The sequence below is a fragment of the Homarus americanus genome, unplaced genomic scaffold (genome assembly GCF_018991925.1).
Source record: "Homarus americanus isolate GMGI-L3 unplaced genomic scaffold, GMGI_Hamer_2.0 scaffold48016, whole genome shotgun sequence".
In the NCBI taxonomy this organism is placed as follows: Eukaryota; Metazoa; Arthropoda; class Malacostraca; order Decapoda; family Nephropidae; genus Homarus; species Homarus americanus.
This window is the reverse complement of record NW_024755055.1, coordinates 2,083,390-2,227,568: the sequence shown is the minus strand read 5'-3', so window position 1 is coordinate 2,227,568 and position 144,179 is coordinate 2,083,390. Positions and strand designations below refer to the sequence as shown.

Sequence of the window (144,179 nt, the reverse complement as noted above, 5' to 3'; positions counted from 1 at the left end):
TGGAACACTACAGTAGGAAATGGTTTTCATTGTTCCTTTAGGAATACTTTGAGATGCTCCATCATAATCTGGGTTCTAGAAATCGTGTGGGGTACCTGTATGGGATATAATTGTTTTAGGGAATTTCTGTTCACTATCTAGTATGCTTTTCCCCTGTGAAGGTCCGTAATCTGCAACTAACCTAAACTAACCATCTATGAATTGTTTCCATTATTTCGCCTGAATTAAAAAAAAAAACTATCTCGCCTACTAATAAAATACAATTATTATTACAGTATTTTGTTATTCTCCCTTAATTCAACCAATAGCGTTGCAGTAATGTTCGTGATACAGTAGAGAGCCATTTCAAATTATTAAAACTTCCCTCATATTGCAAAGCATGAACTGAAACCAATTCAACGGCATTTCTTTCCTAATTTGATTTTATGGTTTGGTACAAAAAAGGATATAGCCAATTTGTTCCGCTGATGCATTAGTAAAAACAATAACTGGCGCCTTTTTCCGACTTCTACATACTATATCGCTGATCACAGAAGTTGGGTGAAATAAACCTTTCTTTTTTTTTAGTTTTTCAAGTTTTCTATAAATAAGTCCATAAAGATCAATGTTATATTAGTATTATCTCAAAACTTCAATATTATTGTCGCCTGATTCACGAAAACTTAAGTGCAACAAATCAAAGGGACTTATCTCTAAATAGCGTCGAGACATTTGCCTATTACAACAAATTCTTTTAACCTTGTCCAGAACTCAAGCAAGATTTCCAGTCAGGTAACAATATTTCCAAAAACTATTAATAACCTGCTTCGAGACTCCTACTAGGGAGAATATCAACTCACTTTGATTCATTTAGACCTTCCCTGTCACTACAACTTATGGATACACCCAAGCTACCCACATACTGGGTATTTTAAAACAATACACTGAGATGGATACCCTTGAAATACGGGGGAGGGTGTGTTAGGGGGAGACGATGCATTCCCTAGAAAGACGAAGAGTGCGGGGAGATATGATAGAAGTATTTAAGTGGGTGAAAGGAATCAATAAAGGGGATATAGATAAAGTTCTTATAATATCCGAGCAGGATAGGACTCGGAGCAACGGATTTAAGTTGGATAAGCTTAGGTTTAGGAGGGAGATAGGAAGAAACTGGTTCACAAATAGGGTGGTGGACGAGTGGAACAAGCTTAGCAACTTTGTAGTAAGTGCTGGAACGCTGGAGAGTTTTAAAAGGAGGCTAGATAGATTCATGGATGATAGAGAGTGGTAGTAACTCCAGGAGCTGCCATGCACAGGCCAACCGGCCTATTGCAGACTCCTTATGTTCTATGTTCTAGTACAGAGGGAGGGTGGGTGGGTGTAGAGAAGTCAGCTGTTTACAAATTTCATCACGGCAGTGCAACCGACACGGAAAGGCACACATGAAGATTTGGTAACTTCGCTGTGGCATGTACCGTTTGTTTTTTGTTTTTCATTTTTAGTTAGGAAATCCGGAATTACGTCACATTAAACAAACTGACACGTCTTTTGGCAAGGTGTATATATATATATATATATATATATATATATATATATATATATATATATATATATATATATATATATATATATATATGTGTGTGTGTGTGTGTGTGTGTGTGTGTGTGTATGTGTGTGTGTGTAGTCTATGGTGTAAATCTGTCCTATTACAAAAAAAAATTTCGCCTAAAAAAATCATAATTGTTCGAACACTCGGAAGATCCAACATCCGTAAATACTGTACATTATATATACTATTTTCTGGCAGACGAAATTAATACTCATTTCTAGAGAGATAAGTTTTACTTATTTCTAGATAGATAAAAAGTGATAAGAAAAAGTATTGCCTGAAAACAAATAGTTAACTTATTAAACTTGAATTATAATATTACTTCATGGGAAGAAATAATGTACCCTGTAATCGTCGCACAGAATATAATCTATTAATATTTAATAAAAATAAATAAACCGGTATTTATAACTCGGCATAAATACTATAGAATATTCCATAGTAAAGAAAAATTAAATTACATCATTTATACTGACGAATCACCGATTAATTAATACCTTGGAACCTTTTTTTTTTGCATAAGATTCTAATTTATTTATGAAAATTTAAAAGAAATAAGATAAATAAATTTTAACTACCGCTAGAACACCAAATATATCACCAAATATCACAAGGCAATATGAGAAAGGGAATGCCTATAGAATGTTTCCTATAGCAGAAGTCTACAGTAGGAATAATTTTATCGGGTCTCAACACGACTAAAATATTTGTGTCACTCGGCAAAGTCAGCATAACGAAATATATCCCAGATTCAATAGTTCGTACTTCTGAATTACCTTCTATGCGCTAGGATAGGACAATATGGCGTCAAAATCAATCCGTGACGTGACCATAACTTACTGTGTTCTGAAGATAAACTCGGGGAAAACATTTCAACGCGTGAATCATTATGAATCCGGGTTCCGGGGTATAAGTGCTGCTCTGAACGGTGGAGTGGAGAGGGCGGGAAGGTCTTGGGTGATATCAGCGCCCATTTCAGTAGTTGTATAGTTTAAGTCCTTCGCGGTAAACACAAGTTGATGCTAAACTGTACAATAATTTTAACACTAAACTACACAATAATTTTATCGCTAAATTATACAATAATTTTATAGCTAAACTGCACAATAATTTTAGCGCTAAACTACAATAATTTTAACGCTAAACTGTATAATAATCTTAACGCTAAACTGTACAATAATTGTAACGCTAAACTGTACAATAACTTTAAGTGGTCTCGGAAATTCGCTCGTTTTCTCATTTTAAACCTAAATTGGGCGATGGCGGTCTAAAAAAATCTATTTCAGTGTAAGTTACCCTTTAACCGACGTCGATCTTTCCCGTTAATCAAAAGCAATAATAAAAAAACCAATAAAATACAATAAAAATAATAACTCCAATAATATTAAGTTAACCGTAGATAACGTAATGTTGACGCTATTGCTAAACGCTACATCTGTGCCATGGTTTAATATCTACCACTTAGGTACAACCTTACCTTACCAGTGACGAAGTATAATCACCAACACAGTCATATAAACACGATTCAAGAGTGTTTTTTTTCTGTGGTAACTCCTAACTGCCCTCGTACACGGCAACAATTTAAATGTTACCTTTGAAGATTATCGACAACTGCCAAAATATTGAAACCAGGTTAAAATAATGACTTTATCTCCGTTCAAATCTACAAGCTTATACTTCCCTTGCGGTAAGCTAAATAATGATTAAAATGTTTAGGTAATTTGCATTTCAACTAAACACTGCAAATTTTCGGTGCAATTATTCTGTTGTGGACTGAAATCTATGTTCCAATATTCTGAAACTAAAACAGATCTCTGAATCTCTGAGTCTATGGAGAGGCTGTTTCAATGTAAATTTGTAAACGGTGTATCCAGAGGCGGATCCAGGAACATCATAAGGGGACATGGCGTGCACAGCCTGCCCACCTAATTGGGGGGGGGGGGAGCTGTAAGCCCCCCCCCCCACAAAGAAATAAATCTTACCAATATCAAGGGCATTTTGAAGTCATGTGCACTTGGTATTGCGAGATATTCTGAGGGGCGACATGATAGAGGTGTATAAATGGAAGTCAGGGCTAAACAAAGGGGACATTACAAGAGTATCCAACCAGGAGCGAACTCGTAACAATGGTTTTAAATTAAACAAATTTAGATTTAGGCGCGATATAGGTAAACACTGGTTTGGAAACAGAGTAGTGGATGAATGGTAACAAGTTACCAAATATCATCATTAACTCGAATACGCTGAATAGCTTCAAACAGGTTGGATACTTATAAGAACATAAGAACATAAGAAAGTGGGATACTGCAGGAGGCCGACTGGCCCATACAGGGCAGATCCCTTTCACACCCATCCCAGCACTTCCATGTGCCTATCCAACTTCGTCTTGAAGCTCCCTAGCGTCCCCGATCCTACTATAGCACTCGGTAGCCTATTCCACATATCCACAACTCTATTACCAAACCAGTGCTTGCCTATATCCTTTCTGGAATTTATCTAATTTAAAGCCATTTGTTCTAGTTATTTCGTTATTACTGAGCTTCAGAACATCTTCCATTTTACCCTTGTTAATCCCACTTACCCACTTGTACACCTCTATCATATCTCCCCTAACTCTACGCCTCTCTAATGAATGTAAGCCTAAGCTTTTCAGTCTTTCTTCATATGGAAGGTTTCTAATATTATGGATCATTTTTGTCATTCTTCTTTGTACTCTCTCCAAAGAATCTATGTCCATTCTATAATAAGGACACCAGAACTGAACCGCATAATCCATGTGTGGCCTCACTAATGCTAGGTAAAGTTTCAAGATAACGTCAGCAGTTCTGTTACTCACAGACCTAGATATGAACCCAAGAATCCTGTTTGCCTTGTTGCGAACGCTAATACATTGTTTTCTAGGTTTCAAGTCGTTGCTAACAAATACACCTAGATCTTTTTCACAAACTGAGTTGGATGTAAATGGGACTGCCCAGTATGGCCCAATAGGCTCGCTGCAGTTTCCTCCATTCTTATGTTCTTAATTAATTTATACTATACACAAATGCCCGACTACCATACTGCATTAAAGAAAACGCATTGGAATTTTCTGGAGGGGAGGCGGACCCCCGTGGTACCGGCCAGTAGTCCTAAGACAAATATATTGAACTGCTATAACCCCAGTCACTCGATATGGCCCTCACACACACAAAATGGTGAAGCTGCACTACCTCATCTCACCTCATTAATATGCTACATCATGGAGACTTCAAATATTGCCTCAACAAGTGTACAATCCCTTTAGCAGTTCACACCCCACTCCCTAACATTCACACCTAGAAAATTTATGGTAGTTTTATGTAGTGATTTCTTATTTTTTTTCTGCTATAAAATTTACACTTGTTAAGAACTTAAGACTATTACTAATTACTTATTAAATGCTGTAAACAATAGTTAAACTGATCAACTCATCGGAATTTGTATCCAGTATTTAATATGTGAACAGGAACAGCCCTAACAAATGTAAATATATTGTTATAACAAAAACAGATTTCAATAAAACTACAACTATTTTTATTAGGTAGCTTTAGGCTCACCTAATACTACACATAGATATAAAATTATTCCCAGGTGTTAATACAATGAACATTTTAACAGTATTGGGAGCAGAACGCCTGCAGCTGCCTAGCTTATACATACTACAGGCGGGCAAGAGGAGACATAATACAAGTCTATAATCATCTCAGTGACCATCACCCAGTCCAGTGTTCATACCTGGGTGGGCGTGGGAGGGACGTGGCTTAAGGCTAAAAAAGACACCATCTGCCAACTAAGACGGCAACAGTGTGGGTTCCTTTAAGACCAGACTTAAACAACACTGGCGCAGGTACATCTTCGAGCCAGTACTTGGCAACAGTGTGTAACAGGGACGTGACCTACCGCCCTAGCGGCTAACCAACCGATCGGTAGCGACAATAAAGTAATATATTGACTGTTAATACATTTTTCTTCTTACCTTTAGGATACGTTATATATTAATGTTTGTAGTCTCATTAACAGGTAAAGAGAGTGAAAGGTGAGAGGATAGGTGGTGGGGGATGAAGGCTATCGTCTTGACAGGCCATATTAAAATGAATTTGTTCAGATGTAGCAAAAGCACGTGGTCGTTTATCTCGGGTCTACTATAACAGGAAATTAACAAATTCCACTAGATTCCGTAGCAGATGTCGCCACACCTTGCAAGCAACGCCTGGTGTGGCAAGACTGTGACTAGCCTACGGTTACGTAACAAGAGTCCATTTAAATTATTGAGGTGTACACTGAACTGATATATAACATGAAAATTATTGTGGTAAAATACACGTCTTAACGATGGGTAACATAAGCGATTGTTTCCAACAACTGTAGTACGTTATTGACTCTGGCCTTACCATAAATAATATACTGTACACAAACAAAATTATCAGCGTAACAAAAATATTAACACACACACACACACACACACATATATATATATATATATATATATATATATATATATATATATATATATATATATATATATATATATATATATATATATATATATATATAAAATAGTCAATATACTCACTACATATAAGCTTTGCGCCACCATTTTTTTGTTTTCTATTTTTTAAAGTAAACTGTTAATAAATTTTCTTTCCTCTCACTGGTTAAGTTGATAAACAAATCACTGGCAAACAAATGCAAACTGATCAAGTCACCAGGACGCCTACAGCAACACAACCACACTGACTCGTCGCAGTGAAAACACTACTCCAATGTGACTGGGCTGAGCTTACTTGGGAAACGTTTTCTGTGACGTCTAACCACCCCACCCCACCCCCTCTCCCCTCCCCCAACAATTGCGCCATGTTAGGTAACCAACCTACTACACTCATAAGTTAAATTATAATGCGTAAATTTAACTGATTTTAATTGTGTACTAAAGTAATGTATTTAAGAAGCATTCACAAAATTTAAGTAGAACTACAGTAGAGTTCACGCGCCACCCAACAAAATATTGCGAGTATTGCGTCACGTTATGTACTGAAGTGACGTAGATCACTTCTCTGCATTGTCTCATTATATAAACATTACATTAATTGAATAAAGTATTGAAAGTATTGGACAAATACAGAAATTAGTCCAGTATTCTTTAGATGACAATTTTCATTCATTAACTTCGCTAATGAACATCCTAACAAATTATGCCAATGTCACCTTTAATGTTTCTCCATTTCATTTAGCTGTTTCAAGATATTTAATTTGTTCTCCGGGGTTAAATATTTATAACAAATACACTCGTTGTTCCCATCATTCAAGGTGATAATGGTATCAGGCACATTCTAAACGATAAAAATTTCGTACATCTGTCATCACATCTCCCTGCCCCAGCTTCTCCCACGGATACTCTTCCATCAGTACTACGACGGAACTCTAGCGGTCAGGTTATCAACAGAATCAAGCAAGATTTTCCATTACTTTATCCTCTTCGGCACTGATTATTTTTAATTCTCCTTACACACACTCACAATCGGCCTTCTACCACCCACCCACCCCCATACACACATCAAAAGGACAATGCATTAACCGAATTCAAGATAACTTAAAACACAAATGTGGTTATCATTGGCTAACTGTATAACATCTTGTAATATAAATAATATGTACTTTAGAATTAATAAACATTATATGCATCAATAATATGAAGAAGATATACGCCTGAATTTACATAATAATGCATATTGGTGGTGCAGCGGTAATAAGCTTATCTCTCAATAATACGTCCAGGGTTCGAGTAAGGACACACGTGAGAAGGGTGTTATCCAGTGTGAGCCTCACTACGAAACATCAGGCTTCCCAGGTTCCGGTTTCTTCCTCTACTACAGTCGCTGGCTGACGTACAAATAATTTATTAACCTCCTGACTATAAGAATAACGGACAATTCAAAATATTCTATACAAAGCCGGCTTAAGTAGTTATTTAGCTGCATGGACGCGGGAGATGCTTGCAGTACCCTAAAACAGTATTTTTGTTACCTGTATAAAGTGCTATACAGTGTACCACCTACTGCAAGTATATAATATTCTCCATTATTTGTGTTCCATTACCTTCTGACAAACGCTTCATATAGTTTTGTGCGATATCGAAAATTGTTTTAGTCACCCATTCATTTTCACGTTTTTTCTTGTCTGTAACATAGACTATGTTAGGTTAGATTTAGGATAGGATAGAATAGGTTTATGTTAAGTTAAGTTAGCATTAAGGTAGTTAAAATTCAGGTGAAATATGCTGGGGCGATGATTCTTCAGGTGATCCATTTTTTTTTTAGTTTAACAAATTTATTGACAAAGCTTGTAGTACAGTTTGCCTATTCTGAGTAATTCAGTCAGGTCTTGACACTGAGGGTGGTATCACTTCTCACTATGGAATAAAAGAATAATACAGGTATTTAAAACCGTAGCGCTGTTTCTTAATGAGGAAAAAGTGACGATCAATCAAGAGTGGGTCACTTCAATGGTTCCAGAGCGAACCAGCTCAAACTGCCGGTTCCACTCCATCACCACAGAGTTTCCCCGGAGTAAAGCCAGCTTACACTAGTATCCACAGCTTAGCGCTGAGTAATAAAACATGAATGAACTCATTCATTGCGTCATCTACAACACGTTTGATGTAACTACAGATAGGGCAAGGAATTCCATACAAGCTACCAAGTACACAGTAATAAAAGTGTCTTCACGGAGTGCGCCGATGATGGATGTCACAATGAACACTGTGACTCCTGTTGTCTCGGCAGGGTTGTTTGAGGAGGACACCAAAATAGGGCGGCAGATTAATTCAGGGCAGGATGCAAATGCACTACAGGAGGATTTAAATAAACTGCAGGAGTAGTCAGAAATGACAAATTAAATTCAACACCAGCAAGTGCTGCGTACTTAATATTGAACGAACAAATACTGTCAATGTCTTAACAACATCAACCTAGAGAAGTCGACTTGTGAAAGAGACTTAGGGGTACTTGTAAGCCCGGAACTTCGGCCTAGAAAACAGTGCGTTAATGTTCGAAATAAGGCAAACAGAGTATTAGGTTTAATATCTAGCAGTGTAAGTAATAAGAGTGCAGAGGTCATATTGCAACTATATCTTGCGCTAGTCAGGCTGCACCTCGATTATGCGGTTCAGTTCTGGTGCCCCTATTATAGAATGGATATCAATTCACTGAAGTCGGTGCAGCGAAGAATGACGAAAATGACTCCGGGACTTAGAAACCTTCCATATCAAGATAGATTAAAGAAACTAAACTTGCATCCCCTAGAGAGACAAAGAGTACGGGGAGATATGATAGAAGTATTTAAGTGGGTGAAAGGAATCAATAAAGGGGATATAGATAAAGTTCTTATAATATCCGAGCAGGATAGGACTCGGAGCAACGGATTTAAGTTGGATAAGTTTAGGTTTAGGAGGGAGATAGGAAGGAACTGGTTCACAAATAGGGTGGTGGACGAGTGGAACAAGCTTAGCAACTTTGTAGTAAGTGATGGAACGCTGGAGAGTTTTAAAAGAAGGCTAGATAGATTCATGGATGATAGAGAGTGGTAGTAACTCTCGACAGGAGCTGCCATGCACAAGCCAACCGGTCTATTGCAGACCCCTTATGTTCTTGTGTTGTGTTAAATTGCCTCGCACAAAGTTTTAAGGATATTTTTATTACTGTGGTACCAGATTACTTTCCGGTGCATCGAATATAATAAATCGTATATAACGAATTAACTTGTGAAGGTTGACCTAAGTTTCATATTTATTAATATAAATTACGTTTTTACTTATTAGTTTATTTTATATTCAACTTAGTCTCGCCTAATATACCGTAAGACATTAATGAAGCTATCCAAGGTGTCGGCCAGGTGAGTTTGTCGTCACACAGGTTAAGCCAGTTCAGGTATACTCCCCTAATGGCCTGGATACTTAACCGGGTGGATAATTACAACAAGCCAGTGGGGATATGGCTTTACTCTACGAGTACCGGCTTACTCTAGTGGAGACTCGAACCAGGGGGGCAATATAGCAAGCCCAGTACGATAACCACTTCGCCACAATACCCTAAACTTATTCAACGAAAGTAATGAGGAGGAGGAGGAAAACTTAACAGCCTCACCTTTCCCACTTTCAGGTGACCTTTACTGTATATGACATCAACTTTATAAACACTCGCTGAAAGAAATACCTTGAGAAAGACAATATGACACAACGAACGAAGGATTCTGACAACCCTACCGAGACAACAGGAATCACAGTGATCATTGTGGAATTCATCGATCACCTGCGAGTTATATGCTATAGGGACGTTACTCTACTCTCACAATGGTCTAAAATAGTGTCAAGGTTATGAGAAAGTCAACACCAGCTGTTTTCGAGCTTAAGGTAACTGACGTCTCTTGTAGGTCAAACTAATAAAGTCATTTATTTGTTTATACAAGTCAAGACATCCTCGTGAAGTCAGTTATACACGTCAAGACATCCTCGTGAAGTCAGTTATACACGTCAAGACATCCTCGTGAAGTCAGTTATACACGTCAAGACATCCTCGTGAAGTTAGTTATACACGTCAAGACATCCTCGTGAAGTCATTTATACACGTCAAGACATCCTCGTGAAGTCAGTTATACACGTCAAGACATCCTCGTGAAGTCAGTTATACACGTCAAGACATCCTCGTGAAGTCAGTTATACACGTCAAGACATCCTCGTGAAGTTATTTATACACGTCAAGACATCCTCGTGAAGTCAGTTATACACGACAAGACATCCTCGTGAAGTCAGTTATACACGTCAAGACATCCTCGTGAAGTCAGTTATACACGTCAAGACATCCTCGTGAAGTCAGTTATACACGTCAAGACATCCTCGTGAAGTCAGTTATACACGTCAAGACATCCTCGTGAAGTCAGTTATACACGTCAAGACATCCTCGTGAAGTCAGTTATACACGTCAAGACATCCTCGTGAAGTCAACACAGTTAATCACGGCTTCAGTTCGTGTTCTAAACTTGATCAAGATGAACCGAAATAATTTGACCTCCTTTAACATTTAATTACTCATAACCAGTGCATGTTTCTCTATAACTTACCACTAAATGACCTTCCTTGTTAAACCACAGTGTTGCATTAGATCAGAATAAGTAATTAGTAAGGATTATTTTTTTTTACCATAACGCAAAAAAATATTATAAATTGAATTTTATCTTTAAACCAACGTACAGAAAAACACACTACGGTTAATAATATATGGATAACAATAACCTCAAGGAGTGTCAATCACAAACAATGGGAGTAACCATGACAACGCCCATACTGTCGATCTGTTATTGATGTGTTTCAGGAACCAGGTACTGCCCCTGTTCTTATACTGAATCTAATTACTTCAGGAGCTACAAATCTTTCAGCAACAGTCATTAGGTATTGGCTTCTTTATTAGACCTAACCTATCCTACCCTAACTAAACCTACCTTAACCCGAACTAAACCTACCCTAACCTAACCCGAACTAAACCTACCCTAACCTAACCTAACCCAAACTAAACCTACCCTAACCTAACCCAAACTAAACCTACCCTAACCTAACCAAACCCAAACTAAACCTATCCTAACCAAATCTATTGAGCTTTTACATATCATCACGTCACGCTGTGTTTTTAATCTACTGTAGTCTGCATGTCTGTTCTGGCCTACGGTGTGTAACTACTATGCTCACCACACAGCAAATTATACTCACCACACAACACACTACACTCACCACACAACACACTACACTCACCACAACAAATTATACTCATCACACAGGAAATTACTCACTACACAACAAATTATACTCACCACACAACAAATTATACTCACCACACAACAAATTATACTCACCACACAACAAATTATACTCACCACACAACAAATTATACTCACCACACAACACTACTCACCACAACAAATTATACTCATCACACAGCAAATTATACTCACTACACAACAAATTATACTCACCACACAACAAATTATACTCACTAGACAACAATTCTCTCACCCACACAACAAATTATACTCAAATTATACTCTACAACAAATTATACTCACACACAACAAATTATACTCACCAAATTATACTCACTACACAAATTATACTCACACACACAACAATTATACTCACACAACAAATTATACTCACACAACAAATTATACTCACAGCACACAACACACTACTACCACAACAAATTATACTCATCACACAGCAAATTATATATACACAACAAACTCACTACAAATTATACTACACAACAAATTATACTCACCACACAACAAATTTACTCACCCACACACAAATTATACTCACCACACAACAAATTATACTCACTACACAAATTATACTCACCACACAACTTATACACCACACAAATTATACTCACACAACTACACTCACCACAACAAATTATACTCACCACACAACAAATTATACTCACCACAGCACACAACACACTATACTCACCACACAACACTACTCACCACAACAAATTATACTCATCACACAGCAAATTATACTCAATACACAACAAATTATACTCACCACACAACAAATTATACTCACTAGACAACAAATTATACTCACCACAGCACACAACACACTATACTCACCACACAACACTACTCACCACAACAAATTATACTCACTACACAACAAATTATACTCACTACACAACAAATTATACTCACTACACAACAAATTATACTCACCACACAACAAATTATACTCAACACACAACAAATTATACTCACTACACAACAAATTATACTCACCACAACAAATTAGACTCACCACAACAAATTATACTCACCACACAACAAATTATACTCACCACACAACAAATTATACTCACAAACCACAAAATTTACCTAAAATGGCCTTATTCAATCAGGTTAATTATATTGAGTATTTACATAGTGTAAACCGGATATAGTGTACAGTTATGGTGGCTATAAAGGGATATGGTAGGTTACTTCCTCCGGGTCAGGTTATGAGGTTGAAGAAGCGGCATTATTCAGTGTGTGAGGGGTGTGTGTTAGTCTTGTCAAGGGTCATTTTAAACCCAATACTGGACTCATCATACCTGGACAATAAAAAAGTAACATGAACACAAGACTAACCGCCCGAAAGATACAGTCGGACACTAAATATAGTTAGATACAGTGAACAACACAGGCGCAATACCGGTATAATCAGCGTTAGTCAATTCACCTACTAACTAACAAGTGTCATACGGGAATTGACCATGACAACATTTATTATTAATCAGTAACATATCTTATCCCTATTTCAAGTTAATGTACTAAATCCCCTTGAAAGATAAGACACCTTGGCGTATTTTTCATCTAGGATTCACCATTCTAACGCGGCGGAGTTAGATTACTCCAGGGTGGTTAATTTTCATATATAAAATTTAACATCATTAACTAATATACCTGAAACGATTAATAAACTGAAGAATAATTTCAACCATAATATTGCGTCGTTGATCTGCATTTAGGAGCTTCTAATCAACTCAGCCACTCCCATACACTGTTCCCTGGCGTCTCACATAACATTAAACTATCCATCGTAGGAAATAACACTCTACTTAACAGTAAATAATAGAGCCACTATTTTTGTAATCACATACGTCACTTTTATGTATTTGTACTTTTCTCAGTTCTCTTGGTTGTGTTCAGTATAATATTATCTTTTTTGAGCAGTTAAAGAAAAAAAAACGTTTTTGACTAATTTTTTTGGATATTTTACAGTAATATGTGACAAAAGATCGGTCTTCCAATATACCTTTTTGGTGCCATAGTAAGAATTTATCTCCGGGTGGGGTGGTATTCCTAAGTGCTGTAGTTTACGTAAGGGCAGTCCACTAAAACCACGAACAGCACTTACACAAGCCATCACTGTTCGAACCAACACGATACTGACTGAAGGTACGTTACGTCTGCGGATACTCTGAGAGGTGGAATGTTCCCCGCATTTTCGGTCGCGTCTGAAACCTGTCCAGCAAGGGAGGGAGGGAGGGAGGGAGGGACAGCAGCAAGGAGGCAAGGAGATAGGCCAGTGAGGCAGAGAGGGAGGGACGCGTTACACCACGATTCTTGGTCCTTGTTCCTACCGCCGTATAGTTGGCGTGTACCTGGGCTGATCGTGTGTGGATCACCTGTAGAAGATTAACACACCTCTAGATTATTTCACCTAAATATTAACCACCCTAACATAACCCAACCTTAACCCCCCTGTAGCGTTAGGTTAGGTTAACTTAGGTTAGATTAAGGTGGATAATCTTCAGGTGAAATAAACGGCCTGGGGTTGGGATTATTCAGGTGGAGCGAAGTGGAGTGATTCTTCAAGTAACAACTTTTAACACAGTATAATATAATCGATGTGTATATCACCTGAACACACACACACACACCCCTACCTGAATATGGATGAACCTACAATGCTACCATAGCCCTAGACGGTGACACACACAGACACACCTCCACCCTCCCTGAGTGTTTAAGCAGCTCGGGCCAGAGGACAGTGATCCCCCCTGCTACTACGACTTGCTTCATAGTCTTCACCCTCTGCTGCCTCCCGCTCCTCTCTTCTATGGAAAACTTGATGCACATTTCAGCTCTAAAAGTTTTCACTGACACAAAGTTAACATCCAAAGACGCTTAAAAGATTCTATAAGCTAATTTTAACATCTTAACTGCAGTGCAAATTTAACCTAACTAGTTGAGAATAATGTTAAGTTTCTATGTCATTTTAGTGCTATTTTGGCCGCTATTTTTGTGTGCGTGTTTTAGGCGAGCTTTAACTTAAGATAATCAATTAAGGGTATTTGGCATCTTTGCTTATGAGGAATACTGATCTTGTGAACCTTAGTGAACCTGTAACCAAAACCCAGACTTGTATGTCAACTGAACCCCCACGCAAGTCTCTTTAACTAAGAAATTATTTACTCATTTCCTGTCTGGTTCAGTAAGTCAGTTCAATACGTGTAAAGTACCCTGTGTAAATAGCGAGTTGACCTGAAAATCCCAAACGTGGGCGTGAAATAGACTCCAACGAAGGAGACAAATGCACGTGATTAAGCACCAAGTCGGGTGAAGTAGATTTTGAAGTTGGCGGTGATTGACTTTTTGGAGTTGGCGGCGATTAACTTACTAAGGTTTGGTTAGGTTAGGTTAGGTTTAGTTTGGGTTAGGTTAGGGTAGGTTTAGTTCGGGTTAGGGTAGGTTTAGTTTGGTTTAGGGTAGGTTTAGTTTGGGTTTGGTTAGGTTAGGTTTAGTTTTGGTTAGGTTAGGGTAGGTTTAGTTTTGGTTAGGGTAGGTTTAGTTTGGTCAGGTTAGGTTTAGTTTGGTTTAGTTTGGGTTAGGTTAGGTTTAGTTTGGGTCGAGGGCTGGAAAAGTGAGATCACAAGTAAGACACCCCTAACCTAACCTAACGTACACCTGACGAAATACTTATATGTCGACCAAACAACAGTTCTCAACACCACTTTATCAATGGTGCCAGGTCAATCTACACTACATAGCACTATTGTTAGAGAAGCAGTCAGTTGATGAGGCCTAAGTACAGGCCTCGACTCCTAAACAATTTCGAGCTGTTTTTATTAATCATCTTTTTAATGTCTTTTCATTCCACGTTCCTATTTTGATTCGGTTTGTTCTTTGTTAAGTTTTCTGTAGTTGTGTTTAATGTCCAAGGCTTTGTTTGGCTCGAACAGTACTTGCTAGCTCTCGGTGGTAAACTGTCCACCTTTTGATGACGATGATCCAACGGGAACGCCCGAGAATCGTTTATTTTGTCTTTCCATTGTTGTTCACCAGAAGAATAATTAGAGGGAATAGACAAAGTTAGGAATGAGATTATGGGAGGTAGAGGCCTCATACCTCACTTTGTTTTAACTTACAAACCAAATCCAACCATTTAAATAACCCAAACCAGCTAATTCGATTTATATTCCCACACTACAATTAATTATTATACAGACCAATGAAGAAAATACAAAAAAAAATATTACCTTCTATAAACATTGGTGTTACCATCTAAATAATCTCTCGCTTCGATCCTCGCTCGCTATGCTAACAAATTTTGATTCATTCGTAACTTCTTTTGTTTATATCAGGTGAAAATTAAAAACAAACGCTCGCTGACTTGCGCATGCGTAGACCCTTGAGAGTCAGCTGATGTAATGGATTTGGGTCGGGTGTTTCTCTCATTCAACACCAGAGGAAGCATTGGAAGGCGTATTGAGGAATGGTGGTGCAATATCATGTGATCTTCAGTCCTTACGCCATGATCTTCAGTCCTTACACCATGATCTTCAGTCCTTACACCATGATCTTCAGTCCTTACACCATGATCTTCAGTCCTTACACCATGACCTTCAGTCCTTACACCATGATCTTCAGTCCTTACGCCATGACCTTCAGTCCTTACGCCATGATCTTCAGTCCTTACGCCATGATCTTCAGTCCTTACGCCATGATCTTCAGTCCTTACACCATGATCTTCAGTCCTTACACCATGATCTTCAGTCCTTACGCCATGATCTTCAGTCCTTACACCATGATCTTCAGTCCTTTGAGGCCAATGGTGATCTTCAGCCTTATACACCATGATCTTGATCCTTCGGTGCTTACGCCATGACATCTTTGGTCCTTACTACGCCATGATCTTCAGTCCTTACACCATGATCTTCAGTCCTTCCCAGTCTCCACACCATGATCTTCAGTCCTTACGCCATGATCTTCAGTCCTTACACCAAGATCTTCAGTCCTTACACCATGATCTTCAGTCCTTACACCATGATCTTCAGTACTTACACCATGATCTTCAGTCCTTACGCCATGATCTTCAGTACTTACACCATGATCTTCAGTCCTTACATCATGATCTTCAGTCCTTACACCATGATCTTCAGTCCTTACGCCATGATCTTCAGTACTTACACCATGATCTTCAGTCCTTACATCATGATCTTCAGTCCTTACACCATGATCTTCAGTCCTTACGCCATGATCTTCAGTCCTTACGCCATGATCTTCAGTACTTACACCATGATCTTCAGTCCTTACATCATGATCTTCAGTCCTTACACCATGATCTTCAGTCCTTACGCCATGATCTTCAGTCCTTTACAGCCATGATCTTCAGTCCTTACACCATGATCTTCAGTCCTTACACCATGATCTTCAGTCCTTACACCATGATCTTCAGTCCTTACACCATGATCTTCAGTCCTTACGCCATGATCTTCAGTCCTTACACCATGATCTTCAGTCCTTTGATCTTCAGTCCTTACGCCATGATCTTCAGTCCCTTTGATCTTCAGTCCTTACACCATGATCTTCAGTCCTTACACCATGATCTTCAGTCCTTACGCCATGATCTTCAGTCCTTACGCCATGATCTTCAGTCCTTACACCATGATCTTCAGTCCTTACACCATGATCTTCAGTCCTTACACCATCATTATTCATCACCACTCCTTCATTTTACGCAACTTCCACCAATTTACTAGGCTGACAAATTATCATGCTATCACCAATCATCCTATTCATTCCACGTAACATCCAATATTTCATCACTCAAACCAATCATCATCCGAGTAACAATCCACCACATTCCAATTACCCTTTCTAATTACTGCAGTAACAGTGGCGACAAGGTCAAAATAATTACAGTACATCCCATCCAATAAATATATATATATATATATATATATATATATATATATATATATATATATATATATATATATATATATATATATATATATATATATATATATATATATATATATATATATATATATATATTCACACGCATCTAAACTTTTTTAATTGTTAATAAAAATTGTAAACGTGATATTTAATGTGTTTTAGGAAGCCAAGTCCATTTTTTCTCCTCAATTCTGGGGCCCAGTTTCCCAGTTTGAATGTGTTGAAACCTGTCAGCCTAAATCTCAAATATTTAATTTAATTTTCCCTCTTCGCATGGTTTACTAATTTGTCTTATAATTTTTTTTTTTATTAGGAACAATGTTTTTATCACCTTCATGTTTTAATAGAGCCTTGGACTATTTTCCCGCTGAGTACAATGAATAACCTAACTTAACCCCTTGAGTACCACCATATCCCTTTAAACACGACGACCTATTCACCCGAGACGAATGCGACAGAGACCGTATCTAAACATAATGGTTAGAAGTGACTTGGTGTAGTGCTCCTCCATTTCAACCAGGCAGTCAGAATCATGGCGTCGAGTGCACAGTACTTGAAGATGAAAGAAAAACATATAATTTAATACCAGATAAAACACAAAATAACACCCCTAAATAACACCAACTTTACACTAAGACTATGGTACTTTCTTTCACTAGATGGATTTGTTTATTTGGTAACAATGGAGGTCCTCTACGTGCGAAATCAAGTTAAAATTTCAATAGTTTTACAGCATTATGCACATTATACACTATTCGTCAATAATCAGGTGTTAAAGGAATCATTTAAACAAACACACACACACACACCCCTTGTTTCACCACCTGATTTAACACCCTAACACTACCTGATATGGTTAGGTTAAGTTATGATAAATTAGATTAAGTTAAGGTGTTTAATCATGTGGTGAAAATAATGTGAAAATAAACTAGAAGGATCAGGGGACTCATATACAGTAGGTAAATGATGAAGGAGACTGAAATAGAGCACTACAGACCCACGCCAGCCTGTCGAGTCGTGTTCAGCTGTTACACCATTATGAGTAGTACATTACCCTCGAGTACAAATCCAACTTGTTCCCAAGCCCCAAGCTGGAAATGTGTTCATCATGACATGCTATTTCCATCCATGTCCCGGCACAAACCATTGACTATTAACTTACATAATTCAAATTGCCTGTTTTGAATTATATAATGTATTGAATACAGTATACTATAGTTTTACATAATACACCCATTACCCAAAGTATTTTCCATGGTTTAAAACTCTGAATATAAAGTATACACAGTAATACAATGAGTGTTATGCAATATTCAGAGTATAGATTTTAGATGAAGAAACTGATTATGATTTTTAAATGATTCAAGACAACTCTGGACTTGAGTATAGTGATGGCTTATTTGGTCAATGGAGGAAGCGAAGTTTATACCGGTAAGGTGCCGCCAGTTGGAGTTCCTCATTAGTGCGTATCAAGAAGCGTCATCATTTCTAGGCAATTATTTCGTTATAATTATTAAAGACATTCACGCTTCATTTAATTTTATATTTTATTTTTCATTTAAAGTGTGATTTTTTTTTTAATTTACTTCACATTTTTATTGCTTTCTGTTAACTTAGACTTCACAAATTATATCCACAGATGAAATGAAATGGTCACTGTTGTAAATATATATTACAACATGGCGCCAGTTTAACCAATAAGAATAATCTCTCTGACGTCAAACTGAGTCACATATAGAGAAGAACATTATCTCTCTCTGTCCTCATCCTAATTCTGAAAAAAAAACCTTACGTTATTTAACTTATGACTAGCGATAAGACGCATCCTATCCACCACAAGAAGTAAATATTACTCAAACTTGGTCTTAAGAATTATTTTATCTCAGTTTGGTTCCCACATCACTTTAAGAAGATAATTTAACGTAAACAGTCTGTAGAACAAGAATATATACAGACAACAATAACAAAATCAACAGAAAAAACAACAATATTAGCATTTCAAGATGTTTTTGTTATTTTTCGCTTTCATGGGAAACTGTTAGAGATGCTTTCATAAGTTATATTAGTGACCGTACACACACACACACACACACACACACACACACACACACACACACACACACTAACACAATAGAATGCTGACAGCCAAGAAGAGATTGGAAATAACGATAAATTCAAGTTTTTGTTTCGTAATCCCAGAATACTGTGTATATATAGACATCCTGTAGATAAAATATAAAATAAAATATAAAACCACCATGAAAGGTCTAACTATATTAAGGTTGTAATTGGTGCTATGATAAATGACCTCTTAAATAACGTCACAGCAGATGTTAAAATAATGTATGATTAATTTGCATTTGTTAAGTATTAAAAACTATAAGTAATGTCTAGATAGAAATACAGTACTTTCCTCAGATAGATATAGGGTACAGTACTTTCCCTAGATATTCATAGATTACAGTATTTTATCGCCCAGAAATAATAATGGTTACTTTCGAATTTAGATGAAAATGCTCGACTGTGTACAAATAGAGTCACTCCCAGATTAAAACAGGTGTACATAACTAAACAACGCACATAGTATCCTTGGCATACTCTTACTAGTGCTGTCGACTCAGGATATCAAGTTATATTATACTGTACTCAAAACGTTCATTCCGCCCTAAGGTTTACAAGTACCAGCCAATGTGATAACCTAGAGTATTTTTTTCCCTTTACGTCTGTCAAGTTCCATCTTTTATTAGTGAGACAATGACAAACGTTTATATGATAGCTACTAATAAGAATCACATCTGCCGTTTTTTATTGATTATAATATTGTTAGTAGTGTGTTAATGCCTCCCGGGTCGTTTGAAATTAACCAATCAGGGTTCTCCCAACTCTTTCCCTGAACATATTCAATAATTAACACCTTTCACCTACAGTATCTGGGTGAACTGTCTTATAGGAAGTACTATGATCAATTTTGAATTTATTTCATTTATTTTCTTATACATTATTTCAAAAGTAAATTCATACCGATAACTGCTGACGCAACCTTACGAGACGTGGTGCAATATTTTCCCTCCCCGGCATGTCGGTAGCCTAGTGGTGAAGGCGACCAGATGCACGCCACGTAGATACACTTATGTCCTTGAAAATGGCAACAACAATAACAAAAATACTAAATATGCGATGTGTAATGTAACTAATTAAATAAAAATCATAAATAAACTAAAATTTATAACATTTATGCTTTTTTATTTGTTCTTGATAATAATGCGTCTTAGATCATTATTGACACTACTTAACGTATCCATACTACACAACCTTTAAGATAACAACAATCACTAATACCTTTAAAAAACAACAACAATCGCTACCACCTTTAAAAACAACAACAATCGCTACCACCTTTAAAAAACATCAATCGCTACCACCTTTAAAAAACAACAACAATCGCTATCACCTTCAAAAAACAACAACAATCACCAACACCTTTAAAAACAACAACAATCGCTACTACTACTCGACTAGATGTAGAAATATAATCATAACTAAATAAAAACTGTAGATTTGGTGCCTGTTTATAATACAACTCCACACGACACCTACAGTAGAATATTAAAATTATCCCAACTTCCGTTACATCACAATCAAAAAAGTTTATATATAAAATGTTACTATAGGGAGAATATGGTATATTAAGTACGGTATGTGGACAGTCATTTACCCTCAAAGTGGCAGTATTATTGGTAGTCTAACCTGATATAATTAGGAAAGCATGTACAGGGGTCAGTCAGCTCTTATAATAACCGAGCAGGATAGGACTCGGAGCAACGGATTTAAGTTGGATAAGTTTAGGTTTAGGAGGGAGATAGGAAGAAACTGGTTCACAAATAGGGTGGTGGACGAGTGGAACAAGCTTAGCAACTTTGTAGTAAGTCCTGGAACGCTGGAAAGTTTCAAAAGGAGGCTAGATAGATTCATGGATGATAGAGAGTGGTAGTAACTCCAGGAGCTGCTATGCACAGGCCAACCGGCCTATTGCAGACTCCCTATTTTCTTATGTTCTTATGTTATGTTGTATATTCAGATGATGGTACTAGTTTACAACACCTGGTAGACCGTCTGATTAAATATATTCTGGAGTAAATTTAAAGGTATAAAATAGATTGATATACTGTATATACAGTATATAGAATGAAAATTATGTTGAAGTAAAAATTTTGACTTTTAAACTGACGGGCTATTGTCATATACTAAACATAGTTTAAGATAACACCAAGGCCGCTAGGCTCCCTGCCTCGGGACACGTATATGCAACTGCGCAAATCACAAACACGTGGTTGGAATATACTCGTGTGTGTTTGTGCGTCAGTATATATATATATATATATATATATATATATATATATATATATATATATATATATATATATATATATATATATATATATATATATATATGTGTGTGTGTGTGTGTGTGTGTGTGTGTGGTTGTGTTCGTGAGTCAGTAAACGTTTGTGTCGTATGTGTATGTGGTTGTGTTCACCGATGATCATGTTACTATCACACTTTCCTACTCTGTTATTTTCACCAGTAATGCCAATTTACCTAAAAAAATTACAATTAGGAACCGATTCATCCAACAAAAATGGTTGTATGTACATTTGTAAATATTTAGACATGAAAACTAAATATAATTTGTAAGAAACAAAGCCTCTCTTGCATTGACCTATATCCCATTTTTAACCTCAAAATTACGTGAATTTTAATATAGTAAATATCTAGCTGGTGACAGGTACGTAACCTCTCCACAGTACCTACTGATAATCACGTGAGCGTCGCAGTACCCTGAATGTCAGTCACTTATGTTGATTGTTATATAGGACTTCAGGTGCATTTAATAGATGCAGTTTACATATATATATATTTCTTCAGTAAAAATCGTCCTATAAATTTACATTGAATCGGTGTATATAAACAGTACAGGTATACAATGGTAAACAGTAAATTGAATCGAGCAAGGAAAGCCAAACTAAGCCAACATATCTTATTCTATTTCAATTGTTTATTCCTTGATAGAGGAAGTATATAATCTTATTTGTGTTTATATATCATTAAGTGAAGAAACACAGTGCCTCCACCACACACAAGCAGCCAAGCCTCTCAGCTCATATCACCTGAAGAATGTTGCATAACTAACCTTCCTACTAGTTCGTCTTTCTTATATGCATTACGAAACCATCCTCTAAACACAGCTTACAGATTACCCTTCACCGCTCTATGATACTATTGTAGTCATTAAATTCAACGCTAAATAGAGAGAATCAATAAATGAGCAGCGACACCCTTTCCCACCCCTAACGCAGGAGATACTGAGGGCGAGTTAGTGGGGAAACTGTGAGCTCTCTACACTGGGCCTTGCATCACGACTACGCGCTCGGAGTTGGCTGCGAGTGGTGGAACATGCGGCAGGTAACAAACACACACACACACTTACCGCTACATAACTATACAAACATCAAATTATGGGACAAAATTCATATTATATACACCAATCATAAATTTCCTCGGTGGTAGGAGTTAGTTGACCACCACATCAAGATAGAAGTGCACAGCGAGCTAGCACGTGTTGCATGATGATCACCCACCTGGGAAAGCGGCCAATTTCTTACTTAAACAGTATATATATATATATATATATATATATATATATATATATATATATATATATATATATATATATATATAAACTGATTTCACATACTTTGCATATATTTATAGAGGAATAATCATAACTAAATATTGCATCATTATATTTCTGGCTCTCACTCGACTGATAAGGATATTATGGTAAATAAATACTGAAATAGCATACTACTGATAAGGATTACGGTAAGTATATAATAAAATAGCATACTACTAATAAGGATGTTATGGTAAATGAATAAATAACATAATTTGTTGGCATTTTTTGTTCCATGAGAAAATTATTTGTTTGAAAGATCTGGTTTAGTTGCAAGATCCGTTTGTCAGCGTTAAGAGGGCGCGACGCGGTGCAGCTTGTGACTCCGAGCTGCACAACTGACCCGGTAACAGGCGGTTGTCCTGGAGAGGCCTCAGGGCATGTCATAGTAACAGTATGGTGGTATCCAAGATGTCTTAGCAACAGAAAGAGAAGATCTTTCCTAGCAACACAGACGAGACCTGTCCAAGCAACTGACCTGTCCTAGCAACACAGAGGAGACCTGTCCTAGCAACACAGAGGAGACCTGTCCTAGCAACACAGAGGAGACCTGTCCTAGCAACACAGAGGAGACCTGTCCTAGCAACACAGAGGAGACCTGTCCAAGCAACTGACCTGTCCTAGCAACACAGAGGAGACCTGTCCTAGGACTGACCTGTCCTAGCAACACAGAGGAGACCTGTCCTAGCAACACAGAGGAGACCTGTCCTAGCAACACAGAGGAGACCTGTCCTAGCAACACAGAGGAGACCTGTCCTAGCTGAGGAGACCTGTCCTAGCAACACAGAGGAGACCTGTCCTAGCAACACAGAGGAGACCTGTCCACAGAGGAGAGCTAGGCAACACAGAGGAGACCTGTCCTAGCAAGAGAGGAGACCTGTCCTAGCAAGAGAGGAGACCTGTCCTAGCAACAGTGAGGAGACCTGTCCTAGCAAGAGAGGAGACCTGTCCTAGCAACACAGGGAGACCTGTCCTAGCAACACAGAGGAGACCTGTCCTGACCAGAGGAGACCTGTCCTAGCAACACAGAGGAGACCTGTCCCAGCAACACAGACGAGACCTGTCCTAGCAACACAGAGGAGACCTTGTCCTAGCAACACAGAGGAGACCTGTCCTAGTCCTATAAACACAGAGGAGACCTTGTCCTAGCAACACAGAGGAGACCTTGTCCTAGCAACACAGAGGAGACCTGTCCTAGCAACACAGAGGAGACCTGGTCCTAGCAAGAGAGGAGACCTGTCCTAGCAAGAGAGGAGACCTGTCCTAGCAACACAGAGGAGACCTGTCCTAGCAAGAGAGGAGACCTGTCCTAGCAACACAGAGGAGACCTGTCCTAGCAAGAGAGGAGACCTGTCCTAGCAACACAGAGGAGACCTGTCCTAGCAACAGAGACCTGTCCTAGCAACACAGAGGAGACCTGTCCTAGCAACACAGAGGAGACCTGTCCTAGCAACACAGAGGAGACCTGTCCTAGCAAGAGAGGAGACCTGTCCTAGCAACACAGAGGAGACCTGTCCTAGCAAGAGAGGAGACCTGTCCTAGCAACACAGAGGAGACCTGTCCTAGCAACAGGATACAGTGACCTCGTGGTGGTGGTGCAAGTCCCCTTACCAAGGATTCGCTGTGTTAGCTCCAGGATGTTGCAGCTCACGCCCGTCTATAGGTCAAGCGCCTTGGATAGACACAGACATACATAGATAGATAAATAGTTGAAGCAAGTTTGATTAGAGAAATTAATTCTATAAACCTTAGTGATGGTCAGTACAAAACTGATGATATGTTTCACAAATTTATTTGTCAGTGGCCCAAGGTTAAAAATGCTTTGAAAACATTTAAGGTAGATGTATGATAGATGATTAGTGGGTCTCATATTTGTTACCTGACTAAACATGACTAGTTATGTCGCCTGTTCTTATAAGCTCTTCTTATGTTTGCTGTGGTGGTTGGTATGTAGATTAGTGGACGTCATGTTTTTGACCTGACCTCATGTTTTGTAAGGTCACCCTGTGTACATAAGCCTCTCAGTCTTTGTAATTCAGTTGCCTCTGTAATTTGCCTGTGTAATTTTATCAAGATTTATCTTATCCACGTTCCCACTGTGGATTTACATGAGAAATAAATAGATAGATATGTAGTAGACAGATAGATGTACATGTGATAGATAGATACATAGATAGATAGATAGATAAATATAGCTATTTGATATTCGGTACATAAGGTGCAGGTATTTAATTTCCATAACCAGAGCAGGTTAGGTTATGTTATCATAAGTATGTAATCGGTGGGTGATATAAGTGAAAACCTGAATTAATTTTTAACAGTACTCTTCCTCTCCCCTAATTAACAGGGATAGAACAAGCCAATTATAACTCACCGCCATGTTGTACAGTAACTGGGCGATACTGTACAGGTCACACACCATCACTTCACCCATTTAGCTGTAATTTTTCCCAGCTAAATAAAATCACTATCAATAACCACCTGTATCTTTCCTGTTGGTTAATGTGAGGTTATTTTGACTTTACTCTTATCAATTATTCTGACCCCATGTTAACCCTTTCAATCCCGAATGGTTAAAGGGTTACATCATCACCTTCAAAGGGTTAATGGGGAAAATTTGATAAGGAGGTGGTGAGTATACAGTGCTTTTATATCGTCTAACAGGTAAAGAAATGGATAAAGTTCACAAATAATAACTACATTCCTAACTAAGACACAACCAAGGACACTACTGCTGGGGGGGGAGATATACTGCTGGTGAACTACTGCAGGTGGTTCTCTCTGACGCTGTAGGGGAAGTTGCTAAGGTCGTCAGGGTCAGTTCAGGGGGGTTGACGTCACCCAGTGGAACCGTTCTGAGGTCATCTTTCCATTCATAACTTAGTCAGGTTCTACACCTTTGACACTCCTTATTTGCTCATACTCAAACTATGCCCGGATGTCTCCCCCACCCGAGGCCCACACTCTGGCCTCTCCTCGACGCCCACACTCTGGCCTCTCCTCGACGCCCACACTCTGGCCTCTCCTCGACGCCCACACTCTGGCCTCTCCTCGACTCCCACACTCAGGCCTCCCCTCGACTCCCACACTCACCTCCCTCCGACGCCCACACTCTCCCTCCGACGCCCACACTCACCTCCTTCCGACGCCCACGCTCACCTCCTCCGACGCCCACACCCCTCCGACGCCCACACTCTCCTCCGACGCCTACACTCACCTCCCTCCGACGCCCACACTACCTCCCCCTCCGACGCCCCACACCTCCCTCCGACGCCCACGCTCACCTCCCTCGACGCCCACACACAGCTCCTCCGACGCCCACACTCACCTCCCCTCGACGCCCACACTCACCTCCCTCGACGCCACACTCTCCCTCCGACGCCCCACTCACCCTCCGACGCCACACTCACCTCCCTCGACGCCCACACCACCTCCCCTCGACGCCCACACACAGCCTCTCCGACGCCCACACTCACCTCCCCTCGACGCTCACACTCACCTCCCCTCGACGCCTACACTCACCTCCTCCGACGCCCACACTTACCTCCCCTCGACGCCCACACTCACCTCCCCTCGACGCCCACACACAGCTCCCTCCGACGTCTATGTCACTAAACAACATCTCTCATAACTAAAATATTACCCCTAAGTCTCGCTCATTTTATCACAACTACCCAATTCTTAATCAATAACCTATTTAAACAAGCAATTCACGTGATGTTTTTATAACGAGCTATACACCCTTGGTCAATACACCCAACTGCCACCACGCACCACCACCACGCACCTACAATCGCTACAGGAAGGTCCGTGATTATTCTCTTGACATTCCACTCTGCAGAACACCTCTACCCCGGACTGGGTGGAGCTCTATATCTCAGTGTGTGTCGTTCGTTATATAATGTCCCCTGAGTTTAAATCCTTCCGCTTCACGTATCTTCAGCAACACTTATCATCTCTCTCTGACGTGTTTTTTATTGTTAACAGATAATCATAATAATCACTTCACTTTTGATCATTAACGTGGACGGACAGACGGACACACACACGCCCTCATTACTATCATATTAACTAAGGTGACAACTGGTGAGGGAAAAACTTAAAAAAATAGAAGGGAAGGAGAGGGAGGGGGGAGGAGCCTGGAGGAGGGGGGGAGGAGCTGGAGAGGGAGGGGGAGGAGCTGGAGAGGGAGGGGGAGGAGCTGGAGAGGAGGGGAGGAGCTGGAGAGGGAGGGGAGGAGCTGGAGAGGGAGGGAGAGGAGCTGAGAGGAGGGGGAGGAGCTGGAGAGGTAGAGTTACATTTAATAACAAAAATCTTATATAAAACCAGCTCCACCCCGGCCAGGAAAACGTGTGTTAAACGTGAATTGACACTTCACACTTCCTCGTTATCTTCCTGGTAAACTGTCATAGCAGCGTAGTGCCGTTTAGTTCCCGATAAATGTACTGTCATCACGTCGATAAATTCCTAACATCCTTACCGGGAACTTGTAGCAGTAAAATTATTTCTACTCTATTCTAACTTACCCCAAGGTATCTTAACCCTGCCCAAGTAACCTAACCTAACCTAACCTAACCTAACCTAACCTAACCTAATCCCCCCAGCTTATTTCACATGATGATTACACACCCCAGCATATTTAACCTGATACTTAAACACCTAAACGCTACCTGGATCCTGGATGGGTTGGGTTAGGTTAGGTTAGTTAATCTCATGGTGAAATAAACTGGGGTACTAATCTTCATGTGACTCGTAAAACGTGTTTAAAAATAACTGTACCGTGGATTGGTGTTATCAGAGCCACTCACCAACAATAAACAAACATGGTTAATGGAGCGCTTAAATTTGCCTGTGATTGTACTGAACGACAACGACAACGACAACGACAACAACAACAACAACAACAACAACAACAACAACAACAACAACAACAACAACAACAACACAAACAACAACAACAACAACAACAACAACAACAACAACAAACAACAACAAACAACAACAACAACAACAACAACAACAACAACAAACAACAACAACAACAACAACAACAACAACAACAACAACAACAACAACAACAACAACAACAACAACAACAACAACAACAACAACAACAACAACAACAACAACAACAACAACAACAACAACAACAACAACAACAACAACAACAACAACAACAACAACAACAACAACAACAACAACAACAACAACAACAACAACAACAACAACAACAACAACAACAACAACAACAACAACAACAACAACAACAACAACAACAACAACAACAACAACAACAACAACAATAATAATAATAATAATAATAATAGCATATGGAAAAGTCAATCTCCCCCTCACTAGGTAAAGTACTTCAGGCCGGTTTACTAACACAAGTCTTTATCTACGCTGCCACTTCACTGCTAATGCCCAACGTGACGCCATCAGACACCTGGGTAGGTCGGAAGCTTTAAGTACGATTCACATTTCCTGTTGTTAAAACGTAGCTGTGCATTTCACCCCTCACACTACCCGAGGCACCGACTCTATTCAGAGATAGTGAAGAAAACAAATTAAGTGAGATAGTAGTGACTAGTAACGATGTTAGTAAGCAAATAGACAAACTAAAGCCTAATAAGTCACCTGGTCCCGATGAGATATTTGCCAGAGTATTAAAGGAATGTAAGGAAGAGCTTAGTATGCCCTTAGCAAAGTTGTTTAACATGTCCTTAAAAACAGGTGTAGTACCAGAATCCTGGAGGATAGCGAATGTAATACCGATTTTCAAGAAGGGGGATAGATCACTATCCTCTAACTTCCGCCCAATCAGTCTAACATCAATAGTAGGCAAATTACTGGAAGCATCATTTCAAACTATTCGAAATCACCTGGAGAAGCACCGATTGATCAATGATTCCCAGCATGGCTTCACAAGCGGAAGTTCATGTCTAACTAATCTATTAACATTCTTTTCATCAGTTTTCGAATCGGTGGACGAGGGGCACAAATATGATGTGGTATATCTCGACTTTAGCAAAGCCTTCGACAAAGTCCCCCACGAAAGACTAATTAGAAAGGTAGAAGCACATGGCATCAAAGGTAATATCCTTAAATGGATTAGGGCGTGGTTACAGGACAGGAAACAGCGAGTGAGCATTAATGACACTAAGTCCCATTGGAGCAACGTCACAAGTGGAGTTCCCCAAGGCTCAGTACTTGGACCATTATTATTTATTATATACATAAACGACATAGATATCGGCATAGACAGCAACATAAGTAAATTTGCTGATGACACTAAAATAGGACGTGTTATTAAATCTGACAAGGACTCTGCAAAACTACAGGAAGATCTAAACAAATTTTTCGAATGGTCTGAAAAATGGCAGATGAAATTCAACGTGGACAAATGTAAAGTACTCAGTATAGGAGATGTAAACAGGGAAACCAGATACCAGATGAACAACGATGCCATAGAGAAATCCGACGAGAGAGATTTAGGAGTAATGATAAGTAGGAACCTTAAGCCAAGTAAACAATGTGTTTTTGCTCGTAACAAGGCTAATAAAGTACTTGGGTTCATACAAAGGAGTGTTCGTTACAAGACTAGCGAGGTCATCCTAAAACTGTATCTTGCTCTTGTGAGACCACACCTGGATTACGCAGTTCAGTTCTGGTCACCGTATTACAGAATGGATATAGAATCCTTGGAAAGAATTCAGAGGAGAATGACAAGACTAATCCCGGGCATTAGGAACCTTGAGTACAGAGACAGGTTAAAGCATCTTAATTTGCACTCCCTCGAGAGACGTAGAGTGAGGGGCGACCTGATAGAGGTGTATAAGTGGAAGTCAGGGCTAAACAAAGGGGACATTACAAAGGTACTCAAACTATCCAACCAGGAGCGAACTCGTAACAATGGTTTTAAATTAGACAAATTTAGATTTAGGCGTGAAATAGGTAAACACTGGTTTGGAAACAGAGTAGTGGATGAATGGAACAAGTTACCAAATATCATCATTAACTCGAATACGCTGAATAGCTTCAAACATAGGTTGGATGCTTATATGAACAATAGGGGTTGGGTGTAAACGGGACTGCCCAGTATGGCCCAAAAGGCCCGCTGCAGTTTCCTCCATTCTTATGTTCTTATCACTGCTACCCCTTCACCCCTGCTACTACCCCCTCACTACTACCCCTCACTACTACCCCTCACCCCTCACACTACCATCACTACTACCCCTCACCCCTCACACTACCATCACTACTACCCCTCACCCCTGCTACTACCCCCTCACCACTCCCACTACCATCACTACCCCTCACCCCTCACATTACCATCACTACTACCCTTCACCCCTCACACCACCATCACTACTACCCCCTCACCCCTCACATTACCATCACCACTACCCCTTCACCCCTCACACTACCATCACTACTACCCCTCACACTACCATCACTACTACCCCTCACCCCACCATCACTACTACCCCCTACCCCTCCCCCACATCAGTCTGCCGGCCATTTCTTATTAAAATCTTCTCTCTATTTAAGTGTTTCTCTAGATTCCCTTAACATTATTTTCTCACTCTTTTTCTATAATTTCTTTACTCTATATTATCACACCTCAATGTTGTGCACCTCCCCCTGCTATGCCTTATGGTGGCGGGTATAACATGACGCAACACATCATCTTCCGGGGAAAGGCTGCACGGAATTTCTGGTATCAATGGCTTAGAAATGATGCTTTAGTAGTTTTGATGTGAAGTTGTTGTACGAGTGATACATTTTATGTCAGGTTTATTGGTGTTATTTTTTACTCCGTCTCATCGTGTTCTTCAATTTCACGAATTCTCATCTTATAATCCGTGATGCAATATACAATATATGGTCAGAAACATCTTTGCTTATTAAATAAATGTCTTACAGAACGTATGGACAACGAATATGACAGCTCATCATTCAAAACGTGGCCGAAGCCAACGTACAACTACGAGTGTTTCACCATGTTACGTACAGTACAGTATAGGGATGGTGGAGCTCACCAAGACCACAGACGGACAGTAATCCCTAGAGAGTGGACCGTGTTTTGTGGTCTCTGCAAAAATATTTATTTATAAGAAAAGCCAAGTGAAGGTATGCTTTATCATTGCAATTGTACTACGGTATAATACTAAAACTAAATATTTTTGTGACATTTACCGAAATATCTACATTTAGCGAACGAGATAACATTGTTTTAATCGAGTTATAAACCATAGAGTAATATTTGGTTTCTTTTTTTCAGGTGTATCACTAGAGTATATGGCGAAAATTCTAGTAAGTGGTAGAAATATAGTAAATAAGTTACAGTATTGGAGAAGAGAACTTGAGTGGCCAAGATATCTACAGCAGGAATTCGGAGGATCCGATCATAACAACAACATCTGAGTGTGCGCGAGTGGAGGCCTCGGCTACTTGTCATGTGATAATATTGAGGTTTATACGTAATGACGTCTACCACAAGCATGAATGACACCGAAGGAAAACCAGACGCTGGTGCTGGTAAGTTTGACTGAATGTTAATGGACCTTAATTTTATATAAGTGATGCAGGGAAGAGAATCAGATGATCGAGACGTTTAGGAGTGTTGTTGTGAGTCACAAGTAAAGTGCATTTCAAGGTCGCCCACCCCACATACATTATACAACCAGAAAAATATTATTAGTACAGGTATAATAAATTATATTAAAGGCAGAGGAGCAGTCACAGTAGTATAGTTTAATTTTAGTTGACATTCTTGAGGATGAAAATATTGTCAATATACTGTAGAATAGGAATCAACTATGCAGTACAAGTGACAAGGAATGTTGCTGTACTTTATCCACTTCACTAAATGTTGTGTCATTGCAACACATATGGTGCTGTTGCAACATTCTCTGGCACTTTATTTCAAGAGTTCACAGTTCTTACTCCAAATTAAGGCATTACCAATACTGTACAGGCTATAAGAGTTCATATCATGTCTCCCAGGAATTTATTAGGAAGAGAGCATTTGTAAGGCATACTCATGGTGGTATTAAGCTAGTAGGTCTTACAAGGTTATTTAAATACAATATCTAGACGGTCCTTCCCTCATAGTGCTCTTCAAGAGTGAGCTGCTGTCCCCGAGATATGCTAGAGACTGTCATTTGATTGAAAATTTCCAAAGGAGGGCCACCACTGGTGCCTGCATTACGGCACCTCAGTTACCCAGACAGTGCATGCCCAGTATTTGTCAACAGTGTGTAACAGATGCATGAATGACCACTTATGCGGCTAACAAGCCGGTCAGTGGCGTTGAGGATAAAAGTAATACATGTACTACTGTAATGTAATGTATGGTGATTTTGTCCTCTTGTCAGAATGACCTTCAATATAAATGTAAAATCAACATTTTTGCATTTAACAAAAATAGAATTGGGTTAAAATTAAGGGGGAACTTTGTTAGCTACTCTGCATTATCTCATAACGATTGTAAATATTTACCATAATTTGAACAAATGTTAGTGTTGATATGATTTCACACGTAAAAAAAATCAGTTACAGGATCAATACAGTAAAGATACTGTACCTGTGTCAGTATCAAGAGAGTTACTGTATCACTTTATTTTACCATAGTTTTAGATAAAATTTTCAGGCCATCAGTCACCATTGCATTGCCTTTTAACTATGTATAACTACAGTAGTACAGTCATTATGTGTAAATTAACATTGAAAGAATAATATGATTCTAAGTTCAATATTTTAATCTTAGTTTCATAGCATAATTTGCTAATTTTTATTTATTAACAGACGGAACAGTCACTTTGATGAGCCAAGCTGAGTACAATGACAAGCTGGAAACTCATCAGGCTCTTGTGCAAGCCAAGTCAGGAGAATTGGTGAGTTATGTAAAGTTAAGCTATTACAAGCCTGTTTGGTTGGCTTTATCTTACTAGCCTATAAAGCTAATTATCTTACTAGCCTTTAAAGCTAGTTATCTTACTAGCCTACAAAGCTAGTTAGATAAAGCCAACTAAACAGGTTTTCTTCAAATATACACTTTTATCGATCTATCACTTTACTCCTCTCGTAGCTTAGTATGGGGTGGATTAAAGGTTACAATACAGACACCTCAAGAGGACGTGCACAAATCATTAACCTCAAAAACAGCTGGAAACAGTGATTAAAAAAATGCATCAGTGAGTCATACTTTTCCTCTTATCACCTTATTCTCATTGAAAATCCAGTATAGTTTATATGTGTTAGTAAGGACACTCTTGTTTTTCTGTATGATTGTACGTATTAGTAACTATGAGACAAGTAAACTGGGCTGATTAAGGATGGAAAGCAATACAGTATTATATTCCTCTAAAAAAAGATGTTTCCCCCAACAGACACAGCTGATGGAGACGCTGAAGAATGTGCGCGAGTGTAAACAACCCCTCACACAGGTGAAAGACACCTTGCAACAAGAAATCAACATTGCAAATGGAGCAATTAATACAATTTCAGAAGAAGCTACACATCTGAAGCAAAAGGTGTGTTAAAAGTAATACCTTGTAATGTATTGTTACAGTACAGTGCTGTAATGAATTAGGCATATAACAAGTATTTTCTAGACTATTTAAAAACAGATTTGTATTAGTTACATAATCTTCGCTTTAGAGGTGTGTGTACTTCATCATCCACCTCGTTGTCTCCTCTCTACTGCAAGTTCCTTCAACCTTGGGGTCTTACATATTTTACCCCCACCCCCCTTTCCTCCCTCCCTCATCTCTATCTATTACTGATGCTCTCCAGTTTACATCATAGACAACCTTCCTTAAGTCTCTCCTAGCAGCATCCTCCCACCCCACTCTAGGTCTGTCTCTCAATAACTCCTCTTTACGTCTATTCATCCAATATCATCACCAGCCTTTCTTCCTCCTACCACCTTACTCTACATTCCTCCCCATCTTTACAGTAATTCTCTCCACTTATCTATAGCGTGTTTTTCCCCAGCTGAGAAAAGATGCCCCGCAAGCAACTTCAAATTTTCCCCGCCTCTGCTGATGGTCGTGTGATATTTCAATGTGATTCTGATCTTTTAAAATGTTGTTTTTGCATAATATAGTATTACTGATACGAAATTTGTCTTAGTATGCCTTATTGTGGGTAAAAATAAGTATATATTAAGTGCATCCTCCGAAAGTGTGAATTGGGTCCGACTAATTACCCAAATGTAGCCGCAATATAGTCAAATAATGGTCCTACATGAATAAATCGGGTTACCAATCACTTCTCGACTAGTATTTGGTGTCACAAAGTAAAAAAAAAATTGGAAAACGTAATTTAATTTGAGTTAATAGATCAAGTGCATGTACCTAACCTAACCTAACCTAACCTAACCTAACCTAACCTAATCTAACACAACACAACACAACTCAGATTAAATTAAGTTTACCAATTTTTTGTGACTTTATGACACCAAATAATAATCGAGAAGTGATTCACAGCCCAATTTACGCTTGTACGACCATCATTTGACTTCATTGCGGCTACATTTGGGTAATTAGTCGGACCGTGTGAATTTGCTACCCGAGTTTAACAGTTATTTCATGTATAATACTTCTGATAAACTTCCTACGTGCTTATGTTTGAAATAATGAATGTGTGTATCTTTATATAATTTAGCTAAATATCTTTCTCGTCAGAAACGGTCATCCCAACGATTATGAATAAACTCATTTAGAAATACTTCATTACTTCTGGACAAAATTGGACAGGTTTGCAACAGCCAATCAGCTTTAACTTTTGAGGAGGGGGCCGGGCATCTTTTCTCAGCTGAGAAAAAATGCACTATAGTTAACTTTTATCATGCTTCCTCACTCCTGTTATCATTATCTTCCATTTGTTCTCATACCTGTAGCCTCTACTAGTTTGTTCCATTGAAACATATGTCTCCATCTCACAAAGGAAGGCTGGAGTTAAATTCATTAGATCATTAAACAAACTAAAGCAACTGATATTTATAACATGAATACAGGGAGTACAGATAAGTTAGAGACATGAAAATCAAGGAATAATTTGAACTTGCCGATTTGCCAGTTGAATCAGTCAGATACACCAGGAACCAGTTTAAGATATAGTTATGTTTGTCTTACGTGTGTTTGGTTTTCAGCTGCGATATCACAGTGTAAAGCAGATACACGGTAATATAGAGAGACTGGAGTACCAACTGCGAAACAACAACTATAAACCAAGGGAAGAGCAGAAGATCTTGGATGAGATATCTATGCTGCAGAGATCTGTTAAAACTCTTCGGGAATATGAAGCCAAACAGGTTAGTACCATACAGTTGAGTAGTGTATTTTAAACTGGAAATCTTTACTCAAATGACGAAATAGTTCTTTTGTCATATTAGAACACTCTCCGGTCCACAAACTAGAACCTGTCTGACTATCCTGTATCATGACAGGAAAAAATTAAACAATGGGGAGTTTTTATAAATGTTATCTTTACTATACTTGCAAGCCTCTTCCCACTGTGCTGCAGGATGTTTGAAATTAAGAGCGAATAAATTAGGGTTTATTAATTTCAGGCCGAGAACAAAAAATATCGTGCAGAAAGAGCAAGACTGATTGAAGAACGCAATAATAATTACTCGAAGATCAGAGCCCTCTATGCTCAAGAAGATGATATAAAGAAATCAATAGCTACTGTCAGGGGAGATATTTCATCAAATAAGAAAGGTAAGTAGATGCTATTTAATTGAATTTTATTTATTTTTTTGCGGGAGATCTTTAGACATCTAGCTACACACTGAGGCCAAGATTGCAAGTGTGAGATAATGTATATAGAAGTCACAGACATCCACAGTAGCCTTAAAAGCCAAATACAAAATACAGTACAGTATTTATACATTTCCTGCTCAGAGTTAAAGTACAGTATGTTAGAGTTTTGTCTCAATATTTTCTCCTTCAGTTAAAATCCTACACGGTGTGGTATCATGAGGTAGGTTAAAAATAGTGTGAGTGTCTTCCCATCATTGCTAAGTTATTCACTTCAAATTTCTGTTGATTAGTTATTGAGCTGTTAGGACACACACACAGGACAGTTGTTTTCAAATGTTTTTGTTCCCCTAGCTATTGACCAGCTGAGACAAATGAAACCCAAGCTGGAACAAGGATGGATGGCTCACCACCACAAGCTCCAGGCTGCACGGGCCAAACGATACGAAGAAAAGAAACGCCTACGGCAAGAACACACAAGAGAGCGTCAAGAGGAAAGACGAAAATTATGGTAAGTTTGGTTTTGAGATGCTTGATAAGCTACTGGTAAACAATAGTTTCTTGTAAGTTGTGGTTTAGGTTTGATCATCCATGTAAGTGTATCTGTAGGACTTTCTTGTATGTACAATATATGCTGCACCATGAGCTGTTACACTTCATTCTGGCCTAAAGGCTCTCTCTCTCTACTTACTGTAATTGTAATACATAGTGATATACAGTATACTGTACATGTCTTCAGTTTTAAATTATGTCTGGACTGTACTCCGTTACTGTGTATGATAGATTACGTCCACAACAAACCGTGGCACCTTTCCTCCCACAGTTTAACTCGGTCACTGTTGGTGTTATTTCTTATACACACTCATTGAATTTCTTCTACAATCCCTAAACTACCTACTGTACTGTACTAGCCTTTCTCAATTAGAAGTTTTTCTAACTAATTAATGTTATATGTACTTGTATATATTTTAAATGTTAACTCATTATTTGGTTCCTCTTAATGAAAATTCGAGTAGTAAACATTTAAACCATACACCTTCATTCTTCTTTACAACATTTTCTTCTTATATTGCTTCATCAAGTGTCTTTGTATCAACCATATACCATTCTTGACTTGCTTACTGTAGAGCAAAATATGATTTTTATAAAATTGTACACCAGATTGCATGAACTGACAAATAATCTTTATTTTCAGGGAAGAATATGAGGCAAGTAAAGAGCCTTATGAAGAAGAAAGAAAACTGTGTCAAGTTTTGATCTCATACTTGCAGTCTTCACTAGGAGGAAGCACTCCATGTACACCAGCATCTTCAGCTAGCCTGCTGTTGTCTCCAAGTACTCCAGGTCTAACACCTGCTACCACTCCATCAACACCAAGGTCATCAGCAACCTATTTATTTTCTCCTAATACTCCAACCAGAACAGCAGATGTCAGTTCACCCTCAAAAAACCAGTCATTAAATAATACAAGTAGTTTAAATAAACCCTCAACCTCTTCAGAGAGTAATAGTAGTCCCTCCAATATGATTCCACCAGATACTTCAGGTTCATTTTATTCTAAACCTAAAGATGATGATGATGGTTTCATTAAAGTCAGTAAACGACATAAGGCAAAGACAAAGAGGGAACAAAGAATGGCAAGCCGTGTGAAGGAGTTGCCTCACACACCCGATGTCTTACTCAAGTTCTCCAAGCTCTCTATACCTCCCCCGAAAAATACTGATCAAGTTGCAGCAACAATTGTATCTATACAAGATTGTCTGCAACGTTTTCATACTTTATCTCTAAGTGAAACTAATCAGGTTCATGAAGAAGAGCCATCAGAAGATGCAGGAAAACTCGGTGAAACAAAATATTTAAGACCCACTAGTTTATGTGTGAAAGGGAGTCTAAATCTTATGGGAACCACAGATTACAAAGCACTAGCAACTCCTGTTGCTTCCTCCAGTACTGCTGGGTTAGAGCACAGTTTTCCAGGTACTTCCTCCCCAGGCGTCCACCAACAGACAATTTCCACCACAATACCAGTTATCAGTGTTGCTTCACCAGGTACATCCTGGGCACCTGTCATATCTCCAGACCAATTTTCTACTAGTGATATACCAAGTAATCTAAATCAAATCACAAAGAGTACCCAGAATAATCAACCTATGTATAATGGAGTTCATCCATCAATAAGTAGAATAGCAGAACAAAGTCATATAGCACAACATGAACTAAATACCATACCAGATATACCACCAGAAATGAAAATGTGCAAAGACATTGTCTCTCAAGGAAACAATGAATCTTTTTTCTCGATGCCTGTATCATACCCAAGCAACTTGGTAGAGCTAAACAATAATGCTGGTTGTAGCTATGCTGCAGTAGCTGCTAAGGTCAATTGTAATGCTTTTGGTTTGAATTAATATATTTGTTTTAATTGTGCAATTGTATGGTGTTATTTTAAGAGCTTGGGTTTTATTTAATTGTACAGAATAATATTTACACTCAGTCTAGTCATTAATTTAAACTCACTTTATAAAATGTATATAAAAATATTCTGTTATTTTATCAATTTATGCATTCATTGTACAGTATTGTTATGCAACTAATATATATTTTACATATTTGTTGCAATGTTTCATTTAATAGGCCTTTATTGTTTATTGATACCTTTTATTTTGTAAAATGTTTTATATTTATGTGTTATTAAACATCAGCAGTGTCATAGTCAGTATTACTGTATGTGCCATTACATAATGTACTATGAATGGAGGAAGTGGCTACAGACCAGGTCTGATTACCTTTCCTTCCCCCAATTAGTGCCAGAAATGCCATAGCACATACAGTACAAGATAAAAGGCTTTTGCACAAAAGAGGTCAATTTAGTTAGACATGTGCCTGTACTGTACTGTAGTACGCATGTGTAATGAACTGCAGCAACACATTACCAACATATCTTAAGGTCATTGGGTTATGTTTGGTCTGACTGATTCATGTCTGCTGTTCTTAAGTGGTCTGCTGTACCCAAGATATGCTTAGTCACCTATAGTAAATACAAATTGGGAGTCAGTACAGTAATAGCCTTGAACATAATGTTGTTTGTAATAATTGTTGTATGGATATAACAAAGGGCTTAACGTATAGGTGTTGGAGCACTAACATAAGGTGTTACAGTACTTTACGTCTAAGTCTGATACCTAAAGCTAAGCAGGGAAAATAAGGTGATATGTACTGCTTTATAATTTGAATTTGGTGATCCTAAAGACCTTAGCTCTTATCCAACCCTTATTGCCTGGGAAGACGACACCTACACACTGGATGATAACAAAACCTATTCTCAGTTTGCTGAAACACATACTGTGATTTCAACTGTATTACAAAACTTGGTGAAAATGGCACAAAATACTTAGCAGTGTATCTCAACAATTATGCTTTTAAAAACAATATTTTACAAACTGTTTTGTCACTGAGTGGTGCGAAACCTTAATCCATTTGCTACGGGGTGCCACTTTTAATACAGTACAGTATTTTATTTGGTTAGGGCAAGACAATTTTATTCAGCAAAGAGGAGACCCCATACACAAGGAGTTAAAGTCTCTGAGTTGTAATATTCCAGTAGAGATCAGCTTCATGCACAAGCTCTGTGGAAAAGCCTACACCATTACCTCAATAAAATAATCAAACACTACAGTGAAGTACAGTACTGTACTGTATCTGTCAACACAAAATCTACTTTAAGAAATATCCTGTTTTTCAAAAGATCTGAACATTCTATAATACATAGGATGCTTATGAATTAATATTTTACATGTTATATGAGAGTAAATAAGGAGAAATTGGACAATCAGGTAACTGGCTGAGTGACTGTGTGTGTAGTGGTGAGTCTACAGTACTTGCCTTAATATGAGTTTGAGGAGTAAGTCAATTGGTGACTGTAAGAGAATGATGACACATTGAATGCTATTTGAAGATTTAATAATAGTGAGAGAGAACAAGTTAGTGTACAGATACAGTATTTATAGAAATTCATAATACAGTACTGTAATATGATTATAATACATGCTTTCCTTGGTAACATGTTCATAATAATAATAACCTTACATAATTATCCAATTTACAGAAGCCTCTCAGTCCAAGACTCTTGAGGTTACATGTACTGAACTTGACTTTGTTATTTGAGAACTGATGTGCATAGAGTGATCTTATAGGTGCAGTACCCTGGCATTGTGAGGGAAGTACATGTACAGTACAGCACAGTAGCAGCACTTGCAAATGTATAAAATTTTTCGAGGTTTTACATTTTGTCAACTAGCTACTGATAGATTTGTCTGAACCCTGGACAATAATGGCTATCAGGTCGTATTACCGTACATTTTTTTTTTAAATACAGCCCATGAATAAATTTTATTCAAAATAGATGCATGGATAAGATTTGTTATCAGTGTACATTACTATACTGTACTGTACTTGTAAACATATGCACAAATCTACAGACCCAATGGTGGTACTGTACTGTATTGGCAAGGTTGCTAATAAAATGGGGCCTCATCCAAATATACCCTGAACTACTTAAAACATATTGTTCACTTTTGTGTTTGTGAAATGGAAAATTGACAGCCACACTTTCTATAGTTGTCTGCAGTTTGTACATTTGTTTATCCCAACCCCCCATGTGATCAAAGTTTATCCGTCCCTTTGTCTGTTGGTTGTGTTGGTACCTACAGATAACTTTTTCTGTGTTATGAAGAACATGAGAAATCACATTAATACCAAATCTGTGTTTTAATACAATTGTACCTCTATGTCCATGTATGTTGTCCAAACTTTATCCGTCCGTTTGTATGTAATGTTCATAATCCATCTGATAATACGTTATAATGTTCAACTTGTTATCTCAGCTCTCATATCAATTAATCATCTCTATAATTTCCCCCCTTTCTTTAAGGTTTTTACAGCTTGCATGTTAAACACACACATACACACTCTTCTACCTGATGGTATATCTTGTTCAGGTAGCTATTTATTGTAGAGGCTTAACATGTTCTTATTAAGACTGACTCCTTTGACACTATGGAGAATGAGCCATTAATATCATGACCTGTGCAGTATTACATGACTATGGAACTGAACAGTTAATCTGGCAGTTTACTGAAGGTATTATTGTTACACAAGAAAACAACATGTACTGTACATATACAATAGTGTAGTGTGAAAGGTCAACACTGTCTTCGTGAATTATCATTCTGTGTTTCAGTCATTCAGTTATTGTTTGCTGATGTTAATAGCTGTACTAATATATTTGATGACTCCTCTACACAAGAGTTATGATGCAGTGTGAAATATCAACATTATGGGTGAAAAAAAAGTCATTCTGTGCTAAAAGTCAATTATAGTAAATGTTGAAAGCTTGAAAATATTCACAACATTCTTCAGTTGCTAATACAGAATGCACAAGTGTTTTGTTTGAGGCTTTATAAAATGTATGCAATAGGCACTTTTAACTTTGATACAAAGCTTATAATTGCACAAACTCTTGTAAATAATGGATTCCTTTGGAAAACTTATTAAAAAAAAGTTAAATATATATTATATATCTATACATTATCACGGTAGTTTCATTTACAACCTTTCATTAAGTTTAAGAAAATCTGAAAATTATATTATGTATACCTTTATCATCTTAACTGCAATCATGAACATCAAATAAACTTAAGGGTAATGAATATTTAACATTAAAAAACTGTACTGCACAAGGTTTACCTGCCCAAGAAAACTGATAAAGTTACACTACTAATTGCTGGCAACAGGAATATCAAGGGTGGGGGAACAGGACGCTCACAGCAAGTCCAGTATATTACCGATCTCCATCATTGAAGCCAATCTTAGTCTCACTTTATAAGGCTGACTTCTGGTGTCCTCGTGTAAAATCTAAAGCGTTAATAGATTATTCTACGCCTTAAAATTTCAAATTACAATACAGTACAGTACATGAAACAAATGTGGGTCAGGTAAAAAAAACTAGTGTAATAACTTTACGTCCCTCACCTGTCACCCTACTAGTAATAGTACTCTACTTTAATTTTATGGTACAGCAAAGTACTAGGTAAAACCACTACCGTACTACCAGTACTATCAAAACTGATCACTAATGTTTAATCAAAGCTATAGAATATGGTGTAAGTAATTTTATAATTTCATCACTTACTAGCAGTTCGGGCAGTTGGTCTATTCTTAGTTATGGCCTTTAATGATCAGTGTTAGTATAGGAGGAAATATACGAGTACCCAACCGGATAAAACCTGCTATGGTAAGGTTACACTGGATACCACACCTGCCTCACTTCTGGGTCGGGGACTGAACCCAGGACACATTCGTAAAATACCCCCCCCCCCTCCCTCCCTCCCTTTATTATGTAATGTTAAATTTATATGGCGATTTTACTCATTCTCTAAAAATCTATGGAATTTAGCAGTGGTGTTTATGGTATTATTTTCTTAACTTTAAGCAGCATGAGGTTGAGTCAGATGGTCAGGTGAACGCCCTCTGTTCGTATGTTCATATAAATAATATCAAACTTAACTCTATAAACCCTAAAAATATACATCCAGATTAACAAAAAAAAATCTCTCTCCAAAAAAAAATAAAATCCCAAAGACTTTATATAACCAGAATATAAATTAAAAACTCAATTAAACTTGGAGGCAACTATTCGAACACAATGTTATGGCGTCCTCAGAGTCGGTGGATGTTCCGTAAATAGACTTTATTATCCCCCATATATCATACCTGACCTTCACTATTCTATTGGGCTCACAGAACAAACTTTCAAGGTGGGTTAGATTTTGTGTTGGGTATATAAATTAATGGTTGTTGTCTTTAAAAGTGTGTAAAGTAAATGGATGGTCATATATGTTTATAATATTGGTTTAGGATGTATAAAGATATTTCAGGTATATAATTCAATATGTATAAGAACAGTATAGGTATAGTCTTTATAGTTCAACATGTATATAGGTAATTAGTGTTTATAACCCGTGCAGGCAGATATAGTCCAGTGTGTCTAGACAGTGCAAGTTCGGGGTCTGACTAATTACCCAAATGTAGCCGCAATGAAGTCAAATAATGGTCCTACATGAATAAATCGGACTGCTAATCACTTCTCGATTATTATTTGGTGTCATAAAGTCACAAAAAATTGGTAAACTTAATTTAATCTGGGTTGGGTTGGGTTGGGTTGGGTTGGGTTGGGTTAGGTTGGGTTGGGTTAGGTTGGGTACATGCACTTGATCTATTAACTCAAATTAAATTACGTTTTCCAATTTTTTTTTTACTTTGTGACACCAAATACTAGTCGAGAAGTGATTGGCAGTCCGATTTATTCATGTAGGACCATTATTTGACTACATTGCGGCTACATTTGGGTAATTAGTCGGACCCGTGCAGGTATACAACAAAGCTATCAGGGGTTACGATTCAGAAATGGGAGGTCATCGAACTTAATAATTAAATAGTGATGGTAAAAAAAAGGTAATTATATAGGACTAACCTTCGGGCGAAATTGATTGAAAACAATTATAAAAACGCCGGATTTTCATTGTTATATTATAGTGGACACTGTTGTTGTTTGTGGAAATGTTATAAAACGGATATTTTTAAAATAAATGCTACTTAACATTTGTGGTTATGAAGAACAGACCTAACCAAACAAACCTACCTAACCTTACCTAACTTCACTGTTATATTAAACAGAAAGAACTTACTCTACTATGTTATGGTGAAATGTGAGGCATTTCTGGACGTGAGATGATACGGCCCCATCGGTGCTATGTAGCCTGGCGGGTTAGTCCTATATATTAACCAAAAACAATAATCCTTTACTGTATCAAGTTTCTGTCATAAATTTATATATTTTAGTGTTTTAGATTTTGCTTAGCTAGTCACAAAATGGACTCTGGGTACAATGGGTGTTCTTTGTCACCTTTACAAACTATCATCGCGTCTTTGAAAATGAAGCTGCTGCTATTGACATTTTTTAAGACATGTTATTCTGCCAACTTCTGTGAATTATGCAAAGTACGATTCAGATTGTAACTACCGTCAAGATAAGAACCTTTGATTTTGTACTAAAAGACGAACTAAATGACGGAACTTGCCAAGACAGAAATATCCTCACTGACTTTGCATTTAAGGGCACTTCGTTGACCAAAGTACAGTACCTCCTTTATATTCCAGCATCTGATAATTTACGGTATGTAAAATCAATGTAAAGTTTGCTTGGTAAGGTTAGTTTTATCCTGTTATTACCCCACAATTTACCCTCTAGCACTTCATAATAACTAAAAAAAAATTAAATTTACGATAAAAATGCGAGTAAGGGCATGTGAACGAGTATCTCATGACAAACACTTCTGCCGATTGGTTGAGTCAGAAGTAAACAATGTATATCTCCATGAACTTGTACTTTCCTAAGTGAAATCAGTCAAATTACTCAAAACTCTCCCTAAATAAAATTCAATAGAATTCCATGCATGATCACTACTGACTATTAACTAAATGTATAACTGTCTGACCCTCCCCCCCTCATTATAGCACAGGCAGGCCAAAATTTAGAACAAAAAACTCCTCTCAATTGGTGGCTTAACAAGCAGATTCCATAATTACAGCAAGGTTAGATTTAACATACACTGTACGTACATGGCACCATGACGCTCCCATACATTTTTGTCAGTACTATACACTACAGACCAGCATTATTTCTCAAAACTTTCAAAATATTGTCATTTAATTTGGATCATACAGGTACAGGTATTATTTTTCATATTTCAACAAGTAAAATATATGCAGGAAGCGTCATCTTTTACAGTGCGAGTCAACATAAACCGTATGTTAGATGGGTATGGGAGGCTGTCCATAGTTATGTTAATCTGCTTTATTTTTAACATTGTATTTTTTTCTTTACCACAGGACTAAAGATGTCGTCCATTAGTGATACTTCAACGTGGTTAAAGTTCTTCACTGAAGCAGGCATCCCTGCTGGAGAAGCAACAAATTATGCCATCATATTCACAGACAATCGCATAAAACAAGACATGCTCCTCGATCTGAATCGAGATTATTTACGGGATATGGGCATCACTGTCATGGGCGATATTATAGCAATATTGAAGCATGCCAAAGTTTATTCCGGTCAGTTATCTCGCCAGAGAGTCTTACAGACCTCGATGCCACAAGCTTCCCAGCATGATACAGGCGCTTCACATTCATCTAGTAAGAAAAGTACACCTGCAACAAGAATGCTAGAGCACTATGTCCGGAAAGAAGGACCCCCTTCTCCTCCCAACAACTCTAATCTCTCTCAGAGTTTGTCAGCACGTTTGGGTAGTGGAATGAAAAGGTCAGTTGAAGATGACGACTCGTCAAATACCAACAAGAGGAGCTCGGTATTCAATAGATTAGGTGATAATTCTGTGACAAGCACTACCAGTGAAAACCCCAAGATCACAATCACGATGCATGGGAAGGATATCATTCGCACAGCTACAAGCACCGATAGTAATAAAAAATCATCACCATCTGTGTTTGGTAGACTAGGTAACAAGGATGATGGTGCAAATGGGGGTGCTGTTGAGCGTGAACTTAGTCCTGGAAAACCATTAGAATATCAAGGAATATTAAAGTATTCATCCAACGACAGTTTTGAAAAGCCTAACTTTACAAGGAAGAAGATTGTAACGGCCATTTCAGGAGGTACCAAAGTTGCAACTATGTCTGCAGATACTACCACAGGTATCAAGAGCAGATTGGGACTCCAAAGCTCCACATTAATTAGTGCATGTACAAGCGCTGGAATATTTGCGAGAGAGACTGAAGAGGCACGTAAATCAAAATCGTCAACCAAACTGACTCTGTCAAGTGGTGGTACTTCCAATCAGTTGAAAGTTAAGACATTATCACCAGGGAGAACAGTAGTTTCAGCAGCTGCCACATCTTCATCAAGTTCATCTTCAGGAAAAAAATTTGTAAAAAAAATTGTAAAAGTAAACAAGAAGACTGGTGAAATTGTGAGTGAAGAAAAGATACCACTAAAAACTGATGTCTTTAGTAGACTTGGTAATTAATTATATTTGACATAAAACTAATTATAATACAGTATATTAAAGAATTAAGAGTATGCATGTATATATATGGTATATATGTAACTCAATTGATTAAGTCACTGCCATTTTTACTGTGAGCACTTGGAAAGAGTGCAGGGTTGTGCTGTACGAACAAAGTCTCAAGTTCCTATGGTTGGCAGAGATTTAAGTTTGGTATGCTAGAGGGCTTTGGCATCACAAATTATATGACAATTGGTGTTTTGAGGTAACAAATGTTTTCTTCATAATTTCTCTCAATGATTATAACTGTAAAAATTGATGGGAAAATAATTCTTGGTATTACAATCTCTAAGATTATTGTAACTTGCAGAATTCCACCAACTGCATTTTAAAATAGCAACATTACTGTGTACTGATCCCATTTTTATGTAAAATTTAATGAAGCCTTTAGTATCCAAAATTATTTCAGTACAGAACAAAATAGACTAAAACAAAAATTAGTTAATTTAGTTAATTATTAGTTATGCCAAGAATAAAAATATCTACTTTATGTAAATATCAACAAGTTAACCCCTGGGCTTCGAGCTATGGTCGGCACCCCCCCCACCCCCCTAACAGGTATATTCAGTAACATATAAAAACAAATAAAAGCAATTCTAGTTTTACAAACTGGCCATACATAATTTAAACAGGAATTAAATAAATGTCTTTACCACAGGTTGGCAACACCAGGGCTAGTAATAGTCGAGAATGTTGGTGATGTGTGTGACGCCGTAATAATGAGATAAACAACATTAATTTGAAGGCAGTATGAGGTACAGGACACTTATTTTACCGTTATTACTATTAACAATATTTATTACCAATCCATTAATTGATCATAATACTGGATAAGTGCTTGGGGATAGAAATGGTGAAGCAAGTCGAGTCCAAGGGCAAGATGCCTATACCACAAAAGCTGAATAGGGACTGTGAGGCTCTCATGTGTGAGCGAGAGATAAATAGAGTACCTACTTGGCTAAGTAATCTAGCCAGGTCCGCCCTTTTTATTCAAATAGGCTCTCAAAAGATCAAAACGCCATGCGACGTGACCCAAAGCCCAGGGGTTAAAGGTATACTGTACTTCATTTTTAGTTCAGGACAAGTAAACATTGTCGTACTTTACATTTCATATCATTTCAAGGTGCAATGTGTTGGTACTGATACACAACCCCATCTTCTATCACCAGGAAATACTGCTTTTGTAATACTGTATACAGTACTGTATATATGTATATATTTATACGTACATATATTGTCCAAGCAAATTTTTATTCTGTATAAAATTTTGTTTTGTTTTATGTTACTGTTGTTGAATAGTTACAATGATACAGTAGACGTTCATGTGTGTTCAACATCTTAAGTCATGGCTACAAGGTTTGCAGTCTTTGATACCTGTACCATTATTTAAAAAATGTCCTTAAATTTCATCTAGTGACAACAGAAGAATACTGTATCTGTACAACAGTTTAAAGTTATGCCTCAAAATTTCGAGCAACAGCAAAGGTTAGATTTGTTTCTTGTGTGAACAAACTTATTTTCCATAATTAGATTTTTTTTACCCCTTTTCCAAAATGTGAATCTACTTTACCAAACACTCCATGAAATATCTGACTACTGTACATAATATTTAAACTACTACAGTAAAATGTTGACCCCACAATTTCAAGTGGATTAAATATTGGTGGTGCTCATGATGATCACACAGATGCCTTACAACGGCGGGAAAGTTGAAATCAATTAAGTGTACTGTACAGTATATAGTTTTCTGAGAGCTGGAAGAAACTATAATGTTCAGAAATTGGAGACCTGAATGAGTGACAATTACAGTAAGTTTGGGGTCCTCAGAGATACTGTATTGATATTGGGGTAAGGATACATGACTTTTGTGCAGCTATTAACATGTGGAAAAAGTACACACCCTTAGCAGTATATGTATGGAAATATGCAGAAGATTGATCAGATCAGTTTGTTTCAACAAGCAAGGGTCCATGATAAGCAGAAAAATAGTTAGTAAGCAAAAAAACAACAGTTTGGTCTTGATCACACACATTACCAAGGTGCGGGCAAGGAGTACTGTACCGACGCTCCCTCGAGGTGCGTGGCTGGGCGACACATTACTCCCTCCACCTGCCACTCTGCTTCACTGCTACGCCACACAAACTACTTCTCATACGTTAATACTATGAACCAGTTGTACTTATGTCAGATTCTTAGAATAACAGACCTCAGAGGACCTCATTCATATCGGCGGGTGTTTGTAAGTCGGACGTTTGTAAATTGGGGACCCCCTGTATTCACAAATTTTCATTGCAACTGGTATTACTGATTTTGTATGCTGCTGAAATGTGCAGGCGAACGAGTTTCCACAAGAAACTGCCAGGTGTCACTACTGCAGCTTCCCTCCTCTGCCTCACTTGTGTCACCTGCCATACTGTGTACAGGCAACCCCCGCATTACGGAAGCCTAGATTATGGAAATTCGCTCTTACAGAATTTTGAAATTACGTATGACCAAAAAATTCGCCCTAAAGGAATTTGGTTCAAATTTTTAATGTTTCCAAAGAAAAAATCGCGATACAGGTATACAACAAAAGAAATTCACCGGAATTTTAAAATTTATCTCTTGTGGATTCTGGGAGATTGGTAAAAGATGGTTGGAGGAAACTGTGCCTACCCAGCACAACAATGACACTGCTCAGTTTGAATTTGCTCCCTGGCTTGTGTTCAGTTTTGTGTCTGTGTTACTGTGTACCTTTATTCAAGATGAATGGGAAAAGGCCATCAAGTTCAAGTCAAAGCAGTGGTGCTGAAAGATTCCATAAAGGAATTATATTGGATATTAAACTTGATAATTTAAGGAGGTAACTCCCAGTACATAACTCCAATTGTACCACCTCACCTCAACATCATTTGTGGTGAGTTAAGTGTGTGCATTTATTGTCATGTTACATCACGAATGAATCATTGTATGTGTTTATTTAAGCCTACACATTTAAGCACAAGAAACCTTCACTTTCATAATGTTCACTTATCAATGTTCTAACAACAGAAATTACAATATTTGTTTTGCAACTGAAACAACAAACACAAGTTTAAGATAAATAACATCACTTTGCTTACATGTTTTATTGTACTGTACTTTTACTTAGAACATGTAGGGGTTGTTAAGTATTAAGGACACTGTAATAAAACAGTTGCAAGTAGAAAAGCAAAACGAAAACAACTAAACCACAACACTTGGATACACGACATTTAATATTTATAAAAATCCAATTCTAATGTGTTAAGTCATTGTTACATCACACATTACAAACAACAAGTTCTCATTTCATTCATCTTTGTTACCATGACCGGTGTCTACATTTGAAGGCTTAAAAAGAAAGAAAAGTTTTGCTGCTTTTTCTGTACCAAGGCAGTTCCTTAGTTTCAACTGAACAAATCCATAAGAGAAGACTCATTCAACACCAGAAGATGAGGCCACTGCTGACAAATTTAATTGAAATTAAAATTATAAATAAATAAATAACCACTCTGTTTAACCTTTAAACGGTGGCCATCATCAGTGGATGTTAGCTGCAGGATGGCAGCCAACACCATTGGAAGTTTCAGGTTCCTTGCATTTTTTTTCCATATGGCAACACAGGCAAAACAACTCGGGGTTAAAACAAAACCTTTACATATACCAGTAAGGCTTAAACAGACTGAAGTTTAGTTTACCTGAGTAAATCACAAAGCAAAATTTGACAAATCATATCAACACTGAATGATTAATTAATACCAAAGTTTAGGAATTAATTTGGGTTTTTATTTTTAATTAGCTAAATTAAAATTTTGTTTCAGGAATAATTTTAATTACCTTAGATGTGGCCTGAATTGGTCAATATGGCTAGTAGTGTCGTTAGTTCAAATGAAAATGTTTGAAACTTAAAAAATACAGAAACATTAAAAACAATTTATTGTAACTTACTCCGCTGTTTAACGAGAGAGTTGGCTTAGTATAGTTAAACTTCCTTTAAATAATTTACTTGGTCATAAAGTTCAATGAAAGTTTAAGGGTCACTTCTTTCTGAACTACAGTACATTACATCTACTACTGTCAGTCAAAATATCATTACCAGTGAACTTATTCGCTATCATCAGAACTACTGTCCCAATCAGAGTCACATCCATATATAAAATCTGCATCACGGTAACCAATATTGGGGTTATTTTCAATGAGTTTCTTGGTATTCCTGATTATCCACGATGGGAGACTGTAGGATGTTGGAACCATCTTTCGTGTGGTTTGTTGATACTTGTAAACCCTTCCAGGATTCGTTGGATCATAGGGGAATATAACCACATTGTAATGATCCATATGTCCAAATGTTTTATATTCTGTTGAAGCAGAGAAGAAATTTTATAATCATAATATGCTTGAAAAATATTAGATTAATTCACCTACCGTACTGTAATATTATTTTGTAAAATGTTCAAATCATAGAATAAACTTTAGTACTGTATGATGAAAAGCCTGTAATCCCATATGTTTTGTTGTTCACTTTACGCGGTTTTCACTTTCCGCGGTACCCCATGGGTTCAATTGACCGCATAAATCGGGGTACTACTGTATAGGTAATAATTTTTACTCTAGTATACAGGGGTACTTTTTTTTTACGGTTATCCTTTATACCAATGATCATCTGTCTAGCCGGTTGGTGAGTATTCGTATTTGGTATTTGAATATAGCACTTCAGGGTATTCGTATACATTACTATTAGAAATCCAAGTAGTATTTGCATTCATATTCAAACCCTTGGGCAAAGTATTTATAGATATAACCATACAAGTGGTTGCTCAATTTATTTATTTATTTATTTTTATTTATCTATTTGCTTTTTTTTTGTATTATTATTTTTTAATGTACAATCGGCTTATTAACTCTGTGACCCAAGGCACCTGAGAAGCTATATACTGTACAGTACAGCATCATACAATGAAATTAAATATTGAAACAGACTGTTAGTATATAGCATACAACTCTCAGCCGTCATCATTGTGGTGAATAGGTTACTGGTGACACGTTCTTATCGTGCGAGATATATGCTCATGTGACGGCCAAATTGTAGCTTAAAAGTTGTAAAGAAGGTTCGAATATGATTCCGACACTGCCACACATTCGGAAAGGTCGCCGAGGGGTGGAACACTATACTGTACCTTTGGGTAGCTGCACATTTATTCAAAGGTCCACATAGACCCCAAAAATGAACGACAGCAAAAGGAAAAATGACACCAACTATTAAATATAGCATAATGAAGACAAGTTAAATGCTACTGTATAACTCCATACCATTTGATAACACCAAAACATCAACAATCTATTTAAAGAAATTCAGGTCGTGACATTCAGAACATTCCCAAGCAGCACGCAGAATGGGTTTAGTTCTACATTCCTGAATGACCAATTTCATGATTTTCTTGTGGGTTTTTTAATTAAAACTTATTGAATATACCTGTACACAGAATTGCATTATTACCTGTACCATGTGTGATGGCTGCAGCTGATAACTGATTTCTTGCTAGTAAAGTGGCTAATTACCATACAAAGGTACACCCCTGATGTCAAATATCTATTTTAAATAGTTTTTAATATGAGACAAACTATAGAAACACTACCTGATTCTTGATTGCTCAGCCACACTGAGGATAGCCTCTTTAGAGATGGTTCATGAAGAGGTATGGGTGGAAATTGTTGAAGAAGAGAGTAACGCTTTTTCATCCAGGTTAAGAAATTTGCTGAGAAGGGGCACTCAAGTAAACGTGAAGACAAAAAATAGTCAAAAGAAGCCTCCTGCTCCACTGTGTGGGCCAGACGACTAACTCCAGCAACCTTTTGCAATTCTTGGATGTCCTGTGTGGGAAGAATGTCCTCATTATAAACACTAAGCAAGTGGTCTCAAAATTTATTGAAGAACAGTGTATAGCTTCAGTTTGGCTATCCTTCTTTTCCTTATAATCTTAGTTAAAACTACTTAGACTGGGCTCCTATTGTATCAATAAATCACTTTCCTCTAATTACCGTCCAATCAGTTTAATATAAACAGTAGGAAAATTACTGGAAGCAATAGTTACAAACTTGATTCGACCTTGAGAAACACAAATTGATTAAGAATCCTCAGCAAGGCTTCATCAGCTGGCAATCATGTCTGACAAATATATTAGCATTCTTTTCATCAGTTTTGAAATCAGTTGAAAATCGACTAGATTATGATGTGGTTTACTTAGACTTCAGCAAAGCCTTTAACAGGGTCCCCCACGATAGATTAATATGTAAAATGGAAGCTCGTGTACCGTATTGGAAGAGATATTTTAACTTGAATTTGGGTTTGGTTAAAGGACAGGAAACAGTCAGCATTAATATCACTAAATCCGACTGGGGTAGCTTAACTAGTGGAGTACCCTATGGCTCAGTCCTCAGACCATTATTATATACATAAATGATTTAGATGTGGACGTAGATAGCAAAATGAGTAAATTTGCTGACAACACTGAAACAAGGCGTGTAATTAAAAATGACGAGGACTCCAAAAAGTTAAAGGAGGATCTAAACAAACTTTTCTCATGCTCTGAATAATGGCGGATGAAATTTAAAGTGGAAAATATAAAGTACGGTAACTTTGCCTAGGAAATGTAAATATGGAACCCAGTTATCAACGTTGACAGAGAAATCTGACGGTGAGAAAGATTTAGGGGCTAATGATGTGTAGAAACCTTAAACCGAGACAGCAATGTGTATATTCTGTATGCATAAAACGAGGGCAAGACGACGATTGGGTTCACATTTAGGTGTTAGTAACCAGACCAGCGAGGTTATCTGTAAAGCATATCTTATGTACATGAGACCTCGCTTGGATTATGTGGTTTAGTTCTGGTCACCGTACTACAGAATGGATCGATTCCCTAGAGAGCTTTCAGAGGAGGATAAAGCAAATCCCAGGCATTAGAGACCTCGAGTATGATATATTAAAACATGAGAATCTGCACTCCCTCAAGAGATGTTCACAAAATCAGGCCACACACAGATGGATGGACTGAAGTAAACCAATATATCCCAGCCTAAGAATGAAGCATGAAGAAAACAGTCAAAATGGCATCCAAATTACCTTGAAAATCCTACCTTTTTCACCAGTTCAGTGAAGTAAATAAATAACACCTTGGGCAGTAGATCAATACCCATATAAGCCTTAATTCAGTGTGGGATGGGTCAAAGGAGACAGTGCAGAGATTTTAAAGAATGGGAAATAATAGAAGAAAGGAATGCAGGAAAGGTCTGGAAGCAAAATCTACACACAGGTATCTCGGCTCAAATCCAAAATAAATCCACACACAGGCCTACTTATCAAAACCCTAACAAACACACAAAGTGAATCTGTAACATGCATTTAATTCTCACTGATTCATAAGTATTCACTGTGCATGGTGTCAGGTTCATTCCTGTTTACAAATACAGTAACTATAATATACTGTACAAGACTCGAACAACAACTTCAACAGACCTGGACTGCGAGGCCCACTAGGAGGTTTGTGATGATCACCGTTATGAGCAGCACAAAGATGATAAATATCAACTCGGGCAAAACTGCAAGTTAAAGGTATCTTGAGTTAATACAGTACTGCTGTTCACATTTTATCTGTTCCTGTAATTTTAATATCAAGTGGCATAATGACAGGGTCAGAATGTTGCTGAAAATTACAATGATTTATGAAGTGTAACCTGTAAATGTTACCAGAAAATGAAAGCGATTTAAACTTTTAAATAAAGCAACATGCTTAATTGGGTAATGGCAACAAATATTAGTAAACAAACCAGAAAGAAAAAGAAAATATGAGGAGGGTGGCACTTGATTGATTCTCCTTATGAACAAATACTGTACAGTACTATACCCCCTTCCCTGTATTATAAAACATGAGGTGGGTGATGCTGACCAATTCTTTGTACAGTAATCATATACTAGACTAAAATAACAAGAGATAGGTGACTGCTTCTCCATGCAAATATTAACAAAACGTGGACCCACTTTTTAAATACACTACAGTATTTGTTTGCATGGTGAATTTGTCTCCCCATGACAAATATTAAAAATGGAAAAGTGCCTTCCAGACTTCCTGAGAAGAGCACGACAATGCCTTCGACATTTAAGATATCGTCCTCAATTTAAGTTAACATACTGTACGTTATGAAGTAAGTGCAAAAGATCTTAACATGCTCTAGTGTTAATGTTGCTTACCCCATATCTTTTGATCAGAGTCAGAAGTTTCAAACAGTTCTGCAGTGTCTAGTTCCCCCACCATCATGACGAGTGTCTTAATGAAAGAGGACCACGCCGTTCTGAATGCCACCACCTCCACAAATGACAGGTGGAAACTGACTGCAAAACCCACAAACAGCGACAGGAACACAGCTGAGAACTTCATCATCTTCAGTGCCACCTGCAATACAGTATATAATGCTTTACATTAGTAGGCTGTACTCCCTGATATAGGTTTCAAAGCCAAATGGCATATACTGTAGTAAACTCATCCTTCTACATGCTGAAAATGCCTGTATTCAGATCTGTACCAGTATCCAATTTAGTATCTCCCTGCCCCTTCACAATTCCTGATGGCATCGTCCAGGGTTATTTTAAAGGCTATCGCATTTTGCTTCCAATTTCAGCAGGTAGACCGTACCACGTGACCGTGTGTTAGCTAAGAGTGGCCTGTGTGAAGCCTGACCAAAGCAGTTTCCTACCTCTTTGGTATTCAGTTATGATGTCCAGAGGGAATCTCATTTGTAATGTGGAGCTTGTTTGGGCCAACAGTGGCAACTCAACAATCTGCCAAGCATTACATATGGTAGTTTCAATCCCACGACACACATATAGGCGTGGTTAAAGCACAGGGAATGGGATGGAATGCAGTAGCCTTGGCCACTTTGCCTTCTCAATAGTCGACATATTTACGTCCCATTACCCAGCAGCCAGCAGAAACTGGCCTGACGGCAACGTCTCTCCCAAACGAAGATCACTCCTTGGTCAAGAAAAATGGTAAAACATCTCTTCTCAAGGAAGATAATAACTTTCAAGTCCGGGAAAATCATTGACGACTCCTTAATATAAATTGAAGTGGCTGTAAGTAACGCACAACTTCGGGTAACAGTTGGAAATATTACTCAAAATCCGGTAACAGCATCAGGTACACGTTTTACATCTTTTTTTAAGTACTGTACATCATACGAAATAGTGGGTTGTGTATATCCTAAGGCCCATTAGTAATATATATCTTTCATATATATAAATAAATAAAAATAAAGACCAGCATCTAATTGATATCTGCTTAAGTCTGGATCAGTTCAACATGTCGAGGTCAAATAAGTTTGTATTTTTTCCAGGTTTACAAAAAAATTTCCCTGGCATTTCCATGTTTTCCTGGGCAAAAAATAAATCTGACATTTAATGCATCCTCTAAAAACATCAGGTGTAGCATCTGTCCCTGATAATTTGTCTTTGTCTCGGTTTAGAGTCGACAGAACAGCACCTCAAGGGGAGTCCAAGGGGCAACTGCTAGAAACTTTATCAGACAAACTGGCTTATGAGAGATGGAAATTACCCAACACCACGGGAGCATGATATCCGAAAGGCCTAGATAACTGTAGACGATTTGCACAAACAAGTTAGTAATCCAACCCCCAGTACACACATGCTCGTTCAATGAAGAGGCTCAGGATTGAGCAAGCAATAAAAACCCCAATTACCGAAGAGGAAACGTAGCATTCATAGTATAGTATAATATTTTGAAGAAAACAATGTTCACCATACTGTTCAATATTTTAAACGTCTAACATTTTCCCTGTCATGTCCCTTCTTAAATACCTGTACATTATTGCCAGTCCTAAAGTTTACTGCCCCAGTAATACTCATTGTCATTTGTCAGTTTACTAGCTGGTTGAGCACTTTTTGATGAGCACAATACTGTACTGTACCGTTTGTAGATAAACGTAAGTGTTGGTCTAACCTCGGTTTTAGAGTTCACGCTTGTTACAACTTCCAACAAGTAGATTATTCAACGACTTCACATCTTACTAAAAAAAGTTATTTCAGGTTATTGTATTCTATACTGGTAGCTTCTTTACCTGGAAGCTGTATCCTCCCACTGAGGTGCATATGCAACCTCAATTAAGTCTCTCTTACTCTTCTGGACCACTGTAAAGGTTCTAGCTATTCTAAGTAAGCGAGGGATTTAAATGCCGGTATTGTACCAGTCTGGTAGTCTTTCTATGAACTTATATTGACAATACACCTGTACTGGATATCTGCCAAGTGTTACTGTGAAAGGCTTGGGTGGAAAGTATATGTACAGTCAGTCGCACACAAAAGTCCTGTCGCCTCTCCTCCTGAACCACGAACCCCGAGATTCATACTAGTGAATCTGAAGTATTTATGGACTCATTAATGCATCAATGTCTAGTTGTCTACAGCTTCGGATACACGAGTCTGAATCTCGGGATTCGTGGAGCAGAGGGAGAGGCTATCGATAGGGCTTTTGTGGGAGACTACATGCGTGGTTTTGTGTTTATATACTGGGAATCTCAGCAGATCTTAATAAACACATAAAACTGGGACTCACAGCATGAAACATCTGAACGTAGATGCCGACAGAGGGTATGTGGCCCACCATCATGGTCACCCCGTACCAACCCAAAAGAAGCGTGAAGGACCCTAGTTGCCGTTCCCACATCTCCAGACGCCCCTCCGTCACCAAGAGGGGAATCGAGCACACTATAAACACCATCTCCAACCACTTGTCCTTCCGTCGCAAAAAAAGACTCTTCTTCACGGAGATCTGCAACAATGTTCTCATCACTATTGCGCTCATCATCAACAGCGATAACCACCGTAGCACAGCAGCAGTTTTTATGTAAGAACACTTATTATTCACCCACACTGTGTAAGTAGAGGTGTTGCAGTCTTGAGGGAGGGGAAGATGGACCCTCAGACACACGTTGATGGTCAGAGCAAATACCACAAAAGCAAACATTGCCCACTTGATGCAAAATAGAGTACGAATAAGAAGCCATTTCAGATGAAGGAACGTTTCACACAATGGATGTTTTAATCTATCGAAGTGATCATCGTGTGCCAAAGCGTTAAGCAACTTTACTTCGACGTTTCCTGGTCTACAAATGACGTTGAAGTTAAAGTAGACACCTAGTTGACTGTCGCATGGGTCACCACGGACAGCCACTCCGGAGGTCAGCATTGTGTGGACGAGAGAGGGAAAGTGCGAAATGGCTTTGTACAGGGGCGTTTGACCCTCAGCGTCTTCAGTCGTCATGTCAGCTCCTGCAAGCACCAGAATCTCCGTCATTTTGATCGATGACGCAATATGAATAGGCGTCCGTCCTCTTCCGTCTACCATATTCTGTGAGGCACCAGCATGCAGAAAGATCCTTGCAGCAGTAACATTGTCAACTTCAGCTGCAACATGGAGAGGAGCGAGGCCTTTCTTGTTGGATGCGTCAAGAAAAGCCCCTGCCTCAAGCAGCACTTGTATACAGGCTACAACTCCTTTATGTTTGCACAGAGCTGCATAGTGCAATGGAGTTCTTCCCAAATTGTCTTTACACTCAATTTTGGCCTTCCATTCTAAAAGATTTTCAAGACACCTTTTTTGGCCTTTCTTGGCCGACAAGTGTAGAGCTGTGGCTCCTGACGAATCGGTAACATCCGCGGAAATTCCCTCCTTGAGTAACAGTCGTAAAAGTTTACTACTGTTCTTAGGAGCACTAACTGCTAAATGTAACCATGGTAATGATTTAGAGGTGAGAAGATCGCTGTGATTCTGGATAAGTGAAGCCACTCTGGCTTTATGGCCTTCCTTGAGAGCGTTTTCTAGGTCCTCTCTGATTGGTGTAGGTCCAGCCATAGCTCTCTTCACTTACACATACAGCGGTGCACTGCCTTACTCAATAGACACGGCGGACAAACTGTGATAACCACCAAATAGTCAGATACCAGCATACAGTATTTTCCTTCATTAAGATGCCAAACTGTATTGTCAAAATAATTTTAACTCTTAATAATTAAAGTATTTTAACTTCGAAGAGGGGACTAATGATACATTGTAATTCCTCATAATTATGGAGTGGCCCACATTATGTTAGTACACTCTCTGTGTATGGGCAGTGGACATTGTCTCTGATAAAAGTCTCACTTATGATCATGTATCATATCTCTAAACACTGGCGAGTGAAAATGTTATCAATGTTTCTTGTACAAAATCTGTAGTTCTCAAATTACGAAGACGGTGGGTGGGTGGGTGTGAATGCGTGTACCAACTTTCTAACGAACTGGTGATAATATTTATACTGTACTATACTGTGCACCTCTAATAGTTTTGACAATCTGATTACCCTGGATGTCCAGTGAGGTCAGGTCGCGTTAGTACAGGGGTGTTGACGGTCGGGGAAATGATATCGTTCAATTATTATGTACGTAAAATTTCAAGACCCTTAATAGTGTCATGGTCTTGTAGCTACGGCGTAGAATGAGTAACTTACATGCACACAGGCGCATCTATTATTTACATAACTAGTTGAAAGGTAACGTTGGTAACCTCAAACTGAACATTCTGTTTCATCTTAAGTAACTAGTGGTCTCAAAGCCTAACTAAAGTACAGTACTGTATTAGTTTTCGAGTTTAAAGTCCTAGTAAAAAAATTTCGAAATAACTGTACATAACCCAATGATTACACACCTCACAACATGCATTAATATAGAATTCCACGAAGCGTTGTAGGGTATTCGTTCTGTTAAACCTACCTCTAAAATTCTAAAAGAAAATAAGTGATAAACATGTTTCCAAGCGTTAGACTACACAGGAAGGGTGGCAATCCTGATAGCAGCTTTTTACGTTTCCTTTACATCTAAACTAGTCGCGTTGTTTAACACATTAATCCAGATCCGTTGTCTTGTCCACTTTCAACACCTTCAGAAAATTGTTAAGCATCAGCATTCAACCTCGCAGACGATTATACGCGATGTCACGATGGAAAATCTAAACCACAACAATTTCGTAAGGAATGCCTGGATACACCGTCTGAGCATAAACCATGCTGGCATTCCTTTACCAGATTATTCCGCCGTAGATGTTCCAACGCGGCATCGTGCATAATCTTGTGAGGCTCATGCCGTCAACGCTGTAGCACACCTGTCAGTTTACCTGTATTTTATTATTTTGCACTATGAAATTATAAAACTGATTCCAAGGATCCTAATTTTGCTTTGTCATAGACTACAATAATATTTTAAGTTGGGAGAGATTACAAAGCAGGATAACGCGTTGACAATACCGACGGGGTTTCCCCAAGTAAGTACATAGTCTTATCGTGTAAGCTGAGCCAGCAAGATGAAAATACTAATTATATAAGGATGACTTCATGTTCTAAGTAAGGTGTTCTCTTTGCAAAAAAAAAGGGGGTATGAGTAAATAGACTGTGGAAACGTTTCAGTCTATATCCTGAAGAAGTAACCAAGTTTCGTTTGAACACTTGACTACGAGATGGAACTTGCTCAGCTGAATAAAATCGTCTGGCTGTAGCTAGAGTAAAATAAATAAGAAAACAGCGTATTGAAGGGATTAATTAGCATATCAAATAAACCAGGAAGTGGACCACAGGTATTTTTGTAATACAAACTTGATGTAAACAAAAAATAGTACGTTAATCTTTGATAACTATATAACTACATTAACGGCAACAGCACGACGAGAACGTTGAATGTCACTCACACTAGTATCACCCATTGGGTCATTTTGTTTTCGCAATTTCAGTATGAATGCAAAATCGAGGGTGACAAAATATTCGCTTTCATTACACCCAAATGCTTCGGAAAAAGTGGTTTTCCAACTTTTCCTAAAAAATGATCGTAACGGCTTCTACGCCCTTGACTCTTCAGGCTTTTACGCCCTTAACTCATGAGACATAAGGCAAGCATGAACTTAGCATGCTTCCCTGTTGGGCGCTGTAAACGCTTCTGCGCTTCACCTTACACAAAGATGTAAGGGGAAAAAAAAAATCGTAACCCTAATTAGCAAAACATCTCAGAAATTGTCCTCGCCTATCATTGTCGGTTATTTCTTGATATACAGCAGCACACCTACAGTAACCCGTAGTATGTATTCCTTCTTAATAGTGGGTGATACCCTGATAAATAAAACTCACCTGGCAAAACATTTTCACTGCTTACTACTTTTTCTTTAACCATTATTTCCACTTGCTGTCCATATATTCACTAGCTAATTTCAACAATCTCTCTCGTATATATCCTTTCTTCTATTATCTAACCAAGTAAATCTATTTTCATATACAAATTTAAATAACATTTTCAATTTGGTATTTCCACTCAGCAAACAATGTGACAAACAAACTAATTAGATTTAGAGAATAAACACTACATTTCCAGGAATCTCCTTTCGTGTTATGAAACCTCATGATCCACAAGCCATGATCACCGTGTACCCTTAGATGTTGTCAGTATAACTACTGTACCATCAATGTGACCTACCGCCTTCTAACACCCCTTAACTGTAGGGGCGTGCTCCTGCATCCTGGTATCAATTGAAGTAATTGCGGTAACCTTCATTATAGCCTGGTACCTCGTAACAATGAAGTCAATGGTAGCCTCAACCTGGTGCTCCTCCTTGTAGTTACAACAGTCCTTGTCATTCAGACATTTTTCATATCTGCTCTGGTCACTGTCTCCAGCTGCACGTATATAACCTATGACCTCCAATTGGGGGTGTCATAATACTCCCCGCGACGAGGGAGGTGTAGTAATGCTCCCCACGACGAGGGAGGTGTAGTAATGCTCCCCACGACGAGGGAGGTGTAGTAATGCTCCCCACGACGAGGGAGGTGTAGTAATGCTCCCCACGACGAGGGAGGTGGAGTAATGCTCCCCGCGAAGAGGGAGGTGGAGTAATGCTCCCTCACGACGACTAATGCTCCCCGCGACGTAATGCTCCCGCGACGAGGAGGGTAGTAATGCCCCGCGACGAGCGAGGTAGTAATGCTCCCCACGACGAGGGAGGGTGTAGTAATGCTCCCCGCGACGAGCGAGGTGTAGTAATGCCCGGAAGTAACGAGCGAGGTGTAGTAATGCTCCCCGCGACGAGGAGGTGTAGTAATGCTCCCCGCGACGAGGAGGTGTAGTAATGCTCCCCGCGACGAGAGGTGTAGTAATGCTCCCCGCGACGATGCTCCCCGGGAGGTGTAGTAATGCTCCCCGCGACGAGGAGGTGTAGTAATGCTCCGACCGCGACGAGGGAGGTGTAGTAATGCTCCCGCGACGTAATGCTCCCGCGACGGGAGGTGGTAGTAATGCTCCCGCGACGAGGAGGTGTAGTAATGACGTAATGCTCCCACGACAAGGAATGCTCCCCGCGACTTAATGCCCCCACGACAATGGGGTCTAATGCCCCCACGACAGGCAATGATGTCTAATGCTCCCCACGACAGGGGGTCTAATGCCCACGACTAATGTCTAATGCCCCACGACAGGGGGTCTAATCCCCACGACAGGGGGTCTAATGCTCCCCACGACAGGGGTCTAATGCCCCACGACAGGGGGCCCCCACGACAGGGGTCTAATCCCCCCGACAGGGGGCTAATGCTCCCACGACAGGGGGTCTAATCTCCCCACGACAGGGGGTCTAATGCCCCCACGACAGGGGTCTAATCCCCACGACAGGGGGTCTAATGCTCCCACGACAGGGGTCTAATGCTCCCCACGACAGGGGGTCTCCCACGACAGGGTCTAATGCCCCACGACAGGGGGGTCTAATGCCCCCACGACAGGGGGTCTAATGCCCCACGACAGGGGTCTAATGCTCCCCCACGACAGGGGGTCTAATGCTCCCCACGACAGGGGGGGTCTAATGCTCCCCACGACAGGGGGGTCTAATTGTCCCCACGACTAAAGGTCAAGAGGATGTTCTATGTGCCTTATGACAGGTAAAGGATCTGATACCCTTCTATGACCAATAGAGAACGTGTCCAGAATGTAAACTTAATGTTACATTCTGGACCGTTAGACACAAGAGTTCTTTATTGATCATAGAAGGGCATCGGGTTCTTACCTGTCATAAAATCTTGTTAGCTGAAAAGGAATTTAATTATTAGAAAATGAGAGAATGCTGCACGTACCTTCAATGTGGCGTGTAATATGTCCCGCGATGAGCTTTGGAATCACTTACCTGCAAAGATAAATTGAAATCTTTAAAAATAATTTGAGGATATGCATTGATTTAGACATTTACTCATTAAAAGTAACTCCCAAGAAAAGGACGATAAAAGAGCTCAGGTGATTCAACACTCAATTTTACCATAAGAAAACTGTCAATATATACGGCACCCTGTATCCAACTTACAACTTCATTCGTTTTCAGTACTTAACCCAGCTAAGTAATTACACGTTCAATCCTAATTTGCATTTATATGTGCTAGTGGTGGGCTGGTTCTTTACCAGAGGTATGAGCGGCCTCTACCTCCCATAATCTCATTCCTAACTTTGTCTATTCCCTCTAATTATTCTTCTGGTGAACAACAATGGAAAGACAAGATAAACGATTTTCGGAAGTTCCCGTTGGATCATCGTCACCAAAAGGTCCATTGCTTCCAGTGCTTGTGGACAGTTTACCACCGAGAGCTAGCAAGTACTGTCCGAGCCAAACAAAGCCTTGGACATTAAACACAAAGGAAAGTTTTAAATATGAACAAACACAAAATAATGAGGTGAGGACATTATATGAGGCTAGTAATTATGCGACTGTTTGTAGGGTAATGAAAAGGATTTCAGTAGGTAATCCTGGGATTAAGTAAAGACGGACAAGTTCAAATAGCATTGGCGGTGAAGCCCTTAGCACCTAGTGCAAGGTTTCTTTTATCAGTGTTCTCAAGCATTCCGATTAGTTGTCGAAAAAAATATTTCAAAACCAGACCAATTTAATGGGTCTAAAACAAATTGCCAGTTCTTAAGTAATTTGTCTAAATCTGGTTAATTCTGTCCACAATATGCTGCCCTACTGCTTATGCAATTTCAAAGTCATAAATGTTCTTAACAGTTTTTACCTTTTTAAATTGTATTTAAAATCTGCTCTTTAAATTTTGTCCACAACGAGCTGTCAAGTAGTCTAATCTCATGTGTACAAACAAGGCAGTCCAATTCCAAAAGATGTTTTGAAAATAATTTTTTTTTTTAAAGAATTTTTCAAGATATGTACTCCCTATTTTTTCTCTACAATAACACCCCATATTTTAGCATGTCTACAAGTGGTCATTAAGTCTCCCTATAAACCAATAATTATCCGAGGAAATTCCCACAAGGCTGCACCAGCATGATTAAAATTTCCTTAAATAAATGAAATTTTCGTGGTGAGTGAATAAGCTAATATATATATATGCTGGAATACGTAAAAAAAAAAAAAAAATTTAAGTCGTTCAGTCACAATTCTAGAACACTCACCTTATCCGGGGTGACGAAGGAGCTGCGTCGAGCCTAATCTTGTCCTGCTGGGCGTCTGGAGTTCACCATGCCTGTAACATTACCACTAATTAATTTACTAAAATTTAACGATTCACTTCGGGGGTAAGAACAAAAATAAATCTACTCTACTTCAAAGGCTCCAAAGGGTCAAATAATAATAATAATCCATTTCTTCGAACGTCCATTATCACCACTGTATTCAGCATGAAAAACTGTTCTATAAAAAGTAGCTTAATAAAATAAACGCCTGTTTACTATCGGGTCGAAACGCAAACATACAATATTAAAAGTACTTAATTAAATACTATCGGGTTATAGATTTACTTTTATCCTCTTCACCACTGCTCGACAGCAGCTATTAAGGCTTCGATACATGGGGTAAGCCGACATTCACCTTTATATTTAAACGTTGAAACTAACGATTTCCCGGTCTAACATCTGTTGACATCGTATTAAAATGACACTGTATTACTCATTCAGTATAATGTTATTGACAATAATTGAAACTACTGTAGCAGCAATGACGTTCTTTACTTCTGTAGCTGCACCTTGCCTGCCCTAACTGCGTCTTCCTCCCGTCCCAAAACTTTTATTATTTATATTATTCTGAAATTCGTACTTAAATAACAAATACCCATCATTAATCTCGCACCGTCTAACAATTCATTAACTACCACTCTAACGAGCTATTATTGGAGGCGGGGGCTGGATACAAATTTAGGATCGTAACTGTATACGTACACGGTTTGGCCAGATGACAGCATGGTGCACACGACAGGAACTGATCGACTTTCCTAGGCTTTCATGTGATTATAACTTGTTGCCCACCTTTGCACACTAAATTGGCCTAATATTAGTAACGAACCTCTGGGTATGTTTAGTTCTATGCATAAAGGGTAACTAATTCACAAATGCGTGAGTACAGGAGTGGCCGCTTCGGAGGGAGGGGGGCGGGGATGTGTTCAGGTGCTGCCCCTGGATCCGCCACTTGACATCGTCTCAACTATCATTGGATGGGGAGGCGGCGGTGTTCGGTCGCCAGCCCTATAGGATACTCTCGGCTACAAGACCTGGTTACAAACTTTGGATCGCGGCTGTACAAGTAACGTCCACCTTGTGATTTATTGTTATACTACTTTCCAGTAAATCCCAAGAATACATCTAAACTCAAGTCATCAGATACAAGTGACTCCCGCCGGTAACACGCCGGTTGAGCAGATTTGGCCAACATTATAGCCTTTTACTATCTACTTTACTATATTTATATACTTGAACATTATCTATCGATCAATATGCTTACCTTTCTCCGCATATCAACTGGTTTAATCACCGGAAATATAAGAAAATACAGTTAAAACGTTTGCGACCATCATCGTCACGTCTTCCTTCTTGACGGTGGATGTCCTCCTTGACGGTGGGACTACCTATACCCAAGACAGGAATGAGTGTAATATAGTCAGTAATAATACTAGCTGGGACCTCAAGGCACAGCCACGCCATTTTATGTAATCCAGAATTAGGATGGCGCTGCAGTCGTAGTTCTGTGACGCCACGTTGTTGTCTGCAGGTTTTCAGAATCTTGGACTACAGCCAAGCATAGCCATTTTATAATCAGTAAAATTATTGATGACACCATTATATTTCAGTTTAACTTTGTTATCATTAATACTAAGAAATTCGTCATTTTATTAAAGAGAAAGGTGGATACATTTTGGATACTTTTTTGAAGATTGTGGTAACGTTTTCATTTTTCCCTCTATAGCCGAGACTTGTGGCCGCACGGTGCACCATGCCGGGGTGATCATCCCTGAGTTATTTGCAAGAGGAGAAAGAATACACATCCACATTTTCATTTTCATCGGTTCCCAAAGGACAGAGATAGGTAACTTAAATATTTAACCTCTTGTGAGTTACAGTAAAAATGTGCAATTATATATTGAAATACATCTCAAATCAGAGGCAGCAGCTTCATCAGTCACTCTGATTCACTTGAAACGAATTTGACGACAGGTGTTGCAGATGGCAAAATGCCATAGACATTCCCAGAATATACGAGAACCGTGAGGAATTGCACAGAAGTTTTGTATGATAATTGTGCAAGTGAAAATATCTTGAGGCAATGGAGTATGCATGTATACATACATGCATACATAAATGAAGATTGATATGCCTAAAATAAATGGAATAAGTAAAAAACATCACTCATGACGTCACAGCAACGTCTATGACGTCACTAATAGCTTTAGGACGCAGCCAATAGATGGCGCTATTATTGAGGTATCTGGCAACTGTCTCGTCCGTATACACAATTCATATATTTAGCTAGAGCTTTCCTAATGGTGTTCAGGAATTACGTAAATCTGCTTTGTTTGAGTTCAGATATATGTTTTATGTGCAATACATTTTAAGGAAAAATAAATAATTCGTCAGACTGCTTGCACTTGCAGTATAGGATAAGAATTTTTCTGTTTTGTGAAGTACTATGAATAATATATTTTTTTTTAAATACTGTGACATACAAAAAAGATTGTTGTACAGTATGTGTTTTGTATACTATACATGGTACTTATGTTACATATACATTTATTTTACTTTTGAAATAAGTAGGGAAAATATTCGCAAAGTTGATTGACTTCACCGTATTATACAATACTGTGACACTAGTCACCAGTATGTAATTTAACAATGAAGTTTCAGTGGCAAGGGCCCCCACAAGTTACTTTGCCCCAGGGCCCCCACAGCTCATAATTGGGCCCTGGATGTGAGTATACTTTGTTTTTTTGGTGTCATTATTATCCACTATGTCAAGGGCTTCTTGTAAATCGAATATTACCATAATTGTGTGATTTCCATTACCTATACGAGTCTGGTATGATCAGTTAAATGAGGGCATCTAAAACCCGACTGGTAATTGTACATAATATAATTGTCATGAAGATATCAGTGTTTCAATATACAGCACAATACACAAGATTTTAGATATAATACACAGGACACAGTACTAATCTGACATATAATTACCTTCATCAGACCTATTGCTCTTGTAGATGGGCATTACTCTGGTAAACTTAAATTCATCTGACCCAGTACGAGTACTAATGGAAAAGTTGATTGTGTGTTATTTGTGGTTTTAATTCAGTGACACCATCCCTAAAAACCTGGCTAGGATGTAAGCATTACCTGTGCTCTTTATAGGGTCAAAGTTAATTAGTTCTTTGCTTCAGGTCATTTCATTTTTGTATGCAGAATCACCTTCTTGATTCCAACTAATTTTCCACGTGTCATTTAAAAGACTACTGTACTTGATGCCTAAAAGAATGTTTTTTCAGCTGTAGCAGTTTGATGAGGCACCCAGTTGTAGTCTTGAACTTAATATGAAATAATGTCAGAGACCCATTTTAAAGTTTGTCTGCCTCATGCATTTTTAAGAGCCTGGTATAATTACACAAAACAAATTCTAAACAACTACTGTATATCCATAACCTTTACATAATGTATTTAATTCATTTTTCCTTGCCTAGTTAAATTTTCAAACATGTAAAAGTAAGGATGATGTAAAATACTTATATGAAAGTCTTTATCAGACATTTTATTGGTGGCCTGTACTTCATATGAGGTTGGGAGGAAACAGTTCTTCAATACATCTTCACTGGTTATGTTGACTATGAATACATACACAGCATTGAAAACCAATGCCATTCATGAAGTAAGTATTTAATGGATCGATTATAAATACCATAGTATAAGTACTACAAAAATAAGAAAAGATTTAGAAATAATACACAGAAGCTCAGTTTGAATGGATGAGGGATGAAGAATGGAGGAAAATTTGGGTCGCAAAAAGTAAAGAGGATGAGTGAGGTATAGAAATGGGAAAAGAATAAATATTTACAGTAACATGCAGGTGCAATGACAATGTGTGTAATAGCTTATAAGAAAACATTGGTAACTTGTGCACTAAGAGTAACAAAACATATTCATAGTTCCTGTAATATATTGCACAGTTACAACAGTTAAAGGGGAACTATATGTATGTGTATTTTGCAAGTACAACATTACTCTTACAATATATAAATAAATATTGATGTGCAACAATTTACCTTAATCCTAACAGCACGAGGCTTTCACCTTACAACCAACTTGATGTAAATTACTACTATCGAGTTTTAGGTAGTAATTGTACAGGTATTTACTTTGGGTGGTTACCAGAGAAAGACTTTCCTGTGTTCCTATAGCTTCATATAGTAAATATATTCATTGTTTTGACACCTCAGCTATACAAAGACATTTCTTATGCCCTAACACTAATTTCTTCCAAAGCAATTTTTTCCCCTAATTTTGAAGGTCATTTTCCACTGGAGCAGCCTGGCCAGAGTCAAGAGCACACTATCTCCCTTCACTTTGTGTCATTCGTTGTCTCAAATCTTCCATACTTCAAAAAAAATTACCACTTCTTGCTACACTGACATCCACTGTACACTAATCATTATTGCATCTAAGAAACTGCTGTTGTTAGTCAATATATATCCCAACAGTTCTTTTGAGAAGATATTACATAAACTAGATGACTCCCCCATTTCATATAAAACAAGATATTCTGCCTGGAGTCTTTTAACAATGGTTCAGTAACATTGAGCAAAAAGAAGCAGTTTGTTTCATGGATTTCTTTAAAGATACAAAAACGTTTAAAATACAGTATTATTATCAGTATCTCAAGTCATGGAAGCCACATATCCACAACATTGCTAAAGCTGCCTCCCGAAAGCTGGTAATGCTGTACAGATGCCTTAGCTACTTCACTGCTAAGCAGTTGCTTCAAGTTTATAAGGGATTCATTCGTCCTAACTTGGAATACTGCTCTCTTATCTGGGGTGGCTCTTTTTCTGTCCAACTGTTAGATAGGGTGGAATCAAAGGTATTTCGTCTTATTAACTCTCTTCCTTTAGTTGATAATCTCTCTTTCCTTTCTCTTTGCCACAATGTTGCTTCACTCTCTCTCTTTTACAGGTACTGTAACGGGCAATGTTCGGTGGATTTGGCATCCTGTGTACCGCCGGCAAGGGCGTGGGGTCGTAACACTTGTCTTGCCTGATGCCCACCATTTCTCTGTGGCTTTCAGTCACACTAGAATAACCCCTTATAGTACATCCTTCTTCCCTCACACAGCCAAAGTGTGGAATGCTCTACCTTCTTCTGTTTCCATAATCTTACAATCTGTCTCATTTCAAAAAGCTGGTTTTCCAGCATCTTCATGGTGTACTGTAGATTAATAATCTTTTTCTCTTCTAAATTTAATTTCTTTTTACTCTTATTTTTTCGCCCTTCCAGGCCCCGTTGTGGGTCAATGACTTGTGCCCGGGTGGGCTATTCCCCATCAAAAAAAAAAAAAAAAAAGGTAGTCACAGTACATAGGCAACTCTTAGTTCTAATCACCATTGTACAAATCTACCTTCAGTGTTGGGTGAGCCAAATGTGTTGATGCACATGTAGCCATGCACTGATCTGACTGATGGTATAATTACCATCAACAAACTGATCAGGCTATATTATATGCTCCACTGGCCTTGATCTAACTTTAAAGGTATTATCTGTAACCTTAATGTGTTATTAGCCTCTGTTAAGTTTAAGGCTGATACATTTATGCAATAAACATGAAAATATCAATTCCAACTTTGGCAATTTTGTGTTTTCTTAAAAAGTAGTGCTTCTCTCCCCTCTCTCTGACAAAATAGTATTTAAGAACATTTAATGACAACCAGACATTTTATGATCCATTAACTGGAAATCAGTAAATATGAGTGTAGGGATTAATTTCCTGCCTTACTTCTCTTGTGAGCACACTTTGCTTCTGGCTAAAGAAACAAGATTGTAATGAATATTAATACAGTATATAAATATACCTAAAGAAAAACTTACAACAAATAACAAAAAGGTAAAAAATTACACTAAAATGAGCTCACGTAGTGCCTCCCTCCAGGAATATATGACACGGGAAATGAGGAGAGTTTGCTGTTCTAGGGTAGAGTACCACTCATGTGGCAGTGACAAATATTTAGAAAGAAGAGCAAATCCTTTGTAATTTATAACAGAAACTTAGAGATCCAAAATAATTATTTGGTGACTTCAATTATATCACAGAATAAAAAATAATTCATTACACATGAACTACAGTACTGTTATAATATACCTACTTAATTTTGTGCTGTCTGTAAGAATATCAAATGGTGGTGTGAGACACTTCCATAAATATAAATATGCAGACTTCCCTTTTTTGGAATGTTTTACACATCTTCAACAAAAAACTTGAATAGAGTACAGTACATGCATCATACATGCTGTTTCTCGCAACACAGGAAGATGGCAGATACAGAATATCCTCCCAGTACATTTGGCACATAGTTGATCCCTTTTAAATATGCTCCCTAGACTGCATTTAAGTGTGGTACTGGACCAACTTACACTGGATACTTTGAAAATGAACCTTCTGTCTCAAAAAACACAGCTATGCTAAAGGCTGTCCTGGTATAGTCTACATAAGCAGTATGCCAAATATAAATCCCAAATTGTAACTTTTCCCATTCTTAAATTAAGTTGTGAACATACATGGGCAGTATAGAGATACAGTACTGTACAGTATTTAAATAGATACAGTAGTAATATAAAGATGATCTGACTGCCCTACTCATGGAACTGTATCAGCATGAGTAATTGCTTGTCTTCACATTTTGTTTGATAGTACAGTAAGTACAGTAATGTACTATATTCCTGTAGGATAATACTGTGTATGGTCTTTGATACATGATTTCATTTGGATATTTGTTAATCATTTTATTGTGTTATGACAGTAGTGGGGCGTTGGCAATACTAAGACAGTAGTACAGTACCAGCCAACACCAGATGTAAATCAAACACTGTCTCCTTTAGGAAGGTTTGAACCTGGGACCACTAGACTACCAGTCCAGTACAATAGCGACTGTACCTATTCTACCAACTGTACTCTTATAACTCAATATCCCTAAATTTCACTCTTCTTAATATTTCAGTCTTTTCTCCTAATCAAACTTAGTCATATTCCACCTTCACAATTTCATCAACAAAAATAATACCTGTATACAGTACTTTCGTTTTAATCCAGAACTTTATTCCTCCTGTCACTAACAAGAGTAAAGAGAAGGAAAGCAACAAGTCATTTTCTCTCCAAAAAATGTGTTGTTCACTTCTTATGGAAACAATCTATTACCTATATTGAATATTCTCTATAAGTCATAAATCAAATTTAAGCACTGTCCTGTTGCCTTTACCTATTAAAAGCACTGAGCCAAAATGTTGGAATGTCTCAATCAATAAATGGCAAGAAAGAAAATACCAATGCCTATATTGGCCCACAGCTTCCATCTTTAAATCTAGAACACCATTCCTTGATGACACTCAAATTCTACCATTCCCAGTCATGGACCATGTATTGCTTCAACCATTCTAGGACTGCTGAACATAACAACATACTTGTGCTTACCATACATACTGTATGTATACTGTACGTATATATTTCTCATCAAGTAACATTCACTTGATGCAACTCAGCTGTCCCAACCAGTTATTGTGTGTGCCTACTTTTGCTTCATACAGTTCAGCATCCTCTGTTAAAGTTGCTGCCAGGTGAATTAAAATATATATTCTTCAAAATGAACAGTAGATACAGTGACAAATTAAAACAGAATGAATTTTTGTTGAACAGGTAATTGCACAGCTGAGAAAATAATCTGAAATCAAGCAAAAGCTGTAACTTTACAGCTAGCCAAGCATAATTAGATTCTAATCATACTGACAGAAAGTCAGATCCGTTCCTTCCTGCAGTACATTAAATTTGCTTCAAAATATATTAATATACAAAGTAAAGTTGAAAATTACAATTGAATGAAACTAAATATAAATCATCACAACATTAAAATATGGTATAAATATAAACTGTTGTGCCTGTACTTTAATTTGCATTTAAATCCAATGCCCAACCATGAATAAATCACTGTACAGTACCCGTATAGTTGTTTCTGAATATAGTACAGTATTCTCTTTTTAAGCACTTCATCTGGACATTTCCTCAACTAGCTAATTGACTGAATATTCCATTAGGATTCTATAAGAGCCACCTTCATGAATGCACAAAAATACATTTATAAAAATATACTGTACATACATGGCAGGATGACATTTATATCCTTTATTCATCTATCTCCTCCATATAGTGCAGTACATAATATCTACAGTTTTCAGTTATAAAGTTTTATAATATTTTGACACAAACAAGCATGTACCTGGGCCACACAAAGCAGCAAAAATTATGTGAAAACACATAAAAACTCAATTACATTACACATCCAATATACAGTGAACCCTCACTTTACGCAGTTAATTCAACCCACAGGGTACCGCGGAAAGTGAGAAACACGTAAAGTGAACAACATAACATATGGGATTAATTGAAATAGAGACCGGGCCGACCCCCAAACTCCACTTTTTCAGACACAATACCTACGTTGTAGTAAAAATAACTTCATAATTTTATGATGGTATGCACACACAATTAATAATTAAGAGAAATATCAATAATATTAGGTTTTTTAACACTTACATTAGTAGAAAAGATGGCTGGGCACACGGGGATGGGGGGTTGGTTCCGAGGCAGAGGGCAGATTATTGGCCCTCACCTGTATCACTTGTATCAATTGTATCACTATCCACCACAGAGGCTTGCAGGGCCTCTTTGTCAAACCCCTCAAAGTCCATATAAGTCCATATCCTCACTATAATTATCACTATCACTGACTTGGGCCGGCTGTGGTGGGTGGCGGGTGAAGAACTCGGTAATGTTTTGATGACTGGGCGACCTTGTGCGCACCCTGCTCGCGCCGCTTACACAACATGGCGGATGGCGGGAGGTTTGGATCAAAAAATGGTGCGGCTCGCCAGCCGCTCTCCGCGTAAAGGGGTACACGCACCGCGGAATGTGAGCTTTCCGGTTTCGGCAGGGTACCGCGTAAACGTGGAAACGTGGGACCGCGTAAAGCGAGGGTTGACTGTACTGTATAGTATATATCATTCTAACATTACTTTACCAAACCCAGATGTTGGTGACTTTTTTCTTTTATTTATCGATTCATTGCATTAATAAAATAACGAAACAGGTATAGTGTGTTATCCCACATCTTTGGCAGGATGTTAGTGCACCAATGTTTTGTTCCAACATATATGTAAGATATACAGGTAGTGCGGGAGGTTGGGTTTACCACATGTGGTTGGATGTGTTTAAAAGACCCTTCGCCTCATCAATCAATCAATCAAAAGAAAAATCCTCGTATCCGAGGGTTGGCGGCCGCAGCCCTTCACTTCAAATGTTTTCGGCCTGTTTTTACCAATCCTCTGAGATTTTGTCTCTCTCTGGGGATCCAGTTTTTAATTTCACTCATCCATCCTGTTTTTCCTTGACCCATTCTCGTTTTGATTTCTTTTGCACATCTACCATCACAGCTAATGTGAATTCCCATATACACAAAATTTTCTACTTGTTAAGTTCCCCGTTGCCTACCATAATTTTTATTTTATGATTATTCACTACAAATTGAGGATATTTTTATCCCTTAACTCATGGTAAATATTGTTTTCTCCAACCATCCCTTCTTTTCTACTACCGTAATATACTGTTGCTGCCACCGCACGTTTTAAGCAAATTTATTTAAAGATTTTTGGAATAATATCCAGTACTGTAATTGTTCCATCTTTACCCTATTTTAATTTACATGGGCACGAATTTGGATTACCGCAGTTAATCACAAGACTGAATTCATCGACAAAGCGGGCTGGCAATGCTGTTAGGTGGCATTGCTGGCATGGTACGATTACTGTGTAGATGGGCAGCTTCCTGACTCACTCAGTCTCTGTTCCCACATAGCTGTCTTAAATGGCATGGTAATATTGTATCATGACTGGAAAACATCTTTTGAGTGCCATGTGTGCCAGTGTGCCCATAAACCAGCAAAAGTTTGCTGTCCTTTTGGGGGCATTGATCTAGCTGTCTGGAATGTGATGGTCACCCACTAAGTGGTATGCCTCCCTGTCACCTGGTCATTTACTCCTGTTGTCTAATGCCAAGCATGACAATAGAAATGCTGGCAATGTGATCTGGAAGGCTTTGTGGATACCACTTCCTCCCAGGTGAACTGGGGCAGTAAGGTAGAGTCTTGTGTTTTCACATATTTTTGTGTACAGGATACTTGTGTGTTTTCACATTAATGTGAGACTGCATATAATTTAATATTCTTAAGTCAGATGTGTACCATTACCCTCTCAGAATACTGTGCAGGCACTCACACACTCCAAAATATTGACTATTTACACCAATTTTAACTACTAAATTAAAAGAAATTCATTCCTTCAAGTAATCCTCATCCCTTACAAAAGAATTCAGAAGATCATGTACAAATAAACTAACGCTTGATCATCTGATAAATAACCTACTATATAAAGTAATTATTTTGTGCATATAAAAAATAAAATTTTTCAATAAACCAAATACAAACTGATACTTACAATATAAAGTGAAACAAAGCTGCTTATTTTGTGTGCTTGAGCCTCCAAATGGTTGAGAGGAAACTGTTGTAGGTAGTGTTACATTATGCAAGACTCTGATGACATGACCGCCTTTGGTCTTCATGTTATACTGCTCCCCCAACATATGGGAAGTGTGCTCAATGTTTTTTTCCTGTCAAAGTTGTAAATATAGCAGTAGTAAGGAAATCTTGACTTTTCTTATTCTAAAATCGGATGAGTATCTTATGTCAAATGACAAGATATTGCTACTCTTATATCTTAAATACAAATTTTTGAAAAGTAAGGAGGAAATACGGAGTAATGACATATACGCACATTTAACACATTTTACTACTGATCTAGAATGAACAAGCATAAAGTTGTCATCAAAACTATTTCTATAACATTTAATTTTTTTTGAAGTTAAATAAGCTGAATACTTCAAGGTTAAAGAAGTCACAATCATAATACTTGGTAAATAGACAAGAAGACAGAGAGTAAAGAAGAGACAGGGTGGACATAACCCTGCAAGCCACAATCGTCAACTCCAGTCTTGAGCGGAATGACGGAAAGATGATGGGGCAAACCCTGGTGGTGGTGGTCCACGGCCCCTACCCCTCCCGGGACCGTATCTCTGTCGATTTCCAGAACCTTTGGGGCCCTTTCTGCATACTCCTCCCGCACCATTGCCGACTTCGTTACCTCTGGCTCGGTTATCTCCGGAGGTATAAATGCTGCCATTTTCGTGGGAGTTGCCCTCACGTTTGCCATGACCTTTGGTGCCATACCCATTGTCTATTACACACGTGGTCTTATAGTCTGCAGAACTGTATTCCTGAGGTTCTGAGATGATCCTAGAAGAATTGTGATAAACAAAACGACTATTTCCCCCTCTACCACGACTACCACTCACACCCCTCCCACCACGATTCCCAGACCAGTACCTGCCATCTCCTCCCTGATCCATATTCCTCCAATGCTGACGACCATATCCACCCTGGGATTTTTGCCCCTGGGATCTGTGGTGTGAGGAACGACCACCTCTCCTACTGGGAGGTGGAATAGTTGGTTCCTCTTGTCGTGGTTCAACAGGAGAATCGGGAATATTAATTCTAGCAACGTCTTCGACTCCCTCTTCTAGTCCTTCACAAGAATCTGCCTGTAACAACAATATCATTATATTTAAATAAAATGATCATTATCAGATGCAGTTCAGATATTCATGATTTGAAGCAGCTTATCTTTAGTCTGTTCAACTAGCAAAGTTCCTCTCAAGTTACTGTTTGGAATTGAATTCATACAGACAGATAGACTACTTACTCTGTTTGAAGAAAGCAAGAACTTATTCTTTTCTTCCTCCAAATCAATTATTCCTCCCTTTTCTTTCTGTTGCAAATAAAGGTCAGCCATTCGCTGCTGAAGAGCAAGTAACTCGGGACTGTCTGCTCTGAAGTCTTCAACACCTTCCTCTTCCTCAGGTGGGGGAGCTAACAGCAGGTCAGTACTGTTAAGCTGTAAGAAATATAATCACGTCAATTAACGGTTATCAATCTCAGGCGATATGTGTAACCAACTCCTATTAATAATTATGACAGTTATAATAATGTCTGTCTACTTCAGACATAATCTATGGCCGAGTACAAAGAGAATGAATAAACTCACACCACAAGGTCTATCATTTTTATGCTTAAAAGCCTTCATCAAGACTTACAAGATCCAGATCACCTGTTGTTACAACTGATGGCCCAAGAGTAAACCACAAGAGTGTTATGACCTGACTCCCCAACACCCATGTCACAGTAATCTAAATATATTTTTTTAATTATAACTTTGGCTAACTAATTATTTAGCCAAAATAACATATATAGTAACATTCACTCTCAATGTTGACATGATAAAAAGACAGATTTAATCCTACACATGTACTGTACTCTTTTTAATCCTTTTCCTGGTTTAATTTAGGATGACTGGAATGGAGACCAGATTGAGACACAGACTTACCCTACACTTAGTGTCATTCATCCAAAACAAAGCCTCAAATATCTATTGGGTCACTTCCCACAACCCAGCATCAACCATCACCAGCTCCTCCTGACCAGTGTGTGGAGGATTATGTACCCTCCTTATACACATGCCCTTGTGCCCTCACCAATAAAATTACATTACCTGTAATAAATACAACTCTCACAATACAGTACTGAATTTCAATAAACATATACAATAATTCCCAGATACAGTGCATGTGTTGTACCTCAGTCTGGATGGGGTCCCGGCAGACAGGACACATCAGTTGTTTCTTTTCTCTGGCCATCCATGCTGGCTGTGGTTCTTCCTCCTCTGCTGCAGCCTCTTCTTCACAGTTTGTTTTATACCTGTCAACAGCACATAACAGAGAGGGTGAGTTTAAAATATTGCCAAGTACAGATGGAAAATTCATAGAACTGCTTGCAATAAAACCGATCTAGTTTGGAGATTAACTGTATATAAACAAATGTTGCTTATTCATCTCCCAGTGTACTTAAATGTGTCTGACTTCATTACCCTGACTACTCTTATCCTTACCATACAGTGTTATCTAGTTTATGCACAGATTAATAGTTTACAATCTTTTTCCACACCTTTTTCATCTTACAGTTGTATAATTGAGACATTCACTCAATTCCACAGACATATTACAGTACTGTACCTTATTTTTATGCTCACCCATATGCATTATACATATAAATACTTTTCTTTCGGTGTATGTGGTAGTGTAGGGGGGGTGTGAATGCAGCATATAACTTTTCAGCAGGCATAATGAACTGCTGAGGATTGTTAAAATTAATAAGTTTAATGAATTACTTTGTATTATGGAAGTTAAGGGAATGAGGGAGGGAGTGAGTGTGTGTGTGTGTGTGTGTGTGTGTGTGTGTGTGTGTGTGTGTGTGTGTGTGTGTGTGTGTGTGTGTGTGTGTCTCTATTTGATGTAGCTGGTCTTACTGATGCTCTCTCTCTCTCTCTCTCTCTCTAATTTTCCTACACTTATCTCCACACTAGTTCCTCCCTATCTTGAGGTTACTTGATCACCCTCCTAAAGTGTGATCCCGTCCTACCACAGTGGATTTACCCAACCCATTAATGGCCCTTTGCACCTCCTCACTCCACAATGGTGTTATTAGTCATCTCTCTCAGTTAACTGTTATACACAATCCAGGCACACATACCTGCCAAGACAATATGAATGGAAATAGTGGAAGCATGGAGTCTTGGTAAAAACATCACTGTCAGTGAAGTGGTGGAGGCAGATGGCACAGGGGCAGCTGGGAGTGTTGTTAGCAGTTAAATTCTCGCGGACAACCTTGGTTGGAGACGCCACAAATATTTTTTTTTTTACAGAAAATTGAAATACACAACTTGTTTCATGCTGATAGAATTCTAAATAGTCTACCATATAATACTGTATAAAGATAAAGAAAATATTAAAGAGCTAAACACTTAAATTTCCAGTCCTATGAGAAATCATGAACTACAGGATATTCTGTACATTACTGTACACACAAACAAATACTGTATTACAAACACATTTTCTTTATTTGAACGAGAAAATAAAATCATAACACAAAAACTGAAATTTCAATATTTTTATCACCTTAAAATGGTCTAACACCCAAGGAAGGATTACGAATGACTTGGGCCCTGCCCTGACCATGGCCCCTTCCCCATTCATCTTGTTGTAATGCCTTATTGCAGTTGTATACTTTAAATATGGGCAAAAACAGGCCTTGTTTAACCATCTACTGTTTTTTATATCTAGGTGAAAAAGTGATCACCAGTTCAGATCTATCTTCTGGTCTGTTTTCTTGACTTCACTGTTTATATCCTGTCAACCAAGACACCCAAGCACTTGTCTTCTGTTCTCTTAACTCAGCTCAGTTAGCTCATTTTCCTATAATAATTCATGTAACCATTTTTGGCAGTCGTGTCGCGGTTTTGTCTGAAGATTAAATATAACTCGTGAAACATTATGAGAGCCCCCTACCACAAGGCAGAGTGAACCAAAAGTTTAGCCCTTCAGCATATGTTTTCGCCACATTTCACTACACGACTTTTGTCTTTCATTGTACATATGGTCTTGGTCAAACTGAATATGATGGATCAACTTTGAATCATCAACAAAATGAAACACTGTACATTGAAAGACACACAGGCAAGTAAATTAATGATGTACAGAAAAACATCAATAAAATCAGGCCTAGGACACTCCCTCATGGGAAACCACTTTGTCTTGCTGCCCAGTTGAATCCAAATCCATTTACTGTACTGTATACTGTATAGTATTAACTCTGTGTCTTCTATCAAACAAGAAAGATAAGTCCCTCAGGTTGATTATTTCAGTGATAACATACCTAATGAGCTTACTAAACATGACCACCTAAGCAGAACCAATCTAATGTAACTACTGTATCTAATAAAAATACAGCATAGGCAGTCTCCGAGTTACAAACACCCATACTTACAAATGGGACCCCAAAAATATTCACCACAAAAGTTGTTCCATCCTATGAGCATTAGCAGGTATACTTATGAATGGTTAAGGTAATTAGAATTGTATGTTTTTTACAGAACATTATGATATCTAAAATCACTTTATGTACAATATTTAAAGGACATTATTGTTGTTTTGTACGGGCAGGGTTATGCTTTAACCTAACCTAAGGAAATAACACCGCTCTGACCTACGAACATGGACCAGAAACGTAACCCATTCATAACTCAGGGACTGCCTGTATACTAATTAGTTTTAACATTAGCATCTTCTAAATCAACAAGTTTGAAAGTTCCTGAAATTATTTAGAACTTACCTCAATGAGTTCATATATTACCGGACAGCCTAAATACTCTTCACACCTCTGTCTGCTTTCTTGTTTTATCTTTTCCAAAACATAATCATCTACACCTCGTGGATTCCTGAAAAAACAATCTTTTAAATACCCATGAAACATAAGCTTGCACAAACTACCAATGGCCGCTCAGTCAGAGAGGAGTAAAAAAAAAAAAATAGGAGGAACCCTTAAAGATTTTACCTTTGGAATTTACAGTGGAGTCTCTCGATAATTTGCTGGTTAGGCACAAGAAGACATCGTGAATTATAAAATCACACATTATAGTTTAACTAATTTAAATGGAAATAATTAGTTTGGTTCCAGCGGCCAAGAAACATCCACAAAACATCATACACAAAAAGTAGTTCTATATTACATTAACATCTCCTTCCCTTCTCATAAATTTGTGTGGGTTACACCAACATGGAGACAAGCAGGCATCGGACTGGCTGTAACCGCACTATGTTGACAAAGAACCAGGAATTTAATACCACATATAAATAATCTTGGGTTGAGTGTGGGATTTTTTAAAGTTATTACTTTACGATAATGTTTTATTAACCCAGGACTAAATAAATCTAAACAATATGTGAAATATGGTCAAATTGCATAATGATGTATTAATGAGGTCGGAGGGGTGCTGAGTGCGAAGTAACAGGCATTCAAAAGGTAAAAACTGACTAAGTACTGTACTGTACTTGTGAAAAACAGAAGACCCTTCTGTAAAGGATTCTGAAGTTGAAAACAAGAGACTGTAACACCATTCTCTGACTTTCTTGAGAGTAATAAGGATCTAAACCTGAGGCTTTTTGACTTGTTACAGCTTGTTTCAACAAACAACTGATTTCCTGAGTATTAGCAGACAATACTTATAATAAATAATTCTACATGAGTAAGAACCATTGTGGTCAATTATATTGCTGGAATACAACATAACTAATAAAGCAGTATGGAAGAATGAATGAGGGAAAGTCTGTTTTGCTCCAGCCACCGCCAACACAGCAGAAAAGAATGTCTAAAAGTGCAGAGAAAAATAAGTGTATATTCCCTGTCAACTGCATTGAGAAGGGGTTTAAGCTAATGTAGACTCATTCTGTACAATAGGAGAAATTCTTCTGACCTAAGTAATATCGAAGGAGTGGTGTCTGGGTACTCCGGGGGCAGTAACAACACTAAGGTCACTCTCACATGCTGCTCCTCAATGTTTTGGGCCGTGGCTGGCACTACCACCACCTCTACCCCATTTGGCACACCTCTGCAAAGTTAACTTAGAGTGAAATAACTAAATAACATACAGTACTTTACAGTATATACTTATTTTATGATAATGATTATGACAATAAAGTCAGATCCTTATGGTCCTGTAATTTCCTGAGACCATTGCCATAATAAAGAAGAAAACAAGTACAGTACCTGCATTACAAATCCCTCATTCCTACACAAGTATATTTCAGGTCCAGTATCACAAAAAATATCTGCCAGGATGGGTCCGACGACTTCAGAAATGCTACATGTATCTGGTGGTGTTCCGGGAGGGTTGGTATGTGTGGCTCTGGCCTACTGATCCTTCTACATTTGGTAACCCAACACCATATTAATTATACTGAAATAAATACACATTTAGTACTTTTGTTAAACTACATACCAAAATAAATGCATGTCTCAGTATCTATCCTCCGTGGTTTCCTAATATATCACAGTGTGTGGACACATACTTTTTTGAAATAGTGTACCTATTGCCTTTGTCCTGGTATACTGTACAGTACTCTACAGTATATCAGAAAAATTCATCATCACAGTTTTCTGATATGACTCTCCAAAATATTAAAAAATTGAATCACTCCACTAGTCCTTTACATGCACACTGGGGTGCAAATGGCCTTCATCCTTGAAAATGTCCAAAAACTCATCAACCAGTTGTAATCTAAAAGTACTGTACAGTATCAATTTTAACCATCTCTATGACAACTCCTTAAGAAGACTAAATTTCTTGAGCAGTTGAAAAGGCCAAAATAATACCTGTGATAATAATGAGTATAAATGCTTAGTAAGATGCCAAAGCCCAATAAATTGTGAGTAAACAACACACAATATCTTGAAAGCCAAGATGGAAATAGAACAATTCACCTACATGATGGCCTGGCATCTACTGTACAGTCTGTATGTCATCATCACCCCTCCACTTTTTATGTGGTGAATCAAATGGTAGAAAGGAAGAGGTGCCAGACAAGTACAGTATAGAGAACAGCAATAAAGTGCTATGACAGCAAGTAGAAATACTGTGTGTACACATACTGGCAGTAGGAATCATCAACAATCTATTCACCTGTTCATAATAACTTATATCATCCAGCTCAAAGGGCAACTGGTGACTTTTCTCAACTGTTACATAAACAATGAGAAGCAATATTTTTTACTTACCCATCTCCATATAAGACTTTCACCTCGTCCAACATGATTGCTTGCAATGCTTCAATTTCTTCCAAGATTCTGAAATAAAGAAAAAAAATTTGCATATCATTCACTGTCTTGATAATTTAAGCATTTCAAATGAACTAATTCAGAATCTGATGATAAAGATAAAGATAAACTAGGATGGAACAATGCCCCAATTACCAACATTTAAGGCTATCAGTTCCTCTGTAAGACTAGCACCGTAGTTCAGTATTGTACAGCCAATCCTGTATAAATTAACTAAGTATCAATTAACATTGTCATGTCAGGGACAGTTTCACTTTGATTTCATCACCATAAGGAATAGTTTTTCAATCTGCCCAATGCTTGTCCAGTTGTCTCATTAAACTTTTACTGTACAGTACTGTACTTTTATCCTCTTCACCACTGATAGGCTCGTTAGCCGCTCGAGTGGTCGGTCACTTCTCTGTTACACACTCTTGGCAAATACTGGGCATGCACCGGCTCCTGAATGTACCTGCACCTGCCTCAGTGTTGGTCAAGTCTGGTCTTGAAAGAGCTCACACTCAGTGTCATTACAACACACTCTGGCAGATTGTTCCAAGAGTTCACAATTCTCACTCCGAAAAAGTTTATAGATGAATTTTGTAAGCATCACCATCACTTGGTCTTTACTTGGAAGACATTAAGGTAAAATATCTGAGTTTAAAAGAAATTCTCAAAGTCTCAGTCTTGGCAAATGATACACTGTGATAGGTTAGGTGGATGGAAAGTAGCGAGATTAAAGCGGTCAAAATCCTGAAACCAATCTTGAATCTTGGCATGCACTTTAAATCTGACACTGTGCAGATTCTTGTGTTTAGGTTATTTGACCTTTGACTACAAACTCTGAATAGAACGGTGTCTTAAGCTAGAGTTTACTGATGATTACATTTATCTCGCAGTTAGCAAATACCCAAGTATCAAACCAGGTAATTATCAATATGACCCATGCCAATTCATCCTTTAAAGTTCAACTCGTGTAAAGAAAAATCTCAGTCGTTGTGCGAGAAAAGCAAAAAAATTGATGACTGATTGGTGTATTAACAACTGAATGTCTCCCTGGAGGTTTCACGAGGACCATCCCATAAAGATCCGGTGTTTGTACGGGAAGAGACGGCAGAAACTTAGAAAGTCTCTGATGTTCGGGAAATCACACGGCACAACATCCATCTCACATCAGACCCAAGTGGCTACTGAACCCAACTACACTGGACAATAAAGGTTGTAACAAAGCATATAATAACGAACAGACATACAGTATAACCCTAAATGCTAGTACGCCGGTAAAATTGGTCATCCCCGTATTTAGATACCCAGACTAACCTAAACCAACCAACCTAACCTAATGTAACCTAACCAAACTTAACCTAAAAATAATACCAATAAGCTAATAAATGGTGAAATAATGATCAAATAAAATAAACAACACAATTAGCAATATGAAGGACTAGGCTTGGATGACACTGACACACTCCACTGATGGCTTAGTCCCAGTAGTGCCGAAACAAACCCAGCCAAGGATCTCACGGCACCAATTGTAAGGTTCCACGACACAAACACTGACAGTTAAGGGTAATCAAAATTATTGGCAATACTTGATGGCCGCAACTACAAAAACAGAGTCCAAACAGAGTCCAGGGGGCTTCAAATTAGAGAGGTTAGGTTAGGTTTTAAAAGGTTAGGTTAGGTTTTAAAAGGTTAGGTTAGGTTACTGAAGGTTTGGTTAGGTGAGGACAGTGTTCAAAATATTAAAATCCGCTGAAAAATAACTGAAAAATACTAAAACCATAAAGTGAAAAATTCCCAAATTTCACCTTTATTTTTTATAAGGTGAAGTGGAATTCTAAGAGATAAACTAATGCCGTCATCTTGATAAATACTTTGATGTCCTTAATACATTCAAACTATTTCTACTTTTATAAAATGATACTACACTGTCTGATCTCTCTCTCAAATTGTATTACATGCGAAATATGAGGATATATTTATACTCAAGTATATACAAACATTGACAGCAATACATATATATATAGTCTGAGTCATACTAGAGACATATTTAATCAGATGGTTTAAATAAGTAATAACCTCTTCCTGAGAGACATATAGCTCCTGATAAACAGATATTACCCAGTCTTCTATATACGCCTATCTCTTTCCAACACACATACACTCACCTAACCATAAATAACTACTATGTACGTTTAGCACTAAGGTAAGATGAACAAGGTACTGGTAAGAGGATAACATACGCTTCATTATTAGTCGCCATGGAGATGTTTTATGTTGTGAGAGAGATGGTAATAATGGCAGGCTCAGCTGGTCCTTCTCTGTGCAGACGGTGTAGCTGTGCGCGCATCCGACTCCTCTCACTCAATCTAATATATCGCCAAAATGAGCCAATGAAATCAAAGCATTTTTTGAAACTAGCTTCCCATTGGTTGATTTAACGTACATAGCTGTCATTTTAGTAATTTCGTTTGTAGTATATAAAATAAATAAATCTAGTATATTAAAGTTGCCTTCCTGTATAATGTCATTGATTTATAAACTCGTTAATTTCGGGTTATATTTAATACGAAATCTGCGAAGAAATTTCACTATTATAACACAATTAATAAGCTATGTAACTAATGGGGATACTATACAGTACTCTCCCATGTCCCACAGAAATATGTCAGGATTCTTTACTCTCCCTTACAAACTCAACACTCGACTTACCTGACAAATATACTGAAATTAAATACAGTTGAAGCTTTTAGCATCACTCACAATGGATCTTGAATGTTTCAGTTATAAGCATGCAGGTCTCTTCTCTGCGGCCTACAGTGTTCCTCTTCTCCTGTGATGGTTTAATGGTAGTGGACTAAGGTTGTAATCCCTGGTTCCTTGTGGCTGGCCATCTCAACCTAGACTTGCTGCCATTTTTGTGTTGTATATAGTATGTGTATTTAATGTTTAAAGTAAGAATAATCAGGTAATATTCTGGTGTGTTTTGATAAATGCATAGTTGTGTTTTACTTGTGTTATGTAATGTACCGAATTAACTATGTTAATCAATACTTAATATATATATTATTAAATTACTCAGTTTGCTTAATAATTATATTATCCCTTTCATAACTTAAATTTGTCTGTTACGATAAATCTTTGCCCCGGACAACCCTAATGTGAGCTCCTGCAACTTCTCATGCATCTTCAATGCTTGCTTTGATAAATGCTTTCCCCTCAAGAGTAAGTCAATGAAAACTGTATCTATCGCCAAACCCTATATCACAAGTGAAGTCAAGGCAATACTAAAAGAAAAACACAAACTCCAAAGTTAATTTGCAAAAAGACCCATAACTTTCTGTGATGCTTCCCAAAGTATCAGAAATAGAGTAAGTCAAGCAGTTAGAAATGCCATATTATATATATGAGCTCCAGTCAGCATCAGGCAACAGTGAGGAAACCTGGAATATCATCAATTATATTCAGGACAGGAACACTCAGCCTTCGGCCCCCCACTCAGCTTTTATGATAAATGATTCAGTTGTAACGGAACCCTCCCCCATTGCCAACCACTTCAATGATTATTTTATTAATGTTGGCATAAATCTTGCAGAGAGCATCACTGATCACCATGAGGAATTTAGAGCCTACCTACAAAACAGACAGCAAAATGAGCTGTTCTTATCCCCTGTCACAGCAGAAGAATTATTGGCCATCATAAAAATGTCCAAAGATGCAGCAGCAGGCGAAGACCATATACCAATGAGCATCATTAAGAAAGTAGCCCACTTATTACTACCTGTTCTCCTACACATTTGTAACTCCTCCTTCACTAGTGGTGTCTTTCCTGATAAACTGAAAATTGCTAGAGTTCACCCAGCATAAAAAATTTTTGGGGACAAAGGTCTTTTCAAAGAATTACCGCCCATATCAGTCCTCCCAGCCGTAAGTTAGATGTTTAGGGTGCGTTGCTTACCAGACCTGACAGTCAGTGGGAGTGAAGATGGTTGGCGAGGACTACTCATTACTGGTTATCTTATGTGGCAAGTATAGGCTAAAACTTAAATTTTAAATTGAAAATTTGAGGTGTTACACTCCCAGTTGCTTGTACGCCACTATACAGGGGCTCCCTGGGTTACGAATGGGTTCCGTTCCTGAGGACGTTCTTAAGTGGGATTTGTACATAAATCGGGACACATGTTATATGCATACCGTACTTACAGATAAATGTTTAAAAGCCCACCACATCATATACCGGTACTTCTCAACAAAGGCTGAAGATACTTCTCAATAGGGGCCCTCCCAGGGACGTCGGTGCCCCCAGGAGCCTTGCCAGGGATGATAGCACCCCCAGGGGCCCTGCCAAGGATGTCGGCACCCCCAGAAGCCCTGCCATGGATGGTGGCACCTCCAGGGGCTCTCACTGTAGAGTGTAAGAACTTCAGTCCAAAGAGACGAGATGCCACTGAACTTCAGTCTATTTGAAATTATTTTATTTTATCATTTTATGATTATTACATTGTTCCACGATGTGATTCTTGTTAAAATATCCTGAAATAATAGAATTGGGTCTGTGGTTAACTGGACAACTAAATGGTGGCTGAATGTCATTAACTGGGAGGTAAGAGAGAATCAACAGTACTGCTCTCTTTTAACAGGTTAATAAAATACTTTTATCATGTTCATTTTTTACTTATAATATGAAAATGTTATTGTTCTTGTCTAGACATACACTGATTGAAGGTGATCTATTAACAGGAAAAGATAACAAAAACACCAGAGAAAAGAAATGACAATGGAGAAAAATAATTATTCAATGAAACTTGAAGCATTTCCTGAAGGTACAATTGGTCAAATAAGTTCACAGAGACCCAACAAATATAGGGCCAGGTAAAAGATCTGGTAGTGATGTAAAAACCTCACTTCCAAATGCATGACATACCCGTACCTGTAACTCAAATGAGGACGTCCCCTCCTACCACTCCTTGTCTCCCCTTACATTGTTACCAGATCAGTTGCCCTACTTGATGGGTCTCTGTGAACTTATTTGGCTGACTGTACAAGACCAAGTGGTTATGAAGGAACCTAAATGCTGACTTTTTTTGTCAATCTTACATCACTGGGTTTCAATGTAGTTAGTGAAGAGAGATAAGGAAGACTGTAAAGAACATAGTAAAGCAGGATGTACATGAAATATATATGGTATATGTGTATATATATTTGGCAATTGCTCAAGACATGAAAAACACTTATAATAAATTTTAAATATTTACTGATGGTCCTATAGAAATTATAAAAAACATTATTGTACAACCGCAAGATAAATTCATCTCGAACATCTGAGTCCGAACTTCACCACCATGCATTTAAGTTTGTTTGGAGGCAGTATTTGCTCAGTCAATTTACCGTAAAGTGCCATTCATGGGTTAATTAAAAGATCAATGTCAGTCCCACACATTTTCCAAGCAAAGTCTATTACAAGATCCATCTGATAAGAAAGAAAGTACACAAAATAGTTACTTTCAGGCATGGCATCATCAGAGGGTCCACACTTACACCCTCCATACAGATATACTGTACTGAGTTACCCAAATGACTTGTCAAACTTGCTTCATTATATTTACAACTAATATTTTCATTTCAATAACTCTCTATGATATAAATTCATATAGGTATTAAACAATATATATATACAGCATTATAATTTAAAATAACCTAAATATACCGATGCACCCTCTGATGGCAGGCCCACTCACGCCACACCTCTACGTTTATCTGGTAAGTAGTCTTTACATTCACCATCTAAGGCAGGATACCACAATTTTAAGTCTACAATTGCTACAGGTATCTGAAGAACTAGTTATACATATCATGATTTTTTGGGGTCATATATGTAATTAATATCAAACTTGTGACCTATAAGTTAATCTCCTTCTTTATGATGAAGCTTAAAAGTCTTGTTATAAATAGTACCGGGTAACCATAGTTCATGAAGTCTTAAGCCCCATTTTCATGTACACAGCCTGGCAACTCAGCTCTACTGGAAATAACATTCGTAGTTCTTATTAACAACGTATTTTGCACTGTTATAATTACTGTCATTAAATATCTATTACACAATACTAGTTACTGAATGCTAAGAGTTAAGGAATCAGCACCTGTCTATGTTCAACCACCTTGTGTCATAGTAGGAAACAGCTTGTGAGCTCTGTACTGTACTCTAGGGAAGAGGGGGCATTAACCCAGAGAGAGCGAGATGGTTAGAATCAAGAGCATCAGACTTCCATCATTTCATGCCAATCATTATTCTCTACTTGCTGTATAAGGTCTGTAACTGTTGTATAAGACCCCTATCTGCTGTATTAGACCTGTAACTGTTGCATAAGACCCCTATCTGTTGTATAAGACTTCTAACTGCTGTATAAGATCTCAAACTATTGTATGTGATCTGCTCTGGTGTTTCCTTATGGACTCAAAATTTCCATACAATTTATCCCAATCACTTCATGCAACCAAGTGAGTCCAATACATACACTGGCCGCTTTCCTGGATGTCCTTCACCCTCCTACTGAACATCTCTTTCACATCCTCTTCAGTTACCTCCTCTCCTTCCTACTTTCCCCATTACACATTCTTGTTACCGATCTTTCATTACCAATTCCAAGTACCGTATGTCTTTACCGTCCAATTAGACCCCAAATGGCTCTGTCCAATACCCCATACTTCATCACTCTATAGCAAAGACAGATCTCCTCCCTCTCCACTTCCTCCCCTCCATCCATCACTTGCAATTTTACACCCACGAAGTTACCCTTCATCCCCACACCTTACTTTTGTTTAGCTGAATATTAAGATATCTAGGCTCCTTTTATTCATTTTCTTATCATCCTCATTACAGTAAATCCATATAGATTCAAGCATTTATGTCCATTTTGTTCTCTTTTTTTTTTATGTAACAAAATATGGAGAGAGGGTGATGATAGACCAATGGAGACAGGGACTATGTGAAGAGATAAATAAGTGATGTATAATAAGCAAAGGAAGCGAGGAAGGAAGGAGAGAAAGAGTAAAAGAGAGTTAAAAATGTGTCCTTAATTGCTGAGATCTACAGGAAATAAGTGAAATATACTCATGCCATTTCATACTCAAATTGTATGGTTGTTTTGTATCGACCCACGAGTAATTTCATACATACATTCAAGGTAATTGAAATTTCATGATATAGCAATAAAACCTTATCTTACCCAACCTAAGACAACCCAAATTAACTAAACCAAACTTACCAAAACCCCACTCCACAAAACCTAACTTAAAACCCCACTCCACAAAACCTAACCTAACCTAATACTTAAATAATAAGTACACAACACAAAATTAAAAAATTAATGTGTGTATAAAATGACTGTAAATCATGAATACAAAATGACCAGCAACTAAGTAAAGCACCTTGAAATAAGTAATTAGTGGGTTATGTACAGTATATAGTTAGTGGGTGTATGTACTGTATACTCCTGTGTATTTTGGTGTTTAGGAATTTCAAAGACATATTATACTTATCCCTACCAGTTAGATGTTGCGAGAGTCCTTGTATTAGGTGAAGGAGCTGCCTAGGTTATGTGCAGTGTTCTTACTGTTCTGTACCTGGTAAGTGTCAACTGTCATCAGTACTGCACTCATGAGATGGGTTTCATATACTGTACTGGTATTTTGCTTACACTCAGATGATAATACTAAGTGCCAAAAGATGATTAGACACAGATAATTAGTACAGAGGGTCCCCGACTTACAAACGTGTGATTTACGAATGCCCGCCGATACGAGCGGGATTAAACTTGAAATTTATAGTATTTTATTTAGCCGATTACTTATTTTTTACTTTCATTTATTGTATTTTGTCATTCAATTTCTTCTTTTGTCTTAAATTAAGTGGTTTTAGATGTAAATAAGGATTTAGACTATGATATGGGGGGATTTTAAACATTGTTCTGGAAGTACGGTATGCACGTAGTACAGTATGTGTTCCGACTTACGTACAAATCCGACTTAAGAACGTCCTCAGGAATGGAACCCGTTCTTAACCCGGAGACTCCCTGTACAGTATTGTATAAGGAAGTGCGAATACAATCATGACCACAAGACTTTTTTTTTTGCTCTACTCAATACTGTATCTATATGTACAGTATTATGATAAATGAATTTTCTCCGTCAAAAGCAAACAGTGGAGGATTATGAGATGCTTAAATATAATTTTGTAATCCCATCATTATTATCACCATTTTACAGCCATTTTCCATGGTTGTGTGGGTTAGCTTGTGATTCCCCGAAGGCAAATTACCAAAGGTGGGCAAGCGCAACTTTTTTTTTTTTGCGCCGCAACCGTAACTCTGCTGAAATAGTTTAACCGCAACGAGCAACTTAAAACTAAAATAAAATAAACAATACTAAAATATTTTTTTGCCTATTTACAAGTAAAACAAAATATAATTTATATAAAAAAGTTAATATCAATATTTTATTACAAAATTACCAAGAAATTGACTCACTGACACTGGCCTCAATGGACTGGCTGTCAACAGTCTCAGTCACTTCAACTTCCGTGTCCATGTCCTGGTCGGCAGGATCACTGCTGCCGGCCACAGACTCTTCCTCACAAAACGATCCATAATACTAGTAATAACAAGAAACAAAACAACAAAAAACTGATGCATTAACTGCTAAGCTACTGACTGCCTGACTGGTTATGATATGAATCATTCCTCTCTCCCCTCCCCTCGCTGTAGTTGCCAGATTTCATCTTTCACATTAACTCTAGTTTCTAGAGTTTATGTAAAAGATGAAATCTGGCAACTACAGCGAGGGAAGGGGAGTGAGGGAGCGACAGAGGGGGGGGGGGGTCTCATCTGGATTACAGTTCAGAAATATGCTGCCCGACCTGTATCATGTGTATGCTGAATCATTCCGTCAGAAACAGAAATTTTTGTAATGCGCGGCTCTAGGGATGCCCGTTTGTTTATGCGGTCCTATTCCAATTTTCAATTAATTGCCGAAAAAGTTTGTGCGTTGCGCTTGAAAACGCTTGTAAAAGTTGTGCCTCAACCAGTTCCGCAACTTTCTGGAAAAATGTGAGGCGCAACTGCCCACCTTTGTGAATTACACACTATACTTCTCATAGGTTTTGGAAGTACTCTACTGTTTACAGCGCTTTACATGTTAATGGATTCTTTCTATACTCCCCTACTTCTTAATCCTGTCATCCATACAATCATGAGTCAACAGAGTGGGTCTTTTTCACTGGTATTTTTTAATTTCGTTTTGTCGTCAAAAGCTCCCAATGTGGTCGTAACTCAATAGTGTACGCTGTGCCCTCATTAATTCTGAATGTTACAATTCGGATTTTGACTTAATTCGTATGGTTTTTTTCCAAAACGAATTTAATGATTTGAATTCGGAATGAATCTGAAATAAACGAGTGGTGCCGAGAAGTCGATTATTATTATAGGAATATATTAAGAAATAGGAATAGGAATAGAATTATAGGAATAGAATATGAATTATCTTAAGATACTGTACAAAACTACATTTCGTGCCAGGTTAATAAAGCATTATCAAAAAATAATTAATTTCCCCCCCAAAATATCCCACACTCAATCCCAGATGCGCTATTGGTCTCAGTCCCTTGTTAACAGAGCAGCTACAGCTGATTGGTCCCATTGACCCAGCACCCACTATCTCTCAAGCACCATTGTTGTCACTGATCAAAAAGGTTGGTGCTTACCACAGGGTCTGTCTTCAGCACTTAGTAAATAATATTTATCAGAACTTAATAAATATTATTGTAGTGTATAATGCGTCTCCATATGCCCCGGTTTCACTGATCAGTCGTCTAAGTGCAAAAAGTAGCCCTGTTGAGCCATCATGTATCAATTAATTTTAAATAGAAATTATAAAATAAAATGTTAAAAGACAATGGTTTAGTAGTGTTGTTAATGTGCGAGTGTCTTGGTATGTCACCTCACCTCCTCACTCGTCACCTCACCACTCGCCTCGTCACCTCATCCCTCGCATCGCACCTCACCCCTCGCCAGTTCACCTCAAGCGTTACATTTATTTATTACTATATTATTTACTTCATTATTACTGTATGTATATTTAGAAAATATTTTTGTTTGCACAGTAATTGTAAATAGATTACCTATTTTACGTGCCAGCCAAGGCAAGGTGCAAAACCTGAACAGAAAACGAACAAATAATCGAATATAAAAATTCGGGTTTTTCTGTAATTTGATTGATCCATTTCTCGGATCAGATCATGTATATAAAATGCATTGAATACCTTAACCATGAAACTAATACTGTACGTGTAATGTGCCGTACTCATACAGTGAAACCTCCATATAACGAACTTCTTCCTCCATATTATAAGTTAGTTCGGGGGTTTTCACATGTAACGGACCCTTGAAATAATGGACTTTCCTCTTGGTGCAGTCTGTTTAATAGAGATGTGTTACTGTCGTATATACTGTACTGTCCTCTTAGCATTTCTTATGTTGTGACAAATCTTCAGAAGTTGTGCTAAATTTACCATAGTGCCACTGTTGGGGGTAACTGGACCCCAACCTAACCTAAATAAATCATTAAGATTGGAGCCCAGTTCTAAGGGCCTCTAGGTCTAAAGGAGACCCCATTCCAATGGGCTCAAATTCTAATGGTTGATGGGATGGGGCCATTTGAACTAAAGCTTCGTTTTATGTAAGAATTCAATCTACTGTTATGAGACTCCTAACAAATGCATAACTAAAAAACAATTGCCCTTTTATGTCAAGGGGAAGTACAAAAGGTAAGTATGGCCAGATTACCAATAGCCTGATAAGAAATATTCATAGTTATAATATACATGTCTCTTATACATATACATGTACTGTACAGTATATATATATATACAGTACAGGGGGCCCCCAAGTTCGCGCTTTTTTATTTTGCGGTCCTCTATTATTCGCGGATGACACCCTGGATGTACCCAAGAATGTCTGTGGGTAGTTTTAAAGTTGCCGGCATTTCGTGGCTGGGACAGGGAGCCATTCGTTGTAGAGACAGTAATTTCCTTTACCTGTATTGTAAATATGTGTGTGTGTGTAGACACACACAAAACACATACAATTACCGTAAGTAATAATTGGAAATCCTCTCACTAATAATCAGAAACAAATTTATTAAAAATGTGACAGTCTACCCTCAAGTCCGTGCTTTATTACTGTATTAATAAAACACGGACTTGAGGGTAGACTGTCACATTTTTAATAAACTTGTTTCTGATTATTTGAGAGGATTTTCCAATTACTGTATTATTTATTTCTGTGTTGTGTGTGTGTGTGTGTCTACTGTACACACACACACACACATATATATACAATACAGGGAAAAGAAATAATTGTCCTAAGGGCAAACACATAGAGGGAATACAGGGTATACATTTCTTTGTACACAAGTAAAAATATACCCTCCCCTCCTAGTCCACAAATGTTATTAGCGGATTTGGCGATTCGCAGCCATTTTGAGAACATATCCCAGGCAAATTTGAGGGGCCCCCTGTATAACAGTGCTGTATATCTATATGCATATATACATGTACTGACCATCCCAGCAGATAATATTAACTAGCTGTAAGGAATGTGATCAATACAGTTCAAAAACCAATCTGCATTAGATTCATAAGCCTTAAATTTAATGTGACCTGGAAAGAGTTTTAGAAGACTTAATATCTTTAGGAAAGAGACTTCCACCATGGGTCCAACTCTCACTTCCATTTTTGCTAAACAACTGAATACTTGTATGCTCACAGCCTGTGTACAAAATAAATGGCATTTGTGTGCAAAAGGCCCACTTCCTCATACTGTAATAATATTTATGTACTGTAAGCCACAACAAGCATGAGAACATAAGTCAAACCTAACTTAACCCTTTCGCTGCATTTCACGCACTTGCCATTTTATTCTGGCTACCGCCAGACGATTTTATTCAGCTTAGAGTAACCCCCAGCTGTGAAAGGGTTAAGACTTAGGTTGGATAAGTCAGTCCTTGTTGGTTTGAGTCTTCTATCATAAATGGTTAAACTGTACACATGCCAGGTATATCCAGTTCTGTAGCCAAAATTATTTGAAAGCATGACCTGGGTTGTAGCCACAGCCTAATTTTAAAGCTTAGAACTAAGGTCTAACATAATTAAAGCCACTTAAAGTAACTTGATGAGAATCAAAACCATATATAAAGATGCTGTAGTGGATCTCCAAAACAACAGTTCAAGATACCGTTCTTCACGTGGCCATCTACTTGAGTTGATTACCAAGTTTTGCCGTTTTATAGTCGGAGCGTAATGGGATGAAACTTGCGAGGACGTTGCGATCGAGACCACTCTGAAAATAGAAATGAAAGGCGATGCTGTTTATATCATACACATGCACACAAACTAATAAGTCTCTCAACCGATGTACTAAGGTCCCTTCTCACTTATTGTTTTACATCTGGTAACTACACTCACAGATAATGACAGATGCTTATGCCAAAATTAATAGCATGAACAAGACTCTGATACACCAAGTTTGACAATATTGATAATTACTCACAATAATATTTCATGGTATGTACAGTACAGTACCTGTTAAATTAATTTCATGTAGATCTTATTAGCACTAATGAAAAACTGGTGTGTGATTTCCATATCATGATTACTAACATACAAGATGAGAGACAGTCAAAACAAACAACAGATCTCCTCCAGGTTCACATGACTGACATCATGTTATAATACACCTGTGGTGTAATGGTCAGCATCCTTGCCTCGCAAGCGAGCAGACCCGAGTTCGATCCATGGGCTGGGTGAAACTATGGGAAAGTTTCTTTATGCCATTTGCCTCTCTACCCAGCAGTAATTGGGAACCTGGATGTTAATCGATTTGCGGATCGTGTTCCGGGGTAATGGTTAGGCAGTGCAGTTGGCGAGTTGTCCGGTCTTCTCGGACTATTCCTTGACATTGGGTCATGCAACTCGTTAACTTAGGGTGTGGTTGTTGTGTTGGCGACAGCTTCTACACCTTAAACAAATTCGAACCTAGGTGGCCCTTGGGCTGGCCATCCTCGATTTCGAGGGGCTTCCATTATTATAATACAGGAACAGAGACTCCATGTGATACCTCTGCCCTAAGTCTATGAAAGCTTGTACAATAAAACCTCTATAATTCATCATTTGTTATAATTCAGCTACTGTATTTCCTAACCTCAAAATTTGCAAGAACAGAAGTCCCATGAAACACAAACAATTACATATGATAAATGTAAACCTGGGATACATTCCACAACTTAACATTTCTACTATTATTACCTAACATTCAAGTAATAATCATCTCATAAAACAAAATAATAAAATAACGCAACATTTCAAATAAAAGACTGAGGTTCAGCAGCGGCTCATCTATTTGGGCTGGAGGTGAAGACCTGACACTGTACGGCACCGGCTGATGTACAATACTCTAATACCAAAACAGAAAGAAAGTTGTGCCAAGTCATAGAAATTATTACTACATGACTTATGTTTTATGTTGCACTGTTTACTGTATTTATTATGATTCATAATTTCCTTCATTTCCATAAGGGTTAGTTACAGTTATTCTGAATTATAGAGGTTTTGCTGTACCATACCAACAAACGTATGGCATAAAACATTCTGCTATTGATGACATTTCGATGATTAGGAAACAAATTAATCTACTTACCAACTGATCTCCTGAGCAAACCATTTTGAGGTTCTCAGGAGAGACTTGGAGAAGTTTACAAAGGGTGTGAAGAGTATCAAAGAGGGAGTTCACTTGCGGCACCTTAAAACTGGCTACACACTTTCTATATTCATTCACATCACAGATTACAGCCATTGCTCCTGAAAATAAGTACAGTACAAGTTACCTGACCATAATTCCATCAACTTTTCCTTGTCAATATTAGTCTTCATATAAGTGAGGAAAATGTAAATAAAATGGAATTATGATGATGATTATGTAAAAAAACCACTGCTTCTCCAAACCTTCATTATACTAATAATGATTTTGTCAGTTTCTTAAATTTGGAAAATGTATTCGACATAAATTACAAATCTCATCTTCTAATCTTCCATAACCTGATAAAAGCTATCAGAGAATTACACGGTTAAATAATATATTACCGACCTGTTGCACTGTACTCAAACTTCATGAGGTGATCAAGAATAGTCCGGTGAAGTCTAAGGCCAAGCTCTAGGAGTACACTCTCCAAGTTATGACCGTCCAGGGAGTCCCGTATACGCTCAGCTATTCCACTCACATATCGTACAACTTTCTGACAAGCCTGAAACACAATGGGTGACAAATAATTTTCATGAAAAACTAAACCATAACTCAAAAGTGCTGAACCTTTTGTCTATAGGGGCCTCTCTGTGCTGAATAAAATTGTCTGGTTCTAGCCAAATAAAATACTTAAAATGGCATCGCTGTTGTGAAGGGTTAGAAAAGTTTGCAAGGTTTTATTTGTCAAGGTCAGACCAGTGTTGTGCAGGAGAAAGACAATAATTTGCAATACTCATTGAACTTTAACATTTAATCAACATTCAGAAAAAAAAAGTAATAAACTAAATAACATACCACTGTAACATTTGTTATGAGCATGTCATCATTTTCAGGCTTGAAATCTGTCCTCTTCTGTTCAACTGTCAACACATGTCGAACATAGCTGACTATGGCTGATAAGGTACGGTCCAGCCCATGGTCCAACTTCTGCTCCAAGTTTGTTCCTAACTGTTTCTTCTTTTGCAAGCAATCTCCATGTTTGGGTGTAGAGCTAAGAAGAAATCATACATCATTAGCATTTTACAGTCATTTTCCATGCTTGTGAGGGTTAGTCATGACTACCTGATGGCAGCTCTCCATGCTGCACAGTCTCTTGCAGCCTCTAGTGTCAGGGTAATAATTTTAAATCCAAAAATCAACCATTTAGTTCCATGAAAGAATTAGTTCAGGCCCAGATTTCAGCTGTGGTAGCATCTTGTTCAAAGTGAAAACCCTGAAATAATGAAAAATATATCAACATTCATATACAATATAAAATATCCAAGTAAAGGAATCCTATGACTTACATAACTAGAGGGACAAGTGTGTCACTAAATAACTTGTCAAGAAGGTTCATCATGGAGCTGCTCTGGTGAAGCACCTCGAAGAAACTGATCTCTGGATGTGTCCGAACCTCACCTCCAGGAATGACTTGCAGCCCAAGTTCTGGATAAAAAATACAAGCTTAAGGTTATGGATATCCTGTCCAAAATAAAAAAAAAATCATTCTTCTATAACCCTTTCCAATAACCTAATATCCTTCCTAACTAATTAGTATGGAATAAGTGCATCAAGCCTTACAGTATATAAAGACAATGGAAACCTGGAAACAGCAAAGTTTACCTTTACACTTCCAAGATTTCTTAAACCATTTTTGCCATTTCCTTAAAGTTCCATACATTTTTATGAAAAATTTTACTCTTTACTTCACTTGCTTCCACACTCTTCCACTTTATTTTACCATCAATTAGCTTCTCATCCTAAAGCTTTTATAATTTCACATTTAAACTTCCATTTCCCCAATTCTAAACATAATCTTTAATTAGTTAAGTTTAGAAAGATCTTAAAGGTTAAAAACAACAATACACAACAATATAGTACTGTACTTGCCTATTGCATAGTCAACATGTTCAATCAGTAGAGCCTTTGTGAGAAGATCAAATACCTGCACTGCATTATTGTGGACGTCTGACTGTGTGGACAACTGAAAACCACAAATAGTATTTGGCTTTATAACACATGACTTAAAATATGTCAGAAGGGTAAAGATTTGTGTAATCCCGGGGAAAAAAATTCAGCGCCCTTATTTAACATTTCATTTATAATTCTCAAAGACCTTCATTGAAATGTGTAGTGATCTGAAACACCTGAGTCTATCTTTGGGATTTAAGTCAATGCACAAAAACTACAAGGGGAGGTAACTGTACAACACTGAATAGAGAAGCCACCAAATAAATGACAAATTTCATTATGTAATTTTTTCTTTCGTTTCAAAACAACTTTCATATCTTCATTGTCTCCAATATATCTGTTAACTTCTTAAACAATGAATATAAAGGAATGACCTGAATGTGTGACAATCACTGAAAAAATTGCCAGCAGCAGAACCTTAGAACTGTGGTAGGCAGTTACTTGAGTCTTAGAAAATTATACTAGTATCTATTTTAACTTTGTTCCTTCACACAACCTACCATCACTTATACATATAGCAGTAAATTATTGATGATCTTAATCTGATATTACTCACCATTTGGCATCTCTTAAAAGCCTGCTTGGTCTCTTGAAGCAATGAGATTGCAACCTCCTCAGACAAAAACGTTTCTCCACCATAATTTTCTACAGCAGGTCCAATGTTGATGTTAGCTTTGGTGCCAATCACGTCCTGGATATTCCGTCGAATGTCATTAATACTAGAAATAAGAAGTTGTGGTAAATATATGATATAACAGGTATTGTGTTGTCAGACACATCCAGTATTACTGACAGTCTCACTAGTCTGGGAGACAATATTCTCCCTCAAGATGAAAACCTCAAACTACATCAACTTATCTTCAATAATTTTAATGAATCTTCTGTTGCTATACTGTACATTGACACCTTGTGATGATGGGACTAACATCTAAATTATACATTATGCAGTAACAACAACCCAAAGGTATACTCATTTTATTCTTACTAGAGATTGGTTTACTTTTAATACAGCAAATGGTTATTATTGTACTACACCTGTGTGACACCCATATAGGGGTAACAGCAAATGCTTCAGATTTTGCTGATGAAAATTTAACACTATAAGGTGTAGAGGGGCTAACACAGGAATCTGAGGGCTTCATGTACCAGACATGGTCAGTCTATAAAGACAATTACACTAAAACTAACATTACAGAACTGTATTGTGTTAAGAGTAGTAAAAAATAAAACACATGTATAGCTTTAGTTATCATGGCTCAAAGGTTTACTAGGTGAAGCAGTGGCAAGATGCTGACTCAAGGTATTTTAACTATGGGAACACTAACATGTTTAGTATCTCAGAGTTTAATCTATTGTCAGTGGAAGGAATAAATAAAATGTTATAAAAATAAGTTTAGCATTTCTTCTTTGGATAAAACCTAATAAAAAATCAATTGGAATGTCACCGTGAAATTAAAAACACATGTCTTGGCTGGACCTCACAGTGTCACACTTCACAACTAGTAGCACAGTTTCTCAATAAGTTTCAAGCGCTACAATTTCTCGTAAGTATAAAATTATTCCTGTACGGCATGCATTTCCCTTATTATGTTTATCATTGGCTTATAATCATTATATACACCAAAAATTGTCATTAAAAACATGTTAAAGAGAATTTTAAGATAATTGGGAAGTTTTTTTCAAAGGAACGTATCTCAGCTTTTATAATTGAGGACTGACTGTACCTTAAACAAGAGAGGTAAGAAAAGTGCCATGGATGAAGGTCAGTACTGAAACTGTGTATAATTCTTTCACCCTAATACCTGTAGTGTACACTCTTCCCTACTACAGGACTCCTCCCCGAGACTAACACCATCATGAAAGCAGCCCCAGTCCCTCAAAAAACACAAGGGGTCACAATCAAGGATGACAGACTACTTTATCCCTTCAGTCACTGTTCACTCTTACTGCCTTATCAGATGAACTTACACTTTGATACATGAGAATATTCCTTAGAACAACAGATAAAGACACATTATTGACCTTACCCTCCAGACTGTATATTTTTCTTCTGATGACCTTTGCTTTCATAGTAGCGATTCAAGATCATATTGAATTTCTCTCTTAAATATCTGGTCTCCACACTAGAAAAAAAAATTTGATATTGTATTTATAAGTTCTTTTACATGACAACAATATTCATTAAACAATGAAACATCATAATCGATCTATAATTAAAAAAATATATATACATCCTTGTCTCAATTAATTCATATTTGATTTCAGAAAGTCCTCACACAAACCACAGTAGCCCACCTGATATATGAGTGTAGGTGTCGCTGAAAGATGGACTTGGTGAGTTTGGACAGAAACTGTGAGTCATTACCCAGGTTGAAGCGCTGTAGATCCGTACACAGCTTGAGGGTCTGGCAGTATAACTCGTGTAGGTTTTTCAAGTACACTTCTGGCACACTCTTATTGTCAAGCCTCACCTGGATGTATTCCTAGATGGACAACATTGAAATTATCAAACACTTGTGCTGAAGAAATTAATATCAAAATATGTCAACTGAAAATGCTGCAAATGGCTTCAAGATTTACCTTATCGGTACAAGATCTTGACTCTACAAGAAAGAAGTAATCTTACTTGTAACTGTCCTTGGAATATGTTGAGAACAAACTTTCCCATGACCTGCTCTGGATTTGTGAACACTTCCCGTATAAGAACCTCCGACCGATGGCAGAGTGGCACCACCTCCATGTAGAGGTCTCGGGAACGTAGGGCACCCTGCAGAAGCAAACCAAGTGATTAGCGGATAATTATATAGTAAATGTAAACAATCTATTATATAAAATTTATTCTAAATCTGGAAAATCAATTACTGTACATTAAATACAAGAGTTCATCTAGGATTCATAATGTAAAAAGTATCCTGCTTCTCCTGCCAGAAAACTTACATGTTGTGCCTCTTCAATGAAGGCATCAACACACTGTGAATAACCCTTAAAGTGTGACAGAGTAGTGGCGATCTCCTTCATCCGGTCCTTATCCCCTGCCCGGTGAGCCTTGACAAACTCCATAATAAGAGAACGTTCAATCTCGTCATACTTCTCAGCAATCTTTTGCTTGGCATTCTCAAACCTAAAAAAAATGACAAAACCTAGAGTCAGGATTTACTGTATAGTCTTTATACTGCACTGTATTTAACACTTCTGCTACACACTGACCAGAACATAAATGGATCCAAACTGTAAATATCAGTTTCAAAACTGCAATTATCATCATCAATATCTTATGGCCATTTTCCATGCCTGAGTGGGTTAGCTATGGTTACCTGAAGGCAGCTGTTAGGTAAACCCCACCCTGCTCACCAGGTACTGCACCAGCATAGAAAATGCAGTAGAGACCAGGGGATGGGTACAGTTCTGGTGACCTGGTTGCTATCAGGCAACCTGAAGCAAAGTTTTAAGGTTGGATGCCCTTTCTAACACTAACCCATAAGATGGGAACAGCTGGTTCCATAATCTATGTGAATTGTTTTCACACATACTGTATGTGAACCAACCAGCTGAACTATCATGTCAGCCATAACTCAAGGGGGGGAGGGGGGGCAGAGGCTTTATTAAACTCACTACATACAATGAAGGACTGAGTAAACTAGGCATATGCTGTACTCAGCTACCATACCCCAATTAAGTACATAAGAAAGAATTGAATATCATAGACAGCAGGTAAAACAGTCTCATAAAAAGTACCTGATGCACATTACAGAAAAAATATACATTTATGGATGACTTACTTGCCAGATGGGAGCTCCTGTGCTATTAGGTGTAGCTTCTGAATGACATCTGCTGCCTCGTATATCTGAAAACATATGTTCAGAATGCAAATATTTCTCTATTTGAAACTTGAACTCTTCTTTTACAAGTTCAGTGTAAGTCATCACACAACAACACTGCTGCACTTCTATGACTATACAGTAGTTTATGAGTCTGTACACAATCACTCACTGAGATTAAAGGTTTCATTGATCCTTTTATCATACGTATTGGATATTTTGCTGTCACCGGCTAAGTTCCTACTAATGCTATTTTGCCGTGAGTGCGCTCTGATTGGCTAAGTACTTTCTGTTTAATATGGCGGGGTCTGCCTGCTGGCTAGGAAGTTAGGTAAGGTTACATAAGTTTTCTTTGGTTGGTTAGGTTAGGTTCTAGTAAATGTCGCCTCTTTTATAATAAGTTTCCAGGCACAACAGAAATATAGTTAGGTATGTTTATAGCTACACTATGATCGACTCACAGCAAAATAAATGCCAAATGCTGCCAGAGTCACGTTCAAATATAGTTCTCGCGTTGTTCACCAGTAAGGGACGCTTAGCAAATCAGAGCGTATTCACGGTAAAATAGCATTAGTAGGAACTTTGCTGGTCACAGCAAAATATCCACTGCCTTTATCATATATAAGAAATAGACTCTATTATCAAATAACAAAGTTTGTTACTTAACTTTTATATCATAGTACTGTACAGTTATATAATCATGTCAAACATCAGGGATTATGGTACATTTATCACTTTGAGTAATTCCTAATTTTAAGTACAGTATTTTCAATCTAACATACGGGGTGTTTCCTTACCTTTGTTTTGTCAGTGAATACTTCTGAAACCAGAGGACCAGGCAAGAGAAATTCCCTGAAGTGGTTCATAAGACGCTGTGCCTCGACTGCACGAGATCTTGGCGTGTTGACACTTTCTAGTTGGTCACCAAGATGAACAACCTTTGTTGCTACACTATTGATGTGACTGTCTAGATCTTGAAAGCTCTGGAAGGCTTCCTGAAATAAGATCTTTAAATGACTGCAAAATTCTGAAGTTACATTTTTTCTTTTCTTTCCTGCTATCAAGGTGCAACAAGCCTTTGGTGGACGAATATACTGTACTGCTGAGGGGTGGATAACTCACAAGCTGCCCAATGATAAGAATTAGGGGGTCATTTTCTCTCTGGCCATCTTATATCAATGTTAATTACTGTATCTTGGCAAAATTATATTGAAGTGACAAAAATGTAAAAGTAAAACCCATAAATAAATTTACGGCACAGTAGCATGGGTTTTGAGGAACTCGGAAATTTCTCTAGAATGTAGTTTTTACAAGGTGAAATAATATACTTTTTTTTTCAAGTACTGAAAAACTAAGAACACTTCATTGAAAAGCCTGTGATATAATAACATTCAGAAGTATCATACAACAGTGGCTGTACTCATATGAATGTTTGAATCCTGAGAAGTTTGTAACAAAAAATAATACTAATTTAAGAGTTGTGTCTTACAAAAATGAATATTATGTCATTGAAAATAAACTACAAATTCCATTCTTTAAAAAAAAAAAAGCACCTTTTTTGGTATAAAAATTTCCAGGAACCCTTAAACTGCTTCCCATATCAATATTTGGTGCATGTTTCACTGCTATATTATACAATCAAAGACAAAAGTTGTGTCGCGGTTTTGTCCGAAGATTAAATACAACTCGTGAAACATTATGAGAGTCCCCTACCACAAGGCAGAGTGCACCAAAAGTTTAGCCCTTTGGCATATGTTTTCACCACATTTCACGACATGATTTTTGTCTTTCATTGTACATGTCAATAGATGGTGCATGTTTAAATTTTGATGCCTTAAATTAAACTCCGGGTGACTTACTGTCACTCTGGATGATGGACTGTAATAATCAGCTGCATAGCCCTCACCAAGTACTCTACTAAAGAAGAAAGTACTGTACTGTACTGTACTGGGTACTCAAAGAAAGTAAATTTTAATCTTTAATTAGCTACATTTTTTTGTGCATAGCAGAGGTAACCATAGATTTGTACTGTACTGCACAGTTTAAGAGTTAGTAGGTGGAAAAGTAACATGACTTACCACTCTATGACAAATAACTGTGCACCAATGCATCAGTTAGTATGAAGGAAAATAAGATAAATTTAGAAACATTTTTTCACCTTGTTGTTGTCTAAGAGTTGTGCTACATTATGCCAATGCCGGACCTCCTCTTCTCGAACCTCCGCCTCCACACGTTCACACTTCTTAGCAGTTCTCTCATCTAGCACCTGCAGGTCCCTGGAATAAAAATGGTAGGAAATAGGAATATAAAAAATAATCTGATACAATTTATCAACAAAGCCCATACTGTGTCTAAACGGCCAACAATGAACATTAGTCACAAGGCTTGGTACAGTAATTCAGTGAACTTGTTCTTATGCTTATACAGTAGAGTGAAGTCTCCATAATTCACAAAATACAAATTCGTTTTCTTAAATTCCCTGGTACCTCTATTACTACTGTAGCTCTTTTTAAATATAGCCATCAAATATTCATAATTCGTGGCCGAGTGCCAACTGCCGCAGTGTTTGTTTACACTAAGAAACCATACAAGTTGTGGAAATACCATTTCATTACTCTAACTTACCCAGGAAATACAGTAAAGAAAATATAATATTAATGTCATTTCTATGCTCCAATGTTACTTAGAAATACAGAAAATATAATACTGTACATGTATAATAAAGTATTATAAAATAAAATAAAATAAAATGAAAAGTAGTAAGTGAATTGTTTGAGTACATTCTTTCCCTTCTTCCCCTTGTTTATTGCAAACTAACGATATCAATTGCAATTTTATATACTATAAAGTAAGTAACAGCCCATTCAATTACACATCTTCACATCTGTAATGTTAGAACTACAAGCCATACTGTACTGTATTTGTCAATTCAACACTTTCAACAACAATTGACTTCACAGTTACATGTTACGAACTTAATAGCTTGTGTGAAGGCTTCATGGAGCAGGTCAGGGTTAAAGACACTCTCTGTACTGCCTGGAGGAGACACACTAGCATTGACTCTCCATGCTAGTCTCTCAACAAACTCCTCGCCATCAAATGGATCCTGCCAACAAGGGAAAGAAATATATTTGTGAATGAATTTGGGAATCCAATACTGTAGAGCATATTTATTACAATTAATAAATCAACGGTATTATGAGAACAATAATACACAGTGAAGAGTAAATATTCTTAATGATTAAATGAGTCTTGATACAGTACTATGAATTGCTACACAGCCATACACACATTTACTCTATTTGTGAAACTCTCTTTCTTTATACAAGTCCTGTTTCTTCTACACAGGACAGGAGCTGAGTAGTTTATTAGTCACATTTTTGGCAGTCACTGTCACATGATCAACAAGGGCTTTAACCAAAAAAGTAACTACTACAGTACACGTATTGACATGGGCCACTACCCTGATGGTGAAAGGAGTACTGTACTGTATTTGTATGGTGAAAATATGCAGCAGTGGCATCACCATTTCAGTGACACATGGCAGCCAACCACCATGTCTGTTGCTGACACAAAGATGGATATGGTCCTATATCAATAGTTAATACCTTGTTATACTATAATACTGCAGCTGAGGACCTCTTTAATACTGTACAGCATGAAGTGAAAGAAATCTTAGTGTACTGCAGGCTATACTACGATGCTCTGGAGGTTTCATTTCATCCACAGGAATACTGTACTTCCCAACACTGACCGACTACTGCCTCATTACTGTGTATGATTCATTGGATATACCGTTAAGATGAACCAACCTACCCAACCAGCATCTAGGTTAGGCTATGTAATGAATTAGGACAGGCAGATTAGGCTCGTTCATTTTATCTCCAACAAATCATATAATGAAGTGGTAGCTGATAAGTAGGATGTACAGTAGTCAATACTGAGACTACAAACGAAACCCTTAGTAATTTTAGCCTTTATGGATAACCAGAAGTTCAGCCCTCCAAGTGCTCACACGAAGTCATCCTTCAGTTTAAGAAGCCTGAAGTTTAACCACCCTAAATGGCCAGGGGGGGATTAATTATCAGGTAATCCATAAATTATAAATTACAAATGGTTTCATTCATGATCTCAGCTTCATCACTGCTGGTAATTTGTTCCTCTGTGTGTAGACACACACACAGACAAAACACATACAAATACTGTAAATAATAATGGGAAAATCTTCTCACTAATAATCAGAAACAAATTTATTCAAAATGTGACAGTCTACCCTCAAGTCCGTGCTTTATTACTGTATTAATAAAGTACTGTATGGGCTTGAGGGTAGACTGTCACATTTTGAATAAATTTGTTTCTGATTATTAGTGAGAGGATTTTCCCATTATTATTTACAGTATTTGTATGTGTTTTGTCTGTGTGTCTACACACACCCACATATATACAATACAGGTAAAAGAAATAATTGTCCAAAGGGCAAACACCTAAAGGGAATATATATTTCCTTGTACACAAATGTTATTTGCGGATTTGGCGATTAACGGCCATTTTCAGAACCTAACCCCTGTGCATTTGGGAGGCTCCCTGTATTACAAAATTTAGTAAGACATAAATCCTTTTCTATACAAAAATGTTCTAAAATTTGTGTATATGGAACAATATAAAGCAAAAAACTTGGCAATGTGAATATTGAAGTTGGTGTCTGTGGGAAGTAGGACATTGATGAACATACATTATACAGTTTTGCAAAATCAGTATTACATAAGGTGCAAATCCTATTCACTTTGTAGGTTTGGTGCTGAAATAGTTAAGAACAAGGGTCCAAATTAACCCATAACCTAATGAATAATATTTATAGAGCAAAATTTATTTCTTATCTCAAAATAAAACAAATTTTTGTTTCATAAGCAATGCCATCATCATGTTTACTGTGCTTTAGTCAGCTGTTTACTTGAGCAACAGGAATCAGAACATTTCATACGTTAATAACACTATGCATTCCATTTCACACTCTCTAAAAACAACATCATCAGCTTCAGAAAATATGGGTGGAGACATTGATGATAAAAAATTCTGTAAAATTATAGTTTCGGTCATCCTTCTATTTAGATATCCAAGCCTTCCTAACCTAACCTAAATTCCTAAGATTTCCAGGATGACCAAAATGATAATAATACCCAAAATTCTTAAATAGATTAATACAACAACAACAATAATAATAATAATAATAATAATAATAATAATAATAATAATAATAATAATAACAAAAATAATAATAATAATAATAATAATAATAATAATAATAATAATAATAATAATAATAATAATAATAATAATAATAATACAGTATCCCCAAAAAGGTGTTTATCAGTAGATTGTGCAATTTCATAATATCATTAGTGCGGCGATACACACAAGCACGGCAGCTTCCAAGTGTGTTTTTAATTAAGAAATTGAGTTAGGCCGACAAATGCTAATTTACCCTATTTTCAGGATGGAAGAAAGCACGGTAAAGGTTTACGAAACTGCTATCACCAGAAGGAAATGTACGATTTTGATTAAATTTTTCTACACACTAATATTATGATATGCAAAAATGGAAATGATAACATAGAACCTAATAGAACCTGACCTAACACTCTCCATAGAACCTAACCTTATATACCCAGGGTTTGTGGGTGAGGTTCTATCAGGTTCTTTGCACAATTTTGAACTACATTATTTTTATATAATGCGAATAACATAATATTAAACACAGAAATGGAAATCTTAAACAACTTACCTTAATATTTGAAACGGCACCGATTAATTGTACCGTGTCTGTGGACATAATCGTAGGATCTCGTATAACAATGAAAGTTGTTGTTTTTCGTAATATGTAAGAAGTAAGTCTCTTCTACATCTGGAACATTTGCAAGTGTTCTAAATTAACCCATGGTCACAAATGAAAGATATCAAGCGAGATCATCAAGAACTAGTTTTGATAAATCCCGATATGAAAATGCACAACCTTAGCAACTCGCCATTATGTTCAAAGGACGAAATGATGCCCCCACCCCCCCTGTGAGGAGAGACAGTTAATAGAGAAGTGTGACGACTGTTAACGCTATTCAAAACAATTAAAAGAGAATGGAATCAGTCTACAATATCCTGTAAAAGTTAAAATATGACACACATAATTTATTGGTTCTATATTGATCATATGAAAAGAAGGCTAAATGTATTTAATAACCAAACAAAAGAACAATAGACTGGTGTTAATGTATTGTAAATTTAGTAAAGATGCGTAATTATTGTATTTAAAGGATCAGGATTAATGGTACAGAATCTATATCAACAACGAACAATGACGGAGCCTAAGAAAATGTGCTGCCGGACTCTTGAAATGTAAGAAAATGATTAGTGGCGTCACAAATGCACCTAGAGGCATAATTTTAATGCCATAACAACAGCGTTCACCGTGTTTTTACCCAGTAATTTCCCTCATCCTTCATGCCCTGCCCACTAACAAGGAATTTATGATCGTAAGATAGAGTAAATGAAAAATTCTTAAAAAAAAAAATCCTTAAAATCATAATAGAAAAATGTCATTTTTTTTATTATACTTAAACTCATCCAATTAATATGTATTGCGAAAAGAAAAAGAAAATCAACAACCAATTTCTAGTGATAGCAGTTTAGTTAACATTTATATTCCTGGTTAATTCTTTCCAATTCCTGGTGTTAACATGTGATTGTCTCCCATTCTTGCCCGAAACATTTACAAGAATCTGGTGTCCGCTCATAAAATAACTCTTACTAACACCTGGACAACCTACCATATAACACCTTAATTACACTTGAGTTAATGACGTGAACTAGACTAAAACGTTCATTAATCTCTCCTACCTGCTCCAGTTCTTGAATATATTGGTTCAACATTTTCTCCCAGCAACTCCCCTTCACACACCAAAACAAAACCTGGGCGGTTATACACTGTTATGAGTCACACTGCGCGCCTCGCTCATAGAAAACCTAATATGGGTAACTAAACTATATCACTCAGATGGATGAATAGATAGAGATTCATTCTGTAAAATCGTCATAGAAGTGAGCATGGATGAAGGAAATGCAGTATACATAGTGTAGTTATGTATTTAAATAAACACACCATGTGTTACGGTGCAGGGTGTAGTTGAGTATTTTTTTTTACAGGGATTAGCCCACTCGGGCACAGCAGCAAAATTGTAGTAGTAATAATAATTTTTAATAAATTCTATAAAAAAATAAATAAAAATTAAAAAATGTCAACATGTTTTGGCTTGCTCATCGGCTGGTAGGTTAGTCCGCCAATACAGTAATCTGTTCTAGGCTTACATTCAATTCCATTGGAGTAAATATCAAGGTCGTGCTCTTTAATATTTTTGCAAGATTGATATTAAAATTATGAGTCAGTCCACCTAAGTGGAATAAATAGTTAACGATTATAAGTATCACAGTACGGTATTACCATGTAAATAAGTTTGTTATAAGATTTCTGTAACTCAGCATTACAAAATAAATCAGTTTGCACCATTTATCTTTCTTGGGCATCGTGTAGTATATATGACTGACTAGGCGGCAAATAAAGAATTTTAACAAATATTCCCTTTATTTCATCCTCTATAAATGTTCCTGTTTGTACAGTATTTTTTTATTAGACTTATTGATTGTAATAATGTAGGGGTGTTTACTGTACCATAACCTTATATGCAGGTACCATAATTTTAACACCAAAAACTGGATTCCTTATTTTTAATTATTAAAAAAATAATTAGTAAATACAAAAGGTCAATTTATAACTCCTGTACTGATGATGTTAACCCGAGACGATTAACATCCGTACAGCAGACACAACTATTCAGAGGTAGCTGAGCAGTAACCATTTCTGAATTCTTACAAGTGAAGTATTACAATTGACTAATGCCAAACCTGCAACATTTATTTTTAAACCTACAAATACATGATACAAATGAAGATTTACAGATAACATTCTTTTCACATTTGCATCTGTTAACATCACTGGCGGCATTGAAGCTAGGTTAGACTCGTCACTGTAACCACCAGGCTACTGGGCCAAGCCGTAAGGTGTTATAATCGTTTTTCCACTCATATTTTTGGGTAGTTATACGTAAATTTCTCCATTTATTTTTACTCGGTTACATACACACACCATCCTACATACATATTGTGAAAAAAGTAAAAGAAATAATTGTCCTAAGGGTAAACACTTAAAGGGAATATACAGTACATTTCTTTTCACACGAGTTAGTTGGTTCAGTGGGGGAGTGGGAGGATGGCACTCAAACAATTATTTCACGCCACTACCAATTTGCACATAATAATGGTTGCCCCTCGTGTACGAGGATGGCCGGCCATAGAGCCACCGAGGCGTGAATTTATTTAAGATGTAGAAGCTGTCGTCAATGCAACAACCACACCCTGAATTAAAGAGTTGCATGACCCAGTGTCAAAGAATAGTCCGAGAAAACCGGACAACTCGCCAACTGCACTGGCTAACCAGTAACAGATTAGCAAACCCCTAGTAAATTTATTTACAAAATAATTAGACATGGGAGTTGTGCCATACTTGTGGAAACAGACAAATGTAGTACCCATATTCAAAAAGGGAGACAGAGCATCAGCGTCAAATTACCGGCCGATTAGTTTGACGTCAGTAGGGGAGAAATTTCTTGAATCAATTATAGCAAATAGCATCCGAACGCATTTAGAGAAAAGCAAATTAATCTACGACTCTCAACATGGGTTTACAATGGGAAAATCTTGTCTAACAAAATTACGATGTTATTTGCTTAGACTTTAGCAAAGCGTTTGACAGAGTACCGCATCAGAGGCTTCTGAGAAAAGTTAAGGGTCGTTGCATAGATGGTGTTAAATATGAGTGGGGTTGTGTAACCAGTGGGGTTCCCCAGGGTTCAGTACTGGGCCCACTCTTGTTCATAATCTACATAAACGATCTAGATACTGGGATCAGCAGTGACATAAGCAAGTTTGCGGACGACACCAAAATAGGGCGGCAGATTAATTCCAGACAGGATGCAAATGCACTACAGAAGGATTTAAATAAACTGCAAGAGTGGTGAGAAAAATGGCAAATGAAATTCAACACCAGCAAGTGCAGCATACTGAATATTGGAAGAACAAATACTATCAATGTATACAGCTTTAACATCATCAACCTAGAGAAGTCGACTTGTGAAAGAGACTTAGGGGTACTTGTAAGACCAGACCTACGGCCTAAAAAACAGTGCGTTAATGTTCGAAATAAAGCAAACAGAGTATTAGGTTTTATATCTAGAAGTGTAATAAGAGTGCTGAGGTCTTATTGCAACTATATCTTGCGCTAGTCAGGCCGCACCTCGATTATGCGGTTCAGTTCTGGTGCCCTTATTATAGAATGGATATCAATTCACTGATCGGTGCAGCGAAAAATGACGAAAATGATTCCGGGACTTAGAAGTATTTAAGTGGGTGAAAGGAATCAATAAAGGTGATATAGATAAAGTTCTTATAATATCCGAGCAGGACAGGACTCATAGCAACGGATTTAAGTTGGATAAGTTTAGGTTTAGGAGGGAGATAGGAAGGAACTGGTTCACAAATAGGGTGGCGGATGAGAGGAACAAGCTTAGCAACTTTGTAGTAAGTGCTGTAATGCTGGAAAGTTTTAAAAGGAGGCTAGATAGATTCATGGATAATAGTGTGTTGTAGTAACTCTAGACAGGAGCTGCCATGCACAGGCCAACTGGCCTATTGCAGGGTCCTTATTTTCTTATGTAACCATTACCCCAGAACACGATCCACAAATCGACTAATATCCAGGTCCCCAATTACTGCTGGGTAGACAGAGGCAAATGGTGTGAAGAAGCTTGCCCATAGTTTCACCCTGCCCAGGGATTGAACCCGGGTCCACTGACTTGCGAGGCGAGCATGATGACCATTACACCACAGGTCGCCACACACACACACGAATGCATTCGCACACAATTACTTATGGTCTATCAAACAATTAGGTTAAATCAAACAGATCAAACTCTGTTCTTTTATTATAATTCAGCTTAAAGAAATGTAAAAAATGATACATATCCTTCCCATTATAATGTACTAAATATATAAAGACTAACATCAGCAACTTTTAGCAACATACTGTATATTGGTTCTATGTTAATATATCATTTGTACTTATACTATAAAGGCTCTTAGCTACATTATTAAAATCTGCCTTACAATATAACAATGATTTAATTTAACATAAAGACTGTTAAATTAAATTATATAAAGCTTCCCAATGACTTAGTTGTCCTAACAAACATATACAGTAATATAAAGATACTGTATTTTCCATGACCAACTACTAACGTAGACCAAAATATTTTTATCAAGTTTTGTGCACTCAGTCTACAGTGCTTCAGATGAACATGAATTGATATGAGAAACAACAACCTTTTCTACAACCTTCAAATACATGTTTTTTTTTCAAATATTCAATAAACAAGTCCTATTTTCTCCATACACTCTAATTTGTCATGCCCCATATGTATATTTTTAACTGATTACTATATTAAGAATATATAGATAACTGCATGCAGGTTAATGGGATATAAAAGAATAAATCATTTATCTAAATCTGGTTTAGCTGTGGTGAAGAGATCCTATACCCCACCAGGTGGATGGTTCTGGGTCTAGGAGATGGAGACCAATGTACACTACTGCCTCCACAGTGATTGTGTGTATTGAGATGCAATTAGGAGTGGTGGGGTGTTGTAGGGGACCTACACTAGAGGCCTATAGGACACAGTCTATAAATGTGTCACTTGGAGCACCTTTTAAAAATTTATGACAAAATCTTAGTTACAGACAGACCACTTAACCAGATTTATATTATATTATTAAAAGCACAAGTGTAAAGATAAATCTTGGCTGCCTATATTTTGGCCACCTTCCTTACATTCCTTGGACAACCTCAACTTGACAACTTATTTGTAATGTCTAATCTTTATTCCATTTTATGGAAAGAGAGAGAGAGAGAGAGAGAAAGGTATGGTGTAGTCTCTTGACTATTTCTTATCCATTTCCAGTACATAATGATAACTAGTAAATATTTTAAGGCTTTTCCATAAAGTGACGAGTTGTTACCCAACTTTAATTATCAAATGATTCTAGATGAAAAATCTGTTACATATACAGGTATTGAAGATTTTTCATCCAGTGACTCAGCTATAACAAAAGTCCATAAAGGCACAGTATTATTTGATGACTATATTCACAATGTTAAGGCTCTCAATCTTTAAGCATCACTATAAGAAGTAAATCAAATGCTTTAGAAGAAATAATTTTTGTCCTTCATTTAATATATAAAAAATTAATGGCACTGTAATATGGACTTAACCCTAGAGATAAAGGGCAGTGCTGTATGAAGGCATCGGTGGGGGTATACAACCTTTGCATGGTTCAGTATGTGTAAGTAGAGCATGGTACATAACAATGAACAACTACTGTAGTGTTAATTATTACAGGTGGACTTTTGTAACACCCTGTACTTACTGTTTTATTCTTCTGTCAATCATAAACAAATTCTGAAATCTACCAACATGAAGGTTAATTATGTTTGCATTTCCTCTCCAACATCATAAAAAATAAACAATGATGGTCTTCTTATGCTTGTCTAATCTTCATCAGAACCAACGGCCTGAAATCAAGAAAGAACAATAAATACATGAAATAATTTGACAGGTACATTATTCCCCAATTTACAAAGGCTTATGTTCCTCAAAAACCTCCTATACATTAAATATTTTGTAAATCAGTGCACGTTCTATAGACGCCTATCATAAAAACTGACGTGTTCCCCCCAAGAAAATAAAATAAAAATCTATATTAATACCATAAATTCTTTCAATAGTTATTTTTTATGTAAACAATGATTATAAGCCAATATTAATTACTTTCTCTTACAACTCTACACCTTTACTGTACATAATTAACATATGAAGTTTAAGAACACAGAATAATTGTATTAGTTTACTTTATTTTCAAACATCCTGTATTGAGAGTAAATAAGGAGAAACTGTTCAATCAGGCAACTGGCCGAGTGACTGTGTGCTCTCCAAGATCTACGTGTCATCAGTGAGTAATGTGGTGACTGTACAAGACTGATCATGACGCATTGAAAACTTATTTGTAGTGTTAAGAGAAAAAATGAAAGAAATAGTGAAATAAGTAAGCATTATTTTAACACATTTTCATTCTTATTAAGAAAAAATTATGAAGCTTCATAAATCAAGGCCTTACTTGTATATAGAAATGAAAGAACATATGCTACCTTATCCTGATCACTTTAAGATAATTGTACAAATATTCCTGCTCCAAAAGTCATAAAATCAACACACAAATATTTTATACTTTACACAAATTTGTTGAAGGGGTTAATACCATCCAAAAATAAACTTTTAAAGAGTACAGAAAACAATCTTCAAAAGGTTATTCCATCCTAAATAATTACATCATACAACACAAATACAAAGCGACATTTTTAAACCATAAGTAAATTGATACTGCATTGCTTTAACAGAATATTATCGAGGAAAAAGAATATTCCCCCAAACAGTCACATAAAATCAACGTACCTTTAATAATTCCACTGACACAGTCTAATAATCCTCTGTCTTCTTGTGTATCCTATCTCCAGGTATTGTAATGTTTTTTTTCTTCTATCTGATCCATGTATTTTCCACTATCAACCCTCTCTCAGTACAGTATCTATCAAGGTGCTATCTGTGAATGAAAACCTGCCCTTTTCCCCCTAGTGCTGAAAATCAAAAGATTCCCCAAATTACCACCACTGACCAATATGTCACTAAAAGTAAAGTATGATACAAAATATACTAAATGATGCCAATAAATGTGTGCTGCAATGAACTACCCAAGGGTTACACACCACCTTAAACCACACAACACCTGTCCATATGTAAAGTCTAGTTGGAATTCTCAGTCTGTTGAGTTACCAATCGGAGAGAGAGAGAGCAACAGAAAAAAAAATATTTAAACCAACAAAACAGCAAAATCATAAGATATCCCATTACAGGGTGAAACTTAACCTACCAACCGTAGAGTATAATAAAAGATCTCCAGTGCAAAAGCATCCAATATTAAAAAGAAAAAAAAAGAAAGATTAACACAACGTTGGTGTCTGAGTTTCTGTTTCCCATATGCAATCATAGCCCATAATATCACTCCCATCATATTTCTACCATTCTGAATTCAAGGAAACTGTACTCGGTGTTTTTTCTCATTTATTTCTTTAACTTCTACGAGTTTTTATCTAATTCTGCTCTTACAACAGCATCCAACAAATGAACAAGTGACAGTGCTGAGAGCAGCGGTGTGAGGAGGAAGAATATTACACTTCCCATTAAATGTTATCAAGAGAATAAGGGCGAGTCAGTGTGTAGCCTGAGAGTGTTAAGATCAAGGTAACAACACCATATACCATAATAAAGGCTATGTGATATGCCGAGTGTGATATGAATAAAGGAATTGGCAGTTGTAGTTCCAAGCACAGAGTAAATTTGGCCAACCATGGAGAGAGACATGTATATCTGAACCATTATTGTGTTAGTAGCTACAGAACTTCACCATAACTTGAAAGGGAGTGAAACTTTTTTTTTTTATTTACTGCTGAATAGTTACAAAACTTTAAGTTATATCCTGGCATCTGGTACCTGAAAAGTACATTAGCATTGTTTTCAAAGATCAGTGTATATATACAGTAATCCCACAATACCCATACAGTACTTCAAACACTGCTCAGTCTCAAGGAATTCAGGCTGGAGATCTTCCAATGTAAACATCTTATGAGGAGGAAACAGAAACCACACATGCTATAAGAACTAATAATCAAGAGAGAAAAGCAGCAAACTTCCTTGGCCAAAGTTTAAACACCCTCAAGACTGAAACTTACTTCATCAGATATTATAAATGAATAACAAAAGAAGGTTTACTTGTGTATTGTATATGAATTAGGTCTCAGATGATCGAAATAACCACAAAGGCGAGCGAACCCTCTGACTCATCCATTCACGCAAACCATCCTGAAGAGAAAGAATTCTATTGAGGCCTCATTTTCTATTCCACTAACAACATTTAAAGAGCAGTACACCATAACCCTTGGAGTATAATGCCAACCCCTACAACACCATGACTTAACACACTATGAACTAACTCAATCCCTTGAATACAATGTTTTAACACCTTGATAAGATTACTAATGATTTTGAGTACAGTGGGGGAGTGTACCCTAGAAGTTAATGTTTCAATAGCCAGGAGGTGCAATTCTCTCAGGTTTCCGACACAAGACCACACACAAAGGACGTATTTTTTCACCCCACTTCACATTAAAAAATTGCTGCATCGTGGATATATACAAATTAAACCTAACTCGATGTAACAAAACCACAAACAAACTCACCTTTGCAATTCCCTTGTATGCAAACACAGAGGCTACACCAAGGCCAAAAGCAATGAGGTATGGCACAAACTTTAAGCTGGGGAAAGGTTGCTCCCTCAACATCTGGGACAGGAACTTTGTTTTTTTCTCACTGTATGGCGGGTAACGACTCCTGGAACACAAAAATACATAACTGTACACAACACTGAAGTTTCCTAAATGACCTGATTTCTCAAAGCTCTCCTACTTTAGTGTGTAACTCATAATCTAACCTAACCTGCTTCAGCGTGTACTTAAAAAAATGCCTTTAATGTATTCCAGCTATGGATGTATCTCTGTTCACTTATTACTATCACCAAGATCATAAACTAACCCTATGACTACAGCAATGTAACTCAGGATATGTCGAGTTGCATTCTTCCCTCGTTATTTTGTTAAAGAGCAATGGTCAAAAAATAAATATACCCTGTACACCTAGACCCCGACTTACGACTACGTGGACTTACGACCGTCGGGACTTACGACCGCCTCAGATATAGATAAAAATAAATAAATAAATAAAAAAATAAATAATTAAATAAATAAATTTTAAATGACACACGCATTTTCTATACCGAAACGTTTCCAGTTAATGTAATCTCCATGTATAATTAGAAAATTATGGGGGCCCCATGTGCATTCAGCTGACTACATTAAAGGTTAAGTGCTCAGTCACACTGTATCCATTCCTTATTATTTATTACTTTCACTGTACTGTATCCATTCATCATTATTCATTACTTTTACTGTACTGTATTTCATTGTAGATTTTTTATTAAAAAAAAAAAATTTTTTTTTATTATATGTCGGACTTACGACCTGGATTTGGGTCCCTAACCCCGTCGTAAGTTGGGGTCTAGGTGTATACTGTATATATATTTAACATTTCCTTTAATTTCATTTCATTCTGAACTCTTATGGATCCTCTCAAAACTCCTTACCTTTGGCACAAATATGAATCACTCCATTAATATTCCATACACAGTACCTCTTCACAAACTGTATGCCTTTACATTTCCATATACAGTAGTGATATCCCCGTTAGCCGGAACAATTGGTGCAGAGCACTTCTGGGAATGAGAGATTTCAGGGTAACTAAACAACTCTCTTAAAGCCGGAAAAAATCCCCCATCCTCGGAATTTTCCAGGGAACGGAAAAATTTTCTCGAAGTTCCAGAAATTGCCCATTACATCATCTCTCAAACTCGGAAAAATATCCCTCATTCCAGGAATTTTCCCGTTAACAGAAAATTTGTCTCAGAATTTCCAGAAAATGCGCCTGATTTTCATCTCTGAAACCCAGAAAAAACTCCCTCATTCCCGGATTTTCTGGGTATCGGGAAAATGTGCCTCTCGGAAAATTGCTCCCAAAGCAGGAATTTTCCGGAAAATTCTGGCCTTGGGAGCAATTTTCCGAGAAAATTTCAATTCCGGGTATCGAAGAATTCCAGGTTTGAGGGATTCCGGCCAACGGAGATATTACCTTACTTTTGTAGCCGACTAGTACTGTACTAATACTAATTTGAAGGTTGAGGACGATTTTAAAATTAATCTCTTCAATCATTGGTTTCAAAATCATTCATGGAAGACCTACTTACTTGCCAATAGTTTCAGCAATTTTGTTGTAGTTGCGAATGAGGCAGGATTTACGGTGTGTGAAGGTGTCATATGAAGCTTTACCATGATATGCTCCCATTCCACTGTTGCCAATACCACCAAATGGCAAATCATGAACTGTAGATATAAAATATAAATAATTCATGTCCTACAGTCACCAATCATTTATATTTCACATTATATACAGGTATTCATCATTAAGAAACAAATTCTATTCTAACCAGCAAACAACATGTATTAACAGATAAGTTCATAATATACATAAAGCAACATTAAAAAACACAATCTAGTGAAAAGACAATAATCCAAAATACAACACATCTAAATTACAAATTAAAACAATTACAGTACATGCTACATATAAAACAAACATGCAAGGAAAATACCCAATACCTCCAGCACATGATACAGTGGCCTTCAAGCATATAATAAAACCTTACCATTCTAAGTACCGTACAGTAAACCCTTGTAATTCGCGGGGTTTGGTTCCAAGGAATGGCATGAATAGACAAAACTGCGAATAGCAACTTATACTACCTTAGTGCACTACTGTATACCTATACCAAACAGCCACGGCTGCACTCATCTCCTCTTAACTTATCTAATGCAGTGGTCCCTCGATTAACGAGCACAATTGGTTCCACAGTCAGTCGTTAACTGAAAATTTTGTTAACCGAATCTATAATTTCAATGGGATATTGGGTAATTGGTTCCAACTCACAGAAAAAGTACATACAAAGTACTATATACTGGTAATAGAATTAACAAAACATTCAATATAAATAAAATACAGTACTGTACTGCACAGAATACTGTACTGTACTTACAACAATAAATAAAAAACAATACAATACTGTATTTAACTTACCATGAGGTGTGTATGTCGTACTCCCGGCAGCTTTGTTTACATAGCAAACAGCTGATTGTAGAGGCAGTCGATGATGACATGCCATAATCTTTACCGAGTGCATTGGTTCTAATGTCTCATTCGTATTTCATAATAATTTCTGCACTGTATATTATCAATGTTACCTAAATTTCAGAATGACCAATAATTTTAATGTAAAAATGCAAAAATATTCAAGAGACCAACAAACTCGATGTTCATTCCACTGTAAACAAAGTTAAACTGAGAAGTGTTGGTAGGTGATTCGATCAGCTGATGGGTGAACAAAAACTGTTCCCTGTACTGTATATATTATCAATATGTTAGCTTAATTTCAGAATGACCAATAATTTCAATATAAAAAATGCAAAAATATTCAGGAGCACAACTTTCTTAATATTTACTTCACTGGAAACAAATGTAAACATAGAACCAATTACTGTATTGGCGGACTAGCCGACCAGCTGATACGCGCACCAAAGGGTGTTTCTCGTAAGGCGTCGTTAATAGAGGTTGTAGACGTTAATACAACTGAAAATCCTTATGGGAGCTAATTCGTTAACCGAAATCTCGTAAATTGAACCGCTCGTCAATGGAGGGACCACTGTACAGTAGTTCAACTTTCTTTGTCAGGGTCATCACTAACTTCTCCCTTTTACATTTCACTCCAGTACCATCACTATTACTGACACTAAAGTTTTGAGAGTACAACGCGAGATGCTGCGTGGGGTGACTAGTTGCGCTGCAGGAAAAGGTTTGCAAGCTAGCCACCATAGCAACCATCTGCTCACCGCAAATCGTCGAAATTGTAAGGCCGTCAGTGGCAAGGGTCTGCTAAATATTATAGCAAGTGATTCCAATACTGTATTTGAGTTCATATTATGGTTAATATAAAGCACAAATTATTCCTCATCAATTCAATTCAAAAATTTAAATTTGTTGTTTCATCAATGATGTTACCGGTTTAGCCAAAAAAAGAACATTTTACCACTCTCCCACTAATCTGCAAGTGAATTAAAACAAAAATATTTAAAAGTTACAGGACAAATCAACAAGAAGAAGAAAGCTGAACTAAAAATGGAGAAGGTTTATCCACAACAAAAGATGTTTTTCCAATTACAAAAAAGCAGAAAAGCTGACAAATTTAACAGGTAACACACCAAGTCACACAAAATGCTAAGAAGATATTTCACAGCTCCTTGACATTGGGTCATTAAGTTCATTACAGTAACTTAGGGTGTGGTTGTTGTGTTGGCAGCAACTTCTACACCTTAAACAAATTCACGTCTAGGTGACCTTAGGGCCGGCCATTATCAAACAAGAGGGGGCAACCATTTTATGTCTAACAAGTATATCTAAGAAATTGAATTTACCTCCATTCAGGCATGTGTCAAATGTCAATACTTGTCTCCATTTACTGACCCAATGTCAACCTTAATATATGACTCGTATTGAAATAATCTGTCTGCACACACTAACATACTAGAATGCATAAACAAACATGCATACAACCAAAAGGTCAAAAGATCATATATCAGAATATATTATTGTTTAGAGTCAGTGCAGCAGCCCAAAATTCTAAATGGACAGACAGACATGAAGACACTGAAATATTGAATCTGTGTCTAGGAAGTCATAAATCATTCTTGTGACTATACAATTCTTCATTCTGGCAGTAAGAGCCATGGTCAAATATATATACAATGATAAGCCATTTGCTGGTGCCACTTTGTACACAACATGTGAGTAAGAAAGTACAGTACTATACCTGCAGCATGGAACATCACATCATTCACTGTGCAACCGCCATAAGGAACTTGCTCCATTAAAACATTAACTAGGTCAGATTTGTTTGAAAACACATAAAAAGCCAGAGGTCGCTCTCTACAGGGAAAGAGAACTTTGCTTTAGAAATAAGCAGCTTCGGAATGCAATGAAAATGCTCAGTATAGAAAAAATGACAAAATATGTAATAAAAATGAAAACCACTGCGAATTTCCTTCATCTTCATAATTTCTTAAGCTAAAGATATACAGTAAAGGCAGGACAGAGTAAGTCCATTCTCCAGCTGAAGATGCCAGTCACAGCAACCTTAAAGACTACGGTGCACTGAAACAGGAAAAAGTTTTCTAGGTTATTATTATGTAAAACTATATTTCCTCTTCATAGCTTTACAACTCTGGAGACAAGCAGTATACTGTAAGGTCATGTTCAAAATTATACCCAAAGGTTAGGTTCTTCTCTACAACAGTATTACCTATAAACAAATGTATATAAATTAACTCAGACTATCAGCTATGTGGGCTTAGTACCACATATCACAGAAAGGCTGAGATAGGACAAGAGTATCTCAGGGATTTTCCCCGGTCAATAGCCCAACAAATCTGGATTTACTGTGCTAACTATCTAGTACTGTAGTGAAATCTGGAATCTGTGAATTGCGGCTACACTCTCGAGACTCCTGCTGTCTGCCCCAATGGTCTTGTACCAGGCAATGATTACTCCGGCTTTGTATTATACTTCCACCAGTCTCTGGCAACCATAACTGTGTCACCCACCAAGTAAAGTGAGAATTCTTGGTCTCTGGTGCTTGGTGATGCTACTTTACTACTGGGTGAAACTGTAAGCAGGGTAATTTCTTGAATATTCTAATTCACTCCTGCTATGCATCCAGCTACTATATTAACCACTTGCAATTGTTTTGCTTTCTTCCAACACTTTAGTACTGTATCTGTACAACTCTGCTATTAAGAAACAAGTCAATGCCATACACATCTGCTAGCAAATATAAAACCGATGAATGTCACAAACCAGTAGGAGGAAAACTGTGCAACTCAAAACCAAAGCTCCTCCTAAACTTCATAACCAGGTTTATGTGTTCCGAAATACTGTAGTTAAAAAGTAGCACCAATGCAGCCTCTCATAATTCACAGGATGCCTCTGGGCCAAACTATGCTGAACTACCGGGAGACTATTGACAATTCTACCTACTCTGGTGCTAGTACAAATTCCACATATATATACTAAGCACATTTTAACAGTGAAACGAAAACTAGACAACTACTTACATTACTGTATCAAGTTGAGATCACACACACCTCCCATAACACAATCACTACAGACAAAACATCTGAATCCAACGAGCTTACGGAACAAAATGCAATACACTACTATGATTTTCAAATGTTGGAACTTCAGAAAAAAGATGCCTCCCCATATTGAAAATAAAGATGAAAAATGTATTGAAATTCGGAGATATAGTTCAGTGAAGTTATGCCAGCCTCAGGTGGGAGAGTCTCGCAAGATGTGAAAGTGTAGAGAGCTTTGATGAAGACTTTACATTTAAAAAATCAAGGTACAGTAGTTAGTTTAATACACTATTGACATGAATACTGATGCTTGGTACCTCGAGAAATGAATGCGAGGAAAAATTATGTGACCGTAATAAAAGTGGCATTGGAGATATTTTAGCAATGCTACTCTAAATATCTATATCCTTGATTATGGTCAAATTAAACCCAAAATTCAAAGAAACTGTTTCATACAATCAATTTAGGAGATATCAGGCTCTTGGTACTCTATGTATATATAAATGTTTAATTCAATCCCATGACTAAGATTCTGCCTCCCTATTGAGTAAAGGAATACTGCTTTTGTTAATATTAATGTATAACAATTCTGGCTATAGAAAATCCATGATGGGCCAAAATTATTAGTCTATCTGCTGACCATTGACAACTAGAATATCTTCCCCAAATTGAGTCAAGTATTAAGATTAACATACAGTACACCAGAAAGCTTTACAGGCACGAATTAAAATTATGACCAAAAATCTTCCATAAAAAAAAAGAGGCTGACAATGAAAAACACTCCCAAAAATATTACTGTACACCCACTAAAAAATTATTCGGCACCCTTGGCTCTGATACACCCCCTCAACGATCACTGGTACAGAAGCCGTGATTACGTGGTGTGGTTGGTACCCGTCTTTCTCTGTGTGTGTGTGTGTGAAAGTACAGGGGTACCAACCACACCACGTAATCACGGCTTCTGTACCAGTGATCGTTGAGGGGGGTGTATCAGAGCCAAGGGTGCCGAATAATTTTTTAGTGGGTGTACAGTACATTCATTTAAACAATCAAATACAGTGTGAACAGCTCAAAATGGTATCAATGTAATTAGAACTACCTGCCAGGTGAAGCATTGTATCATTAACACAACTACCACCGGAGGTGGTGTTTTTGAGCAGCAGATCACTAATAATTTCTTGTTTAGTGAAAATGTAGAGCGTTAATGGCTTCTCCCTGGATAAAAGTAAGCAAATATAAACGTACAGTATTAACACTTCCATATCATTAATGTATCCTTAGAGTCACATACTATCCTTGGCTTTAACTAGGGCAAACACATAAAGGGAATATACATTTCTTTGTACACAAGTAAAAATTTACCCCCAACTCTGGACAGCAAATGTTATTCACGGATTTGGCGATTCGTGGCCATTTTGAGAACCTAACCCCCGCTTTGAAGGGCCTACTGTATTAGCTTTCACTGTCATAAATCATTATCAACTTCAAACACCTGGAATAAAACAGTAAAAAAATAATATTCCTGAAATAATGTCATTGAAGGATAATAATTTCCAGAATAGATAAATAATTACATGTAGAACCTCAGAGGCAAAGATGTTAAGAATGATGTGAGGCAGAACCTTCAGCAGATAGAGCAGGCAGAAGGGGCTACTGATGAACCACAAGCTGTTGACCTATAATACAGCATGCATGTATGTTATATATTTATACTGTACAGTACTTACAGTAGAAGAGAAATACTACACCCATTACCTGCAAATCTCAAAACCTAATTATCCACAACCCCTAATTAGGGAGTAGTGGTTATAACATGCTCACCATCACCTGTACAGTACATTAAAGGTTACAATTACTCACTGGAAAAGTGGATAACACAATCATTAATACAAATAGAGCCAGTGCTAATATTTTGGACAAGTTCTTGTTGGATCTTGGAGTTGCTGGTGAATATGTAGGAACACAAGGGATGTTCTCTGTAAGGTCAGATAATGCTCATTTTTATTAACGTATATATATATATATATATATATATATATATATATATATATATATATATATATATATATATATATATATATATATATATATATATATATATATATATATATATATATATATAGAACAAGTCATTTCCAAGTTTCAGTAAGGCTCAGGAATACAGAATAATAATATGGGTTTGAGAAATCTTGAGTTGAACAGACCGAGAATTTTTTTTATAGTTTACTTTATCTGTTTACCCCCCAAGGTAAAAATGAAGATCCAAACTCAAGACTAACACTTGTGACCCTCTGATGGCACAGATTACATACAGACTAAAAACAAAATATTTGTAATATGTTTTCAAGTTTCACTTTTGTCCAACGTATCTCATGAGAGGTATAAAATCTATATAAAAAACTCACCTTTCATTTATGAACTTGATGGCATCATAGGGAGAGTCGACATTAACAATGGGCAGAATGGGTCCAAATATTTCTTCCGTCATTACCTGTAAAGATTAATTCTCTTGAAATATAAACATAAAAATCTAACATAATCTCCTTAGCATATACTGTATGAGCTTCCTCCAAGAAATTACCTCATACAAGATCGCATTAGGAAAAGACCACTTATAATATTGAAATAGCATTAACTTTTTTAAGGTTGAACTCATTAACCACACACCATTCACTGGGTCCTTGCTTAACCAATACTATATAATTAAAAAACTGAACAATAGTTTTGTATTCTCTTCAAGTTCTGTAATACCTGGACCCAGTACACTATATTAGCTTCCAGTGAGTTCAAGAGGCTGGACAGGCCAACAACATGTCTATAGTTCCTCAGCCTAAATGTCAAAATAAAATACCAAGTCAAGGATTATATATAATTTCTTACCTTACTCTTGGGATCAACATCCACTAAAATGGTAGGAGATATCCACCTCTCTTCTCTGTTCACATCCCCACCAATCACAACCTTACCATCCTTGAGGTACTCTGCTAGGCGTCTGCAAAATGGTGATATGGATTTAAACTTGGGATAAAAATTTACTATGAACTTATGCATTACGCTAAGTAAATTTGTCATCACCTTCAGTGTGCGACCTAAACAACCTGTACTCTACTCCCATGCAAAAGACCTACAAACTCATTCATAGACAATTTATCCTCCTCCTTAATGAATGGACTACAACAATATCCTCTTTTTGGAGATTCTATCATTCTTGCACCTAATATCCACCCTTCCCAAGCCACCCTCCAAAGATAAAACAAAAATTCACCTACTGAGACTATGATACTGCAACCAACCAAAGTGCAACTCGGCCCCACACACATGAAACCACGACATGGCCTCCTGCCTATACCTAACACGGCACAACGCAACATTAAGAACTCGTCAACATGACTTGTACAACAGATCTTTAGGACTGACCATTAAAGGTTCCTGGAGGCCACCCGGTTCTTGAGAAATTTAACTGGGATAAACACAGTAACAACACATACAATCTTACTGAGCTGATACTCGACCAAACAGGGCAGTAGTTATATACAGTATCTAATTGTATGTCATCAACATAACTAAAGAATGGAAATAAGTTTAGTATTCATACTATGTTTTGGGAAGTTAATCAGTAAATGGTAAAGATCACACCTTTGAAAATTTACAACCCAGAATTAGTTGTCATATCACAAGGTTATGTTAATTAAATTGATTTCAGTAGAATTTTAAACCTTCCACCACAGCATTACATGTGCTTATAACCTTGCACCACAACACTGATGTACAGATTATGATAGAACAGGTTACTTACTCAACATGTTTATCAGATACAATCCTGCAGAGATCAGGAGAACTCCTTGGGTCCTCACCATACCATTCCTTCAACACATCACGAGCCTTGTCCACAAATTTTGTCTGCACTTGCTGTGAACACAGGACATAGTCCGGTGCAATGCAGGTCTGTCCAACATTGATGCACTTTCCCCACATGATCCGCCGTACAGCTATGTCCATGTCAACACTGTCATCAATGTAGAGTGGACTGAAAGAAACATATCCTTGTTTTAGGGAAAATATTTAATACAAAGACTAATCTAACTTACAAACTTCAAGAGTTTTATCTAAACTACCTGGTTTGTGACAAATAAACTTACATAGTCACGAGTGATCAAGGTCACACACTAGCTAAGTACCACATGCTTGGCAGACTTCCATAACCTAATAAGAGAAAGCAGTATAACACATTTGTTATAAATTCATAAGAATAATCATTAAGTTTAGTGGTGAAATGTATAAATAATTTGTGTCATGTTAATGGTTACTCAGATGAAATTAAACTTCACATGGTGTTTTTCCAACCTTGCAAGCCTCTTGATGCCATGATGCAGAATGCCTGATTCATAACAGTTGGCAGTTAGTGGGTTACCCCATCCCCTTGACGAGATGCTAAATTTTTTTTTTTTTAACCTGCACAAACAATCTATCCAATAATAATGTTTAAACAAGTTCCAAAACAGTGATACATGTGATATGGGTATCCATCACTAACACAATACATAGTACCATGTATACATGTGGTATAGTTAACCCCAGGGGCAAGATGGAGCTCCTGCTTGTCTGTACCTCTGATAGCTCCATATTATAAGGTCTAATTATGCTCGCAGTAGCCTACTCCTTAAAAAAAAGTCTCATGATTAATATCTGAGACACACCAAGATTGCTGTCATACCAGAGGATATATGACCTTACTAAGTCCTTTTCAATCAGCAAGTAAAACAATCTTGCAGATATATAGAAATATTATTGCAAAAATATTTATACAACATAGCTGGAACCATATTTTTTCTTTCAAATACATATCCACAAGAAAGGTTATGAAACTTGTCATTAATACGATACCACAAGCCATAAATTATTGGTCAGACAAGCATAATTTCACAAAATATTTTGAAACTTTAGCAGAAAATATACAAATATTAACATTCATAGACTTGTTGGTTGGGACTGGCGGTGCACAAAATCTTTTCCCTGAAATTTTGGGGAGAAGAAAGTGTTTACCTCGTGAGTTGCAAATTTACAATGCTTTTTTACACACTTCAAACAAAAAAATTCTTATAATGAAGAGTTCTAGACATATATGCTTATATATGTCTGCATGTAAAGACAACTGAAGTGGTTTAAAAGAGACCTCGGGTAAATAGTAATCTTTACCTTTTTCCACCCAACTCAAGGGTGGTAGGAGTTAAGTGTTTGTTAGCAGCCTCTCTTACAATCTTGCCAACCTGGGGTGATCCTGTGTAGAAAATGTAGTCAAAGCGGCTCTTGAGGAGTTCCGTAGTTTCTGGGATTCCTCCGCACACAACATGAAAACACTCCTGGAATAGACAAGAGAGATGAGGCATAAAAACACATTAAACAGAGAAGAGAAAGACCTAAACTCATACTCACAAGTGTTATCTAAATGAAAGAAACATTTCTCTTAACATTTATAAATTTATGAAATGTGATGATTTTAATTATTGCAAATTAAAAAAAATCATGATTTATTTTGTATCAAGGCTAATATCCCAGTGCTAATAAAGTGCGGAGAGCAAAAGTTTTTTTTTAATCAACTACTGTACTGAATTAATACTTAGTCCACCCACAGGACACAATCTAAATCATTCTTTGAGTTTTATCACATATATCCACATTGCCAGTAAATCTTAATCTTTCTCTTGTAATAATAAATAAATTGTAATAAATCTTCCATAAATTCTGTAATGTGTCGTCATCATCATCATCAACCCCATTTTCCAATCCTGTTTGGGTCAATCATGACTATAAAATGGCATGGCCGGTTCAACACTCCCTGAGGTAGTCAAAGATTACCCGCCTACTTTAATTATCTACTTAACTCCTTATGCCCATACCACCTTTATGTGCTCTTATCAGTGAGGCATGAAAACACCTAACTCAGTCATCCCTTGAAGGTATGAAGCATTGTAACTACCATACTCCTCAACTCTTCCCTGGACTAAAATAGCAACACATTATCGTCCATACACCAACCATGTCCAGTAGATTCCCTCCCTCACATCTTTCTTAACCTATCCTTTATCCTAGACTCATAATAATCATTCATCTTAAGTCAAATATAAGATTAATCCATAAACAACTACAGCGTAATCCCTTGGTTAAATAAAGTGGATTGCATCTATTATCAAACTCGAATGAACATCTGGTGCCGGAGGTGTAATCCATGTCTCCTACCACAAATATCCACCACTCAAAAATTACCACATTTACAGTAAGCTACAGAAATAGCCGTGCCGGATTCCACAATATCCTCCAAATTCACGCAGATACAATAATTGAAACAAATGCTTTAATATTTTGTTGTTGTTGTATTTCACCACCCTTGTATCATTTACTCTTCATTGTACTGTACTACTGCACTAAAGATTTGCTCTACCCATAAGGTTAAATACATAATATATCTCAACATACATTATCCAGATACTTGGGAATCAGTTCTGCAATGGTTTCAGCAGTTGTAGATGATACCTCTGATGGTTTGAGGATGACACAGTTACCTGCAGCTATGGCACCTGTAATATAGTGATATGATATAGAAAAATGCCTGTGTAAACAAAACACTGTACAGTATACTGTACACAATAGCAAAAAACTACAGCATTCAGTTGTGAAGTTAATAAAAGCATGTGGATATATTAATCAATGTTGAATTAATGATTCTTTCTATCTTTAGATTGACTTAAAACTATATGCTCAAAATAATTTCATCAAGTTGTGAAACCTAGGGCGCTAATCAAATTGGCTGGTGGCCAATGAAATTACAGTATTCTAAGTTTATTTCAAAATACAGAGTAATTTATACCTAAAAAATTCACTTACCTGCCACTGGAAGAAGAGCAAGCTGGACTGGGTAGTTCCAAGCACCCATAATGAGGACAACACCATAGGGATCATGATAAATCACAGGCTTATCAAATAAGGTTACTATGTTGGTTGGCGTCTGTTGGATAACATAATTTATTAGTCTGAAAAATTGTATGAAATGGAGAAATATGGGAAGACTCTAACTAGCTATACCTGTGACACAATGAATTAATTAAGGAAACTAATATTTTAAGTTTACATTGAAATCTTGTCAAGATTATTTTTCTTAATTGTATGGATATTTCTAAGCCCTGCTGTGAGAGTTGGGAAGGAACATTAAAGCCAAGCACAAATGGTAAAGCAGCTACAGACAGCTAATAATAGTAAACAAGCATCAGTTCTACTCTGTTTTAGTTCTTTCTGCACTGTACCATGAGCTAAAATTCTAAATACCTGTACCTCAAGTTAAAGAAACAGACTTACCGACTCTGGTTTAGTCCACTCATCGATCCGGGCAAGAATATGTCTGATGTCATCCTTGAGAAGATTCAGTTCCAGCAAAACTGATTCTTGTTTTGGCTGTTAGAGAGAAAAAACAAACATAAACAATGATCATGGCCATTTGTCTCCTCCCTCCATAACACTCAAACATCCAGTTCTGCCATTACTTCCTCTAACTTAATTAAATCTGTAATGTTAAGCATGTGTGGGATGGTTTAATCCATTCATTACTGCATGACCCAGACATCACACAATTCTATACCTTCTTAAAAAGGCCAGCTATGGTATGATACAGGCATTTGCTATTTTAATTTTACCGACAACAGTAAAAGTTGTATGAGGTCATGGTTCATGTCGATCAAACCAGTTCACCACTAAAACATTTTCTAGTCTAAAAACATCAGACCAACCTAAGCTGAAGTTTGGAAGACAGTCTTCAACCAAGCCTATCAACTGTTTGCAATGCATCAAATACAGTACAATGACCGAATTTATTTTAAACTGAGGGCAACTCAGGTATTCAATTAAAACCATTCTTACCTTATGGAGGTCTTTGGCCAATGCGCTGCAAAATGCTGCCTCATTCTCTTCATACATACGCATGAGAGCCTTTAATTGTTTCTTCCGAAATTCAACATCTTTGGTCTTGCCAGACATATAAGCCTCACGGGCCCGTTGAACTACCTGTAACCAAGAGAATTATGTTTAGTTATACATAAAACACCCCAAATCCTTCAAATTTCAATATAGTATACAGTATGTAATAGAGAACTGCATCTATATCTTACTGAATAACTTTAATACTCCGCACTAACCATTAATCTGGATGCCATGACAATAAATTGTAGTGTTGTAGCTCTAAAAAAAATACTGTGTACCTGTATAGTAATATATAAATTCAGAGACTAGCCACGGAGTATGTGTACAGTACTTAGATACTGGCATAGTCTGCTCTCTTCACCTTGAAACTGATGCCTCCCAATATGATAAATACAGTAACTGATAAGAGATGATTTGATTACAAACTTGTGCTACCCTGCATTATGAAAGCCACCAAAAGTGTAGTCTTAAGAGTAATCTATTAACCTTATAAAGCAGTTTCATTCATCTAAATCTTATTGGTCTTTCACTTTATATCCTCAAGACTAAGAGAATTCTAAGTTAGGAGTTTCCCTTATATTAATGCAAATTGTAGCTATATGGTAGTTCTGTCATACTGTATAAGGCTGAACTGAGGGTACTATATTTTACATAGGGCCATTTCTAGAGAGCTAAACATCAAGCTTTATTTGCTCAGCAGCCAACAATAACTATCTTTACTGAGGGAAGGAAGCACTTGAAATGATTAATTAGCAGAGGCCATTTTCTTTTATCAAAACTGGAAATCATTAGTGAGAAGAGAACAAGCCATGAATGTCATACGCCACACAACGAGAGGCATTCAACGAAAATTGGACACACCTGAAACAACGGGGTAGCGTCACACTATGCCACTATGACGCTATAACCGGTGACGACAACCGCCACTACAAAGAATATCAATCCCTGACTCGATCTCAACAGCTTATATACATGAGACTGCGCCTCGGGTACAGGTACCTATGGGAGTACATTGGCAACCCTGAGCCTCACCGCACTGTTTGTAAACTTTGTGGCCAACCCGACTTTCACACCCTATCTCACTACATCCTCACTTGCCCTATGACCTCCTCCTATAGGTCCCCAGCCGTTACCAACACCTCTTCCCTCCCAGACCAGATATCCCTCCTCCTAGTCACAGGCCTGGCATTTGACATTATTAGGGACCTGCCGCTCTTTGCCATAAACAGATAAAATGTACCGGGAACTTTCCCCCCACACACTCATCATTCTCTCACTTTATGTAACTTGACAGAACCTATGACCCTTCAGGCTTTTACACCCTTAATGTATGAGTCATAAAGGCAAGTATGAACTTTTCATACTTCCCTGTTGGGCGCTGTAAACGCTTCTGCGCTTCACCTTGCACAGGATGTAAGGGGGTGCCCAATAAACTAGCCCCCTCGGGGGCAAATCTGAATCTGAATGTCATACTACAGTATCCTACAAATTAATCTCCTCATCTGAAGTCTCAAAATCAATTACAGGGTACAGATATTCCACAAGTAATTCCAGCTATGATTCCCTGCTGGTATTCCCAATCTGTTATCCTTATAAAGACAATCATAACCAATATTAGATGTCCACAATACTGTACATCCTAACAAGAATTTTCTATTACATGAACATAAAGATAACAGAGTAACCCGTTGGAGCCACTTCACCTAAGATTAGAGCTCACTTACAGGTTGACAATCCCTTATCCGAAATCGTTGGGGCCAGAGGAATTTCGGTTTTCAGAATGGTTTTTTTTTTTTTTTTTTTTTAAATATGTACTAGCCCACCCGGGCACAGATCACTGACCCACATCAGGGCCTGAGGGGCGAAAATATAATAAAAATTATAATAATAATAATAATAATTCATAGGTCTAGGTCGTGTTTCTCACTTTGGATCTTTTTTTTCATTCTTGTATTTCTTTATTATTATTTTTTTTTTTTTCATTATTATAGTGCTCCTGTATTACTGTTATTTTTATTAATTTTATTATTATATATTATTATTATTATTATTAATGTTATCATATTTTCTTTTGGTGTACGGTATTTTTATTTACTATGAATAATTATTATTACTATTACATTTTCGCCCCCCAGGCCCTAATGTGGGTCAGTGATCTATGCCCGGGTGGGCTAATCACTGTTTAAAAAAAAAAGGCCCCACAAAAAAACTTTCGGTTTTCAGAGCTTTTCGGTTTTCGGAATTTCGGATAAAAGGTTGTCAACCTGTAACAATAAAAAAGTCACAACCCTCAAATAAGTGTTTGCTGATGAGGTTTGTTGAGGGCAGTTTAAATATGAAATTACATATATTGTACATCTTAAGTGTACTGAAATCATTACACAAACAATTGAAACTCTTACCTGCTCATTATGTGTCATCTTCTCTGCCATACTGTTTGACAAATCTGTAAAAAACAAAAAAAATACTGATAAGAACTTGAATAGGTTTTATAAGAAGTGCCTGTACAGTACTTGTAATATTTTACTTGTTTATCCACAATTTTATATAGGGTGCAAGGCAATACTTCAGATATCCGACAGAGATGAAGGAGACAATTTCGTAAAAATTTGTTTCTTTCCACTAGAATATCCCTTAATAGGTAGAGGAATTTGAGAGTTACCTAATTTTGGCTTTCCTTCTACAGTATTTGTTAAGACTAGAATACTGTAAACATGGCATGTGTTACTTGGACAAGCCCACCATGTTCCCCGCCTCCTATTGGCAATAAGTAACAACCTTGCCTAACCTAAAATAATGCACTTCCATCCTAGGATAGGAGAGTCAAGTTGGTCTTATCTTCAATAAAAATCTGTCACTGTGGGAGAAGTGTCTACTTTACTGAGCTGTTTAGGCATGAAACACTGCTAAGGCAAAATCGATTAACTAATATTGTACAGTATTTTCTCGATTTAGTGAATTAATTCAAGCTGCCCCTTTCCGTTAAGTCAAAATTTCCACTAATCGAATTTCCGTTATTTTCACTTGACTTAGTGAACAACTTCACTGTTATAGTTATGGAAAATGTATTAAAATGGGGTTATTTACAATTTTAACTACACCTAACCTATCCTAATCTAACCAAACAAACCTACCTAACCTAACTTCCAAGCCGTAGTGTAATTTTTTTTTTTTTTTTGTGGACGTAAGAGCAGCTAAAAGATTGATAAGGCTCATAAACATACACTAAAAGTAAGTGTCGAAAGAAGATTGGCTGTGTACCGCCGCATCACTGCCAAGAAAGACAAAAGTAGTGTGAGTCTAGTCGTCTAATTATTATCACATTCAAATAAGACGTCTAATTTTAAGATAATTTTCTTCTATTACATTACCGTTGCAGCCGTATAATAAAGGAGATTGCGCATGCCAGATATTTCTCTATTTTCTTCCATTAATCTTCCGCCATTATCGCCTACCCGACCTCCCACTCAGCGTGTTCCCTTCATAAATTATCACGTGCATGCGTCCCCGTACATGTCATTCGGCCAATCAAAAGCGCTTTTTTTTGCCACCAATTAAAATTATTTGTGATTTAATTCACAGTATTTTTGGCCCAATCAGATTCACATTTTATTTTGGGTCTCATATTTCGAAATTCAAATTCATTTCCAACCATGGAAGTCTGCAATGAGTGTCACTTCAATTATATGGAGCTGATTAAGAGTTTTGGGGGAAAAAACTAAGAACTATAGCATTTTTTAGATCTCATGGTGTTCTCCCGACCACCGTAAAGTGTCCTTAGTGTAAGAACGAATGTAAATATCATCAAGACCAACATATGTGGCATTGTGGTAACTCCTTTCCTATATCCCCCATTAAGTGAGAATCAGCGTCAGCAACCTGTACTAATCTCAGAATCCAATGACAAACCAGAACAAGGCCAATAAGGTAAGGTAAGGTTAGGTTAGGTTAGGTTAGGTAAGGTAAGGTCAGGTAAGGTTAGGTTAGGTTAGGTTATTTTAGGTCAGGTCACGTTAGGTTTGGTTTATATGCCCGATTTTCTAGCTTTTTTTTTGTATTTGCTTGGCCATAATTGTTATCAGAAAATGCCCCACCCAAACCCCCCAATAACTAAAAAACAGGCAATTACCGAAGGAAATCAAGGTCAAAACACACCAAAATACACTAGAAAAACATAGTTTTGACTTTCTAACAGAGTTGTGTAAACTAATGCAAATTTACCGATTTGATATAAGAAAAAACCCAATAGAAAGTGTTCAAAATACATCAAAAACTATAGGAAAAACTAAACCCTCTGCCATATTAAAGAGAAAGTACTTATTTTTATATCTGGTACCAATGGAACAACTTTGTTGAAGTGTTATGGTGTAATTTAACGTTTTTTGTGTTAGTGAGAGTACACTCGCATACAGTAGGTCGGTTGTAAACAAAGTGAGCAGGTGACAAGTGTTCCTGTATAAGATCTTATTAACAAGAATAAAACACATCCGTTATTTGCCATTCACGAGATAGTGTCATAGAAGAAAAGTCATAGAATTATTAATCTACAGAGATTGCTCTGCCAAAATCCCCGAATGAGATGGTTGTACCACGTAACTAAAATAATACCGCAAAGTCACCATCCATATAACCAATTAAACTTTCGTCATTCATCATCAGCGGTAAAATTTCAATAAAATCAAGAATATACAGTATCTTACAAAATGATGACAAAGTCGGCCCGTCAGCCCTACACCACCAACTGCTGACTCACTAGTGACTAGTGCCAGTAGTTGGAATCAGTGTTGCCAAATGTTGAGGATGAAAATTAGTGATTAGCCTTTAAAATCTGCTCAACACAATATCGCTCAAGTATCCTACACAATATGCAAATTGGTCTTAATGAAGCAGTAGATATAATAGCAAAAAGAGCCACGGAAAAGGCCGAGATCGACATAATATATACTAAAACCTTGAAACAATTAAGGAGCAAATTACGGAAAATACAATCAATAGAAGATAATTTCAAAAGGAATGAAATATACGAGAAAAGTGAAACAATGAAACATTACCATCATGTTCTCATGAACACAAAATTTACATATGGGAAAGATAGGAGTAGGTGGAAAGATTCAGTGTATATGAGGTTAAGATTAGGATATAAATATTATTGGGAACTTGGAGCTGAGAGAAGTGAACAGGATAAAGAATGTGGAGTTTGTAGAACACCCAGATCCCATACCCTGCCACATTATATACTGGAATGCCCATTGCTTAATGTATATAGAAATGTCCATATAAATAATGTCCCCAAGCAAATAGAGTGGATGTTTAAAAATTGGAAAATAGATGAAATATTAAAGAAATATAGAAATTTTGCATCTAGATTATAACTATGTATGTATATAACTGATTAAATGAAATATTAGGGATTTGTGTGAGTCCTGAGAGGGACATTCCTGGACTGGGGTGGGGATGACTTATGTCACTTCATCCCTTTGAGATGTATTAATGTTTTTTGTATCTCAATAAACGTGTCAATCAATATGCAAATGTTAAGTTCTCAACACTTAATTCAGAGACAAAAATATGCAGTCCTATTCGTCTTCAGTCCCTATAGACACAGGCACTGACGAAGAGTTGTGATGCTGTCATTGTGCCTAGTTGCTTTACCAATTGTTTTGGGAGTTCATATGAATGGCAACTTTTCCAACACTTCTGAGTCCATTTTTCACGGCAATAATCGCATTGACTGAACTTGAATTCAACCGATATCTGAGCTTTGATTTAGCAATATTCTGGCTAAATTGTCTCTCGACCTCAGCACCGGAGTGAGGGAGAAATCACAGATAGCTTATTCATGGAGGTCACGATAACAATTTACTCCTGTAGCATCCTTGTAATTATATGCCAAACTAAATTCCAAACGATGGAAAATAAAACAAAATTGGAAATAAAAACCCAAAATCTTATCTCATCTGATAAGAATAGAAAAAAAATATAAAATGTATAAAAAAAAACATGAGACAAAAGATAAGAGTAAAATATGAAGTGTGGAGGTCCTGGTAATAGGATGGGATAGGATAGAGTTCTTGTAATTTTGCCCAAATTTATGAATAACAAAGGAACATAAGTGGAAATTAAGTAGATACGCAGTTCTGTGAATATACGGAGGCATACAGGAAGGTAAGCCCATTAAATTTTTGTATATACGTACAATAAAGAAGAAGTCAAAATGAGTGAGACCAAGGACCCAGGAGAAGGAAGGCAAGTGTCAACAAACATGGAGGAAAGAAGAACACCGAAATGTTTGGAGAATGTGGATTAACAGTTAAGGATAGCGACAAAGCAGTTAGCTGTGATGTTTGTGAAGTGTGGTTCCACATCGAATGTGAAAAATTACCAGAAGAGGTATATAACTTCATGCAAGATGAGGAGGAAGGAGTGTTGATGTGGTATTGTGGGGTTCAGGTTGTTTGGTTCACACTCAGGATGGGATGGAGAAAGGAACTCACAATGTGCTCTCTGTATACATGTTGTATTGGATGTACAATGCAGCTTGGTGCTGGGAAGGCAGCATGGTTACAAGCGTGATGTAGAGAGAGCTGGTTGGTGAAGATGCTCAGAGGAGGATCAGCTTGTGGGTCGCCATGCTCGCCGGCGTGAGAGAGGACCGCCAGGCAGGCGGAGGGGCAGCGAGGGCCGCCAGGAAGCGGCGGAGGAGGATGTGTTGCTGGCTGGTTGGTGTAGGTAGAAAGAGAGAGATCACCACGAGGTCAGGTCTTATATAGCGGGGGTAGGCGTGGCTTAGTAGTTGACCCCCGCTCCGTGATGTATGGCTGCGCTGGTTGACCTAGACCACGAGGCATACACTGGGGAATTGGTGGGGTCGGCTACTCAGCGACAAACAGCGTTTGTAGGGGAGAAATCCATTACAAATATCACTAGCGTATAATATAGAAACTCGTATAATAATGTGGTTTAATAGTTTGTGGATTATTTGTCAATTAATTTAGGCATTGAAAGAAAAATATTGTTGTAGGAACTTTAAAAATGTATTGTGGTTTAAAAGCTTTGAGTCATTAATGTGTCTAAGTATTCATAAGGTAATAACTAAACCTGATAACCAAATATGAAGTTATAAAGTAAAAAAAAAGAGCCATTAAATAACTACATTACGAAATAACGCCACTTATGAATGAATAAATATTTTAATAAGATATTTAATATTTTAACATACGATTTAAAAACAAGTTGGGATGGATGCTCAACTCCCGCGTCACACCTTTCTCCTCACTACCTATGTGCTAACACCTAGGTCATCAGGCTTCTCTCACCCGCCTTTGATCCCTCGTCCCGCCCCGGCCCGCCCCGTCCCGCCCAGGCCCGCACTCTCATGAACCAATTTATCATTTTACATCACCAGGTCAATTGATCGTTTTCATGGGAAGGTCAAAGGTCAAAGGCGTCTTCTTAAATTATTCCCAGATGATATTAACAAAGAAAACTTTTCTATGTATTGTCTAGATAAGTTAATGCCTCCCTCGTATCAAGATAGCAATAGGATCTTGACTAAGTTTTCTTGTCGTGAATTAAAGTGATTAACGTGGGTAACCTGCTCCGAGAGAGACACCCGGCCGACAAAACAGGACACTCATTAGCGAGTCGTCAGCTAATGATCTGGTCACTCTTTGTAAGGTGAGACATGTATTCTTGATACAACTTGCACTTGGCCCCAGAGATCAGTTCACAAAGCGCTATCATTAACTCAGTATATTTTAGGTAATATTCTTGATTCACAACAATTTTATGATTATACTGGACTATTAATTTTGATCAGTGATGCCCACTAGCGTAGCTAGGGGGGGGGGGCGGTCCGCCCCGGGCGGCACTTTTGGGGGGGCGGCACTTTTGGGTCTGCTCATCACCCATATCTGCAGCTACTGGAGACGTTAATCCATCCCTTTGTATCGGCGGCAAGTTAATCCTTGTCGTGTCTGACCTAACACCTGACCCACATCATCACGGCCACGTCATGAGCTACGTACACCCTTGCTATGCTCCCCCCCCACACACACAACCTGTAACCTGTTGAGGATTAAGGAAACAACTTCAAACAAGTACGCCAGTGAGCTCATGTGGTGTGGGTCAGGTGTTAGGTCAGACACGACGAGGATTAACTTGCCGCCGATACAAAGGGAAGAATTAACGTCTCCAGTAGCTGCAAAACCATGCAGTCTCGGGTCATATCAGTTCATGTACAGCCGACCAATCCACCAGTTACAAGCAATTCACTTCAGTTCTGCACAAGTCTCCATCGTGACAAGACGAGGGGAGGCTAGACGACTTTTAAGTTCTCTTGTGTTTTCGATCCAGTTATTTACTTCGTTGGAAGACATAATACTATAAGGTAAGAAATATTAAAGTATTGGTTAAAAAATATTGATGTGACTTTTGCTGCGGTACTGAGATTAAATATTAAGATTTTGTTTCACAGCATTGCGATTTTATACTAAGACACTATCCTCACTGGGGTACAGACAAAAGCCCCCCCGACAAAAGCCACCCAGACAAAAGCCCCCCAGACGAAAGCCACCCAGACAAAAGCCCCCTACTTTGATCGGGGTGGCTTTTGTCTGACAACAGTAAGGCAAACTATTTAATATATATATATATATATATATATATATATATATATATATATATATATATATATATATATAAAAGAGTGAGTCACTGTGCAATATGTATTTTTTGTAGGGTCACGGGGGGGGGGGCGGCAAACTCAAGGGCCGCCCCGGGCGGCACACACTCTAGCTACGCCACTGAGATTTACAATACTCCTCCTTCCCTCCAGGCGGTGTAGGAGACTTGTTGTCTGCAGGGTTGCATAGCACATGTGAGGCAGAACGGGCGGTGCATGCCTCATGTGAGACAAAGTAAAGTCGCACATTACTGGGTTTTAATACAATGCCATGTCACCCAGTGTTTGGTGGAGGATTAGTGGGTCTCAACTCTTCACTCTAAAATTAAAATATAATTAGAGTAAAAGATAAACTTGAGTTGACAAAACACCAGTCATCCTGCTGGTAACGAGTGAGAGGTCATACACCTGTGTTCACTAATTAGGGAGGCAGTATATTTCTCTCACTCTTGTGGTGCCAGAAAACACCACAAGAACAGCATCAGGTACATTCAGGAGCCGGTGCATGCCCAGTACTTGCCAACAGTGCGTAGCAGAGTCGTGACCGATCGGCCAAGCGGCTAACGAGCTGATCAGTGGTGAAGAGGATAAAACCAAAACCAAGAGTTAAATATTACAGTATGTATAAATAATCAACATTTATACCACGTGCAGGACACAGCTATATATGGTGCTAGGAGGCAACCATCTTAATCAAAGGGCTGATTGGTGAACACATCCTGTCTGTAACAAGCCTTTTACCACATCCAGCAGATACTACTACTAAGAATATCCTTCTAACAGCTGCGAGTGGTAATCAACTCCTTACAAACACTCAAGATAATATTAATTAAGAGAAAGAACTTGTAGTAGCGACTTCCTTTCCTTAACCCAACCTAACCCAACCCTCGTGAAAAGAGGATGGCCGGCCCTAGGGCCACCAAGGCGTGAATTTGTTTAAGGTGTAGAAGCTGTCGCCAACACAACAACCACCCCCTGAGTTAACGAGCTGCACGACCCAGTGTCAAGGAATAGTCCGAGAAGACCGGACAAATCGCCAACTGCACTGGCTACCCATTACCCCGGAACACGATCCGCAAATCGATTAACATCCAGGTCCCCAATTACTGCTGGGTAGACAGAGGCGAGCATGCTGACCATTACACCACAAGTCACCACACCAACCATGTAGAGGGATCCCTTACCTTACCCATCATAGACAGTTACCTAGAAAAAAATATCTTGGATTCCCCCCAATTTTTTTATATTCGTTCACAAACAATCATTCAGAAATTTATTCTTTTGGGTTAATTATAGAAATTATATATATTGTTTTTAACAGTGAAACAAATTACAGTCCCCCATAGTATTGTTAAGGTTAAAATCAAGTTAGAAAGAGTATGGTTAAAGCTGCCATTATGTAAGGAAGAGTATGGTTAAAGCTGCCATTATGGAAGGAAGAGTATGGTTAAAGGTGCCATTATGTAAGGAAGAGTATGGTTAAAGCTGCCATTATGTAAGGAAGAGTATGGTTAAAGGTGCCATTACAGAAGGAAGAGTATGGTTAAAGCTGCCATTATGTAAGGAAGAGTATGGTTAAAGCTGCCATTATGGAAGGAAGAGTATGGTTAAAGGTGCCATTATGGAAGGAAGAGTATGGTTAAAGGTGCCATTATGTAAGGAAGAGTATGGTTAAAGCTGCCATTATGTAAGGAAGAGTATGGTTAAAGGTGCCATTATGGAAGGAAGAGTATGGTTAAAGCTGCCATTATGTAAGGAAGAGTATGGTTAAAGCTGCCATTATGTAAGGAAGAGTATGGTTAAAGGTGCCATTATGGAAGGAAGAGTATGGTTAAAGGTGCCATTATGGAAGGAAGAGTATGGTTAAAGCTGCCATTATGTAAGGAAGAGTATGGTTAAAGGTGCCATTATGGAAGGAAGAGTATGGTTAAAGCTGCCATTATGTAAGGAAGAGTATGGTTAAAGCTGCCATTATGTAAGGAAGAGTATGGTTAAAGGTGCCATTATGGAAGGAAGAGTATGGTTAAAGCTGCCATTATGTAAGGAAGAGTATGGTTAAAGCTGTCATTATGTAAGGAAGAGTATGGTTAAAGGTGCCATTATGGAAGGAAGAGTATGGTTAAAGGTGCCATTATGGAAGGAAGAGTATGGTTAAAGGTGCCATTATGTAAGGAAGAGTATGGTTAAAGGTGCCATTATTTAAGGAAGAGTATGGTTAAAGGTGCCATTATTTAAGGAAGAGTATGGTTGAAGGTGCCATTATGGAAGGAAGAGTATGGTTAAAGGTGCCATTATGTAAGGAAGAGTATGGTTAAAGGTGCCATTATTTAGGAAGAGTATGGTAAAGGTGCCATTATTTAAGGAAGAGTATGGTTAAAGGTGCCATTATGTAAGGAAGAGTATGGTTAAAGGTGCCATTATGTAAGGAAGAGTATGGTTAAAGGGTGTGCCATTATAAGGAAGAGTATGGTTAAAGGTGCCATTATTTGGAAAGAGTATGGTTAAAGGTGCCATTATGTAAGGAAGAGTAGTTAAAAGTGCCATTATTTAAGGAAGAGTATGTTAAAGGTGCCATTATGTAAGGAAAGAGTATGGTTAAAGCTGCCATTATGTAAGGAAGAGTATGGTTAAGGTGCGTATGGAAGGAAGAGTATTGTTAAAGGTGCCATTATGTAAGGAAGAGTATAGTTAAAGGTGCCATTATGGAAGGAAGAGTATGGTTAAAGCTGCCATTATGGAAGGAAGAGTATGGTTAAAGGTGCCATTATGTAAGGAAGAGTATGGTTAAAGGTGCCATTATTTAAGGAAGAGTATGGTTGAAGGTGCCATTATTGAAGGAAGAGTATGGTTAAAGCTGCCATTATGTAAGGAAGAGTATGGTTAAAGGTGCCATTATGTAAGGAAGAGTATGGTTAAAGGTGCCATTATGGAAGGAAGAGTATGGTTAAAGGTGCCATTATTTAAGGAAGAGTATGGTTAAAGGTGCCATTATGTAAGGAAGAGTATGGTTAAAGGTGCCATTATGGAAGGAAGAGTACGGTTAAAGGTGCCATTGTGGAAGGAAGAGTATGGTTAAAGCTGCCATTATGTAAGGAAGAGTATGGTTAAAGGTGCCATTATGTAAGGAAGAGTATGGTTAAAGGTGCCATTATGTAAGGAAGAGTATGGTTAAAGGTGCCATTATTTAAGGAAGAGTATGGTTAAAGGTGCCATCATGGAAGGAAGAGTATGGTTAAAGGTGCTATTATGTAAGGAAGAGTATGGTTAAAGGTGCCATTATGGAAGGAAGAGTATGGTTAAAGCTGCCATTATGTAAGGAAGAACATGGTTAAAGGTGCCATTATGGAAGGAAGAGTATGGTTAAAGCTGCCATTATGTAAGGAAGAACATGGTTAAAGGTGCCATTATGGAAGGAAGAGTATGGTTAAAGCTGCCATTATGTAAGGAAGAGTATGGTTAAAGGTGCCATTATGGAAGGAAGAGTATGGTTAAAGCTGCCATTATGTAAGGAAGAACATGGTTAAAGGTGCCATTATGGAAGGAAGAGTATGGTTAAAGCTGCCATTATGTAAGGAAGAGTATGGTTAAAGCTGCCATTATGGAAGGAAGAGTATGGTTAAAGCTGTCAACAGAGCCGTCCATTAATACCCATGATATTAAGATAGTGTTGTGTATTAACCAACAGCTGATCCATTTGTCACTATACGTAAATATTGAACCCCAAATAAACCTTTAAAGCGAAATAATGTTATGAATAAATACCCTTAGTACACGTATAATCAACGTACGTGAGTTTGTGGTCGTAGAGATACAGTTCACAACAGCATATCACCGGAACCGTATAAAAGGTGACCCCCGCGCCCTCCCATCTCATTCCTGACCCAACACTGGTACTGTGAAGACGTGTCCTCTCCGCTCACACCCCCCGAGGTCGCCTTTGTGTGTCGTTCCACCATGAAGTCTGCCATTGGTGTCCTACTGATGGTGGTAACTTTAGCTGCCTCCTTCAGTGAGTCTTGGGGTTTTCTCTCTGACACACACATAAGTACACACGCATACATACATGACCACTTTAATACAACAGTAGAATCTAGTAATTTTGATGAGATATACAATTAAAAGCTCGTGATTACTGATCTTCGAGAGAGAGAGAGAGACCTTAACATGACAATATAATACACCTTCTCGCCCCCAGGTGAAATTGAGAGAGGACATGGCCAACCAGATTTCTGTGAGGATCTTCAAGATGATATAAATAAATGGGTGAGTAAAATTTACCTCAATGTACTGCATAGGTCTGTTATTGTACCCCCTCCCCCCAAAAAATTAAATATATACATCTACGTATTATCTAGGCCTATTGGACTAAGAAGAGCACAATCACTGTCAGTTTAATCTAAGTCTATCTTTCTGTCAGTCTTAAATCAATGCTTTAAAATAGTGCTGGTGTTCCTTACTTCTCTTAGGTCAGTTTAGTGGTTCCTGGGTCAGTTTATTGTAGACGTGCTTATATGATGCAGGTGTATGTATGAATAAAGTATGTGTGTGTGTGTGTGTGTGTGTGTGTCATTCTTAGTATTCCCACCATAAATTTTTATTTTTTTCCTTACAGCAGAAGAACATCAAATGTCTTCTTGAAGCAATGGACACATGCACCCAAGGTAGATATTCCAACATTTTCCAACATTGACTGAGGCTATATTATAGTTGAGGGCCTCGAGGCGTGTCTGAGTAATAAGGTGAAGACTGCCACTTGTCATAGTCACCAGTAACTCATTTGGTTTCTCTAGTTTAAAGGATCAAAAGGGGTGGTGCGTCCCTGCTGTTTCACTGTTAATATTTTGATTATGTTCAGGAGACTCATACAATTCAGAAAAACAGTGTGGTAGAGTTTTGGGGTGAGTGTATCTGGCCCATTGACTTAAACCCAATATAACATTTGTATCAGGACAAGAACCTCATTTCTCTTCTGTTTTTGTTCCAGAATTTCCATTTAGCACACTTGGTCCAATTCATCCAGGAATTCCAGAAGTTCCATTTGAACCATTTGGTCCAGGAATTCCAGAAGTTCCATTTGAACCAGTTCATCCAGGAATTCCAGAAGTTCCATTTGAACCATTTGGTCCAGGAATTCCAGAAGTTCCATTTGAACCATTTGGTCCAGGAATTCCAGAAGTTCCATTTGAACCAGTTCATCCAGGAATTCCAGAAGTTCCATTTGAACCAATTCATCCAGGAATTCCAGAAGTTCCATTTGAACCATTTGGTCCAGGAATTCCAGAAGTTCCATTTGAACCATTTGGTCCAGGAATTCCAGAAGTTCCATTTGAACCAGTTCATCCAGGAATTCCAGAAGTTCCATTTGAACCATTTGGTCCAGGAATTCCAGAAGTTCCATTTGAACCATTTGGTCCAGGAATTCCAGAAGTTCCATTTGAACCATTTGGTCCAGGAATTCCAGAATTTCCATTTGAACCATTTGGTCCAGGAATTCCAGAAGTTCCATTTGAACCATTTGGTCCAGGAATTCCAGAAGTTCCATTTGAACCAGTTCATCCAGGAATTCCAGAAGTTCCATTTGAACCATTTGGTCCAGGAATTCCAGAAGTTCCATTTGAACCATTTGGTCCAGGAATTCCAGAAGTTCCATTTGAACCAGTTCATCCAGGAATTCCAGAAGTTCCATTTGAACCATTTGGTCCAGGAATTCCAGAAGTTCCATTTGAACCATTTGGTCCAGTTATTCCAGAAGGTTCATGTGTCCCATGTGGTCTAGAAATTCCAGAAGTTCCATTTGAACCATTTGGTCCAGGAATTCCATTTGGTCCAGGAATTCCAGAAGTCCCATTTGTTCCAGTACGGTCGTGTGAGAGCAAGCCGTGTTTCCCTGGAGTTAAGTGCACCCAGACTCCCACTCGGCCTTTCTTCATCTGTGGCGGGTGTCCCTCTGGCTTCCATGGAGACGGTGTACACTGTACCTCCAAGGGCAAGGTAATGTTACAGCTATGAGATTATGGTAGTGTACCTGTACCATCTTTGTCGACCAGGTATTGTACTGTACCATCTGTGAGGGCCAGGTGTGTGTGTGTGTGTGTTCGTCAAACTTTCAAATATAAATGTTGTACTTCATCACAGTTTAACATAAAAAAAAAATATTAGAATTACTGGGAGCTCAACCCATTTTCCTGCCCCAATGTATAACATCACCTAAAACCAATGAGAACCAGACCAGGGTTAAGTTTATTGCTCAGGTTGAACAAAGTTTCTGTATGACAAGAACTGAACCACTCATTATTATACTGTGCATTTGTTTTTAA

General features: G+C 37.6%; 8 protein-coding genes across 28 annotated transcripts in view; 3 read left to right on the top strand and 5 right to left on the bottom strand.

Annotated features, from left to right (window-relative positions):
* LOC121856237 overlaps positions 1-13,574 on the bottom strand; it is a 25,365-nt gene extending 11,791 nt beyond the window's left edge. For 2 of the 3 annotated variants that reach the window (XM_042351609.1, XM_042351610.1), the window contains exon 1: positions 6,180-6,385. In XM_042351609.1, the coding sequence (XP_042207543.1) occupies positions 6,180-6,203 (24 nt within the window). In that variant the 5' untranslated portion in view covers positions 6,204-6,385. Of the gene's footprint in view, positions 1-6,179; positions 6,386-13,448 lie in introns of those variants that run through there. The other variant, XM_042351608.1, reaches the window with a different exon arrangement.
* A 17,520-nt stretch (positions 13,575-31,094) lies between these two features.
* LOC121856186 (stress response protein NST1-like) lies at positions 31,095-41,473 on the top strand. Of its 3 annotated transcripts, XM_042351527.1 has the most exons (8): positions 31,095-31,247; positions 31,399-31,655; positions 32,925-33,013; positions 33,509-33,652; positions 35,275-35,436; positions 35,695-35,845; positions 36,239-36,395; positions 37,080-41,473. In XM_042351527.1, the coding sequence occupies exons 2-8, from the start codon at positions 31,601-31,603 to the stop codon at positions 38,290-38,292; spliced, it is 1,971 nt and encodes a 656-aa protein (XP_042207461.1). In that variant the 5' UTR covers positions 31,095-31,247; positions 31,399-31,600; the 3' UTR covers positions 38,293-41,473. The 3 variants fall into 3 exon arrangements, with proteins under 3 accessions (XP_042207461.1, XP_042207463.1, XP_042207462.1); XM_042351529.1 differs by lacking the exons at positions 31,095-31,247; positions 31,399-31,655 and adding an exon at positions 31,730-31,823; XM_042351528.1 differs by lacking the exons at positions 31,095-31,247; positions 31,399-31,655 and adding an exon at positions 31,916-32,441.
* A 1,087-nt stretch (positions 41,474-42,560) lies between these two features.
* Positions 42,561-47,552, top strand: LOC121856171 (uncharacterized protein C19orf47 homolog). The gene is made up of 2 exons (XM_042351502.1): positions 42,561-42,699; positions 44,834-47,552. Exon 2 carries the CDS (start codon positions 44,842-44,844, stop codon positions 45,985-45,987), a length of 1,146 nt encoding a protein of 381 aa, XP_042207436.1. The 5' UTR covers positions 42,561-42,699; positions 44,834-44,841; the 3' UTR covers positions 45,988-47,552.
* A 1,566-nt stretch (positions 47,553-49,118) lies between these two features.
* Positions 49,119-58,020, bottom strand: LOC121856170 (transient receptor potential channel pyrexia-like). Of its 2 annotated transcripts, XM_042351500.1 has the most exons (5): positions 56,652-58,020; positions 54,275-54,476; positions 53,543-53,625; positions 51,663-51,897; positions 49,119-50,384 (listed from the first exon to the last, which is right to left on the bottom strand). In XM_042351500.1, the coding sequence occupies exons 1-5, from the start codon at positions 57,948-57,950 to the stop codon at positions 50,131-50,133; spliced, it is 2,073 nt and encodes a 690-aa protein (XP_042207434.1). In that variant the 5' UTR covers positions 57,951-58,020; the 3' UTR covers positions 49,119-50,130. The 2 variants fall into 2 exon arrangements, with proteins under 2 accessions (XP_042207434.1, XP_042207435.1); XM_042351501.1 differs by lacking the exons at positions 53,543-53,625; positions 54,275-54,476.
* Positions 58,021-74,485: 16,465 nt separating this feature from the next.
* Positions 74,486-83,851, bottom strand: LOC121856177 (E3 ubiquitin-protein ligase RNF25-like). The gene is made up of 8 exons (XM_042351509.1): positions 83,721-83,851; positions 81,436-81,504; positions 80,135-80,269; positions 78,994-79,099; positions 77,356-77,489; positions 76,404-76,524; positions 75,473-75,664; positions 74,486-75,311 (listed from the first exon to the last, which is right to left on the bottom strand). The coding sequence occupies exons 1-8, from the start codon at positions 83,738-83,740 to the stop codon at positions 74,694-74,696; spliced, it is 1,395 nt and encodes a 464-aa protein (XP_042207443.1). The 5' UTR covers positions 83,741-83,851; the 3' UTR covers positions 74,486-74,693.
* An 8,996-nt stretch (positions 83,852-92,847) lies between these two features.
* Positions 92,848-108,056, bottom strand: LOC121856230 (exocyst complex component 5-like). Its single transcript, XM_042351604.1, has 16 exons — positions 107,984-108,056; positions 104,071-104,201; positions 103,254-103,371; positions 101,893-102,090; positions 101,057-101,121; positions 100,215-100,398; positions 99,904-100,044; positions 99,573-99,760; positions 99,305-99,400; positions 97,834-97,996; positions 97,197-97,290; positions 96,614-96,752; positions 96,123-96,318; positions 95,673-95,829; positions 95,226-95,386; positions 92,848-93,869 (listed from the first exon to the last, which is right to left on the bottom strand). Exons 1-16 carry the CDS (start codon positions 108,014-108,016, stop codon positions 93,783-93,785), a joined length of 2,151 nt encoding a protein of 716 aa, XP_042207538.1. The 5' UTR covers positions 108,017-108,056; the 3' UTR covers positions 92,848-93,782.
* Positions 108,057-111,164: 3,108 nt separating this feature from the next.
* Positions 111,165-135,715, bottom strand: LOC121856271 (aldehyde dehydrogenase, dimeric NADP-preferring-like). Of its 8 annotated transcripts, none has more exons than XM_042351685.1 (15): positions 135,674-135,715; positions 131,582-131,625; positions 129,120-129,263; positions 128,562-128,657; positions 128,094-128,214; positions 127,686-127,786; positions 126,408-126,571; positions 125,008-125,238; positions 124,092-124,203; positions 123,617-123,702; positions 123,072-123,187; positions 117,218-117,353; positions 115,602-115,752; positions 115,135-115,224; positions 111,165-112,823 (listed from the first exon to the last, which is right to left on the bottom strand). In XM_042351685.1, the coding sequence occupies exons 2-14, from the start codon at positions 131,609-131,611 to the stop codon at positions 115,153-115,155; spliced, it is 1,560 nt and encodes a 519-aa protein (XP_042207619.1). In that variant the 5' UTR covers positions 131,612-131,625; positions 135,674-135,715; the 3' UTR covers positions 111,165-112,823; positions 115,135-115,152. The 8 variants fall into 8 exon arrangements, with proteins under 8 accessions (XP_042207619.1, XP_042207618.1, XP_042207616.1 ...); XM_042351684.1 differs by lacking the exon at positions 135,674-135,715 and adding an exon at positions 133,880-133,994; XM_042351682.1 differs by lacking the exon at positions 135,674-135,715 and adding an exon at positions 133,516-133,681.
* Positions 135,716-141,724: 6,009 nt separating this feature from the next.
* LOC121856180 (cartilage oligomeric matrix protein-like) overlaps positions 141,725-144,179 on the top strand; it is an 8,072-nt gene continuing 5,617 nt past the window's right edge. Inside the window, exons 1-5 of one of the 9 annotated variants that reach the window (XM_042351523.1) lie at positions 141,725-141,871; positions 142,058-142,125; positions 142,475-142,523; positions 142,847-142,912; positions 143,021-143,853. In XM_042351523.1, the coding sequence (XP_042207457.1) occupies positions 141,817-141,871; positions 142,058-142,125; positions 142,475-142,523; positions 142,847-142,912; positions 143,021-143,853 (1,071 nt within the window). In that variant the 5' untranslated portion in view covers positions 141,725-141,816. Of the gene's footprint in view, positions 141,872-142,057; positions 142,126-142,474; positions 142,524-142,846; positions 143,854-144,179 lie in introns of all 9 variants that reach the window. The other 8 variants (XM_042351521.1, XM_042351524.1, XM_042351518.1 and 5 more) reach the window with 8 other exon arrangements.

What these genes read in the sequence shown, in the direction of transcription:
- LOC121856186 (XM_042351527.1), top strand. Translation starts at nt 31,601, where the DNA reads ATGACGTCTACCACAAGCATGAATGACACCGAAGGAAAACCAGACGCT. An exon ending in GGGAATATGAAGCCAAACAG is followed by an intron (nt 35,437 to 35,694) that starts GTTAGTACCATA and finishes TATTAATTTCAG; the next exon opens with GCCGAGAACAAAAAATATCG. An exon ending in TATTTCATCAAATAAGAAAG is followed by an intron (nt 35,846 to 36,238) that starts GTAAGTAGATGC and finishes TTGTTCCCCTAG; the next exon opens with CTATTGACCAGCTGAGACAA.
- LOC121856171 (XM_042351502.1), top strand. Translation starts at nt 44,842, where the DNA reads ATGTCGTCCATTAGTGATACTTCAACGTGGTTAAAGTTCTTCACTGAA.
- LOC121856170 (XM_042351500.1), bottom strand. Translation starts at nt 57,950, where the DNA reads ATGGCTGGACCTACACCAATCAGAGAGGACCTAGAAAACGCTCTCAAG. An exon ending in ACGTTCAGATGTTTCATGCT is followed by an intron (nt 54,477 to 56,651) that starts GTGAGTCCCAGT and finishes ACTGTATTGCAG; the next exon opens with GTGGCACTGAAGATGATGAA. An exon ending in GCTGAGCAATCAAGAATCAG is followed by an intron (nt 50,385 to 51,662) that starts GTAGTGTTTCTA and finishes CTGCTTCAACAG; the next exon opens with AATATAAAACATTTGGACAT.
- LOC121856177 (XM_042351509.1), bottom strand. Translation starts at nt 83,740, where the DNA reads ATGGCGACTAATAATGAAGC. An exon ending in AAAGTCTTATATGGAGATGG is followed by an intron (nt 80,270 to 81,435) that starts GTAAGTAAAAAA and finishes TTAACTTTGCAG; the next exon opens with AGGTGTGCCAAATGGGGTAG. An exon ending in CATTCATATTGTCTTGGCAG is followed by an intron (nt 76,525 to 77,355) that starts GTATGTGTGCCT and finishes TGCTGTTGACAG; the next exon opens with GTATAAAACAAACTGTGAAG.
- LOC121856230 (XM_042351604.1), bottom strand. Translation starts at nt 108,016, where the DNA reads ATGTTGAACCAATATATTCAAGAACTGGAGCAG. An exon ending in ATATTCAAGAACTGGAGCAG is followed by an intron (nt 104,202 to 107,983) that starts GTAGGAGAGATT and finishes CCTTGTTGGCAG; the next exon opens with GATCCATTTGATGGCGAGGA. An exon ending in AAAAATATACAGTCTGGAGG is followed by an intron (nt 97,997 to 99,304) that starts GTAAGGTCAATA and finishes TCTTATTTCTAG; the next exon opens with TATTAATGACATTCGACGGA.
- LOC121856271 (XM_042351682.1), bottom strand. Translation starts at nt 133,666, where the DNA reads ATGTGTTTTATTCTTGTTAATAAGATCTTATACAGGAACACTTGTCAC. An exon ending in AGATGACACATAATGAGCAG is followed by an intron (nt 129,264 to 131,581) that starts GTAAGAGTTTCA and finishes TCTTGGTTACAG; the next exon opens with GTAGTTCAACGGGCCCGTGA. An exon ending in TTCCCAAGTATCTGGATAAT is followed by an intron (nt 126,572 to 127,685) that starts GTATGTTGAGAT and finishes TGTCTATTCCAG; the next exon opens with GAGTGTTTTCATGTTGTGTG.